Source organism: Rhinopithecus roxellana, chromosome 15, assembly GCF_007565055.1.
Source record: "Rhinopithecus roxellana isolate Shanxi Qingling chromosome 15, ASM756505v1, whole genome shotgun sequence".
NCBI lineage: Eukaryota > Metazoa > Chordata > Mammalia > Primates > Cercopithecidae > Rhinopithecus > Rhinopithecus roxellana.
In genome coordinates, this window is record NC_044563.1 from 16,421,988 (window position 1) to 16,566,166 (window position 144,179).

Consider the following 144,179-nt stretch of genomic DNA (forward strand, 5'->3'; position numbering starts at 1 on the left):
TCCCAGCTGTACTCCCATCTCCCTGCAAGGCACATACACTTTCTTCTTGAGGATGATTCTCCAAGAGAACCTCCCTTGGGAACAGATCTTTGGAGAGGATGGAAGTCTCCTAAGAAGATGCCTCATCTTCTGAATCTTTCTTGCCTCCCTCCCTCTGAGACTCCATTAATGGTCCCACTGCTTATTCTGCCCTTCCACTTTCACTGCACACTGGCCTTTCATTCAGTAAGTCATTTTGAAGATATTTATTGAGTCCTACTACATGCCAGGCTCTGTGCTGGGTCCTAGGGATCCAGCAAAGAAGACACCGAGGTCGCCTGCCATTATGGAGTTTACTGTCCTAGGAACAGGCAGGTTTGCTTCAGCCATCACCTACATTCTCTCCTTGTTACTCTGTAGTCCAGACCAGGCAAAGCTGAGGCATCTTGTCAATGTTAAGATCATGAGGAGTGACTAGGGGGCCTGAAGCTCTGGTCACCATTGTGGGTCACAATGTTAGGGAAACAGAGTTAGGCTGGCAAAACCAGGGAAAAGTAAGAAGAAAAAGAAAATAAGCTACACGTCTGCCTTTCTTCACAGTCCAGGACACATAGCCCTCCTGAGCAAATAACTCACAGTCTTCCTCTACCCAACTTACCACCAGACCCTCAGCTGATTAAAAAATGCAAGTTAGCTCACTGCAACCTTGGCATTATCAATACTATACATAGCCCTCTCCAGCACAAGCACCATCCTATGAAATCCCCAACAAGCCTTTGTCTCCTTGCAGTCAGATCCTCTCATGCTAATCTACCCATTGCTTTCTTACAACATCTTTTCATATCTTCTCTAATAAATCTGCCTTTCTATACCTACGACTGTCTTGGTAAATTCCTTTACCACCCATGCCACCAACCCCATATAGTTGCTACTCATGACAGCCATCAGTCTGCTGTGCAACCTTGCATAAGTCACTCCCCTTTTCTGGGGCTGGATTTCTTCCTTTGTGAAGGGAGGGATACTGGACCAGATGACCCCTGAGGCCCCTCTTCTTTTGGTGAGTCCAGGAATTGACTCTCACACATGGGTTCACTCCCAGGATGTGCTTTTTCATTCAGCAGATCCTTGCAGAGGTCACTCTGGCCATGAACACTGCAGGGAGCCACCATGACCAGGCCTGGCCTTCCTTTCTCCAAGGAGACCCCAATTTAGATTTTTAAAAAAAACAATGAGAAAAATCATTTGGGATACCAGCAAACTTAGGCCAAACAATTTTTCACTTGCTCCATAATTCTCCTTCCTGAACAATACTGAGAGATCACCACCTTGATTTCTGCCTATTTAGCCCTTATCTCCTGAGAAAAGAGCACACAGATCTTAGCATAACAGGCTTCATAGTCACTGTGTGTCTATTTCACTCCCAAGAGATAAGATAATCATCATTAATTATATGGTGAATAGTTGGGGGTGATTGTTGGCTTCAAGCCCACACAGAAAAGCAGTACCTCTTCCACTCAGGTTCTCACATTCTGGAAAGGAGAGGCAGCTGGTGAAACAAGGTGGCTAAGACTACAGACTTTGAAGCCACGCTGCCCCTGTTCAAAGTCTCTTTGACCTTGTGCAAGTTTCTGCACCTCTCTATGTCTCAATTTGCTCGTCTGTAAATTGGGAGTGATTAGAATAGTCCCTATCTATCTCAGAGGGTGATTGTGAGGATTAAATGAGTTATTGTTAAGTGCCTGGGTCCAACCAATGCCCCAGTAGTGTTTGCTGAATAAACACTAAGTAGGCCCACCCACCGCAAGCCTCCAAGGCAAGGCTCAGGAATCAGACTCAGAAAACCCAATGCCGTTGATCTTGTGGCCCATGCTAATCAGGTGAGCTGAAAACAGCTAATTTTAATTCGTAGAGAACTCACTCTATGTCAGACACTCTTCCAAATGTTTTGTGGGTATATGTGTACATTTACCAAGTTAATCCTCACAATAATCCTAGAAGATATGTAAGCATTACTTTACCACTTCCATCTTATAGATGGAAAAACTGAAACATAGAGAGGTTGCATAGCTGGTTGTGGGCATCAGACTTTAGGGCTACAGCTAGGTGGAAAGCAGAGCTTCCCGGGTCTCAAATCCCAGCTCTATTAGCTCTGAGCAGCTGTGTGGTGTAGAGTAAGGCATTAACCTCTCTGTTTCTCATTAATTTTGAAATGGGGAAAACAGCACCTAGCCCACAAGGCCTGAGATAATGTGGGTGGCATGCCCAGCATGGTTTCTGGCATATGATGGGGCTCAGGAAATGGGAAACGTTATAAAAAGGAACAAGGGGGACTGAGCATATGTCCTAAACCCAGGACAGCCCCACAGAAGCCGGGACCTGGGAGCTTCTTTCAACCGCACTGAAAGTAGTTGGAGTGGGGGCCCTCTCTCTTCCCACCCCCACTCAGAACCCCACAGAACAGTCCTAGGAGTAAGGATAGAGGATGCAGACCTGGGAATCCGTCCACCCTGGCTTCCACTTCGGCTCCTTTACTTAACAAGCTACAGGTCCTTGGGCAATCACTCCCATCTGTAGCCTCACTTTTCTCACCTGTGCAAAGGGGCAGCCACTGACACTTCACAGGTGTGGTGAGGAGCAGATGAGACCATTTAGCTCACATTTATAAAGCCCTTGCCAAGTGCCAGCCACTCTTCTCTACATGTCACATGCATCTAATCCTCCTAACATCCCTGTGGAGCAGGTACTGTCATTGTCCACTTTTACAGAAGCAGAAACTAAGGCTCACTGAGGTCAAGGGGACGGGGTGAGGTCACACAGCATCTGAGGGGTAGATAAGCACTGTCAGCCCAGGCAGGGCCACACAGTCCATGGCCCATGGCCAAAGTCAATTGCTCCTAGAGGTCCCTCTCCAGCTCCCTGGATTTGAAAGCAGGAAAACATGGGCTGTGTCATGATTCATGCCGTGAGCTGAGATGTCCCTGGCAATTTGTGATGGGCCCCTAACTAGGTGTGGGGCTCCAGAGCACTCCAGAGTGGTCAATGCCATTCCCTGCCTCTTCTTACATTATGGTCATCCCAGGCTGCTCGCACCTCCTGCCTCAGCTTTCTTCCCAGTGTGGAGGTGAACATGATTTCCCCATGGCCAAGTCCTTTTCCCCAGAGCGCCTTTTTTCTGTTGTTCCAGTTTTGTGTCTCTCCTCAAGCTAAGAACAAATCACCATCTCCTCTCTGCTTGCAGGCGGAAGCGGAAACACACTGCTGCAGGAAACTCTTTTGCCCCCAAGTGGCCCCCTGTTCACGTTCCTGTGGCTCCAGAAGAGGGCTGGCCTGGCCTGAAGTCATCTATCAAGGCTGGTCAGGCTGGAGGGGCTGTTGGAATCAGCTTGTCCCACCTCCTCCTTTTCACCGACCCAGAAATGGAGCAGCAGACAGGGGCAGGGCTCTGCTCAAATACACAGGAGCTCAAAGCAGGGGCAGGACAGCTACCATGGAAGAGCCTTACGACATGCAAAGAGTTTGGCTTCCATCCAATACTCGGTCCAGTCCCGCAAGGTAGGTGTTATGGTTCCATGTTATAGATGAGGAAACAGAGCCACAGAGAGGTTAAGCTGCTAACTTAAGGTCACATAGAAAACTATGGCCAGGGACTTTAAGCCAAGGTCTGTCTTGACTACCAAGTCAATGTTATTTTCTTACTCTCACACCATTAGTAACCATATATTGAGGTTGGGGGCCCAGATAGGGCCTACCAACCAAAATGGTTGGATTCCTCTCACCACTGTCATCACCCAGAAAAGCTGGCAGGTAGGGGCCAGGATTTTCTTTTTTTCTTTTTTTTAGACAGAGTCTCATTCTGTCACCCAGGCTGGAGTACAGTAGCGTGATCACAGCTCACTGCAACCTCCACCTCCAGGGTTCAAGCGATTCTCCTGCCTCAGGCTCCCTAGTAGTTGAGATTACAGGTACACACCACCACACCTGGCTAATTTTTGTATTTTTAGTGCAGACAAGGTTTCACCATGTTGGCCAGGCTGGTCTCGAACTCCTGACCTCAGGTGATCCACCCTCCTTGGCTTCCCAAAGTGCTGGGATTACAGGAGTAAACCACTGTGCCCAGCCAGGATTTTCTTTTTAACCTGTCAATCTGGACGTTCTCTCCCAGGCTCCACCCCTCACCTTGTCTTTTTCCAGAAGGATCCACGAGCATTTCAAGCTGGCAGTGATGCTGAGAGACAGGCACCCTCCATTAAGCCCAGATCCCTTCCTCATTTTCTCCCTCTCCTGACTTGCTGTTTCTAATGGGTGCCACATTGGTCCCTTTACCCCCTTGCTGTGTCTCTGAGCCCAGATACTGCCACCCCTGTTCCCATGTGTCAGAACCCTGCCATTTGCAGGTAGATACAGGTTCAAATTCCTCCACACTCACTATGGACTGTGTGACTTTGAGCAAGTTACCCATGCTTACCGCTTTGCAAATAGAGTGATAATACCAGTTTTGAGGGGATATGTGGAGGATTGGAGGAGCTCTGGTAGGACAAACAGTCTAGTGCCTGCCCTGCAGTAGGCCCCAGGGATGGAAGCTGCTGTGTTAAGGTGGTTTGGGTGACATGGGTGGAACAGGGGTTGATTGCTAATAAGACAGAGGAGAGCGGCACAGAATTAGGAAGGTGTGGCTTAGATGCTAGGGAGAGGCTCCTGTGGTGACCAGGACCACGTCTAAGTGATACCAAACAGCAGAACATTCCAGCCAGTAGGAGGAGTCCCAGAGGAAGTGGCCGGGTGCCGCTCTGGGTGTATGGGGCCCATAGCAGGTAGGCAGTGGGCACCACACCGGGCCTGGCCATCAAGCTGAAGTTCGAGGAAAAGACTCAGAACAGCCCTCTGAGGAGCATATCTGTGTCCTCACTTTACAGATGAAGAAAGCAAGGCACAGAAACGGTAAGTCACTTTCCCAAGATCACCCAGAGAGTCGGTAGCCAAGCCACGATTAGAACCTATACAGCCTGGCTCCAAATTCTGACCTGTTAACCAAATATTCTGTATACCAGCTCACCATGGGTTTGAGCTGAAATGCTGCCACATCATCATTTGCCCTGCCTTGGACCCCAGCAAAGCCAGAATGTGGACAGATTCCCAAGGGAGGCAGGAAAGCTAGGCCAAGTGCCAAGCCAGGCTTCCTTCACCCCAGGAAGATGAATTCTTCCTCCCTCTTCCCCTGACCCAAAGCTACCAGAAAAAGAGTCCGGGCCCCAAAGACAATTTTTAACAGTTAAAAATTAAATGACAGGAAACCATTACATGAGGGCAGGCGGAGGCCATGTGCCCTTGAACTTGCGGAGGTGAGGCTGGCTGCCGGCCCCAGCTGCCTCCGCGCTCAAGCTGCCTTGTGAGAAAATAGACTGTGCTGTGGTGGGCCTTGGGTGGTCACTAAAGGGATTTGGGGCCAAATCAGCACCATCAGCCAGGAATGTGCCGCAGGAGGTCCCAGAGCCCTGCCCAGGGCAGTGACTCTGGACACAGTGACCCTCACTGGCTGGTGGGAGCAGCCCTGCCATAGAAGGGAAAAGGAGGGGGCACAGGAAGCAAAAGGCCTTCCAGAACCCAGAGACTTCTTCTTGAGGGCTGGCCGGATGCCTTCTCCTCCCCCTCTTTGCACAACAGACCACGGCCTTCCTCTCACACCACGCTGGTCTTGGTAATTCTGCTTACTCTGCCATCCCCACAAGAGACCTCGAGGCTGCCCATGCCTCCTCCTAGGGTGGCTCCCAAGCCTCTTCCTCTTTGAATTACTCATTAAGCCCCCAGCTCCAGGTTCCCTTCTCAAGAGGAAAAGTGCTGCTGCCTCCAAAGTATGCCTGAGGACCCGTGGTGGGAAAATCTCATGGGAGTGGCTTCCTCACTACCATGTGGCATCACGCAGGCCCCTTACCCCTCTCCAGCCCTGCACACATTGTGTGTTTCACATTCTGCAGGATAGGAATGATGCCCCTGCAGTTGTGCAAGGCAGTGGTCCTGTCTCCTGAGAGCTAGAGGCCTGAGTTGTCCAAAAGAGCATGGGAAGAATGCAAAGGTCAACAGGGGCAGGTGGGATGGCTCCAGGTGCCACCAGACACACTTAGGCAGCCCTTGGATGAAGGCCTTTCATTCTCTTGGGTTGGGGCAGGGCAGTGGGTAGACCACCTTCTCTTCTTTCCCCCACCAGGCATTGGCGCCCACGGGTCCTGGGCTTTGTCAAGGGAACCAAGTAGCCCTGCTTCCTGGTAACCCTTTCCCCATCTGCCTGGCATGGCTGCTTGGTTGGACCGAACCCCTCAGGTGGCAAGCTTGAATCCCTCAGAGGAAGCCCCAGGGATGCTTAGGGAGGACTCTGCTTCGGAGCTGGGCCCCATCTCCACTTCAGCCCTTACAGGCCTTGTGGCCTAAGGCAAAGTGATTGGATCTCTGGCTCCAGTTTGTCTATCTGTAAATGGGGGTGACAGCTGCTATGGAAAACAGTATGGATGTTCTTCAAAACGTTAAAAATAGAACTACCATATGATCCCGCAATCCCGTGTCTGGGTATATATCCGGAAGAATTGAAACCAGGATCTCTAAAAGATACCTGTACCCCATGTTCACGGCAGCACTATTCACAGTAGACAAGATACTGAAACAGCCTCAATGCCTTATGACAGATGAATGGATAAAGATAACGTGCTGGGGCCGGGCGCGATGGCTCACGCCTATAATCCCAGCACTTTTGGAGGCCGACGTGGGTGGATCACTTGAGGTCAGGAGTTCAAGACAAGCCTGGCCAACAGGGTGAAACCTCATCTCTACTAAAAGTACAAAAATTAGCCAGGCATGGTGGCAGGCACCTATAATCCCAGCTACTCAGGAGGCTGAGGCAGGAGAATTGCTTGAACCTGGGAGGTGGAGGTCGCAGTGAGCTGATATCACCCCACTGTACTCCAGCCTGGGCAACAAGGTGAGACTCCATCTCAAAAAAAAAAAAAAAAAAAGATAATGTGACATATATACACAACAGAATATTATTCAGTCTTAAAAAAGAAGGGAATCCTGCCATATGCAACACATGGATGAGCCCGGGGAACATTATGTTCGATGAAATCAGCCGGTCCCAGAAGGGCAAATACCGCAGGTTCCATTTGTGTGAAGGATGTAGAAGTCAGATTCATAGAGGTGTAGAATGATGGCTGCTAGAAGCTAGGAGAGGGGAAAATGGGGGGTTATTCAATGTATGACTTGAGTGTCAGTGATGCAAGATGAACCATTCCTAAAGATCTGTGCTCTAGTGTCTGGAATTAATGGTGCCATAGTGTGTACTTAAAAACCTGTTCAGAGAGTAGACCTCATGTTAAGTGTTCTCACCACAAAAACAAACCAAAAGCAGGGAACACAAGGAAACTTCTGTACGTGATGGATACGTATGTTACCTTGATCGTGGTGATTTCTGGCATGTCTGCCTATGTCTAAACTCATCAAATTGTGTACATTAACTATGCTGTTTAGCGGTATATCAATTATCCCTCGATAAAGCTGTAAAAAACAAAAAGAGGTGGGGAGGGTGAGACTGACTAGAAACTGCAGAGAGGAAGAGCTTGGTGCTGGCAGGAAGAACAAAAGCTGCATTTAACGGGCACCTTCCTAGCGCCACCCCTTCTAAGTGCCGCGTATGCATGATCTCATTTCTCATTTCGTTGTCACACACACCTGTAGTGGGGGAATAATTTTCTCTACTCCACACGTACCTCTGACTCTTGCCTCTCGCTGATCAAGGCTGATGGGCTCTTGCTCTTTCCAGACACTACACTGGCCAATGTGGAGACAGTTGAACTAACATGGCTTCCACCCCTCCACCCAAACCGTGCCGGCCACCAACAGTCTCCCTCTGTGGCCCAGCCTAACACTCTGGGAACAGGAAGGCATGGCCAGTGGGGTCTGTTGCCCCCAGGGAAGCAAGCCTCTTTGCGCAGGGGAGGGAGTGGACAATCCATATCCTTGGCCTCTCCACCCACTTCTGTGCCTCACCCCCCAGCCCATCCCTTCAAAGGAAGCTCTGTCTGCTCCGTCTGCATTCCTTTTGGCCCCTTTCTGCCCTCTCCAGTGGAGGATTTATGGTTTTAATAATGCTGTCTTTCTTCACCAGCCTCACTTGCTGTTTAGTCCCCTCTAAAGATCCTTAAAATTAAAACACTAATCAGGAATTTATTTTCTCATCAATTCTGCCCTTCAGGTTATGAGGCCCAGGTGTTTCCACGGCGCACTGGCGAGTCATGGGGAGGGCCCCACAGAGGGAAAATGGGCTCTGGGAATGGAGGATTCTGGCTCCAGTCTCTTGAGAGAGAAGGGAGAGGAGAGCGGGAGAGACTACAAGAGACAGAGACAGTCAGGCCTGAGGTCAGGGAGAAACAGCAACAAGTGGAGACAGTGTAAACAGTAACCAAGGGAGACAGAGAGAGCACAACCTGCTGTTGCAGGGGAGGAGAGAGAGACGGAAAGAGGGCTGGGGACAGAGACCAAGGCAGAGAGACACACAGACGGCAGGAGGTGCAGCCAATGGGGATAGAAACCAGAGAGACGCAGAGCTGGAGTGGAGGAAAGGGGCAGGGAGCAGAAAAGAGGTAACAGAGAAATGGCAAGAGAGGCAGGGACGAGCCAACAGGCCAAGCGCACACACTGGGGTACAGAGGAACTCGCCCCTCTCCTCAGAGGGGCCTGCACTCCTGCAAGTTGACATCTTTAGCGGGGATCGTGCAGCACATCTGCCTCCCCGCTCCAGACCACAAGCTCCATGAGTGCGGGGCCTCTAGGTTTTTCCCCTTTTGTGTCTGCAGCAACGAACGGGGCAGGCTGATTTCTGCCCCTGGGCTCCTTTTAGCTCTGAGATCCTACAAGGTATCTAGTGAAGCCGCTGGGAGGCCTTCTCTTTCCCCTCCCTCTAAGCCACGGAAAAGCTTGTTGAATCCTAGGCCTGCCTCCCCTGCCACCCACCACCTCCTTTCAATACAGGCAGCTCTGAGAAGGCATCATCTCTTTCCACCAGCCTCCTGCCTACCCAGAGGAACTGTTTGCAAAGTGCATTTCTCCTGACCCAGCATTTCTGTTCCCTACATGGGAAACTTTTGAGATCCATTAGGTCACTCTGAGCACTGAATGAGGAGTCTAGGCTGTGTGATCACGGGCAGGTCACTGGCCCTCCATCCCCTTCATGTGTAGAATGAGGGGCTGGGTTTCTCTCTGACAGGCCCTTCTGGCCCTGATCATCTAACAGTCTTTGACCTGACCATTTCAGAAGACCCAAACTGAATAGAGGAATGGAAAAATCTATCCTCATTCATGTATTCGTTGACAAAAGATATTAAAGAACTGCTCATATGGAAGACGCTAGGCCAGACACTGGAGAAGTCACCCTCAGGAGCCTGGCCTGACCTTAGTTCATCATAAAGTCATAACCTCCATTTGCTCCTCTGTAAAATAGGAGGGTGTGGTGTTCAGGGCATTATGGTTCAGGAAAGGGCTTTGTAAACAGAAGTCAGATTTCAGAAGGGGTTATTTAGCAACAGAAGTGTGCAGAAACCTCATCAGAATAACTCATGCTGACACCTCCAAGGTCTCCCAGGACCTATACGGGCTTTCACTCCAGTTCAGGTTCTGCTGGTGCCAGGTCAGGCCTTAATCTCATGAATATTCCCATCCTGGAAGGCCTAAAAACAATCTGAGTTTGAGTCTCAGTTCCAGCACTCACAAGGCCAATAGCCTTGGGTAAGTCACTTCCCCTCTGGTGGCTTCGGTGTCTTTCATAGGAAGATAAGTAATCCTGTTTCAGCTGAAGGGAGACGTAAAGCTTAAACTGAGGTCGAAATACCAGGCATACAGTAGGTGTCTGAAAAAATGCTTGCTTGAGGCATGATTTAAGCCAAAAGAACACCAGTAGGTAAGAGTACCAGTGTGCCATGTTACCCACACAAGGATGTCCTGGAATTGTGGCACAGCCAACCCCAGAGAGACAGGGAGATCCAGCCTCCCTGCTCAATACGGCATTTGCTGGGCCAGCATTAGCATTTTGCAAGATGATTCAGCATCTTGCAAAACCAGGGGGCTTAGCCACCCCCCACTTCATGCTGAGAGGCTTGTTCCTGCCACAGCCCAGCTTGTCTACCTGATAGGAAATCAATGTGTTTATGATCCGAGGCCACTTGCACAAAAAGAGGAGGGAAGAATTGCTCTTCCCAGGTCCAAATAGCAGCAGGCCCAACCTGACTGATTTAACTCACTGGGCACTTTTCTAACCTCAAATCTTTTATCTCTTCAAGTCAGAGTATCTAAGAGCTATAGAACCCAGAATCATCATCAAAGGACTTTTCATACCCCTATCCCGAGGGATAGATGAGTCCTCTCGTGGGGTTCCTCTCATTGGGAATCAGTACTTGTCAAATTATATAAACTGGAAAGGAATTTGGCTGTATCCTCAAGAGGTTTGGAATCCTGGAATAATAGAGTCATGGTCTGTAACTTAGACTCCTATGAGAGAATATATGGCTTATGGGAAAAGGTAGATTTTGTTGAGAGGGACAAAATAATCACAGTATAATTATGTCTTATTTATGCTGTAACCATAGATCTAGAGTTGCATATGATGCTGCTGGTGGTATACTCCAGGATTCAGAGGCTAATTTAATAGTATAGAAGCTAATAGAATTTATGATGATGCTGATACTTATGATCAAATGTATCGGGAGAGCAAATCAAAACCCCTTTAGAATGTTCTACCTGTGAAGGAGAATTGGCCTGAAGAAGATTTAGATTTGATTCTTCATAGATTGATTATGGTTCTATCACTCAACAAATGTATACCATTAAGTGCAGATAGCTATAGATCAAGGTGGCGAAAGAATTGTGCAATTAGTACAAAAATATGAGAAAGTTTGTGCTAGTATTATTGGATGGTCCAGCTGTCTGTTTAAATCAGGACTAAGCTATTATAAAATGCTTGGAATCTGTGTGAGCATTTTAATTACAGACGGTCCCTGACTTAGGATGGTTCAACTTAAATGATTTTTTGACTCTGTGATGGTGTGAAAGCAATATTCATTCAGTGGAAACTGTACGTCAAATTTTGAAGTTTGATCTTTCGCCAGGCTGGAGATACGCAGTATGATACTCTCTGCCAATGCTGGGCAGCAGCGGTTTTTCACTTTCAGTACAGTATTCAATAAATTCCATGAGATATTCAACACTTTATTATACAACAGGCTTTGTGTAAGATGACATTATTCAACTATAGGCTACTGCAAGTGTTCTGAGCATGTTTAACGTAGGCTAGGCTAAGCTATGACATTTGGAAAGTTAGGTGTATTAGACGCACTTTCGACGTAAATGCATTTTCAGCTTAGGGAGGGTTTATCGGGATGCAGTTTCGTCGTGAGTTGAGGAGTATCTGTACTGTGCAAGTAAGGATGATGGTTTTGTTATGAAAAGGCCTTGCCCATGGGACACGGGATGTGGATGGTGCCATGAGCTGCCTTGCTAACATGGCACTGACACGTAGGCATTTCCCTACCCAGCACTGACCCCTGGTCAGGTCAAGAAACATACTGGATCATAGTGTTGCTCTGTAATCAGGGGTCGGAGGAGTTTTGGGGCAGCTTGGACCAGCTTGTCAGCATTGTTTTTGGATGACAGTGAGATTGATGGTTTACACTTGGTCTTGGTGAGATCCTTGAAAGGCATTGTTTAAGCTGGTTATGTAGCAGGTATCTGCCCATGTGACCAGCAAAATATGAATATGTTCAAGCTGAGAGTCTACCCTCATTCCGAGGCGTTCCAAGTAATGACAAGCGCTTGCACCTGTCCTCTCCAGCCCCCTTACTGCAAGGCGTATCCTTACCCCAACACTGCTGCTACCTGTCCCCTTTTCCTGTAATCAACTCCAGATTTGTAAGCATTGTCATTCTGGGTCCAGTGAATTTTCTTTAGTGATTGAGCCTAGCTTAACCACTACTATTAAGGTTAAGCATCTATCTTCTATGTTTTATAGGTGAGCAATGAAAACCCAGAGAGGGGAAATGACTTATCCACAGCTACAAGCATGTTAGTGGTAGAGCCCAGACTGAAACCAAAGGCTCAATTCTCAGCCCAGAGCTATGATTCTGTTTCTTCCTCCTTACCTTGTTGTTTGGAGGTGAGTGGCTACTTCCCAAGATGCCCAGAAGAACCAGGAAGGAGCATCGACCACAAGATAGGCATCAGAGTAACAGGATAATTAATCCAAGATGAGGTGAGTTTGGAAACCAGAAACCAGATGGTAAAACCCAAGGCTCAGTGAGAACAGATTGAGAAAGAGGCTCAGGACTGCATCTGTGAATGGTGAGTGTATCAGTCAGGGTAGGATAAGTGCTGCAACAAACAACCCCCAAACCTCAGGCACTGAACACAAGTAAAGTCTTTCTTGTTCATGTCATAAATCCAAGGCAGGTCGGTGGCAGAGGGGAGTGCTACTCCACACAGTCACTCAGGGACCCAGGCTCCTTCCGTCTCATGGTTCTGCTCCCTTCCAGGTCCCTTTAGGCCCTCTCCATCTAGAGAAAATGTGGGGCAAGAGAGAACACTGATGTTCCAGCAGGTCAACCCAGGGGGCACATCTGTTATGAACACTCTAGGTCTGCATGTGAGTGTTAAGGGGTCAGGGAAGAGGAAGCTGACTTCCTTTCTTGCTGTTGGGTGGTGGAGAAGGAGCCTGAACCAGTCCACAGCTTTGTGCTTCTATGTACCCAGGAGCTCTTTGGACATCTTGACTCCAACACATGAGCTTTGACATGAGCTGTCTCAAATCCCAAACATGCTGTCAACTCAGGGTGGCCAGGACCCTCTGAGTTCCTCCAGTGTCTGAACCCCACATCCCAAGCTCATCTAATTATACCCTTTGAGGAGCATTTCACTAGTCTTGCAGATCACTTTTCATCCATCATAGCCTCGGAACAAATCACAGTCGGATATGAATTATGAGTTGTTCTTCCCCAGGATGGGCTGTTCTCCTACTTCAAAACACGTGTATTAATGGAAAAGACCCTATTGGAAGTTGATTCCAGTAGCTTAAAAGCAGCAAGAAATGGGCATTTGTATATAACTCAAGAGAGAACCTTTGCTGGAATTTTCCACCAGGGCTGTCAGTGGGACTCAGTGGGGCAGAAAGTAAAGGCTCAGAGTCAGCCTGGGAACAGTTCCTGGATGAGACATCTCAGAACACAGTATCTCTGGTATGGGAGGAGCACAGGACTTGGGGGGAGACATCCCTGGTTTCTACTTCATGTGACAATGCTGTGTGAACTTTTGGGCAAGTCAGCCTACCTCTCATCTGTAAAATGGGTCTAATCACAGTACCTTTCTCAGGGATGCTGTGAGCTTTCATGACATAACGCACTAAGGCACCATGCCTGGCACCCATGAGGCATCAGTAACTGGTCCCTCCCCTGCCCTCCCTCCCCTGCCCTTGAACCCTTTGTGATAAGGGAAGCCCAGAGCCCTAAAATCATTAGAAGGAGTCCTGCAGGAACATGCTACTCTTCTGGGAGCTGAGGTTGTTATCTGTCTATACAAGAGTGGGAGATGAAGCTTCCACACCAGGTTCTGGAGATCGGAGGCCAGGAAGTGGCAGGGTTTGGAAGCTTGATTTTGCAATGAGCTCCTCCATTTCTTAACTATTTTTTCACCCAGACTGGGAAAGCCTGGGCTTGTAAAATGCACTTATTAGTCGAAATGATCTAAATCTAATCTAATTCTCCCATGGAAATGATGTAATGATGCTCCTCACTAAAGACTTGATGCTCAACATTTTATAAAATGACCACAAACATCTTTGTTAATCACCTTTAAACGGCATACCTGTGCTTTGGGCAGCAGCAAGCTTTCAGAAGCGCTTCTAAATCAATTAAACAGGGCGACGTTAGTAAGCACTCACATAAAATACTGTTTAATATGAAACAGAGTACAAAAAGGTCCCCATCAAAGTTCTTGTTAATTTCCCCTCATTTTCTCCGCAGTGAATAATAACACCTAACATTTATTGGGTGCTTACCATGTGCCAGGCACTGCTCCAAGCTCCTTACAGACATCATGTCATTAAACCCAGCCCAACCACACAATGAAGACTGGGGCCCAGAGAGGTAAAAGGTCCTTCCTATAGTCACACAGGTAGGAAGTGACAGAGCTAAGCTTTGAACTCAGATGATAACAGTATAGAGTATATCAGAAGGGTCATCTTTGAGAAAGACTTCTCTGGCCAGATTTGGCAGATGGCTTGAGGAGATATTTGGGGACAAGGGCTCCAGCTGGTTGGCTTTGAAAAATAGCATTCAATCATATTTGCTTAATGCCTTTCTGTTCATTTCTACATTTGATCAGCCCCATCCTAGGTACCAAGGGCATTTGAGAGCTGGTGCCTTTCCCGTAGGGGAGATAAATGAATGACCCATTCCAAACAAGGAGAAAAAGCACAGTAGAAATACACCCCATGTTTGACATGGTATGGGGAGGAAATGATTGGTCTAGGGAAGTCTGAGGAAAAAAAAAGTAATTTCTGGGAAGGATTTTGGAAAATCTAAGAGGAATTTTCCAGGCAAAGAGAAAAATGCATCCTAGCCAGAGGTATTCATGGGGCACAAGAACTAGGTGGAATGAGTGTAGGCCCAGAAGAGTTTTGGTGTAGCTGAAGCACAAAGCATGAATTGTCAGGGGTGGAGAAGGGATATACCAAGAAGTTGTGCTGAAACCCACAGAGCTTTGCAGACCATTTAAAGACACTGGGACTCTGTCTCCCAGGGGAGGAATATTGTATCAGTCAGGACTCATAGTTACCAATAACAGAAATCCAACTCAAAGGGTCTTGGTCTTGAAAAGTTTTGACTCATGTAACTAAAACCATCTATGTTAACTGCATTCAGGCATGGCTGGTTCCAGGTGCTCAAATGATATCATCCGAAGTCTATCTCCCTTTATCCTTTAACTATGGTTCCTCTGGCTTAATCCTCAGGCAGGCTCTTTCAAGCGGTGACAAAAATGAGCTCCAGCAGCTCTAGGATTACATCCAACCAACTGGGCAATCCCAGAGAAAGAAAGTGCATTGTTCCTGGTAGTTCCAACTAAAGTCCTGGGGCAGATGTCACTTAGCTCTAACTGCCTACCTAAGTGTCTTATACTGCACTGAGGAACAAGCTCCAGATGTCCAGAGACCCTGGGGTCCAGGTCTACCCCTGACACAACTGAGTGGCCTTGGGTGAGTTCCTTACTCTGTGGGTCTCACTCTCCTCATGTGGGGACAGGTAGACTTGAGTATCTCTAAGACTTTTTCTGGATCTAACCTTCCATTCTGCCCAGAGCCTGCCAGCTCCGACTGCTACCTGTGGGGCATGATGGTGTCTGCATAAGCATCAGAAACCTAGTCACTGAAAACCCACAGCTGTCCCCAGGGGAGGTGGTGGGCTTGCCTGGCACCCTCCACACCCTCCTTGCTCTTTCTCTTTGTGACTCAGGAACACAGGATGATTGCAGGGTGGCTTGACTGGTTGGGGGAGGGGAAACAGGTATAGCCACTCCTTCCCCAAGGCCCTCAGAAAATGGGCTTTAAGTCCAAAGGCACCATGTATCAGCCCACTATGCTGCCAGCTGCCAGCTTGGGGGTGTGCAGGTCAGACAGCCTGCCCCAGTGCAGGGCAATTTAATAATTACAGGAAGATGGTTTCACCAGGAAGTATGACTGTTTAATCCTTAAATTGAATTTTGTGTGATTTTTTTTTTCTCCTTAAATTCCCATGGTACTTAATTCTAGTGCTAATCTCCAACCCTGACTCTAATTTACGATCCGGGTCACAGTCGCATTTTATCAGGCAGCGGAAAGGCTACTCACACATGACTTCACGGTCGTAGGCAGCCATTCTCCGCCCCAACAGGCATGTCCTTCCTGGAGGCGGCTCTGTCCCTGGCTCACTAGGCCTCCTCTCTTCCCTGACTTTAATCTTTCTTGTTCTCCATTCCGCCTCTGGTCAGGGCAGTGTCTGATGCTCATTTGTATTATCTGGCCCTTCCCAGTGCCCTTTACCTCCAGGGGGTACCTGTCCTCATTTGTCACCCTTGTTCTCAGGGTGGGCAGCGGAGAGAGGTTCTCAGTTGGAGAACAACTGTTAATGATGGGCCTCACCCAGATGCTGCATTCGGAGAAAAAAGAAAGACATCTATCCCTCACTGTCCTCCCCCTCTCCTCTCGTACACACCTTGTGCTAGGGACAAGATGCTTGCCCATTTTCAAGGGCAGTCTGACACCATCAAGACCTTTCCTGTGCCAAGAACTGGGCACTCTCTTATTTTTCCTTTCTTCCCTCCCTCTCCTCCCTTCCTTCCTTCCTCCCTCCTTCCTTTCATTCCTCCCTCCCCTCCTCTCTCTTCCTTCCTCCCTTCTTCTTTTTCTCTCTTCCTCTCTTCCTTCTTTCCTTCCTTTCTCTGGCTCTCTTTTCCTACCCCACTTCCTTGTATTTACCCAAATATTTATTGAGCAGCTACTTTGTTCTGGGCCTTGCGTCAGGTGCTGGGGATCCCACAAGCAAGACTGGCAAGGCCTCTGCCCTCCTATGACTGGAATGCAGGAGAGATGGGCAACAAACTTGTGAACCAGCCCTCACCTCCATGAAGGTGCCAACGGGGGATTTGTTACCCCTGAAATAGTGACATTTGAGCCATAACCTGAAAGATAGAAAGGCTCAAGAGCAGTGGGAGGGATTCTAGGCAGAGGAGTGGCCAGTGCAGGAGACCTGAGGCAGGACAGGACTTGGCTTGCGTGAGGAGTAGAGGGAAGTCAGTGCAGCTCAGGTAGAGTGGGCAAGGGGGAAGGTGGCCGGTGGCCTGAGCAGAAGTCAGAGGAGTGGGCAGGAGACAGAGAAGGAGGTCAGAGTTCACAACAAGTCAAATGACACATGTGCTGCCCTTCTTGTCCTTTCTCCTTTCTCCCAAGTGTCATCATCTGAGACCCTATGAAGTGCCCCGACCCTGGCACTTTGAGAAACTGGAAACCACGTCCTGGCTAAGGCTGGATTTCTCTCTGGAAAGCCCAGGTGAGGGCTCCACACCTAGCCTGGTGAGCAGAGAAACCTTCTGCCCAGTGAGACTCTTGAGCTTCCTCTAGAAGGACAGGACAGAGTTCCGGAGTGAGGATGGTCTGTGGGAGGCTTTATGCACAGACAGAGGGAACAGCACATGCGAAGGCCTCAAGGCGTGGGGCCTGTAAGGAGAAATTCCAGTCACTTATGCTGCTTTGGGGTGGTGCCACCAAGAAAAGCTGTTTTCTGGGTCTTTCCATTAGAAGACAGTGGCAGCAGAGGGAGGGGGAGTGAGAGAAAGGTGGGGAGAAAGGGGGAAGTATTGGTGGTGGGGCTGGAGCTAGGGAGTGGCCAATGAGCCCAAGCTACTGAGAACCAAGGAGGAAATTGCCCCAGGAGCTGCCACCTGGCCCTGACCCTAAGAACACCCTTTGGGCTCACTGGACCGGGGTGCAGAGCCCTGGATTACTCCTGTTCTGAGCCTGTCAGCATCACAGGTGGGTCCTGGGACTCCAGATCCAAGCTGGGTCCTGCCATGGCTGCCTACAGGCTGAGTGACCTTAGCATGCCACTGGACCATGCCGTGCCTCAGTTTCTCCATATGAACACATAGGGACATCTCTCTGCTTCAGGGGACTATTGAATCCATGAGCAAATCCAGGCAAAGGGCTTAGCAAACTCTATTATCATTAGGCCCACAGGTGAATAAGGCAACTATGGGCACTCAGGCAAGAACGCAAAGCAATATGTGCCTGGATAGGGGGATGAACAGAGTGATGAGGGAGAGGAGCTGCCCTTAGCTGACCTGAAGAGCCCAGAGTGGGAGTTGGGAGTTAAGAAAGGCTTCTTGGAGGAAGTAATGTGGAGTGGGCCTTGAAGGCTGAGCAGAATTTCATTTGCAAAAGGGAGTGGTATGTGCCAGCCAGAGGAACAGGCACAGCTTTGTGTTTGGAGAAGAGCAAATAGTCCCACAGAATGGACAAGACAAACTGGAAGGCAGGGTAGGACAGAGGGACAGGATGAGTTGGGATAGGTAGGTGGGGGCCACATAGTGCCAGCCCAGAGTGTCATCCTAAGGAGGCTGACTTTACGCTTAGACTAGGAAAAATGTTCTTTCCTCTCAAAGCTGGGAAGTGAGTGACATAATGAGATCAGATATAAATTTGCAAGGCTCCCTCTGGCTAATGAGTTGGGGGCGGGAATGAAGCTGCCGGGAGGAGGCTGGGGCTGTGGGAAGCAGGCTGGGGCTGCCTTGGGACCTCAAAGAAGGGAAACCCAGAAACCCTAGTGTTCAGGCCTTCGTGAGGAGCAGATGCTTCCCTGAGGGTGGACATCCTGGTGCTAGTTCCTAATGTGCAGTTACCTTTCTGGGTGACTTTGGGCAAGTCACTTTCCCTCACTGGGTCTCCACACACACTCATCTGTATCATGAGCACACTGGACTAAGTCTGTGCTGCCAGTTACTGCAGCAGCATGGGGCTCTCAAACTCAGATGCCCCCAGGGAACCAGCAGGAAATGTAACTAAGAAAAGAGAGGCATTGGGAAAGGTGGGAGGTGTGGGTCCCTGGAGAAAACTCCAAAGAGGGGGCTATTGCCATGGAGCAGGGTAGGATGAGTGTTAGAGTTGCTGACAATTCTTCAAATAGGTTTAAAGAGAAGCTGAAAATTCAATTTTTTTCCGTAAGACATATCTGACTTTTAAACATTAGCTCAATTCTTTCAAAGAAAAAAGTCACCACTTGGGTCATCCCAGACTCATCTACTGGCCAGGGGCTACTCACAGCCTACCAGTTTGAGACCCTGTGTTGTAACGTTTCAGGAAAGGTGAGACAGCAGATAAAGAGGAGGGGGCTCTTGCAGGGGAGTCGTGGGTGCCCAAGATTATGGACAGGCTGGTGCCTCCTTGTAGCAAACCGTCTCTGCCTGCTGTCAGCCCACAGTGTCTTCTGAGCTCACTCAGGAACTGAGAGTCTGTTTTCATTAGAAGCAGAGCACTGAACCAGCCCTGAAGGCATGTAAACCAGCTCCCTTGTCCAGGAGGCTTTTAGATATACCTTGTAAACTTGCCTTTCAGACCTGACAAGAGGCAGCCTTGTCAGGAGAGAGGATGGGGAGCAAAAGGCTTCAGTCCTGCCTTTATCAATCAGGTGCCGGTGGCGGCAGGAAGAAGCGGAGGGAAGGAGAAAGATTCCAGGAGGCAGGATTCAGCAGCCCCGAGGTAGTGTCAAGGGCGGAGACCTGAGCTCATAGTCACTTTTGTGGCCACTGCTGGCTGTGTCACTCTGAGTAAGTCACTTAACCCTCTGAACCTCTGCTGCTTCCACTGAAATGCAAGGATAATAAAACCACCTCGCATGGCTGGTTACACAATCACCTAGGGCTGGGTACTGCCATTATTTCCACTTTATACAAGAGGGGACTGGATTCCAGAACTTGCTCAGGGTCAATACAGTCAGTAAAGGCAGAGGTGAGACTTGAACCCAGGTGCTCTGGCTCCAGGACCCACACCCTCAACCAATACACTGAGAGGCTAGAGGAGAAATGAGGAGCTTTGGACCAGGAACTATGGCTGCCTAGGAACTTGCTGGGTGGCCTTGAACAGCCCTTTCCCCTCTCCAGGCTTCAAAATGGAAGTGGCTGTTCCACCTCTGGAATCTTCCAGCTCTGAGGATCTTACTCAACACATACACTTTTTCTGCATCAAGGCCTTGGAGAGAGAGAGCAGGAAACAGACAGACGAGGTCCCTGAGCTCTTGGAGTTTACATTCTGGGTGTCGATGTAGGGGTGAGGAGAGAAGTGTGAAGATGAGGGATGCTTCCCAGATAGTGATGTGTTTCGAAGCAAACAAAACCAGGTGGTATAGGAGTGATGGAAGGTGGGCATGGCAGAGCAGGCAACTTTAGATTGGGCGGTCATAGGAAGTGTGTTCAGGAGGGGACATTTAAGCCCCTACGTGGATGATGAGGATGACTCAGCCGCTTACAGACTATCAAGGGAATCGTTCCAGGCAGGGGAACAGCAGGGACAAGCTCAATATTTTCAAGGACGGGAGAGAAGCTGATGCAACATTAGGAGTCTGTGAACCCTACGGTCCTCCCCTGTCCCCTGCTCTGGAGGCCAAGGAGCAGGCAGCCAAAGGAAGAGAGAGATGGTGCCAGCCTTGAGCTCTCCCATAAACTTGGAGGACTGGCCCTTTAATAATCCCAGGTGGGCACTCAGCGCAATTGCAGTTTGAAGATCCCAGCTTGCTTAGCACAAGTGGAAAATTACCTTAGCATCTATTCTGTATTGCCTTTTGATCCCGATTTCATCATTCAGATGTACAGCAGTGCGTTTTCAACGGGTACAATTTAATTAGGCTCAATTTGTATAACTAAATTATTAAAGACTCATTTAGAAAGAGCTTCATGTCCAAGATTCACTGGGCTCCACCATTTGCTTGAAAACACATTTGGAATAGAGCCGCTGACGACCCTGGATTCTGGAGTTTTCCCCTCCTCCGCCTCCAGCAGCCCAGGCCTGGCTTGTCATTTAATTTCCATCTCATTTTATAGGATGTCTTTTGCATATCTCTGGGTCCTAGAGCCTCTGACAGGTGTCTCCTGTAATTACATAGACGTTCCTTGTATACTCCTTCAGTCAGTCATCAAACATTCATGGGAGTCTTGGCGTGGTGGCTCATGCCTGTAATCCCAGCACTTTGGGAGGCCAAGGTGGGCAGATCCCTTGAGGTCAGGAGTTTGAGACCAGCTTGGCCAACATGGTGAAACCCTGTCTGTAATAAAAATACACAAATTAGCTGAGTGTGGTGGCATGTGCCTGTAACCTCAGCTACTTGAGAGGCTGAGGCAGGAGAATCACTTGAACCTGGGAGGCAGAGGTTGCAGTAAGCCAAGATTGTGCCACTGCACTCTAGCCTGGGTAACAGACTGAGACTCTGTCTCAAAAAAAAAAAAAAAATTCACAGGGAGCAGTAGGGTAGTAAGGTCCTGTACCAGGAGCTTGGGATGGGAATGAAAAGGTAGCCAAGATGCAGTCCCTGAAGGCACACACCTTATAGCCTAGAAGGGAGTGGAGAGGGAGCAAATTCAGGATCCCATTTGCATCCTCATTAAATCCTGTGAGGTGGACAAGGAGTGGCCTTCAGCCCCATTAGCAGATGAGGACTTCAAGGGTTTGAATTCAGAATTCTGGGCTAGTTCTGCTTCATCAAGATCTTTCTTCCTTTGTGGATGGGATGTGAGCATACTTGCCAACGCAGAAGTTGAGGCCAGAAAGGACTGGGTAGGGCCAGGGGTTCTGAGAATAGCTGGGAATAGACTGCTTGCAGATATCAGACCTGGAGGCCCAAAGCCTCCAAATGATGAACTGGGGGTGGGGTAGGTATTAGTCAGGGTTCTCCAGAGAAACTGAACCAAGAGCCAACACACATATACACACATTTGGAGAGAGAGAGGAAATTTCATTATAAGGAATCGGCTCACACAATTATAGAGGCTGAGAATTCCCACGATTCACTGCAGTCAGCAAGCTGAAGACCTAAGAGAGCCGATGGTGTAGTTCAAAGCCAGTAGGCTCAAGACCAAAGAAGAGCTGATGTTTCCGTTCAAGTCCAAAGGCAGGAAAAGACAGATGTCCCCGTTGAAGGCCATCAGGCAGCAAGAGTTCCCTCTTACTCAGCCCTTTTGTTCTATTCAGGTCTTCAATTGATTGGATGAGTCCCATTCGCATTGGGGAGGACAATCTTCTCTATTCAGTCTGCCCATTCAAATGTTAATCTCCTCCTGAACCACCCTCACACACATACCCGGAATAATGTCTGACCAAATGCCTGGCCACCTTGTGGTCCAGTCAAGTTGACACATAAAATTAACCATCACGAGGAGAGAGAGAGTCAGAGGGAAAGGAAGATAAAGAGAAAGAGAAAGGCATTGCTAGCTATAGACAAAATGGTGGTCGGGGAGAGAAGGAAGCTCACATTTCATTTCATTTCAGAGTCATACCATGAAATAGGGATCACCCTTTTTAGAGTTGAGAAAACTAAGGCTAAGTGATTTACCCAGGGGGGACCCACAGCTGTGACCCCATGCCATCTTGTGCCTGGATAAGATTTGCATCCATGGAGAAAGGGTGAAGATGCTGCCCACAGGCCTATCCCCTAAGTTCTAACTCTTATTTTCAGTGGTATCTTATGTACTTGCAGTGCAGATCAGAATCTGACTGAACGACTGCTAGCCTGCCTGGTTCTGCAGTTGTTGAGGGAAGATGACATTGCTGTCAGCACCATGCATAATGGAGTCTTCAAGGCCTCCCATAATCCTCTGCTTCAAAGCTGCTGAGAGCCCTGGAGTAAGGTGCAGGAAAACAGCTCTGCCTCTGAGTCCCTGTGTGGACTTCAGTAACATCCCTTCCCTTCTCTGGACTCAAGTTCCTCATCAATAGAACAGGAAGGGAGGACCAGAAGATGCCTAAGATCCAGCAGAACCTTTGGAGAGGCTCCATGACTCCAAGGTGGGTCTGTTGTTTGCCAGGGCTCCCTTCAGACTCTGGGATCCCCAAGTCTATCAGGGCTGCTCGGGCAAAGCCTCCAACTGAGAGGTTCCACTGGCCTCTCTGAAGGAAATGGACATTGGAGAACCTGGGCCACACCAGGGCCACAGCAGAGCCGTGGACAGGGAGGTATTGGCTCAGACACTGGTAAGGAGGTGACTCACCCATATCCTGCTCTGCTTCCCACACCACCATCAGCCTGGGGGCTGTGCCTGGCCGTGGCAGCACCCATTCAAACATAAGGCTTCTCCTCTCTTGCGTCCCCACTGAAGAACATTCCCCAGTGAGCCACATCCAAGTCAGTGCCTTCAGTGCTGAGGGTTGAGGAAGAGAAGTCAGATACATCACTTGTGATCCAAGAAAGAAATTGGGAGAAGCTTGGAATTGGTAGGCCTGATGGAACCAGAGAAAGAGCTAGAAGACAGGGAATGGCCCCCAGGATCAATCTCAGTCCTGTTCCTCATTCTCTGTGTGACCTTGAACAAGTCACTGTCCTCAGATTTTTCATCTACAAAGTAGGGAAGATGGTAGGTCCAGACAATCTTTGAGATCTCCCCAGGTCTGCCTTCCTGCCACTGGGCCTTTGCACAGTCCTTTCAGCCTGGAACCATCACCTCCCCATCTCACATGCCATCTGGCCAGTTCCTGCTCATATTTCCAATCTCAATATAAATGTCAGCTCCACCAGGAAGTTTTCTTAAAATCCCCAGACTAAATTAGGTTCTCTTATAATATCCTCCTTCTGCTCCCTAGTTTCTCTTCCCTTGCCCTTGTCTTGAGTGAAGGTAGGATGACACATGTCAGGGTATTTCTTTCATCTCCACTTCCAACTGTAAACTCAGCGGGAGCAGGAGCCATGTCTGATCTCTTCTCCTCTGAGTCCCTAGTGCCTAGCATACAGAAAAGACTGGAAGCACAAATACTTGAATGGCATGGGACATTGGAGATAAAAAAGAAAAGAATAAATAATGCAGAAACCACCCATGTTCTCTGAGTGTTATAAGTGCCTGGCCATTGTGCAGACTGCATCACAAAAAACCCAATCCCGATACTGAGAAAAGGGGAGAAAAAGTGGGGCTGTTGCCCAGAACATCGAGACACACACCCTCCCTGCCTCTCTGCCTCCCTCCCACCTGGTTCCCGATGAAGGGGGAGCTGGGGAAGGGCTCAAACTGAGAAGGGCTCCTGTCCTCCTAATCTCCCCAGTTCCCTCCCCCATACCACGCCATCCCCCGTGGTTGCTCTGAAAACCATCATGGCATCATTGATGAGGGATGGGAATTTCAGGTGGGCTTTCAACCCTGGAATTGGCTTGCAGAGGTAAAAGCCTCTGTGTCATTCCTGTGTAAATACTCTTAGTGTAAAGAGCGGAAGATAAGACAATTAGTCCAGGCTGTCAGGAAATCCACGGGAGCAGCTTCGCTCCTGAAGAGGGCCTCTTTTTCCTGAGATCTCCCCTGGCTGCGGCGCATCTCACACACTGTGGGAAGCTGTCCGCTCTGTGGAGCAACTGGAAGAATTAAAAATAAAAGTTGACTTTCAGAGAACAAAATCAGACCTGACAACTCAAGTCATTCAAACCGGGCACAGTTAGCAGATTGCAAATGTGTTTGTCAAAAGCGGGTGGCAAGGATGGTGGAGGGGACATTATCTCAGAAAGGAGCTTTGGGAAAGCCAGGTCTTCCTCTAAGCCTGAGGTCCGACCTTGCCTCCTTTAGAGATGAGGTTTCCAGCCACAGCCCCACTCCACCCTGTCTATCGCATCTCTCTCTCAACTTCTATGCTGCTCTGGGATCGTGGCCAGCAAATTGCAGATGCCCCATTAAATAGAGTCGATCCTCATTACAGTAGGTTGAATGTTCCTTATCCAAAATGCTTGGGACCAGATGTGTCTTGGATTTCAGATTTTTTAAGATTTGGGAGTATTTGCATTACATTTACTGTTTGAGCATCCCAAATCCAAAAATCTGAAATCAGAAATGCTCCAATCAGCATTTCCTTCAAGCATCATGTTGGCACTCAAGAAGTTTCCAATTTTGGAGCATTTTGGATTTCAGATGTTTGGATTAGGGATACTCAACCTGTATTAGCAGATTCCATGTTTGTGAATTCATCTACTCACTAAAACTTATTTGTAACCCCTACATCAATACTCAAATCATTCACCAAAATGTGCAAAAAATTTGAGTCATTCCATGCACACTTTATCAGCTGAGGTTCCACAAGGCGCTCTGTCTTCTTGCTTCTGCCTCATACTGCAAACAAATATCCTTCCATGGTCCACTTAGTGCCATGGTTTTTCACATTTTTGTGCATTTTGTTGATTTTACTGCTTAAAATGACCCCCAAGCACAGTGAAGTGCCGACTAGTATCCCCAAGCATAAGAAGAGGCACCCTATGGAGAAAAATAACATGTGTTGGGTAAGTTTCATTCAGACATGAATTATAATATAGTGCTGTTGGCTGTGAGTTCAATGTTAGTAAATCAACAATATATGTCAAGTACATTGTCTTTAAACAGAAACACACATAAAACAAGGTTACGTATTGATTGGCTGATGAAAATGCTGTGACCAAAGGGCTGCAGGAACCTAACCTTGTATTTTCACTAGGAGCGATGGTTCAATATTGGCTAGTTCAGTGTTTGCAGTGACCTTACAGAATATAACTACCTCGAATAACGAAAATCGGCTAAGTCTGACCAACTGAGTTGAATTGTTTCTGTATCTGGGTCTCCCCCTCACCTCCCTCCCCGGATGTGCTGCAGGGCAGAGATGGAGCTTGACTCATTTGTGCATTTCCAGCACCCCTAGGAATATAGTAAGTTCTTAGTGTTTGCTGAATATATTTCCTCCTATGAAGGACATTGAGACATTCCTTCATTCAGCTAATATTTAGTATCAGTGTCAGGCACTGTTCCAGATGCTGGAGCTACAAAGGGCAAAAAGGGCAAAAACAGACAAAAACCCTGCCCTCATGGGTCTTTTGCTGTCATTAGAGAAGACATGCAATAAGCAAAACAAATACATAAAATGTATAGTATATTAGATGGTAGTAAATGCTAAGGATAAAAAAATCAATGAGTAAAAGGGGTTAGAAATTATCAGGAGTGGGAGAGGGAGAGGAATTTTAGGCAGAGTAAGCAGGAAAGCTGCCTTGAGAAGGTGGCTTTTGAGAAAAGGAAGTGAAGTTGCTAAATATGTAGTTGTCTGGGAGAAAGGTGATCCAGGCAGAGGAACAGCAAGTTCGATGGCTCTGAGGCAGGATCTCACCTGGGGTGTTTGCAGACCAGCAGGAGGCCTTGTGGCTGGAGTAGAGTGAACCAGTGGGGAGTGGTAGGACTTGGAGTCAGAGATGTGATAAGATAACCTGTGGGCTGTGTAGAATTGACTTTTCTCTAAGTTCGGGTTGATTCTAGGAATGCAAGTTTGGTTTAACATTTGCTCTTTATAATGTGTAACATTAATAGGAAAAGAAGAAAACTACATGATCATTTTAAAGATGCATTCCTGGAATAAACCCACATGGTTGTGATATATTATCCATTTTATGTATCGCTGGATTCAATTTTCCATGTTCTTTTGGGTTTGGGTATCAAAGTTATGCTGGCATCATAACACAAGTTGAGAAGTACTCTCTTTTTTTCTATTCCCTGAAAGAGTTTATGAAAGACTGGTGTCACTTCTTTCTTCAATGTTTGGAAGAATTTACCAGCGAAGCCATCTGGGCCTGTAGTTTTCTTGATGAACAGATTTAAAATTATGGATTCAATTTTTAATAGATATGCTACTGTTCAGAATTTCTGTTTCTTCTTGTGCCCATTTGGTTAAGTTATATTTTTATGGAATTGTTCATTTCTTTGAAGCTCTTACATTTATTGACATAAAAGTGCTCATAATATCCTCTTATTGTTTATTTTTAAGTCTGTGAGATGTGTAGTCCTGTCCCTTTTTCATTTTAGATAGTGCTAATTTGTACCTTCTTTCTTACTGTTATTCAGTGTTGCTAGGGGTTTATCAATTTCAATAACCTTTTCAAAGAACTAACCTTTGTTGGACATTGTATTAGTCACTGGGGATGAAAGTTGAATATAACATTTGGTGTCACTGTTTCCAGGGATTTTACATTTTAGAGGAGGAAGAGAGGCAATGAACCAGCCAATATAATGCTTGATAAGTAATTTCAGCAAGCAATAAGTTCCATGAAGAAAATAGACAGAGTGAGTGGGAACCACTTTGAATTGTCTGCTTCCTCTAAAGTGGTAATATTTAAGCAGAGACTTGTAAGGCAGGAGTTAACCACACAGAAATCATGTGAACGAGATCTCTAGGCAGAAAGAATAGCATGTACAAAGGCATGAGGTGGGAGTAGCATCCAATAGTGTGTCAAGAGCAAAACAGAACACTGCAGTGGCTGAAGCATCATGTGTAAGAAGGAGACAGTGGCACAAGTTGAGATCAAAGGAGAGATGAGCAGGGTAGAGCCAGATAGGTAGGGTCTTATAGTCCACAGTGTAGAGATTTTATTTTAAATACCATAGCAAGTGTATTAGTCAGCTATTGCTGTGATAATGCTCCATAACAAACAACTCCCAAATCTCAGTGGCTCCCAATAGCAGTTAATTTTCTGTCTCGCCAGTTGCAGGCCAGCTGGAGTGGCTATGAATCACACTAATAGTTGATCTTAGATCTTTTCCATATGTTTCTCATCCTGGAACCAGTGTTTACCAAGGCATGCTCTCCCCATGGAATATGATAGATATGTAAAAGACCAAGCTAAACCACAGAAGTTCATTTAATGCCACGGCTTGCATCGAGTCCATTAACATGCCCTTGACCAAATCCCTGATCAACAAGACTAGAGAATACACTGTCTACACTAATGGGAGGCACTGAAAATTCATATTGCAAAGGGCATACAATTATTACAAGGAGGAAATAAAAGATTAGGAATGATAATCCAATTTACCATAGTAAGATCACTCTGGCTATTGTGTGGAGGATGAATGGGAGGGAAGAGGTGAGAGTGGAAAAGAGACTGGTTCAGGTCAGAAAGGATGGTGACTTGAATTCAGTTGATAGCACTACAGGTAGAGTGAAATGGACAGATTCTAGGTGTGTTTTAGAGGCACACCCAGAAGAACTGATGGTGTATTAGACAGGGCATAATTATTATTACATTCCCTTTACTCACTTCATTCCAGCCCCACTGGCCTTGCTACTCCTCAAACATTTGAGGCGTGCTGTGATTTCAGGGTCTTTGCAATTGCTGTTCCCTCTGTCAGAATACTGTTCCCTTAGACACTGGCTTGGTCCACTTCCTTAATAAATTCAGGCCCTGCTCAAATGTCAGTTCCTAAGTGAGGCCATGTTGGATTGTCCTATTAACAGCAAGAATAATCCCTCTTATTCTGATCTATTTTTTCCATAGCTTTTATTGCCAACTGACAGATGCAGATTTGCTTATGAACTGCTTTCTCCCACTGCAATGGAAGCTCCATGCATGCAGGGATTTTTGCCTGTTCTACTCACTGCTGTCTACACAGCATCTTGAATGCTGCCTGGCACATAGTAGGCACTCAGTAAATCTGTGTTGAATTAATAAATGGATTCCCACAGGACAGCCCCATTGGGCAGGCATATGACAACTCCGGAAGACAATTCATCCTTGATCTGGTTTTTAGTCCTCAGAGACCTGGCCCACCTGTCATTAAGAAGGCCACCCTCTCTCCATGCAGCTAACACACAGGGAGGGGTAAGAGGCTGTTTGATGCCTGGGACTGTGGTGAGGCTGGCTTGCCTGTTGTGAGTCATTACAATGCCCACCTGGAGAAATTCTGGAAAATCGGTTTACGTGGCTCCAATGAGCATCTGCCCAGAGGCTTGCAGTCCTGTGCTTTATCTCTTCACTGCAGCTCATGCGGTGTGGGAATTCCAGGGGCTGGGCTTCCATCCCTCCCAAGCCCCGGGATCTTGAATTCAGGATCAGGGTGACAGTGAGGGCTCCTGGGGCCTCCCACAGCCCCGAGATTAAGCTCCAGGAACAGAAGCTGACATCTGTGGGCAGATATGAGAAAAGGGGAGAGAAAGGGACTCCTAGGACATTTGTTCAAGTGCAAGCCAAGGCGCTGTTTCCTTTTTCAAAAGAATAGCCTCTGATTGAAATGGGAAACTGATTGTACACACTGGCTTTTCAAAAGACAATGTCTGCCATGAAGGGAATCTGTAGGGAAAACTATAGCCTATGTATGTCCATGGGGAGGTGGAGGTATATAATAGGATGAACATGTGGGGGAAGGGGGCTAGGGTACATGTCTAGGAATGTTGCTGTGTACACAGAGGGATGGATTGTAGCTAAGTGCTGTACTGGAGGACCCTATAAGAGACACTTGCAGGGGAGGGCTCTACTGTAGAGTTCATACAATGCTGTATATTTGCCAGAAATACTGTAACCTTACCTTCATGTGCACTAGGGAAGACTGCTTGCAGTGGGAACAGCTGAAGAGCAGCCCAGGGGCTCAACTAACCCACACCCCAGGGGATGGATAGCAGCTGGGTATATGTAGATGGAGGGCAATGGAAACCCGCGTTCACCAATGAATGATGCTTGCCCAGATGACGCCACCTGGGGTTCAGGCAGGCGTGCCTCATAGCTGTGCACTGCAGGGGGACATTTGGCAGAGAGATTATGAACGGGGGCAAAATCTGCTCCCCAAGCTGTGCATTCTGGCACCTTTTACTGATTGGCTCACACACAGGGGACCTCTTTTCCAGTTGGTCAACCCAGAGGAGATGACTTTTTCTAATCTACACGAAGGTGCCTGGAGTGCTCACAGCATCCAGTGTCTTGGACCTCTCTTTCCTCCCCATGGGACCTACCTGGTCTCCCAGTCCCCTTCACATCACACCCCCCAGTGCCACAGCTACACAGACCCCGTTGTTGTCCTCCCTACATGCTGGCATCCCTGACACTCTTCCTGCCCTATTCATATCCCTGGCTACTTTCACTTCCTCCAAAATGAGGGTGTCAGACTATATCACTTCCAAGATCTCTGCCAGAGTCATCATTATGGGATTTTTCAAAATCAGTTTTGTTGAGATATAGTGAGAAAATAATGAAATTCATCCATATTGTGTCCAATTTCAATGAATTTTCACAAATGTAGAGAGTCACATAACTATTAGCACCACAGTGGAGACAGAGAACATTTCTATCACCTCCAATGTCACCTCTTACTCCTCTGCAGGTCATTCCCTATCCCCACTCCAACCATGGCAATCGCTAATCTAGCTCACCGGTTTTGCCTTTTTCTGAATATCACATAAATGGAATCACACAGTCTATACCCTTTTGTGATGGCTTATTTCATTTAGCATAATGCTTTTGAGATCTGTTTATGCTGTGTGTATCAATAATTCATTCCTTTATATTGCTAACTAGTATCTCATTTTATGGATATATCACAATTTATTTATTAATTAACAACTATTGATGGATATCTGGATTGTTCCCAGTTTAGGGACAATATGCAAATGCTGTTAACATTTGCATACAAGTATTTTTAAGAATATATGTTTTCATTTTTCTCTGGTAAACACCTAGGAGTGAGATAGCTGGATCGTATGGTAAGTATCTATTTAACTTTATGAAAAATACTGCCAGCCTATTCTAAAGTGGCTGTACCATTTTTTATTCCCACCAGGAATGAATGAGTACTCTCATTGTTCTGCATCTTGCCAACATTAGGTATCATCATTATTTTTTTCAAAACTTTTTTTAAATTAAATTTTTTATTTTGTGGTAATTATAGATGTACATGCAGTTGTAAGACATAATACAGGAGACCCTATGTACCCTCTACCTAGTTTCTCCCAGTGATAACATCTATAGTACAATTTCACAACCGGGATATTAGCATTGATACATTCAAGATACACAACATTTTTATCACCATGGAGATCTCTCATGTTGCCCATTTATAGCCATATCTATATCCCTCCCATTCTCACCCTCTCCTTAATCCCTGGAAACCAATAAGCTATTTTCCGATTATATGATTTTTTTATTTCAAGAATGTTATATAAATGGAATCATGCAATATGCAATTTTTGGGGATCGTTGGGGTTTCTTAATGATATATTATCTTTTTAATGTATTTCTGGCCACAGTATGATAGAATTACATATTATGTATTTTTGCATTTAATTTCATGAGACATATTAGTTTGTACTTTTCATTTTTTGTAACATCTTCATCTGATTTTGGCATCAGGATAATGTTGGCTTCATAAAATGACTGGCAAGGCTTCTCTCTTACTTAATTTTCTGGGAGAGTTTGTATAAAACTGATATTATCTCTTCCTGAAATGTATGGTACAATTTACCCATGAAGGCATCTAAGCCTGGATTTCTTTGTGAGAAAGTCTTTAACCACAAATTCAGTTTCTCTAACAGATTTAGGATATTCCAGTTATTTACTTATTCTTGAGTGAACTTTGGCAGTTTATACCTTTCAAGGAATTTGTCCATTTCATCTAGGTTGTCAAATACTATTCATAATATCCTTTATTATCTTTCTAATGTTTATATGACCTATAGTAATACCTTTTTAAAAATTCCTAATATTGGTACATTTTTTTCTTGGTCTGGCTTAGCTAAAAGTTTGTTAATTTTATTGATCATCCAGCCTCAATGGTTTTCTCTGTTGTCTTCTTCAGTCTCATTGATTTCGACTCATATCTTCATTACTTTGTAGCATCTACCTACTTGGGCTTAGTTTGCTCTTCTTTTTCTATTTTTTCAATTGGAAGCTTATAGCTTTAGTTTAAGACCTTCCTTATTTTGTAATAGAAGCATTTATTACTATAAATTTTAACCTAAGCACTGCTTTAGCCAGATTCCACAATTATTGCCATAATGTTTTCATTTTCTTTCAGTTTTAAATATGTTTAACCTTTCTTCTGATTTATTCTTTGATCCATGAAGTATTTAGAAGTATGCTTTATAAATTCCTAAACATTTGAGGATTTTTTCTTATATCTTTCTGTTATTGATTTCTAATTTAAATCTGTTGTAGTACTTTGTACAATCTAAATACTCTTAATTTTATTGAGACTTGTTTTATGGCTCAAAATAAAGTCAGTTTTGGTGAATTTTCCATGGACACTTGAAAGAAATGTGTATTCTGCCGTTGTTGGGTACAGTATTCTAGGAATGTCAATTAATTCAAGTTGGTTAATAAGTGTGATTCACGTCTTCTATATCCTTACTATTTACTTGTTCTATCAAGTACTGAGAGACAAATATTGAAATTTCCAGGTGTAAGTGAAGATTTTATTTTTTCCTCTTTCAATTCTACAAGTTTTTGCTTCATGTATTTTGAGGCTTTCTTATTACATACATATACAGGATCATTATGTCATCTTAATGAATTGATCTGTTAATGTTCCTTGTTCTGAAGCCTATTTTGTCTAATATTAATATATTTGCCCCAGCTTTTTTGGATAAGTATTTGCATAGTATATCTTTTTTCATTATTTTACTTTTAATCTGAGTGTTTATGTTCAAAGTGAGATTTTTGTAGACAGCATACAACTAAGTCTTGATTTTTTTAGTCAAAATGATCATCTGTTCACTTAATTGGGGTATTTAGCTCATTTACATTTAATGCAATTACCAATATGTTTGGATTTAAATCTACCATCTTGCTAGACCACTTGATATTGTCCCATAGGTCAATTTATTCATCCTCCCTCTCTCTCTTTTTCTCTCGCTGTCCTTTAAAAATCTGTGCTATATTTTGGATGGTTTGTATTGGCTTGTCTTCAAGTTCACTAATCTTTTCTTCTGCAGTCACTAATCTCCTTTTAATACCCCCAACATATTTTTCAAATTATATACATTTTTGAAAATTTGATTTCAGTCTTTTTGTCTTTTTCATTTATCTCCTTATCATAACTATATTTTTTTCTCTACCTCCTTGAACATATGAAGCATATTTGTGATAACTGTTTTAACACCATCATCTACTAGTTTCATTATGTCTGTCTTTTGGGGGTCTTGTTTCAATGGATTGGTTTTTCTCTCAGGCTATGGATCATATTGGATGTTGAACATAGTCAATTTTATGTTCTAGTTGCTGAATTTTGTTGTATTCTTTTAAAGAATGTATTGGCATGCAGTTAAGTCATTTGAGATCAATTTGACTCTCTGAATGTTGCTATTTAAGGTTTGTTAGGGCAAATCCAAAGCAGCATTTAGTCTGAAGCTCTTAGCTCTATTACTAAGGACTCTGAAGGACTCTTTCTGATGCCTCATATATTTTGAGGTCTAGCCAATCTGGATAGAGGGAACATAAACCATTCCTAGACCTCTCTGAGCTCTGGGAATTGCTCAGCCTACTGGTTTCCAGTAGTACTTAGGTACTTATCCCAGCTTCGTGAAGTTTCACCCCACGCATTCCTAAACCAGTATTCAGCCAAATATTTGAGAGTCTCCCTCTGCAGAAAGCTGGCTCTAGTTCTTGCTCTCAATCTCTCTCTCTTTCTCTCTCTCTCTCTCTCTCTGTCTCTCTCTCTCTCTCTCTCTCACACACACACACACACACACACACACATCTCTCCTCTCTGTTATGTCCTACAAGTTCCAGCTGCCCTCAGCTTCCACAAATTCCAGCCTCCACCTCTTCAAGTCAATGAAACTGCTGGGCTCTGTTAGATTTCCCCTTTTTGCCAAGTATCACAGGGCTTACCTCATTTTTTCCCTTCTCGGGCTCACAGTCCTGCATTGCCTGGTAACCAAATTTTGAAATATATGAAACAAAGTTGTTTCATATATTTTATTGTGGCTTTTTGATGTTTTTGGCCTGAGCATAATTCGGGACTCGCTTACTCTCTCGGCTAGAAGTGGAAGTTCCCCCACCATCCCAGGTATGGTGTTCTGTTATCTACTGATTTTTGTTCATAGTTCCTTGTTCGTAACTCCCATATCCCTTGCGATGATCTTTTGCTATCATGTTGGGTATGTTAGGCCTCAGAAAACAGAATGTCTCTCCTGCCCTCCATTTGCCTGCCCCAAGGCAGGACTCTAATCTTCCCACACCTTTCTGATGGTGGGTCTGAAGACCCTCCCCAGAGAGGGTCCCATCCTATATACTCAGGGAAGGAATGCTGACATCATGAAGCCTTCATAAAAACCCAAGAGGACAGGGTTTGGGGAGTTTCAGGATAGCTGACCCCTGGAGGTTCCTGGAGGGTGGGGTGCCCAGGGAGGGCATAGAAGTTCTGCCCTCCTTCCCCCATACCTCACCCTACACATCTCTTCACCTGTATCATTTGCAATATCCTTTATAATAAACCAGTGAGCATACGTGTTTCCCTAAGTTCTGTGAGCCGCTCCAGCAAATGAACTGAACCCAAAGAGGCCATCATGGGAACCCCAATGTGAAACAGGTCAGTCAGAAGTTCCGAAGTTCAGACAATCTGACACTATCTCCAGAACTGGATTAGAGCATACCCAGTTAGTGTCTGCTGCTTGGTACATGGGGAAAAACCTTCACGCATTTGGTCACAGAAGTCTTCTGTGCTGATGACTGTTATTGTGATGTGAGAGTAGAGGAGAAACATGGTTAGAGAGAGTTTCCCTACACACTAGGATTTTCACGTAAGAAACCAAGTCAACCTAAGAGGAGGCTGTCGTCAGCATGAAGGCTATAGTTGTTGGGGATGTAGAGAAGACGGTATCCCCTGCTTCCCTCTGGCCCTTTCTGGGCCTGATACTGGGAAGCAAAAACAGAGCGGGTTAGACATGTGAAATTAGAGGTGCCCAGAAAATTTCAGGGACTCCAAGCAGAAGGAGGTTTGAACGTCAGAACAAGACAGCAGGACCACAGGGTTAATAATGTATTCAACAGCACTCCTGGGCTGTGATTTGCTACGATCTGTCGCCAAGAAAAAAAAAAAAAGCCATCAACAAGACAGGAAGAAAAGAATAAAAGAAAATATATAAACATAGTAACAAAACCCTTTTTCAGCTGGGGCTTATAGAGGTTTTATGGTGGGTTTTTTTCCTAAGCAAGTGCCAGTGAAACCTTTATTGCACCTCACAGCCTCCCACACCGTTTTTTATACTACATAATGTGTTTGCAAGTTTCTGTCCATCTCTCAGTCTCCCTGTGCTTTGTCCTATGAAACCATTGGTTTCCATGGCAACCAGACTGTCAGATGAGGGAGACAAATGAAGGGACGGAGGTCTTTAGTGCACCTCTGGGGACCAACAGAAGCCTGGGCCACAGATAGGAAAGGGATATGGGAGTAACCACAAGGGTCCCTCCACCAGCCAGGACTTCCCCTGCCAGCTTTGCACCCCTAGATGGCTGCCTGGTGCATCCACAGGCTGGTACTCCTGGAAGGACTCGCCCACCATTGAGCTCCTTCCATCATTGACATTTACAAAGCTCCTGGAATATACTCCAGTCTCTGTGCAGGTGGCAAGACCCAGAGATGAATAAGACTCAGTCCCTGCCCACAAATGGCAAGAAGTCTGCCTAGAGAAATAATGGTAAAAAGAGTCTAGAAGGAACATTTATTAAGTGCTGACTATAATCCAGGCACTATTCTAGCAACTATATACCTTAAATTTTAGTTTTCACACACACACACACAAAACCCGTGATTTAGTTATTTGTACTATTTGCATCATGGAGCTTTACCCATAGCTTATCCAAGGTCACATGACTGGTCAAAGGGAAAGCCAAGATTCACATTCAGGTCTGTATCTGCCTCAGCCTCTACTGACCAGTACAACCCTATCCCACTCAGTCATTCTGTCTCTTTCCTCTAAATCTCTTTTGTCTAGGTGCCTCAGAGTTTAAAGAACCCTCAGAAAGTCTTTCTGTCTCTCTCTTTCTCCCCTCCCTGGATCCCTTACCATCCCTTTGTGGCCCTGTCTTGCCTCTCATTCTTGAAATAAATGTATTATTGAACTAAAGCCCCTGGAACATGAATTAAACATAGGAACAAATCCCAGTGTGGCCTCCGAGCCCCATGCTGTGCTGATGACATTAATGAAGGGTCATACAGCCACATCCCTGCTTAAGCCTCCGAAATCCCCCTCGCTTTGTCCAGACAGCGGGAGGAAACAGCTGACATCAGAAAACTGGGAGACCCTCAGGGAGAAAGAAGCTCTTTAAAAATAGCTCTCATAGCAGGAGGGTTCTACTGGGCTAATCTTCCCTGGGCTGAAAGAGAGCCAGCATGAGCCACCCCTTCGACCGGCCCCAGCTCTACCCGATGGCTTCACAGGCTGCTCCCAAAGGGGCTCGGTGAAGGGAAACTCAAGCTTGTAAAGCTAACACTGCACTGTCAACAAGGCCAGGGGGCTAACAAGGCCAGCTGAGGCGGAATGACACAGAGCACTGCCTGTGCCCAGACTTTGCCCTCCTGACGGGCTGCAGACACTGACCTCCCCTCCCTAAGCCCCTTCCCCAAGGCTGAAAAACCTCTGGGACCACAGAGTGTCACAGGTTCATGAGGCCCAACCTCCTTGTTTTATAAACAGGAACACAAGGCTGGGAGGGGGACAGCGATGACCAGTGACCACACAGCATCTCGGAACGGAGCCAGGACTCAAGCTAGGTCTGAGCAACAGATCTGGGTCCCTGGCCTGTGGGACAACCACCGCCTCAGTCTAAGACACAGATCATCTTACTAAGAGAAGCACCTCAACTCCTTGGTGCCCTGGAGACTCCAGGGGCATGGCCTCTCTGCAGCAAATCTGGGGGTGAGGGTGGACTGCCACCCCAGGGCCTGGAAAAGGGCCCATGGAATCTGACAAGAGTGGCCCAACCCAGATGGAGGCCCAGGGGTATTGGAGGCCTCTGGACACCAGGACTATCTAGGCCCCGGCTCCTGCCATGGGCAGGAAGGGCTGGCAGGAAAGCTACTGAATGAGTCACCCAGTCGCTTGGTTGCCTTTTCTGTGATATGGAGAAGGGCTGGCACCCCACTTTTGGGGTGGCTGTGAACACAGTACTCAACAAGGTAATTAATGAAAAATTTCTAACCGGGTCCTGGCACCTGGCACGGCCTTGATACATTGCATAAACACACAGCCCCCTGCTCACAAGTCCTGCATCCCTGCGGGCACCAGTTCATATGGAAACTCTGTGGCTCGTGGAGTTCCTAGAAGCACCCAGACAGCTGCTTTCTTTATACCTTTCCTGGCCAGCTGAGTGACTCCTGAGTCTCCCCTGAACCCAGCAACAGATGTGGGGCCCTGACTCCCTCCCTTAGGGCAAGTCACTTGACCTCTCTGTGCCTCAGGGTCTCAATTTCTTCCATTGAAAATGAGAATAGCAACAGTGCCTGCTATATACATCTATATGAGCATGTGCGCGTGCATGCACAAACACACACACACACAAAATCTTTGTTCAACTTCATTGAGACATAATTTTTACACCAAATGCACCCATTTTTAATAGCTTTATTGAGATACAATTTATATAGCATACAATTCACCCACATAACATGTATAACTCTGTGGTTTCTAGTATACTGACATAGTTGTGCAACTATCACCCAATCTATTTCATTATCCCTCCCCACCAAAAATTCAAATCTATTAGTAGTCTCTCCCTATGTCTTCCAACCATCACCCCATCCCCAGCCCTAGTCAGCCACTAATCTACTTTCTAACCCTATAAGATTTGCTAATTATGGGCAATATGATTTTTTGTGTCTGGCTTCTTTCACTTAACGTAACGCTTTCAAAGTTCATTGGTGTTCTAGCTCACATCAATACTTCATTCCTTTTTACTGCTAGACAATATTCCATTGTATGAATATAGGACATTTTATTAGCCATTCATTCTTTGAGCTGTTTCCATGTTTTTGCTACCATAAACAATGCTACTACGAACATACATGTACAAGTTTTTGTATGAATATACATTTTCTTTTATCTTGGTTACAATACCTGGGAGTAGAATTGCTGGGTCACGTGCATGTGGGACCTTTTGAGGAACTGTCAGACAGTTTTCCAAAGCAGCTGTATCATTTTCCATTCTCACCAAAAATGTATGAGAGTTCCAATTTCTCCACATCCTCACCAACACTTATTATCATCAGTCTTTTTAATTATTATCACCCTAATAGACGTGAAGTGATATTTCATTGTGGTTTTGATTTGTGTTTCCCTAATGGTTGATGGATGATGTTGAACATCTTGCCATGTGCTTATTGGCCATTTATATATCTTCTTTGGAGAAATGTCTATTGAGATACTTTGCTCATTTTAAAATTGGGTTATTTGTTTTGTCATTATTAAGTTTAATGGTTCTTTATATATTCTAGGTACAAGTCCTTTGTCAGGTACATGACTTGCAGATATTTTTCCCCATTTTGTCAGTTGTCCTTTCACTTTCTTGATGACATTATTTGAAGCTTTTAGTTTTCATAAAATCCAATTTATCTATTTTTTTGTCATTTGTGTTCTTGGTTTCATACCTAAGATACTGGAGTAGGCAAAGCCTATATTTTACTCCTATATTTTCTAATAAGAGCTTTACAGTTTTAGCTCTTACATTTAGGTATGATTCATTTTGAGTTAATTTTTTTATGTAAAATGTAAGATAGAAATCCAACTTCATTCTTTCAAATGGGGGTATCTAGTTGTCCCAACACTTTTTTTTTTTGAGATGGAGTCTCACTTTGTTGCCAAGGTGGCACAATCTCAGCTCACTGCAACCTCTGCCACCCAGGTTCAAGCGATTCTTGTGCCTCAGCCTCCCAAGTAGCTGGGACTACAGGCACACACCACCACACCTGGCTAATTTTTTTGTATTTTTAGTAGAGACGGAGTTACGTCATGTCGACAAGGCTGGTCTCAAACTCCTGACCTCAAGTGATCTGCCCGCCTAGGCCTCCCAAAGTGCTGGGATTACAGGTGTGAGTCACCACACCTGGCCAATTTTGAAGATTACAATTTGATGAGTTTTAACAAATGTCTATACCCACAAAACCACATCTCATTTCCTCATCCCAAAAAGTCTCCTGTGCCAATTTGCAGTCCATCCTCCAACCCCAGCCCTGGGCTACCACAGACCTACTTTTGTTCACTATAGATTAGATTTGCCTTTTCTGGAAGTTCATATAAATGGAATCACACAGTTTGTACTCTGTCTGGCATCTGTCATTATGTTTCTTTATCATTTAATCCTCCTGTATTAGAGTTCTCTAAAGAAATAGAGCCAGAACCAACAGGGTGTGTGTGTGTGTGTGTGTGTGTGTGTGTGTGTGTGTGTGTGTGTGTGTGTGTGTGTGAAGGAGATTTATTTTAAGAAATGGGCTCACACCAGTCCAAAATCTGCAGGGTGGGCTGGCAGGCTAGACAGGGAAGACTTAATGTTATAGCTCAAGTTCAAAGGCAGTCTGCTAGCCAAATTCCTTCTTCCTTGGGGGAGATCAGTCATTTTTCTATTAAGGACTTCAATTTATTGGATGCGGCCCACTCACATTATAAAGGAGCTTTCCTCAAAGCCTACTGATTTAAGTATTAATCTCACCTTTAAAAATACCTTTACATCAGCACCCAGGCTAGTGTTTGACCAAATATCTGGGTACCACGGCCTAGCCAAGTTGAAATGTAAAATTAACCATCACACCTCTCATCAGCCCCATGAGGTGAGCATTATTATTCCTATGTGGCAGATGAGGAAACTGAGGCTCAGAGAGGGTAAGTGATGGGTCCTTTACTCATAAGTGGCAGAGTTGAGACTGAAACCAGTGCTGTTTCCCTATCTTCATGGTTACCTCTCCCTGGTTATCATCCATTAGTAGACCAAGAAGGATTTGTGATGTCCATCTATGACCATACCTTGTTAGACCTCAAGACTCTCCTGGGGTTCACATCCTGGGCTTTCTCCTTCCCTTGTCATGGGACACAAGGGAGAAGGTTACATGGCCCAGTGCCCCTCAGCCCCACAGCCCCCACCACCTGGTCCACTTGTTGTTTGTTTGTTTGTTTGAGATGGAGTCTCTCTCTGTCGTGCAGGCTGGAGTGCAGTGGCACAATCTCAGCTCACTGCAACCTCCACCTCCCAGGCTAAAGCGATTCTCCTGCCTCAGCCTTCTGAGTAGCTGGGACTACAAGAGCACACTAGCACAATCAGCTATTTTTGGTATTTTTAGTAGAAACAGGGTTTCACTATGTTGGTCAGGCTGGTCTCGAACTCCTGACCTTATGTAATCTGCCCACCTTGGTCCCCAAAAATACTGGAATTACAGACGTGAGCAAACGTGCCCAGCCTGTGATCCACTTGGCTTCGTACCTAGCTAGCCTCTTCCCTCCTCAGGCCCCCCAGACCTGCATTGCCGAGTGTTCCTCACTGCACCTGCCTCCTGTCTCCCAGTCACAAAGAGAAGCAGGAGTCTCTCCACTCCCATTGCAGGTGACCAGAGCTCCTTCCCAGACTCTGATGTGCTGTCTCTCTTTATTTCTTTCCCAGTGGAGAGCACCTTCTTCCCTCATTCCTCCCAGCCTCCTGCCTGGCTGCCATCCCATTGTCCTTTCTATAATTCTGCCGAAAAACAAAACCTCTAGATTATTCTTTCTTCAAGCTCAGAGACTGGGGAAGGAACAAGTGTAATTGAAGTTGCTCACTCTTTTTTTTTTTTTTTCAGATCAAGCCTGAAAAGAAAACATCCAGAAGGTTCCAAAAGCTACCAGAATTGAATGAAAATTGTCAGACCCTCTAGGAGACTCTTTGAGTGACCAAAGGAAGCAGATCCCTTCTCCCCCATTTAGGAAATAAAACCCACGGCACGTTCAGCCCTCAGATCCTCCAATCTGACCTCTCTTAGTTCAGGTACCAGATCATTTGCAATTCACATTTCATGTCATCTGGATATATGTATTGCCTTGTTCTTTCATCCAAAGAGCCAGCTCTCAAAGTGTTAGAAAAGACGGAGGTGTCTTAGCCTGGGTTTACCCACAGCAGAGCTCAAGGCAGGTAGTTTACTTGAGAAGTGGCTGCTGAAGTGGAAGAGAGGACAGGGAAAGTGAAATGGGGAGGAAGAGAAATCCAGTACAAGGATGTGTCATGGAGTTGATCATCTGAGGGGCCTTGTCCAGGCAGAGCATTTACTCACCAGCCTGTGACCCTCATTGATCCAGGGTGGCTCCACTGGCATTAACTCCCCGACACTCGCAGTTGATCGTTAGTCAGAGGACTCCCACAAGCATCTCTGAAAGGAGCATCAGAGAGGTCTTGGGCAGGAGGCAAGAGGCATGTACTATGGCTTGAGGGAAGTACTGTCTGATTATACCTGCAGAAAGCTGCTCAAAGTCTGCATGCAGCTGGCCATGCAGCCATGGCTGCAGTGAGAAGTGTGGACAGGAGGATTTTTAAGTCACGTCCAAGAAGTGACCAATACAGAGAAGGGGTTGGAGGGAGGATGTATCTCAGCAGGAGCCACACAAGTGAAAAAACTGAGCCTCGTTACTTCATTCGAGATGTAATGCATTTGTCAACAAAACGCAAACTCAGCACAGCCCACAGAATGAAAGAGGGAATGGTCTCCACCTAGCAGTCACGCCATCCTTGCAATCCTGTGTTCAGTGCTTGCTACAGGACTACAGGTGGGATGCAGACAATATGGACAATGTTCAAACACATAAACAGACACACATAGGAGACAATAGAGGGAACTGGGGCTGTTCACCAAGAAAAGGAAAGACGTAAGTTTGCAGGGTTATCTTTTCAAAGTTTGAAGGACACTTCTAAATCATCCTCACAAAACTGGTCCCGTCTCCCACCCCCACCCCAAGATGTGGTTTCTGCCTTCTGTGCATCCCCTTCTCTGTGCTACCACTGCCCCCCAAATCCTCCACCTAGTTGCTCAAACCAGAAACATGGACACCTCCTTGATTCCTCTCTTAGTCACCAAGTCCTGTCCACTTCTCCTAAATCATTGACTGTCTTGCACTTCTCCCTCCACTACTGCTTCTGCTCTTGTTTGGGGCACTTTCTCTCTATCTCCCTGCACCATTTAAATCTCTCTCTTCAGCTCCTCCTGCCATCCCTCAATCCATCCTCCAGGGAGCCAGATTCAGCTATAGCCACTGCAATGCCTTGAGCCTCCACAGACTCACCACTGACCCCAAAGTATAGTCTACATCCTTACCATCACCAACAAGATCCTGCCCTTAGGGGCACCAAGGACAGATGTGCAGGTGGTTCCCTGTGCAAGGGGCCAGCCAAGGTGAAGGGTTGTGGATCAAACTTTGTTCTACCCAACAATTTGCAAGCAGTGCCTTTCTCCAGTCTGCACAAGGGTGCCTCCACTCGTCAACCTGGGTTGTCTCCACCTGCAGGAAGGACTCCCTTCTTTAATTGTTGAATAGGCACCCATTCATTTGAAAGGAGAAACAAGGTGTGTATGCTAAGATCCTCCATGCAAGTACTAACCCTGCTACTTGCTGGTTATGTGACCTTTGGCATGTTACTTCAAACCTCTGCGTATCAGTCCTTGTTTGCAACATGTGGCTAATATTGGCAAGCCTGGGGTGCAGTTGTGAGAAGGAAATGATGTTATATGCAAAGTTCTCTTAGCATCATGCCTGTCACATAGTAGGTGATTAATACATGGTGCTTATTAGGTGTAATATTGCTGTTGTTTGAAATTCATGTCAGAAATACATGAACCCTGGCATGTCTTCACCCCACTCCACACTGAGACCCTCCATGGCGGTGCCCTCATTGTTCTTAACAACCCCGCCTCCCTGATCCTCTGATCTTACCCTTCCTGCTTGATGGTTCATCCCCTCTTTTGATGTCCATGTGTGGCCAGGTGCTTCCACCATGAAGAAGAGGAATGGTAGTAAGAGCTCAGTAAACATTGACCGTCTGGATGAATGAATGAAGGAAGCCCATGAATAGCTCCCAAGGACAACCTGGTTTGTGTCCAGGGTCTTAGGATCTCTGCACTCTCTGGCTGCAGCTCCAGAGAGCAGAACCCTAGACACTCAGAGCCCAGGCAATAGCAGGTAGGGGAAACCACCACACTGGCTATGGGACAATTCAGGTAGTGTACAGTAGTTTATTGGAAAAAGCATGGACTTTGCAGTCAGAGATCTGTGTTCAAGTCCTAGCTCAGCCAGGTGACTTTGGGTGGACCAATTTCCTCTCCAATCTGTCTCTTCATCCGCAAAACGACAGTGATGACAATAACAATGATGGCTACACTCTCTTCTTCATGGAAATTTGTCAGGATTGAGTGAAGTATTTCATGTAATCAGCTTGACGCATAGAAGATGCAAATGGGGTTCTTTTTTTTTCTTTTCTGTATCTGTACAGATAGGCCTGATGATGCTGCAGTAATAAACAACCCCCAAATCTCAGTGGCTTAACAGCACACAGGCTAATTTCTCACTCACACTCCATGTCCATCACAGGTTAGGTGAGAGCTCTCCCTGTGTCATTCTCACTTAGTAACCCAGGCTGATGGAGCGGCCATCATTTCCCATATGGCTGGTTGCAATGGCAGAGGGAAAGAATGTTTTAGAAGGCCTTGTTTCTGCAACTACATGCTGATATACATTACTTCAGCTCCCAACTCATTGGTCAGAATAGCCACATGACCGCTTCTAACAATAAGTGGGCCAGGAACCACAATTCTACCACGTGCCCCCAAAACAGAGAGTCAGAAACAATTGGTCACTATGCTAATGATCACCAAAGTTATTCATTTGTCATGGTTTCTTTATCAGCAGGATGGGCATCACTGCTTCTGCCCTGTACTTAACTGGAAGTTGGGGATGATCACTGAGTCCATGCAGGCTGCACGGGTTGAATTCTCCCAGGGCTCTGAAGTCAAATCTGCTCTTCTAAAACTTCCTAGACCTCTGCAGAGCTGCGGCTGCAGGGCTTGGAGACAGAATAGTGAGGTCCCTGGCAGGGGCAGGGAAGTGGGGAAACTTCATTTTCCTGCTTTCAGCCCCACAGAGGTTGAGCTGGAAACTTTAAGGCCTCCAGGTTCCGAGGCTCACCAAATATTAAAAATGAAGACGATAGCAAAGCTGTGTTACAGAACCTTGTGGCCTACATTAAGTGTTTGCTTGTAACTACTTGATGCTTTCACCACCGCCTACGCACAATCCAGTGGCTGATATGAAACCTCATTTGGAAATAACTCTGAAAGTGTAAATGCCATGTCCACCATGAGCATGAGAGCTGTCTCTGGGACAAAGGGAGAATGAGGAGGAGGAAAAGGGAGCCCAGGCTTTCAGACTTTTTGGAAGGGTTCTCCATGAGCTCCAGCCTTGTCTTGCAGGGATCAGCAGCTCAAGTCTTGTGGTTATAGTGTCAGTTCAGCCTTCAAGGCAGTGCCATTTTGTGTTCAAAGTCTGAGACTGTTCACTCTGGGCAGGGCATGCAGCTATGACTGAAGCCCTAAAATCTCCCCACAAGCCTCTTCCCAGGCTTGCCATTTCCCCATCAGCAAGCCTTTGGTATAAGGTCTCTGGGGGACCTGATAACAGAGAGGAATAAGCTGGGATCCACAATGGGCCCCAGAAGTCCTTGAAATTTTAAGTAGAATTTGCTCACCAAAAAAGCTTTGGGTCCTGAGCCAGGGTGAGGGATCTTCCCAGGGACTCGGATATAGCCTCTGTAGGCCCTGCTTTCTTCTTTCACCTTCCACTTCTCCCTCTATCATCGAGTCTAACTGCTCTCCTCTCTCCTGACCCTACCACGGGCATATCTGCTGACTGTCTCCTGACCCTACCACAGGCATATCTGGTCAACTTGAGCCACAAAGAGACATGCCCTTCATTCATTCATTCATTTAACAAACATTTATTGAATGCCAACTGTATACACAGCACTGTGCTCGGCCCCGGAGCCTCATCTGTAACAACGAATAGAGAATACGTCTCTATCCTTACAGAGCTTTTGGTCTAATGATAAAGACCTTATAATCATAAACAACCCAATTTATTTTTATTACTTTCTTTCTTTCTTTAAAGAGTATCTCATTCTGCTGCCCAGGCTGGAGTGCAGTGGCATGATCATGGTTCACTGCAGCCTTGACCTCCTGGGCTTAAGCTATCCTCCCTTCTTGGCATCCCAACGTGCTGGTATTACAGGCATGAGCCACTGGGCCCAGCCCCAATTGAAAATAATAATAATGGGTAAAGCATTTGAACCCACACTTCACCAAGAAAACATGAATGGCAAATAGGAAAATGCAAAGGTATTCACCATCAGTAATCATCAGAGAAATGCACATTCAAACCACAGTGAGTTAATGCAGCACATCCATTGTAACGGCTGCAGTTAAAAAGACTGGCCATCCCAAGTGTTGGCAAGGAAGTGGCTGAAGTGGGACTCTCATACATTGCTGGAGGGAATGTAAAATGGTACAACCACTTTGGAAAACAGTTTATCAATTTTTTAAAACATCAATATACACCAAACCACATATGACCCAGCCATTTTACTCCTAGGTTATTTACTCAAGAAAAATCAGAACATATAACCATACAAAGATTTATACACAGATAATTATTGCAGCTTTATCTGTAATCACCAAAAGCTGGACTCAACCCAGATATCCATCAACAGTGAATAGATACAAAAATTGTGCTATATCCAGAGAACAAAATACTACTCTGCAATGCAAAGAAACTACTGACACACACAACAGTATGAATGAATCTCAAAATAATTATGTTGAGTGAAAGAAGCCAAAAAGTGCGTATATCATAGAATATTTTAGTTGTATAAAATTCTAGAAAATGCCAACCAGAAATTAGATCAGTTGACTAGATCTAGGGTGGAGAGGGTTGGCGGGAGGGAGGGAGGGATTACAAGGAGTCATGAGCTAACCTTTTAGGGAAGATAAATATGTTCATTATCTTGACTGTGGTGATGTTTTAATGAGTGAGTATATTTGATTGGTGCAAAAGTAATTGCAGTTTTTGTCGTTGCTTTTAATATATTTCAAAACTTATCACGTTTTAGGCCCTAAACATGTACAGGTCAATAATGCTATTTTTGAAATTACAACTGCACAATGAATTGTTTAATTAGAGGTGAGACTAAAGAGCTTCAAAGTGAATGTTCTGGACACTCTGAAAATTGACAACTGGAGAAGCCAATATTACCTGGGGACTGAGAGGCACATCCCAGAAAATGATGCTCAAGTTGAGATGGGAAAGATGGGTTGGAAATGGTGGGGCAGAAGGGTGAGGGAGGAGGATGCTGAGGGAGGAAAGAAAAATCCTGGCAAAGGAAATTAAGTGTATCAGGGTCCTAGGGAGTGGGGAGACAGCATGGTGAACCAGAGGGGCTTAGAGAAGCCAGAAAGGACAGAGGGAACACTTGGCATATCAAGCCTTCGTTTTCTCTTGTCCAGATGTCCAGTGGCCCCAGGCAAAGGCCCAGGCAATGGAGGCTTCCCATGGGGCCCTCTACCTCTTCACTGCTCCAGGTGGGCCCAGGTTTATCAGACCACGAGGCCCCCATCACCTTCTCAGGGGCTCCTCCATACTAGCCAGGGAATCAAGGTCAACACAGGCTCCACACTCCCCTGAACCCTGCACCTACCCCAGGCTTGCTGAGGGCCTCCAGAGGACAACTTCTGTACCTCCTACCACGGGTCAGATCTGCAGCCTGACCTGGACATTCCTCCAATGTTTGGAGGATCATTGCCTTGCCTTCATTCAGGAGCCAGATTGCCAGGGCTAGAATCCCAGCTCCACCATTCACCAGCTGTGTAAACTCCCTGGGCCTCAGTTTTCTCACCTGTAAAATGGGATTGATTGGACTGTTGTGGATTAAAGGAGTTGACAGTTATAAAGAACTTAGAAGAACACCTTATTTCTTTGTTATGTATAAAATGAAATTCCATCCTGCCTAATAAATATCAGGAACAGCTCTGGGTGGAGAGGTGATGTGCCAGGGAGGGGTCGTCTCAAGTCTAAGAGATAGAGGGTGACCCATCTAGTAGCAGACAGCAGCAGAAGCTGCTTGTCTGGCCTCTCTGGATTTGAGGGCAGGGATGTCTCTTCTAGCTTGAACACAGCCTACACTCCAGTTCTGTGACTTCAGGCAGGTTTGGCATCAAAAGCCATCAGGGCTCCTCCTATGTGATCATGAGTTTCCTGTTGAGATCCTTCTGCCTGGAACAAGCTTCTTGATCCCCCAGAAGTGCCCAGTACTTTTGTTACCTGTGTCTGTGCCTTTGCTTGGGGATGCTGGGACTACAGAGCAATAGATTTTCTCTCTGTCTCACCTTCTGTTTTCTTCTTTGTTCTTCTCTATCTCAAAAGGGAAGCAGCAAAATGCCTCAGCTCAGGGGTAGCTTTTTCTGTCCAAGCTGAATCAGGTTACCTCCCAATTATTTGTTAATGGGAAACAGCTAGTCCTTCCATCTGGGGAACACACAAGGGTGTAATATATGCCATCCCAGTTGATCCTCAATAACCTGTACAGCAGGCAGAGCTTGGCCTGTTCCACAGGTGCAGAAACTGAGGCTCAGAGGGCCAAGAGCACTTGTGCTTGGCCAGAAAACCTGTTGTAAAGAATCACCATCAATTCTATGACCTGTTACACGTGCACAGTCTTTGTAATTTACGAAGCATCTCCACATCCAGTTTCCTAAGGGAGCATCACAAAACCCCTGCAGAATAAAATAGGGCAGCTATTATTATTTGTGATTTACAGATGGGAAAACAAAGGCTTGGAAGATCAGAGATATTCACGTTGTTCCATGGCTAACGGGTTCAGTTAAATTCAACAAGCATTTATTGAGCACCTACTGTATGTCAACCCCTGTCCTAGGTCCTGGGGAACTAAAGAGGATAAGAAATGGCCCCCCGCTCTTGAGGAGCTAATTTTTGAGACAATGTAATAGATGCCTTCAGGACGGGTGATAGCAGGGCTCTGAGGCAGCTCACAGAGAAGCAGGTATTAGGGAGGCTTCTTGGAAAAGCTGACATCTGAGCTGAGTCTTAAAGGATGAATAGGAATTGACCAGTTAAGTAAAGGTGAGACAGACATTTGGAGCTAAGAGACAAGGCTGGGGCTAAGCACAGAGTATGGGTCCAGGTCGTGTGTGCAAAAGTCACAGGTAGTTGGTTCTTACAGAATAGACACTTTGAAGCCAGGTCTCCTGCCACTGCTTGATCCACTGTAACAAGGAGGAGAATGACCACTACGTATGTACATGAGTGTGTGTGTCTGTGTGTGTGTGAGAGAGAGAGAGAGTGTATGTGTGTGTGTGTGTGTGTGAGAGAGAGAGAGAGTGTGTGTGTGTGTGTAGGCAGGCAGTGGTGGCAGCATCATACATTTAGCAGATCCTGGTAGTCAGAGTATGGTCTATAAAATTTGAAGACCTGGATTTAAATCCTCCATTACATTTAGCTATTGAACCTTGGGAACATTACAAAATGTCCCTGTGCCTCAGTTTTTCCATCTATAAATGGGGATGATGAAAAAGCCCACTTCCTGGCATCACTGGGAGGACTCTATTAGGTAATATCTGAAAAGCTCCTTCTAACAGTGCATGGTAGGCACATAGAGAGCTCTCAATGAACATTGGCTGCTATAATTTAGTTAATACAGACACCACTCTCCAAACCCATCCCTAGGGAATTTTTGAGAACCACCACAAATCCACTGGGCTGGGGGTGCTGTCCATCATATTTGTTCTACAAATAAACCAGCAGCAAGGTATAACCTCAGACTGGAAAGCGACCTTGAAGGGAGAGGGCACAGAGAAGTGAGAAAGAGCAGAGGCTCAGAGGGAGGAAAGTACATTCTGTACATAGGAAGTAGCAAGTCTAGAGGTCTTTATTTAGGAAACATAAAGTCCTTTATTTAAGGGTTATGATATGAAAGGGGACAAGGTTACTGCATTTGACTCTGGCTCCAGAAGGCAGAGAAGGGTGAAACGGACTAATGGACAGAAGTTTCAGCATCAGTCAGAGCAATAGAATGGGCTGCCTTAAAGGTGGTGAACTCCCCATCACTTGTAATTCCTGTCATTGGGGGTTTCAATCTCTCTTACCCTGATGACTGGCTGAGGTATGTGATGTGGTAGAACCAGAAATTCACAAGATGGGCAGAGGGGGAGGAGCAAAAACACATGAGGAGATGAGGCCTTAGAAATAGGTACAGGACTGCCTGCAGTTGGGTCAGTAAGTTTCATCCCTTTGGATTAGGAATTGTCCATTATAGAAATGTCCATTACAGAAATGTAAAGAATGACTGATAGTCATATCAGTCATTTTCACTTTAGTATAAATTAGACACACAGATCATTTTCTCCTTGACAGCCGCCTGATGATAGAGAAGGACAGACAACACCAAATGAGGAGAGAGAAGGACATGGAAAGTAAAGTGGCAAGGGCTCAGAAACAAACTTCATTCATCTCAATTTTGCCAAGGAGTATCCCTGACTGCAACTGAAAGGAGAGAAAAAAAAATACTCAGTGGCAAACTTTTGCCATTATTTATTCATTTTAGCACCCAACTATTAGGCTTCAGCTATATACCATATTGTGTGCAGGGCACTGGGGACACTAGATGCAACCAGACATAGGTCTGGCCCTCTGGGGTACCCAGGCTAGTGGAAGACGGGCTTGGAAACCATGATCATAAGCCAGCGTGACCAGTGCCATGACAGAAGGATCTGCTCAAGCAGTGGTTGACCTCTCCCATCAGCCACACCCCAGGCTTTTTTCTGAGAGCCACTCCCACCCCAAAAGTAACAGATCGACATGACACCAAAAGAGATAGCAAAAGAGAGGCCCAAAGCATTTGCGTTACCTGTTTGGGAAGTTGCCGAGCCAGGACTCCAGAGCAGCCCCTGACTCCAGAACAGGGCACATTCTCCCAAATACAAGCACGTTCCTTGGGGCGGGTTTCTGGAACATTCCCCAGCCCACACTGGCCTCCCTCTCAGTGGGCCAGCTCGCCAGCTGCCCTCCTTCTCTCCTCTGCTCCCTTTCCAGGCCAAGGAAGACAGACGATGACTGTCGCAGTAAGGGCCTGTCTGGGGCTCTGGGCAGGTGGATAATTAGACTCTGAGAGAAGCCATCTGCTTTGGGCCCCATGGGTCTTGGGCAGGCTGGGACAGCACAGCTCCTGACCACGCAGTCAGCACTCACCACGGAGCCCCTATGTGCAAAGGGTTTCAATGTCTCTGGCCATAAGGAGGCCTGGCTGCCTCCCCAGCAGCAGGGCCTTAGGTGAGGAGCTAGGGCTCAGTCAGGTCTTTATTTCCTTGTCAGATTGCTCTACTTCTTGGGACCCTGGGGTAGAGCTGCACGGATTGGGGCATGTGGAATGGGGAGGGGTAGGCAAAGGTTACTAGGCACAACTGTGGCACTGCAGAGTTGGGAGAGAACCACGCCAGCACCACGTGGGCCCTTCCTCTTTCCAGAAGGGACAACTGAGGCCCAGAAAAAGGAAGGGACTGGGCCAAGGTCCTACAGTCCTTGTAAACACACTGTATTTAAAGGTCGATGTCATCCCTTGCTGGGGACAGGAGGGATAGACGGCAGTGGGCAGGCTGAGCAGCCAAGCCCTCAGCTCATAAGGAAAAGCTACCATGTGTTGACTTCCATCCTGCCACACATAGAATTTTACCCTTGACCTTGTCTCACCTTGGCAACCTCTACAGATGTTATTATTATCTCAGTGTAGAGATAAGGAGACTAGAACACAGAAGTTAAGTAACTTGCCCAAGGCCACACAGCTATCAAATGGAGTGAGGCTTTGCACTCATGTCTGTCTGAATTCACAGCCCCATTTTTCCCCATGCAAGAGGCAGTGCAGAGTAATGGTAAGCACATGGGTCCCTGGCCCGGACTGCTGTCTGAGTTCAAACCCCAGCTCTGTCATGTACAGGCTGTATGAACTTGGGAAAATTGTTTTTCTGAGTCTTCCCTATCCACTTTTTGAAAATGGGGATTGTACTACCCAACTCATGGTGCTGTTGTGAAGATTCAGTGAGTTGAACTGTCTAAAGGGCTTGGAGCTGTGCCCGGAACAGGGTAAGTCCTTGGTAAATGTTGGCTGCTGTTATGACTACCGTCTGTTTTCAGCACAACAGCCAGGGGAATCCTTTGAAAACATAGGTCTGGTCACTTCACTCCACTGTTTCAAATCCCCCAATGGCTTCCCCTCCACCAGAACAAAGGCTCAAGTCCTAACCTGGCCTCTGTCACCTCCCTAGTGTTACCTTCCTGACTACCTACAGCCAAGACAAGCCAGGCAGGCTCCTGTCATAGGGCCTTCGCACCTGCTCTTCTCTCTGCCTGAAAGGCTCCTTCCCCAGATGTTAACGTGGCTCCACTCCCCAGCACCTTTTCCAATTTCATCTCCCTAAGACCTACTCTGACACCGTCTTCAAAATTGTCACCATCACCCGCTTCCCTGCTTGATTTTCTAACACTCATTGCCAGCAAACACACTGGACAGTCTGCTTAATTAATATTATAGGGATGGTTTGTCATTTTCTCCTCTCACTAGGAAACAGCCCATGAAGGCAGGGATGTCTGTCCTACTCTTTGCTATGACCCCAGCACTGGAACATTGCCTGGCACAAAGTAGGACCCCAGGAAGCACGAGCTGAAGAAATGCATGAATGAGCGACTCTATTCATCCGCTCCTACAAGTGAAACCCCATATCCAATGTCCAGCACATGCTGAGCACCCAAGAAATGCTTGTCAAAAACAGGCCAGCAGGAGGAGGGAGGGGCATTTACCAAACACAGACCAGGCACTAGAAAAAAAGCCAATCCAGACTTTACTCATTCATTCATTCATTCATTCAAAAACAGACTCACGCTGGGACATACCCCTGTGCCAGGCTCTGTTTTAGGTCCCAAGGATGTTACACGCTGGAGCATGGAGGGGTGGGGTCTGGCTCATGATCCCTACCCTCATGGACTTCAGATCTTGTGAGCAAGAGGGACACTGCCCAGCTCTGTGTGTTACACATTGATAACACTCCCATCTCACATACAAGGAAACTGAGGTGTCTTGACTGCTAAGCAGTAAAGCCAGGTCTAGAACCAGCTGGGTCTAAACTCCTAAGGTCCCCCCTCCTCCCTTGCATGAGAGTCCCTGGTGTGGGTCTCAGAGGAGGGTGAGGTCTGTATCAGGGAGATGGCGCAGGCCAAGGTGCCAAGGTAGAACATGGAAAGTCATCTTAAGATGCAGCAGAAGGAAGTGAAGGCAGAGGGAGGAAGGAGACCAACGGCAGAGACTGCAGGTGATGGCTCCAGCTTTCTCCGCCAGCAAATGTTTGTGAGTGCAGGAAGCCTCAAAGAGCAGCCTGAGGCTTGTGTAGGAAATAAGGAAGAAGCAGAACCCTGTGGGAAGAAGGAGGAGACCTGGCCCCAGGTCATCATATGGTTTAGGAAAGAGGTAGGGAGCAGTGTAAAGAAGAGGTGGGAATGACTCTCGGGCCCAACAAAGCCTGCACATCCCTGCATCCCCGCCTCTGTCACCACCAAGCCCAATGAGAGGCTGAAGGAGACGCTGAGGGAGATGAAACCAAGGGGAGGACAAACCACAGAGAAGATCTGCAAAGTTGTCTGCTAAACCTGCTCCTCCAAGCCAGAGCCCAGGCCTAAAAAGGACCCTGCCAAGAAGGGAGAGAAGGGACCCAAAGAGAAGATGGGAGAAGCTGATGCTGGCAAGGAGGGGAATTGTCCTGCAGAAAATGCAGTTGCCAAAACAGAGCAGGCACAGAAAGCTGAAGGCGCTGGGGCTGCCAAGTGGAGTATGCGCATTTGGGGTAACTGTGTAACTCTGGTGACTGCACAGTTTGAAATATAATTTTTTATCAAGTTTTATAAAAATGCAGAATTTTGTTTTATCTTTTTTTTAAGCTATGTTGTCAGCACTCGGAACACTTCCTTGTTCTGGGGGGAACAGAGCCTATGTCACTAATAGAATGTCTCTGAAGCTGGATCAATGAGAAAGCATCTTTCCCTTCTAGTTTTAGGAGACTTCCTCTTGGCTCCCGGGAGGAGGGATTCCCTGACTTTGACACACATAGCCATCTTGGCACAAAAGCCTTGTTGTGTGGAAAAACTAAAATTCGTTTTTATGTCATCTTCTCCATTTCCACCTTTAGCATAGACTTAACTCCCATAAACCTAGACTTCTGTTGGGATCTGACCCCCAGTCACTGGTTACCAGTGGTTTAGGCAACCTGGACTTTCCAGGGATGCCACCAAGATGGCACCCCTTAAAGAAGCAGTGGTTTCATTTCTACATTGAGGATCTTCAGATAAATTCTGCCATTTTCTTTCACTTACCAAAAGTCAGAGTCGGCTTGTGAAATATTGTTAAACAGCATGTTAAATGAGAAATGTTAGCCCTCACTCTAAATTTTCCCTGTTCACAGTGTCAAATGAGACCTCATCCAGTCTTATAGTGGCTTTCTGATTTGGGCAGCCCATTGAAGAAGGGAGTTTGAACATTGTCTTATACCATTAATGCTTGTCTGCCCAAGTCTTGCCTGAAATATGACAATTGTTTATGGAAAGTATCTTTAATCCAGCTGGATACAGTTTGGCTTTGGGAAAACAGGTAGTAAGCGTGGGATGGAGAAGGCTACAAGAACAGGCAGGTGCAGAGGCCTTGGAGAGGCAAGAGTGAGGGGACGGGTAGCAAATGGAGCCTGGAAGGGTGAGGCCTATGGCTTCAAATGGTGTCCCTAAGGCAACACCTCAGACAAAAGCAGAAATCACAAAGTGTTTTGCCCCAGTCATTGAAACTGTGCTGGGCCAAGGACAGTGGGATTAAGACTGACATTTGTGAAGCACCCAGAATCCACTAAGGACTGAACCAGATGGCCTGGGTGTCATCTCCTTTGAGTCTGGCCATCGCCCTGTGAAGAAGGTGCTTTATTTATTTATTTTTAATGTTTGTTTGCTTGCTTGTTTATTTATTTATTTATTTATTTGAGACAGGGTCTCACTCTGTCGCCCAGGCTGGAGTGCAGTGGCATGATCTCGGCTCACTGAAACCTCCGCCTCCCGGCTTCAAGCAATTCTCCTGCCTCAACCTCCTGAGTAGCTGGGATTACAGGCATGAGCCACCATGCCTGGCTAATTTTTGTATTTTAGTAGAGACAGGGATTTCACCATGTTGGCCAGGCTGGTCTCGAACTCCTGGCCTCAAGTGATCCACCCTCCTCAGCCTCCCAAAGTGCTGGGATTACAGGCATGTGCCACTGTGCCTGGCCAATAAGGTACTTTTTTACAACTTTATAGGGCAATATTTCAATTTCATAAAAATCTACCCACTACCAGTTTACAATGCAATTATTTTTAGTCAATTTACCAAGTTGTTCAATTATCATCATCAATCAGTTTTAGGACATTTCAACACCCCAATAAGATTCCTTCTTGCCCATTTATGTCAATTCCTGTTCCCAACCCATGCCTGCCCCCAGGAAGCCACTAATCTAATTTTTGCCTCTGTCATATAGAAATTAAGTCTATAATATGTGGTCTTTTGTGTCTGCCTTCTTAATGCTTTTGAGGCCCATCTGCGTTCTAGTGCACATCAGTCATTCATTTGTTTTTATGGCTGAATAGTATCCCATCACATGGTTATATCACATTTTGTTTATCTACTCACAAGTAGATGTACATTTATGCTGTTTTCAATTTGGGGTTGTTATGAATGATATAGTTTGGATATTTGTCCTCACCCAAATCTCATGTTGAATTGTAATCCCCAGTGCTGGAGGTGAGCCTGGTGGGAGGTTTTGGGTGATGGTGGTGGATCCCTCATGATTTGGTGCTCTTTGTGATAATGAGTGAGACCTAGTCATTTAAAAGTGTGTGGCATCCCCCACCACTCTCTTGTGCCTGATTTCACCAGATAAAGTGCCTGCTCCTGTTTCACTTTCCTCCATGAGTGCCTCCCTGAGGCCTCCCCAGAAACAGATGCTGCCATGCTTCCTGTACAGCCTACTGAACTGTCATTCAATGAAACCTCTTTTCTTTATAAATTACCCAGTCTCAGGTATTTCTTTATAGCAATACAAGAATGGCCTAATAAAATGAATAAAGCTGCTACAAAGACTTGTGTGTGCAAATTTTTGTGTGGGTGCATGTTTTCCTTTCTTTTTGATAGACGTCTAGGAGTAGAATGCTGGATCATGAGGAAAGTTTATGTTTAACTTTTTAAGAAATGTGCTGAAGGTATTATTATCACCATTTTTCATACAAGAACACTGAAGCTCAGATAGGTCAGGTGACTTGCCCGGTGACATTGGGTCATGGCCAAGTGAGGGAAGTCAATTGACCATAACACAAATCATGGGCTGTATAAGTCACTGAATAGCCCACGAGTTCCTCGGTAGGCCATGCTTTCACAAGGCATCTTCCTGTGGATCTATCTGCTGTTACGTGCTTGATAGTCCAGCATGAGAACATCTTTCTGTTGAGTTACGTATTGCTTCTCTTTGTCCACTGCAGGATGAATCCTCTGGCTGTGGTGACATGTTCATTCCCAAACACCTTTCTGTAAATAATCTCCAGCCAGCAAGCCTGGGGCCTGAGAAGGGAGGGCAAAGGGGAGGCAAACCGGTGGGAAGAGGGCCTGGCGTGTGTTCAGTGCTCTTCAATTCACATTCACGGGGTGTCCACCCTGGGCCAGGCCCTGTGCTGAGCACGTGAAGGGAGGCAGAGCAAATCAGACCTGGCCCCTGCTCTTAGCTCACGGCCCACCAGGGCAGGTGGCTTCATCATCACACACCAGAGAGGTGCTATATAGCAGGGACACTGAGTATCCAAGAAGCCAGAGCAGGGAGGGCAAAATTCCTGCCAGGGAGATGGGAAATTCTTCCCAGATGAGGTGGCACTGCATGAAGCCTTGGAGGATACTTACAACTCTACAGGAGGAAGGGCTTTCCAGGAAGAGGGTTCTGCATGAGCAAAGGTGTGTGAGTTGGGGTGGGAAGAGGAGTTCGAAGTGGACCTTTGGGCACCTCCCTTTGCCTAGAGATTGAAGACCTAGATCAGAGCTTGCAAAATTGAAATGCCAACAGGGAAACAACTTCTAATTATTCACAGGGCAATCCTGCGGCTTGAGCACACGGGTGACCTGCCCTCTGAAAGGCCAACAGATGAGTGAATCAGGCTAGATAGGAGATGTAATGACCTGGGGTACCCGCATCTTGTCTAAATGGTCAGCCACTATTCGACCAGAGCCAGCTGTTACTCTGTGGGAATGCACGCCCAATATGTGATTTTTGATTTTTCAAAAGAAACTAGAAAATCCAAATATTTACATGAAATATCCAGATCTTGCAGTGCCATAAATGCATTTCAATTGTTTTTAACTCATCCATGGGCCAGCCTTTGTCCAAGGGCCTCCAGTGTGCAACCTCTGGCCGACGTGCCTCGGCCAGATTAAAGCCCTGCTCTCCAACCCCTCTCTCGGCCTTTGAAAAAGGGTGTGCACCAGGGCTGCCCCTCCTGCCCGAAGCTTCCTCCTGCTCAAAGGGGATTGGCTGGCGGCGAAGGCCAGTCAGAACACAGGAGCTAGGAGGGGGCGGGAGCTTATGACCAAGCAAAGGGCAGGTGAGCCAGCAGTCATCCACCCCCATCAACAGCAAGTGTATGGGATTGACGGATTTTAATTACATCTCATTCTAATCCTTAACATTTATCTAAAAAGTGACGGGGGCGGGCATGAGGGAGGGTCACAAGCGTGCTCAGCCCCAGGATTGCCATGTGTCTAATTAGAAGTTTTCTCCCTCTTGATCACCTAAAGTCAAATTCATTTACTCTGCTCGAATTGAGGGTTTAATTGGATTCTTGTTTTCCCTCCTCCTGCCCTCTCTCCCATCTGCGTGGGCCTCTCTCCGTGCAGGAAGCAGGCCACAGCATCTCATTAGGAGGGAGAGCATCCCTTGTCAGACTCGCATTTATGACTGTTCATGCCAGCCTGCAGCCGCATCCTCTGCCCCAGGTCACTAGGATTATTGAGGCCATCGTGATTTAGGACCTTGTCATGATGTCTGATGGGCACCAAGCGTGGCCCCAGACAAAGGTGGGCCTCTTGGCCCAGGCAGGGCCCTCCCTCCTAGGCTGGCAGGGCCCTTCCTGCCCCTCCCTGCTAGGCCAAGAGGTCCCCAGTCCTTTCAATACGTTGTGCTGCTGAATAGGCTTAATAATCCAATTCTGGGAGAAAAGTGGTGGAGAACAGCAATTAAAGGCCGACCCAGCTACATCTGGGGATGTGTGGCGTTACTAAAACCGCTAATTCCGTTGCCACATAATGAGGTTTCTTCCTTTTTCTTGTCACCCTGGTCTCCCCTTGTCAGTTAAGGCCAAGCACAGCAGAGGTTGGTTACAGGAGGGTGAACGAGCCTGGAGGCAGCTGATCACCCACAGGAAAACTTTCCTCCTCTAGATCAGACACTCTGGGGGTTCTGGGGAGGGGAACAGGACGGGGCACAGACTCCGGTCAGAAAGTCTAGGCTGAAGTCCTGGCCCATGGGCTGGAGATGTGTAATGCAGAAGAGAACTAGCTTGGAATTCAACACAGTTCCATACAAACCCTGTGACCTTGGGACTGTGACCCAACCACTCTGGCCATCAGCTTCCGTATCTGTAACACGGTGTTAACATAAGGTTGCTATGAAGAGACATACGCCTGACATGTGGCAAGAACTCAACACACAACAGATAGCAAAGTGCTGTATTATGTTTAGGTCCCTAGCAAGGCATTTGGCACACAGTAAGTGCTCAATAAAGGGAAATCTCTAGTATTATTATGTGACCTCAAGCAATTTGACGCTCTCTTGGCCTCAGACTTTCTTACCTGTAAAGTGGGGACAGAGACTGTCCCTGCCTGTCTCTTACAGTTGTTTAAGAAGTGAGTTAATTCACATTTAGAGAACAGCATCTGGCTCAGAGTTAAGGCTCCCTGTAAGTTAGCAATGATTGTTCTGGTAGCTTTCCGAGCTTGAACAAGTTGTTTACCTTCCCTGGACCTCAGTTCTCTCTTCTGAAAAAAAAGGATTTAAAAATAACACCATCTGTTGTGTCTACCACACAGGGTTGTTGTGTGGTATTAATTAATTAAATGAGATAGTGTTGATAAGAACATTTGGTGATCTGTAAGTGCTCTACAAGTATTAACTGTCAGCATCATGCCATTAAAAGGTAATTAGTTAGTAAATAAATAGAAAGAACCAAGCATTTTTCCCATTTTTCCTATACAAACTGTACTACTGGGTACCAAAATTGCAGATGAGGGGATATTTCTCCTTTTAGAAGTATTCCAGGTAATAAATGAGGAACAGATGATAGAATTGGAACCTCACCATTTTGCAACCCCTAATGGATTAATGGATCTAAGCTGTGAGGATCCACCCCTGCTGACATCCCCCAGCTGGAGACAACAAGCATGATGTGCCTCCTGATGGAAACGCACAGCACTGTGAGGTCATATGACTGAAAAAGCCAACCCTGAATGTGATCAAGCCTCAATAATGAATTGTCGACTTACAGGAAATACAGAAGACAGAGGAGTGAAGCCACCATGGGGATGCAATCAGTAAAGTCCACACTGTGGGTAACAGGTCAAGCATCCGGTTTCTTCAACAAAATTTTTAAAAGAGAGAAATAGGGATTACAGATTGAAAAAGACACATCAACCAACCTCATTTGGATCCCAATTCAAACAAATTTAAAAAATAAATAAAATTAAGACAGGTATAAAGCAACTGGAAATGTGAACAGTCACTGGACATTTGATCATATTAAGGACTTATTGTTAATTTTTAGTGAGATACTTGTATTATGGTTATGTAAAAATAGTATAAAAGTGTACTGAGATAAACATGGATAGAATATATTGTACACAGGGTTTGCTTCAAAAACAATATGGTGTGGTGGGTGAGTATAGAAATGAAACAAGATTGATACTTGTTGAAGCTGGGTAAAAGCTGTAGGGGGTATCATTCTAATACTCTCTATTTTGTACATGTTTGAAATTTTCAACAATAAAACATTAAAAAGAACAATTGAATTAGTCGGGGACAAGCCTTCCTCAGGCATCCTGAGATTGCGTGTAATGCAAGTGCTATAGGGGTTATTTTGATAAGGAAAAAGGGCCCCAGTGTCAGTCTCTCTGAGATAGTTGGATCTCCCTTTCAGTTCTTGACAATTTGTTCCTTTTGCATGCCCATACTTACAGCCTCCAGGATAGCATAAAGGTTGACTTTATAGTCATTTCTATATAACACTTAGAGTTTCTCACTGTATTAGTCCATATTCATACTGCTATGAAGAAATACCTAAGACTGGGTAATTTATAAAGAAAAAGAGGTTTAATGGACTCGCAGTTCCACATGGCTGGGGAGGCCTCACAATCATGGTGGAAGGCAAAGGAGGAGCAAAGGCACGTTTTACATGGCAGCAGGAAAGAGACTGTGTGCAGGGGAACTGCCCTTTATAAAACCATCAGATCTTATGAGACTTATTCACTATCACGAGAACAACACGGGAAAAACTTGTCCCCACTTGCCTTCCACTGGGTCCCTCCCAAGATACGTGGAGATTATGAGAGCTACAGTTCAAGATGAGATTTCAGTGGGCACACAACCAAACCATATCAGTCACCTTCTGTCTTTTTCTGAAACCACCCTCTGGGGCTTCTGAAGCAATGCTGAAATAGTCAGGGAAGCACCTGAAGGAAGTGGCCAAAGATGAGAAAAAAGAGATATTCCAAAGCAAAAGCTCAGAGGCAGGCACACATGTTCAAACAACCAGATCTCATGAGAACTCACTCACTATCATGAGAAGAGTAAGGGGGAAATCCTCAGCATGACCCATTCACCTCCCACCAGGTCCATCCCCCAACATTAGGCATTACAATTCAACAGGCGATTTGGGTGAGGACACAGAGCCAAATTACATCAGAGGGTGAGCCCAAGCCTCACAGGCCTCCCAGCCTTCAGGAGATGGACAGCTGGGAGATGACCTGAGGGCTGCAGGCCCATAAGGCAGGTCAGTGTCCAGCTGCCATCATTGATCCCCTGGTACAGCAGCTTTCTCCCTCTCCGCCCCGCCAGGGCCATCTTGCTAAACAGACATCGGGCCCCATCACTCCTCTGCTGAAAGACCTCTGGAGGCTCCCACCTCACTCAGAACAAAAACCAGTGTCTTTGATCTTCTCCCCTCTCCCTCCACACTCCTGTAATCACATTCTGAGCCATGTCTCCTAGCTTCACTGTCTCCCCTGGCTGGTCCTTAGACATCCATCACACTGCTGCCCCAGGACCTTTGCACTTTCTACTCCCTCGACCTGGAACTCTCTGTCCTGGTGTCCACATGGCTGGCACCCTGTCAATGTTCAACTAGCTGCTCAGTACCCCCACTCCTCACAGAAGTCTCCCCTGACCAGCCCACCCCAAATTGTCACCCCCTTATCCTTCTCTATCTTTTTTGGCTTTCCTTTTTACTTATGGTTCTTTTTACCGCTTGATATTATATTATATATTTATTCAATCGCTCATATGTATCATAAGAATACAGGCACCACAAGGACAACACTGCTGCTACTTTATTGACTACTGTATTCTCAGCACCTGAAACAGTGGCAAGCACATAGTAGGTGCTCAGGAGATTTTTGTTGAATGAACGAACAAATAAGCCAGGCTGTCAGTGGGCGCCTCAAGGAGACAAGTTCCCCAGGGAATGTGGGCAATGATTCTGTTTCCTGGTCCTGGCACATAGAAGCTGGGCTGGGCTGGGGCTCAGCCCCTAGTCTGGGAAAGTATTCCTGACTGAGACAGGCTGAGGGTTCAGAGTTCCCAGGAAGGAGAATGAACATACCCTTCCTCCACATATTGTGAGAGTAGCCTCCCTACCTCCCTGGCAGGTGGCCAACCAGGCTCTCCAAGCCCTGCAGGGACAGAGAGCCCCCTCCCTGTCTTACTGAAAAGCATTAATAACAGAATGGGAGGGTGATCTGATGACAAAAGCCATATGTTTCAGAAACTTGGAAACTCCAGAAAACACAATGCAGAAATAAACCACAACCCATGTATATACCACTTTTTTTTTCTTTTTGCAAAACTGAAATCCAATGGCCCACTTTATGTTGTAACCAACTTTATTCTTTTTTTTTTTTTTTTTTTTTTCTTGAGACGAAGTCTCGCTCTGTCGCCCAGGCTGGAGTGCAGTGGCGCAATCTCGGCTCACTGCAAGCTCCGCCTCCCGGGTTTACGCCATTCTCCTGCCTCAGCCTCCCGAGTAGCTGGGACTACAGGCGCCCGCCATCTCGCCCGGCTAGTATTTTTTTTTTTTTTTTTTTTTTTTTTGTATTTTTTAGTAGAGACGGGGTTTCACCGTGTAGGCCAGGATGGTCTCGATCTCCTGACCTCGTGATCCACCCGTCTCGGCCTCCCAAAGTGCTGGGATTACAGGCTTGAGCCACCGCGCCTGGCCCCAACTTTATTCTTAACTTTATACTGGCATTATGGTGTGGCTCTGTGTCCCCACCCAAATCTCACCTTGAATTGTAATAATCCCCATGTATTGCAGGAGGGACCCAGTGGGAGGTAACTGAATCATGGGGGCAGGTTTTCCCATGCTGTTCTCATGCTGTTCTTACTACCTCATGATAGTGAATAAGTCTCATGAGATCTGATGGTTTTTCAAAGGGGAGTTCCCTTGCACATGCTCTCTTGCGCGCCGCCGTGTAAGAGGTGGCTTTGCTCCTCCTTCACCTTCTGCCATGATTGTGAGGCCTCCCCATCCATGTGGAACTGTGAGTCCATTACACCTCTTTTTCTTTATAAATTACCCAGTCTCAGGTATGCCTTTATGAGCAGTGTGAGAACAGACAGATACAACTGGGAACACATTCCATATGCCTTTAGCCACTTATTCTATAACGCCATTCTTAACGGTTGTCTTATATTCTAGAACCCAACAAAACTACAATGGCGTTTTTAACCAATCCCTTATTGTTGGACATTTAGGTTTCTTCGGACGTTTCATTCTTGGAAACAGTGTTACAGTGAGCACCCTGCATCATACATCCCAGTGCTCATCTCTGACTGTTTCTTCAGGACCACTTCCCTCTCTGCATAAAGCTGGGAGTCAAATCCAGGATGGTGAAGGAGGCAGCAGTCCTGTTTTGTTCCTTCTGCTCTGAGCAGTGCTGAGTGGTCCTCAAAGGTCCCCTGCACATTCCGCTGTCCTCATCACAGCCTTGTCCAAGACCTGCACTTTTTAAACTTAGAGTATCCCACGTGGGCAAGTTTGGACATCTTCAGAAAGTCCTTTTTGTGGATTCACATGCATTTGTCCAAAAGGAACTTGTAGTGTTTCACATTTTATTCATACATATATCAATGTGGTATCTAGGCTGCTTGAGATCTTAAGTCCATTCCCTTCTCTGAGGCTCAGTTTCCTTCTCTGTATGATTAGTGGATGATACGGCCTCAGAGTCCCTTCCTACCCCATCCTACCAGGGAATCTCCAAAAGTGCGGCATGCTATAGAAGGGGTCTGGGTGTGGGCTCTGCCAGCCTGGCTTTGAATACCAGCTTGTGAAATACTATGTGATCTTCAGCAGCTTCCTTGAGCTCTCTGTGCCTCAGTTTCCCCTTCTATGTAATGGGGTAACAATAATGTCCACGTCCCATCTCACAGGCGTGTGGGGAAGAATCGATGAGATTCACCTGAGCCACCTCTTGACACAGTGCCTGGCTCAGGGCACGGTGCTCAGCAAATCTACTTTTATTATGACAAGACTTGATCTTTCCAATTCTTTATCTCATTGACCACACTGATTTTGTCCCTGTTTTGTCAATGAAGAAACAGGCTCGGAGTTGGTGGGACTTGTCTCAGGTCACATGGCCAGTTCAGGAGCATAGCCAGGCTTATCCATGTTCTGACTCCCACTCCAGTGCTCTCTGCATCTGGAAGCCTGACCCCCAGACAGTGGTCCAGCCCCTCAGTAGTTCCAGGGACCGTGGGAGACCTAGTGGCTAAGGGTCGAGCCTGTGGTTCTTTCATTCCGCCTCCCCATACTTGACCTTCAGACTCTGCACAGAGGCGCCTTTTTCACTGGGCAAACATGGACAGCTAAGAGGAGTGGGTGGCAGCACACGGCATGTCAGGTGGTCAGAAAACAATGCCAGGTGCTGCTGAGCTGGAAGAGCCAGAGTGGCCAATATGCTTTTATCAATATTTTTTTAAAAGTGAAACTCAGAGGAAATTTTCCTCCCCAGAAGAAAAGGTGTGCAGCCCACCTGGTAGGTCCAGGCATGGACCCACCTGCCCCACCATGATGCCTTTGGGTGAGCCTCAGCTGGTGGGTAGCAGAGCTGTCCTGGCCCCAGGAGACTCAAGGCTGCCTTAAGACTCTGCTCCAAAACACCATGGAGTCTGTGCTCCACTGGCTCAGGGAATGCTGGGGCCCTTCCACCTCCCTGAGCTTTACCCTGGGGACGGTGACACAGGTCTTCTCTGTTCCCAGGCCCCCCAGACCTCCTTGAATGAGGGGCAGAGAAGGATCCGGGCAGGCACATGGCCCATCTTCAAAGCCCAACCAGAAATAGCCCAACCCCTCCCCATCACCCCGCCTTCCTCTAGCCCAGGAAACAACCTGCACCTCCCAGATCTTTGGGTTTTCACCTAATTTTTTCCATCCTCCACCACCCGCCACTACCTCCACCCCGTACCCCTACACACACATTCAAGCTTCAGTTTTAACACTCAAAAGGCAAGAACTGACTACTGACTTCCACTGAGTCATCCCTACCCTGCAGCAGTGAATTTTCTGAGTCCAACTGCCCTATAAAGAAAGAGGAAATGCCAGAGAAGGAAGAAAGATTAATATTTCAAAAAAGAAAACCATCTGGCCATATAATTTTACATTTATTCTTATCATCAGTTAAGCTGTATCTCCCTTAGACCATAAATTCCATGAGGGCAGGACCTGCATCTGATTGGCTCACTGTCCTATCTCCAGTGTCTACAACAGGGGACCTAACACACAAGGAAGAATGAAGACCCGAAGAATGAAGAGCCAGCCACCCTCCTTTCTTGGCTTCCCTAGGTGAGCTCAGAGAGGACCCCTAGAAGCACATGATGAAGAGGTTGAACCAGATCTGTGGTTGCTAAGCCGGGCTCTATGAAGGCAGTTGTGTGGATCCTGTTTTCAAGATTTTTAAAAGTATAACAAAATCAATCCTCTCCTCCCTGGGACGGCTTACACAAGCTCGCCAAGATGGCAGCCTCATTGATTTTTTCCCAGCCGTCCAGGGACTCTGGTTAGCTATTGATGACATCACAGACTCCAGCCCAATTCCAGCTTATGTGACCAGTACTGCCAGTGTCTACATGGCATTAAATGAGCTTGTGACAGCCATTGGCTTCCCCATGCATGTAGGTTGTGGTAGAAAAAAATGTGGCAGGGAACACAATGCAAATTGTCTCCTGAAGATCCAAATGAGCTTTGATGGGGAGAAGTTTTGGAACCCCAACTTAACAGATACTTGGAGTTCCTCCCAGAACCAAGCACCTCAGGTGGGCACTTTCTTCCCCAGACCACTTTCTTCCTCATCAAAAATACCCTGAACCCAGGTGTGGAGCCTCACACCTGTAATCCCAGCACTTTGGGAAGCCCACACGGGAAGATTGCCTGAGCCCAGGAGTTCGAGACCAACCTGGTGAAATAGTGAGACACGATCTCTACAAAAAAAAAAAAAAAAAAAAAAGAATTGTTTTAATTAGCTTAGTGGCATGCATCTGTAGTCCCAGGTACTTAAGAGGCTGAGATGAGAGGATGGCTTGAGCCCAGGAGTTCAAGGCTGCCGTGAGCTAGGATCACGGCACTCCACTCCAGCCTGGGCAATAAAGCAGGACCCTGTCTCTTAACAAGATAATAATAATAAAGTCCCCTGAGCCCAGAAGGAGGGAGAGAAGGGAAGTGGAAGGAGCAAAGTCATCCTTTGGATCCTGGGGAAGACTAGGAGCAGTTCTGAAGAGATACAAAGCCCAGATTTCCATCAGGGGCTGTAATAGGGAAGACACTGGACCCCTCCATAGGACCCGCTTTCCCTGGCACCTCCCACTTCCCCTGAGTGGAAAAGCAGGCCCAGGGTTGGCTCCTAGGGCCCACAGCCCAGAGCCTGCTACATGAGATTTTAAATTGTCTCTCTCAAAGTCCTTGCTAATAACAATATTAACAACAGCTCACTCTTAACAAACTTACTCTTCTCTGGCTATGAGTCATGGAGTTTACAGACATTTGCTCATTTCTTTTCAACCCTCACAGCAAGGCCTTGAGAAAGTATAAGATTATGCTCATTTTACAGATGAGGAAACTGAGGCCCAGAGAGTTATGATAGATTATTGCAGTAATGGCCCCCAATTGTTCATGCACTACCCTGGGCAGTGCCCTCCCACCCTGGCTCAGGACTTGACCATGGGACTTACTTTGGCCAATAAGAAAGAAGCAAGCATATTCCAGGTGCGGTGGCTCACACCTGTAATCCCAGCACTTTGGGAGGCCAAGAAAAATGGATCGCTTGAGCTCAGGAGTTTGAGGCCAGCCTGGAAAACATAGCAAAACCCCGTCTCTGCCAAAAATACAAAAATTAGCCAGGCATGGTGGTGCATGCCTGTGGTCCCAGCTACCCAGGAGGCTGAGGTGGAAGAGTCACTGGAGCCTAGGAAGTCAAGGCTGCAGTGAACCATGATCATACCACCACACTCCAACCAGGGTGACAGACAGAGATCCTGTCTTAAAAAATAAAAAGAGAGGAGCAAGCATAATGCCTGCAGAGGCTGGAGAAGTGCTTGCACACTGGGACTTCTCTCTTACTGCCTCTGAAGTCCTTTTACTGCTCTGTGAACAAGCCCAGGCTCATGGAGAGAGCCCCGTGGTTCATCATCCCAGAGGAAGCCAAATTAATCAGCCAGTTCCAGGGATCCACCAGCTAATGGCAGACACATGAGTGAGGCCAGCCAAGATCATTCAAACCTTGCCCAGACCAGGACAGCTCAACTGATCCCAGTGGAAATTGCTGATTCCCAAATCATAAGCTACGTGAATGTTTGTTGCATTAAGCCACTGAGCTGTGAGGTGTTTGCTGCATAGCAAAAGCACCTGACACAGCAGTGAAGTCATTTGTCCAAGGTCACACAACAGGCTGGAATTCAAACCCAACCTTTCTGTGAACTTAAGAGCATGTGCTCTTAACACTAAAGCCTTAGTGTTTACAAAGTCCATTTATTTTCATTGCAGGTCCCTAGTGAGTCTATGAATCCATCATCTCTGTGCGGAAACTCAGAGATGTCAAGGGACCTACCTTAGGTCACACAGCTGCTGAGAGATGGTGGAGGACATCCAACCCGGTTCCTTTAATTCCACTTTCCTGCTGTTTCCGCCACTCCACGAAGGCTGGAACAGACAGAGCCCAGGGCTCCGGTTTACAAATCAGCCTCTTCCTCAACCTCCGAGGTCCTCCACAATCCTTCTTACATCTCATGAAGGGCCTGAGGTTCTCCCTCCCGCCATGAGTTTCTCAGACAGAACAGATGGTACCCTCACCGGGGAGTCAGGACAGTAGACCTACCCCTTCCCACCCCTCACCCTCCCCTCCCTGCAGAGTAGGAGCTGTCGGTTGTCCTGGATACAGCAGGTAATGGAAAAGATGGCAGCTGAGGTCACAGCGTGAACCAGGACGGCTGTGGGCAGGGAGAAATGGCTTCCCAGACACACTTGTGCCCTTTTGCCCAGCCTGGAGTGAGAGAGGAGGGCATGGTTGGTGTGGCCATGCCCACACTAGCTAGCGTAGGAGACCTGAGGTCCCCATGAGATTCCCGGGATGGGCTGAGAGTAGGGGTAGGTGAGTCAACCCCCCAGGCCTCCCACATCTAATTCAAGGCAGTGGAGAGGGAATGTCATATACCCACGTGGAGTACCATGAGGTGAAAACAGCCACTCGAGGGTCCAGCTGAGGCCCTGGTCTGATTGAGTAGCTCCAGAGTAAGGACCTAAGAACAAGGTCTCCTTCCCAGAGGAGGGACTTGAAGTGATGGGGTCCCTCTACCTCCCCCAAAACCACAACATAAACAAGGAAGAGGCAGCTATGGCCCAAGGCAAAGAAAATGTCTTAAAGCCATTCTGACCCAAATTTCACTCCCACATCCCCTCCCTACCACGCTCGACACGTTCCTGAATATCTCCGAGCCTCAGCTTCTCATCTGGCAAATGGGGGCAGTCATCACCGATCTCATGGGTGGTTGTGAGGCCTAAGTGAGAAAATACAGTGAGAGCTTCTTGTAAACCACAAATGCTGCGTACATGGAGGTGATGCAGGGACGCCATGACCCCATTGCCCATCTAGCTCCTCCAGACCCAGTGATCTTCCAGCCCTAGATGAAACCCCATCAACTTTACTTCTTAGAGCTCAAAGGGCTCATTAGAAACCATCTGGTCCAAATGGTCTGATTTTACAGACAGGGAAATTAAGACCCAGAGTGAAAGGCTTTGCCCAGAGTGTAATAGCCAGTGAACATGGTGTTGGCCCTAGAAGCAGGTCTTGTAACTTGGGTTCTTTCTCCTCCTTCACGCTATTGAAGCTCACCCCTACCCCCTGCACCCCATCTCTCTCCACTGTGGTCTGCCCCTGGGCGGAACTAAATCAGGGAAGCTTCTCTCTGCTCCCTTATTGGCTAACACATCCCCTGTTTTGAGTGAAGCCATGCTGGTGAACCACATTAAGAGGCTGGGCCTCCCCCAGGAGGCTCCTGCACAGTATCTGTGCTCCAAATAATTTAAAGCCCTGGGTGTAGCCCTGTGAGAGACAGCTGAGATTTTAAAGCCTTTGGGGGTCCCGCCAATCATATCAGCATCTGCCCTTGTCCTCACTGGGGTCACCAATGGCTTCACCACAGCCCTGAAAGGAACTCCCTCACCCCATCCCAGCCATCGGAGAAAGACTGAATTGTTTCACATCCTAGACATAATCCAAGGTTCACAATGGTTACCAGAGCTGAGTTATCCCTTTTAACTCTCAGAATGCTGAAAAGTGTGTTTCCCCCTTGCGGAGTGTTGCACGTATTCCCTCCTTTAGTCATAGTGCCCCCTCCTTCCAAAGCCCACTCAGCCCTCTGCTTACCAATGGAGGAGAGTCTGGCTCAAAGCCCCTCCTTGGAACTGTCCTCCGATCTTACCCTCCCCTGAGGTGTCTGCCACCCTCTCTCCAAACTCTCTCCAAATTAAGAACCAAGCTCCTTGCTCACCTCATCTTTCTCAGGGTCTTCCGGCTCCAGCCAGCCCACCAGATGCCCAACTCGGCACCCAAGCTCCAAGCTGCCAACAGGCAGGGCAGCCAGCCAGGCTCAGTGGAGACAGGCCAAGCCCAGAATTCAGTCCCAGCCTCATCCTCCAGGCCAGCAGGCAAGGGCAGTTGAGATAATGATGAGGTCCTCCAGCCCCATTTCTGAGCCCCACCTCAAGCCTCAGTAAAGCAAGGATAACTGTACCTTCCTCCCAGAGCTGCTCAAGGATGAAGTGAGACAGCACACATAGACACCTTGCCTGAGGAGGCTTCCAAAAGGATCTGGTCCTCACCTCTTCACAGGGGTGGGCTCGGCGAGCCTCCTCCCTACCTCCCTCGGGCCTGAAGATCGCCTTGGTTTTGATCTCTCCCTGCAAAGCTGGCGAATGGGGGCAGTCATCACCGATCTCATGGGTGGTTGTGAGGCCTAAGTGAGAAAATACAGGAGAGCTTCTTGTAAACCACAAATGCCGCATACATGGAGGTGATGCAGGGACACCATGACCCCATTGCCCGTGTGGCTCCCCCAGGCCCAGTGATCCTCCAGTCCTGGACGAAACCACATAAACTCCACTTCTTACAGCTCAAAGGGCCCATTAGAAACCATCTGGTCCAAATGGTCTGATTTTACAGACAGGGAAATTAAGACCCAGAGAGAAAGGTTGACCAACAAAGTCCCAGCAAAGTCTGACCCTGGCTTTGTTACATCCTTATGTGTTGGTGCCTGCCTGGGGTGGTTTTCTTTCATTGTGATTTTATTCCTATTCTTTTGAATAGGAAACACTTGGTTCAAAACTCAAAAGACAAAAAGGTGTATACAGGGAAGAGTAAGTCCCCCTCTCTCCTGTCTCCTAGTCACTGAGTTCCCCTCCCCAGAGGTAACCATTGCTCCCAGACCCTAGCAATCTAAGGATTCTCTACACCTTCATAAGAAAAAAAAATGCTCACGCATTTATGTGACTTTTCTATCATGCACACTATTCTGCACCTTGCTCTTTGTCTACCCAAGAGCCTGTTTTGGCAGTCCTTCCATAGGATGCTGCGAGCTTCTTTCCTTTAATGGCTATATAACATTCCATTGCCTGGATACACCATCATTTTTTTTCTTTTTTGAGAGGGAGTCTCACTCTGTCACCCAGGCTGGAGTGCAGTGGCGCGATCTCGGCTCACTGCAACCTCTGCCTCCTGGGTTCAAGTGATTCTCCTGCCTCAGCCTCCTGAGTAGCTGGGATTACAGTGCCCACCACCTTGCCCAGCTAATTTTTGTATTTTTAGTAGAGACAAGGTTTTACCAGGTTGGCCAGGTTGGTCTTGAACCCCTGACTTCAGGGGATCCGCCCACCTCGACATCCCAGAGTGCTGGGCTTACAGGCTGAGCCACCATGCCCAGCTACACCATCATTTCTTTGCCAACTGCCTATGCCTGGGCTCTTCTGTTGTTCCCTATCAAACCATTACAAACAGTGACACAATAAACCACCATGTTTTCTGTAGGATAAATTCCAAGAAGCTGAATCTCTAGGTCAAAGAATACAAGAATTTATAATTTTGACAGATAATGTCAAACTAGCCTCCATAGAAGTAGTAACAGCATTATTTGAGATGCCTATTTTTCCACAGGAATTTCAACCCAGTATATTATTATATGTTTGAAACTTGCTCAACCTGATGGATAACAATGAAATGATTGGCTGCTCTTCATTTTCGTCTCTGATTATGGAAGAGAATGAGGAACTTTGCACATGCTTAAGAGGCATTTGTACTTCCTTTCCTACAAACTGCCCGTTCCTGACCTCTTTTCTGGGTTATTTTTCTATTTCTTATTGATTTGGAAGAGCTCTTTGTATATTAAGGAATTTAGCTTTTGTCTGTGATATGAGCTTTAAGTATTTTTCTCAATACTTCACTTATCTTTTGATTCTGCTTATGGTGTTTATTTCCATGCAGATTTTTCAAATGTCATTATGTTTACTGATGTAAATTTTCTGGAGTATCTGGGGTTTGGGTCATACTTAGAAACACTCTGAGTTTTAAACCTTGACCCACACTGACTCCTCATGCTGGTGTCTGGCTTGACCTCCCCACTCTAGTTTGACCCACTGTCAATGCCAGCACCTGCTACCTCTACACAGCCTCTTCTGGACAGCTCAACCTGGCCTTGGCTAGACACCCCACTCCCCTTCTCACTGCTGTTTCCTCCATCCCCTGCCCCTGCAGTTTGGTCTTTGGCATCTTACCACTTCTCCAGCTCCTCTGCTTCTGTGCATGTACAGCGTGTTCCTAGCCTGCCCAAAGCCCTCTGGCCCCTACTCAGGACCCTGCCCCTCCAGATGAGCAATGCTGTCACCGCTCCTTATTCATCCCCTATCTCTCCAGCTGAGGATCACACTGCTCTAGCACCCCAGCCTCCCTGCTGCTCCCAGAACACCTCCACACACTTTGAACCCTGACCTTGAAGCTCTGATTCATGAGTCCTAGTTGAAAGGGTAGGGGGGTCCAGAGGTGACACAGTGGGTAAACAGCAAGGGGAGAAGGCTGAGTAGGAGGCAGAAATGAGTCTTTCCAAGTCCTCTGCTAGCAAATTCCAACATGGCTTCCTCCTTCACAGCAACTTAGCTGAATTTCTATCTTTATTAATCAAATAACAAATTTAATTAATTACTTTAAATTGCTTTAATTGAATCTAGAACGAGAGCGTGGACAAAATCCCAAGAAGTAATGAACCCAGGCATTTCCAGCATGTGGAGCTGAAATGATCTTTAATTTCAATTTGGGAACAAAAATAATGTGACTGCCGTCAAGCCCTCCCTTCACAGCCTGCTCTCTGACAGCTTCGTTACCTCCTGCAGCGCTGACAGGGCCTCCGCACCCTGTTCTTTCACTCTCCTTAGCAGCAATGTTCTTCCTGCCTCAACTTATCTCAGCTGAGAAATGGGTACAGGCCCTACTCGCAAGTGTCCTGTAAGTACTGGAGCACAGGAGCTGCTTGTAGAGTGTACAGTAACAGACCAGAGAGAGGCACACATTGATCAGACAGCAGCGAAGCTCTCAGGAGCAAGGCACATCCTTGCCTCTGGGCCTTTCTCTGTGCTGTGCTCCCTTCCAGGAATGCCTTTCTTTACCCTTTTCCAGCTGTTGCATCCCTGCTTTCAGTTCAGATGGCCACTTCAAATGTCCCTTTCAAAGGAAAGCTGCTCCTCCTCCCCCACCCCAGAAAGGAGTTGGAGAGACAGAAGTGGTTTCCCTGGTTGGCAGTTGCCCTCCAAGTGGTAGCTCTGGGCCAGTAAGAGGGAAAATGGAACACAACCAACTTTTTTTTTGACAGAGGTCGAGGTGGGAAGAATATATTCTCTGGATATGAAAGATGAGCAGAGAGAGGCTCAGAGAAGTGAAGTGATTTACCCAAGATCACACAGCTGGGTAGTGGTCAAGCCACACCTGACCCTAGGCCTGACAGAGCTGCCTTTCTGGCCCTGGCTGGGTATCAGTAGAAAAAGCCCAAAGTCCCTCTTAAAGTCCTATCTTGCCGTTTTCTGTCCACCCTGAGCCAGCAGATCCCACCAGTCCTCTCTCCCTGCTCCCTAATACCCTCTCCCTCTTCTGACTCCACCCACCCTTGCCTCCCAGATCTCTCTCCATCCTGGGCATACCTTGTTCCAGCCTGCCCTGTGTTAGAAGAATGCTAAGGCAGCCAAGGTACTCCTGCGTCTTTCATTCTTATTATCATGGTTATTATTTTGTATTACTATTTTACTATTAGTCTTCCCCTCAGCTGCCAGGTCTTCATTGGCATCCTTTTCATTGTGCCATGCTCCTGCTCAAACACTTACCATGGCTCCCTATTACCTGTTGCCTCAAGTTTAAACACCTCTTCAGGCTATTAAGATCCTCCAAAACTTGGCTCCACAAAGTTCAGGCAGCTCCCCTAACATACTCTATGTCCCTGGAAAATTTACTGAACTTTTTTGAACCTTCACTTTCTCCTCTGTAAAGTGGACATTGTAATCCCTACCTTGTAAGACTGTGCTGAGGATACAATGAAAAGAAACCTATGAAACCCAGCGCAGTGCCTGCCATCTCGGTAGCCTGCAGAAAATGTGAGTGCTCATTCCAGCCACATCTCCTGCTTCTCTAACCTTACCTCCCGCTGGGCTGCCGCACATATTCTCAGCTCTACCCAGGATGGGGTCTTCACTTCTCCAGGAATAACTTTTATAAAAAAAAATTCTACCACATCCTTCAAGGTTCAACTCAAATGGACACACCCCTAATTCATGATTCATTTGGGGACTGGGAGTAATGCACTGTCTCTCATTCTGTCTCCAAGTAGGATTTGGTGTAAAGCCATCCCAAGAGGCGGAGCCCAATCTCACTCTCCAGAGATAGGGTCAAGGAATTCTCCATCAGCCAGGATCTCTGAACACCAGATTCTGGCTGAAACCCTTGCCCCATCCAGTACTCCATGACACCTATCAGGGTCCCGCCCACCCCCACCAGGAGTGTCTCTTCACTTTCCATTCTCCCTGAAACAATCTGCTGCTTAGCAAAGCCTTTTTAGGCATTAAAGCACATCACACCCTTCTTTTCTCCCAGAAAAGCTCTTATTTTCCTGAAATCTCAGGAGCCAGCTTTTCCTGCCAAGAATATTCCACCTCAGCCCTATCCCAGGAACTGCAGAAGGATCAAGATGCTTGGAGGGACCCCCTCCCGCTCCCCTACACCCCTTTCCACTCCAGCTCCTGCATAAGGGAGCAACCCTCCCAGTTACTGGTGGGAAAAGTGGGTCCCTAAAGGAAAAAGAAAATTTGTGTGTCCAAAGTCAAAGAGAGAGTTGGTGCACCAGGAAACGGAATAGAAGATATTAGTAATTCACCTTCCCTAAGGGGAGACCTAAAGCAGAGGTCGTCCAGGGTTGCAGGAAGGATCAGTGTGATCAATGACAGGCCCACTATAACATTTAGGGGCCTGGTCAGGCATCTCCTCTCCCCACAGGGCCTCCATAACAAATAACCAAAAACGGGCTTAAAGCAACAGAAATGTCATCTCCCACAGTTCTGGAGGCCAAAAGTCCAAAATCAGTGTCGGTAGGGCTGACTGTCTCTGGATGCTCGAGGGGAGGGTCCTTCCTGGCCTCCTGCAACTCGCAGGGGTGCTTGGTATTCCTTCGTTTGTGGCACCCCCATCTCTGCCCTTCATCACCCCAGTCTCTGCCCCTGTCTTCACGTGGCCTTTTCCTCTGGGTCTCTCCCGTATCTCCCTCTTCTTTCTCTTATAAGGGCACCTATTAAGATGCTTTTGTCTCAAGATCCTGAACTCCCTTACATCTGCAAAGACCCTGCTTCCAAATAGGGTCTCATTCACAGGTCCTGGGGGTCAGGACTTGGACGGATCTTTTGGGAAACACAGTTCAACCCATTATACCACACGAGCCCTGCCAACCACACCCTGGGCCTCACTGCCTCTGAAACAGACCTCTTTGGGTTTGCCCAAAGGGGCTTTGGCAACCTCAGCCTGGGAAGCTGCTCGCCCGTCCCAGACCTCTGACTCTGCAGAAAATGGCCCAATCTCTCTTGGATCCTCCCTGATAACCTTTATTAGAGGGGCCCTGGGAATTTTACACGGGTGAAGCATGATGTGACCTTAGAAGCCAGGCCATAGTGCCAGGGAGATGGAGTTCCATTCCTGGCTCTACCACTTGTCAAACCTGTGACTTTACATAACTCCCTGTGCCTCAGTTTCTCCATCTACAAAATAAAGGTGTTAATTTGTAGATTAAATAAAGCCTCATTGGTGGTTTTTTGTTTTAGAAAGAACATAATGAATGCCCCGGCAGGGCAAGCCGTTGGTGTCCACAACCAGTTACTATCATTGTACCCCCACCATTCATTTATTCCCAGGAAGCATCTCCCCAGCCATCCCCTGCAGGGCCCTCAGCCTTCCTCTCTGTCTCCAAGGTGCTCAGGGAACTTGTTGTTTGTCTCCTGAAGGATATATTGTTACTCCCATTTTGCAGATAAGAAAACACATTAATATGGGTGGCACTGTTTGCTCCAATGACAGTCACCCATCGTTAGGGGAACACTGAATGGAGCTCCCCATGCACGAAGATACTCATTTTTTGAGATCTGTTTATTTTGACTCTCTCCACTCTCCCACCGTTCGGTCACCCATGGTGTGGCTGTCATTAGAACAAACACTCGAAGCAGTTTGTCTTTCCCCTACATTCCCCCATCCTGGCCTCATGACATATCCAGGGGTGGAGGTCGGGCAGGGCAGATGTCATTGTCATTGCTACTCCCATCTTGCAGGTGATGAAACTGAGGCTTAGAGAGGAGGAATCTAGCTCCTAAGATCACAGCAGTTTGTACTGGCAGCGGCAGGACTCAGGTCTTCTGACTCGTAATTAGCTTTCCATCCATGTCACAACACAGTTCAGAACTCAGTCATTCATTAAACAGTGAAGACATAATAACAACTAACATGTAATATTTTTACAATGCTGAGAGGCAGAGATTCCTTTCATCCCCATTCAAGAAATGAGAAAGTTGAGGCTCAGAGAAGAGCACAGTGTCAGGATTTGAACTTAGGTCTCTGTGCCTGCTCCCAAACGCTCCCAAACCAGCTCCATACCCACTGTGCTGCACTGGCTGCTGCAAGAACCTGTTCCACCTGAACCCTGAAAACCAATCATGGTCTCTGCCCTCACGACACTCCCAGTCTCGAAGGGGAGGTAAGTCTAGGTGGCCAGGGGCCAGCTCTCCAGGAGGCAAACAGAGTCGGAGGGCAGCACAGTTTCCTCTCCCTCTGAGAGGAACTGCCCTCTCCTCCCCAGAGCTGGATTGAGATGGGAGTAGGACTAGGGAGCCGCCATTCTGAGAAGAACATCCTGCCTATTCCATCCCTGAGATGTCCATTTGGTGTGGGGACAGGGCAGAGAGGTGCCGCCGGTGGGGCTCACTGGGGCTTTCGGACTGGGGCCTTTGCAGGCTCCTCCAATCAGGGAGTTGGGGCTGGGAGGTGAGTACCGGCCACCCCAGCAGAGGGAGCAGATGTCTCAGCCTCTCCCTGTTCCCTGGCAAATCTCATCTTTTATAAATAGTTGTAGTTGCTGGGAGCCAGAGAGAGTTGAGGCTTCAGCATCTCTGACAGCCAGGCAGAGCCAGGCCCGTCTGCCTGGAGCTATGCGTGCTCACATAACACCCCCTCCCCAGCCCGCAGCCCAACCGCCACGAGGGTGTCATTGCACCCAGGACGCACGGCATCTTGGCATGTGCTGGCTCCACGTGGCTGGTGGGTTGTGTGGGCTCTTGGGCAAAATAGCCAAGTAATCAGAAGGGACTTTAGAACAGACGGATTCTGGAGGTAGTGAGCTCCTCATCCCTGGAAGGGTTCCAGGGGAGCTGGAGGTCTATGTAACAGACATGCAATAAACGAGCTTTGGGCTCTGAAGGATGGTGAGGGAAGAGGGAAAAGGCTGGGCCACATGATCCCAAAGGGTCCCACTGTACATCTAGGGTGGCATAGGTGGGGACTCTCAGGGCCATGGGTGGCTTAACAAGACTGTGACCTCCCTCCCAAGCTTTAAGATGCCCAGGAAACTCACCTGTGTGGGTTCCTGGAACCCTCTGCTTCATGCATGAGCCCAGCAATTTCTCTGGATTCAAGAACGCCAGGAGAGGTTCTGTCCAGCATGTGGGATGCATTACTCATTAACTGCTCATCACTGAGCATTTATGCAGCTCCTACAAAATACACCAGTGAGGCTGCCAGCTCCCCAGGCTTTCTGAGAAGCCCAGATGCTGGGGCAATGTTCCCCAGCTCCTCTGATCTGCGGGGAACCCTTGTTAGAGTAGGAAACCTGTGAGCCTCCTCAATCTTGGAAACTCCCCATTTTCTAAAGCTGAAAACAGGAAATCCTTGACCTTTGGGATCACAGGTGAGTGTTCCCAATCTTAAACCATGAGGACAGGGACCAAGTCTGTCTTATTCACTGCTCCTCTTGTCCACGGTAGCATTTAAATAACTGTGAGCCAAATGAACGAATGATTGGGTGAACAAATGATGTAAACGTCACCACATCACCTCCTTGCAGGAAGCCTGAGTCACCTGTGAAGCATGCCCTCTGTCCTCTCTCTGAGGAGGTAGGTGACAAACATGCTCTAGAAAGGATATCACCTCTGGGGTCAGACTAACTGGGTCCCAGTGCTGGCTTTGCCTCTTATTGGGTGCATAACCTTGGGTGAGTTCCTCAGCCGCTCTGCTTCATTAGCTGCAAAACAGAGATAATAATCCCTACCCCATAAAGATGCCATGAGAACGTTCTGAGATAACATTTTTAAATTGCCCAGCATCTAGTCAGCACTCCATAAATGTTGCTGGTGGTAGTCATTAGTGCCATTCTCCAAATGTTTGCGGTTCTCTTTCCAAGCACATGGTGGAATCCTACTTCCCCACCTTCATGAAATTAGATATGGCCATGATTTGCTTTGGCCAAAGCAGTGAGACCAGAAGTGATGTGCCTCTCCTTGATGGAGGCTTTAGGAGGTCATGTGTAATTCACCACATTCTCTTCTTCCTGCTTCAGCAATCAGTAGCAAGAAGGTGGAATCACGACCAGCCTGGGTCCTGGAATGAGGAAGACGTGGGGCAGATCTATCCAGTGGCCCCGGATGGCAAGGCATGAGGTAGATTGTAAAGATGGCCGGACTTATTCCTCCCCTCCCTGTGTGCCTTCCCCTTTGCAAGATGGCTTTGCTATTCCTCCCATCCAGAGACAAAGTCCATTCCTACAAAGCTTGAACCAGCTCGGCCATGTGATTTGCTTTGGCCAATGGCATATTTTTAAATATGATACAAGCAGAGGCTTGTGAAGTGCCTGAGTATTGGAGCTTGCCCTGTTTCATGGCTGGGAAGGAACCCTTTTGCCACTATGTGAAAAAGCCTCAGCTAGCCTCCTGGAGAAGACCACATGGAGTGAGGCAAGGCCCCAACTGTTCTACCTGAAATCCCAGACATGTGAGTGAGGCTGCCCTAAACCATCTAGCCCCATCTGAACTGGCATAGACCAAAATAACCACCCAGTCAACCCACAGAATCAGAAAAAAATATTAAATTTTTTTTGTTTTGAGCCACTAAGTTTCAAATGGTTTGCTACTAGGCAAAGACTAACTGACAGAACATAGCATGAATGGGAAATAAACCTCAGAGTATTGAGCCACTGATCTTTGGGGATGTGTATTACTGCAGCATAGCCTTGCCCATTATTCTGATTAATATGGTATTTCCTTCCCATTTCCCTGTGGGAAAGGAAGTATATCCCACTTATGTTTAGAGTTTTATCCTCTACGGTTCTCCTCCTGTTCACCATTGCCTTCCACTCAACCACTCTCCTGCCTCGTGGTCTAGGTAGGATCTCCTGTTATCCCCCACACCCCAAGGATGGGTTATCAACTAGGCACATCATGGAGCCTTCTGCTCACCCCCCACTTCTGGGCCAAACTCTCCAGGGCTGTGTGAGCCCTAGAGACAACCTGTAAGAGGTTCCCATATTGTGACTCAGTGTTTGCTCTGGGCCCTGAGGTGAGACCAGCTGGCCTCAGCCCACATTCTGCATTCCCCGCCCCACTTCACTCTCTTGCATACTCTCTGGCTGCATGGTATGGCAGATAAAGACACTGGCTTCAGCATCAGATGCACCTGGATTCAAATCCCAGTTCTGCTCTTTAGCTTTCAATTCTGGGCCAGGTGTGGTGGCTCACACTTGTAATCCCAGCACTTTGGGAGGCCAAGGCAGAAGAATCGTTTGAGTCCAGGAGTTCGAGATCAGCCTGGGCAACATAGGGAGACCCCATCTCTAAGACAAAAAAAAGAGAGGTCCCAGCTACACGGGAGGCTGAGGCAGGAGGATTGCTGAAGCCTGGGAGGTGGAGGCTTCAGTGAGCCATGATTGCACCACTGCACTCCAGCCTGGGCAACAGAGCAAGACCCCATCTTCAAAAAATACATATGTATATGTGTCCTGGCTCCATCACCTCTTATCCATGTGACCCTGGGAAAATTCTTTAACCACAGTGAGTCTCAGTTTCCTCCTTTGCGACCTGGGGATAAAAGCTCTCTGTTCACACAGCTGCAAGAATGATAAATATAGTGTCTAGCACAGCACCTGACACACGCTAGGCACTGAAGAAATGATAACTGGGCATCATTTGAAGTCAGAGTGTCCAGTTCTCAAATTCCAGCTCTGCCATTGACTGGCAATGTGTTCCTGGGCAAGTCACTTGGCTTCCCCAAACCTTAGTTTCCTCCTCTGTAAAATGGGTGTTTAATTGTCTTTTTAACAGCTGAGGTAAGGATTTTAAAAGGAACTATATATAAAGTAGGTGGCACGTAGTAAGTTCCAAAGAGGTGGCCGTTCTTTCTCCACCCTCTAGCTTGCAAATTCTTGTGATGGCAAAGGTGGTTTCACCTCTATGCCCTTCCTCCCCTGCCACACGTACACAAAGAGCCTGCACACATGCACACAATCGGAACTCAGTCAGAGCGGGCTTGCTGTGGGGGACAAACAGATCCCAGTGACCCCACATCCCTCCGGTCCAGGAATAGTTTATGTGTCCACTCACTGTAGAAGGAAATAGCCTGGTTCTATCATGCATCACATAAACAGGAAGAACCAACAGTGCTGAGGTGGTGGGGAGACCCCTGTGAGCGTCTCATCCACCATCATCCTCATCCTCCCCCACCTTGCCTCACCCTCTCCCACAAACGTGCTCCAAGACTGCTCGAGAGCAGTTTCCATGGCGATAGCATTTTAAAGTTTTCTAGGAGCAGAACAGGAATAATTTTCCACCTTCTCCTCCTCCGTGGCAATCCTGGGAAAGGGAGCTTATTACAGATAAAGGATGGGGTGAGGGGCAAGGAGGAGAGAAACAGCTCTTTCTTTCATCGCATGACTGAAGAAGGTCACGCTAAAATTCCCCACACCCAGCTCCCTCTCCAGTCCCCACTCTCTCCTTTGGTCTTCACCTACCTCTGCTTGGATGAAGAGATGGGATGGGTATGAGTAAAAGAGAAAAGAGAGGAAAGAGAAAAGAAAGAGAGAAAAAGTGGGCCAGTGTGTGCCCAATCACATGCATGCACCACTCATAAACACAGTGGCTGCAGGAAATTTCCACTGGTCTCTTCTTGAGAAGTGATGATCATTAACAGAGGAGAAAAACTGAGTATTAGAAGCAGAGACGCTGGGCGTGGTGGCTCATGCCTGTAATCCTAGCACTTTGGGAGGCCAAGGCAGGAGTGTCACTTGAGGTCAGCAGTTCAAACTAGCCTGGCCAACATGGTGAAATCCAGTCTCTACTAAAAATACAGAAATTAGCCAAGTGTGGAGGTGTGTGCCTGTAATCCCAGGTACTTGGGAGGCTGAAGCAGGAGAATCACTTGAACCCAGGAGGCAGAGGTTGCAGTGAGCTGAGATCACACCACTGCACTCCAGCCTGGGTGACAGAGTGAAACTCCATCTCAAAAAAATAATAATAATAAGATAAAAGCAGAGACATCTGTGTACCCTGGCTGCAGTCCACTATTGAGTCAGTCTACGTTACAACCACCTTATAGATATCTCCATAATCTACCAGCCCAAAGAGGGTCCACATACACTGTGAAGGGGTGTTGTGGTCATGATGCCCTCTAATGAGGCTGGACACCATACTGTAATGAGGTACGGGGATGGGGTGCTCTTCTTTCACTCTGATTCCTGCTTGCCTTCACAGCCTCCTTCCTCTCAGCCACCAACAACATTCCTTTATGCCTATTCTCCAGTTGTTGAAGGGTTTTTTTGTTCCAGATTGTGGGCCCCAATCCAGTTTACATAGAATTCCTTGCCAATATCCCTGAGGCAGACACCATCCAGGAGAAGTGTAAGGTGAAAATAGACCGTGAATGGCCTGCCTCCCTTCCCCTCCTGGCATGACTGTGAAGAAGGCATCTGCCCCAGACCAGTTGTACCAGAACCCCCAACAGGTTCAAGGAAGCAGGCCGAGGAACGGGATGGGAGCACAGGCTCAGATGGACCCAGTAAGATTTCTTCCAGGGCTAAGCTTGGCCAACCAAGTCCCATGGGGATCATGCAGAAGACATCAGCATAAGACGCTGGAAGAACCAGATTCTAGTCCTGATTCTCCCACTCACTAGCTGGGCAGCCTTAAGAAAATCACTTGGCCTCTCTTTGAATCTCCTCTGTGTTACCTTATTTTCCATCCTATCTGTCTTGTTCAAAAAGGTTATTTTGAAAATTCAAAGTGAGAGCACTTCAAAAGTTAGTAAGTACTACACACTTGTAAGGTATCTCTTTCTATGACTTTGGCAGAGTCAGTGACAAAGATAAGCTTAAAACCTGGTCTCAAATGTCAATCTAGAAATGCAGAATCCATGGACAATGAAGTGATGAAGTACTCTAGTGTCACAGGGAACTGCTATGTGGCCTTGGACAAGTCACTTGTCCTCTGGGGGCTTTGTCTTCCTCTGCCAAAAGAGGTTCTTAAGGGCCTTTTATGGCAGGAACCCAAGTCAGATGCAAGGCCAAATCAAGCTAGAGAGTGTGGACCTGGAGTCAGCACCAGGGACAGTTCCCATGAGCCTGGGAGACCAACACTGATCTGAGTTAGCAGAGACCTGGGTTTGAGTTCTGACCTTGCCTCATACTTAGAGTATTATTTCAAGATGGTGTCTTCTCACTGCTCAGAAGGCCCAGGAAAGGTTGAGTTCTCATTATAAAAGTTCACAACTCTTCTAGGGAGGCAGTGTGGTGCAGTGGTCAGGAGCACATCCTACTCACAAAGAAGGTGCTGGAGCCCATGAGTACTTGATAGGTTGCTCCTCCTTCCCCAGTCCTGCGCTAGGAAGCAGTGTAGTGGAACTTCCGGGGAGCTGTTTGGGTAGAAGAGCCCAGTGAATTCTCCTTCCTCATGTATAGACCTCTGGATTTCCTATGCCTTCCAGAATTACATCCCTGTATTCATTGAGCCAGGCACCTTTCCATAAACCCTCTAATCTAGCTCCCATGATAACCACTAGCTTAGGCATAATTATTCTTACTTTTCAAACAAGAAGCTGAGTATGAGAGAGGGACACCAATGGGCTTATTGTCCTTTCCATTTCACTGTGCTCACTCATGAAGGAGACAGCTCCAGCCTTACCCTGCCAGAAGTCACTGAGACCTTGAGGCAGTCACTTCCCCCTCTGGGTTGAACCAGAGCTCCAAGCTCCAAGCATCTTCTCTTCCATCCTACAGAGGGGTCTGGGATCTTGACCTAGGAGCACAAGATGTGGAGCCAATAACCGCTCAGAGCTCACGCCTACCCCAGGCTCAGATCTCTGAGATGCCAATAAGCAGATACCCCTGCTCAGAGCTTGCTCTGAGTCAGTTCTCCCTTGGAGAGTCCTGGAAAATATGGTTCTCCTGCCTTGGCAAGAATCTTTCTTTTTTTAATAAAAAAATTATTTTGACAAAGTGTTCTTATAAGAAATGAATGTCAGCCTGACTCTGTAGAGAAGTGTCACTGGGGAATTGATGTAAGACATGGTGTTTAATTATAGCAACACCCGGTAGCTCTGTCACCAGCCCCAGCACCACCCTCCCTCCTCTCATGGTCGGAGGTAGGGAGAGGTCTGTGTGTCCCATAGCTGTTTCTAAGGGACCCAGACCAGCCTTTGACCATCAGGATGAAAGGGGTCCTGACTAACTCATGAATTTCCAAGGCCAAGGTCCCACAGCCCCAGTAGAATATAGCATTCACAACTGTCAGAGATGGAAAGCAACTCAGATATCACCATATCTAACCCAACCATTTAAAGACAGGAAAACCGAGAAACTCTCTAATTATAATGCATATGCCAGGTTTCTTACGTCTTATTACATGATCAATGCTGCAGAGAAGGGGCAAGAGTGACAATCACCTTCCCCAGGCAAAGTAGAAAGACCCAGAGATACAGATTGGGAGAGGAAGAACAAGGAAGAAGCTGATATGCACTAGGCACCTGTTATGTGTCAGGCGCCGGGCTCAACACTTCTATAAATTACATCATTTGGGTGTCATCCCCATTTTACAGATGTAAAAACTGAGGCTTACAAGGGATTAAGTAACTTACCCAGGGTCACATCACCAAGATATGGAATCAGGCGTGCCAGGCCCCAGAGGTTGGGCTTTTCCTGTTGAGGGGAGCTACAGTGGACTCCCCTCTTAAGCAGCAGAGGTCTGGAGTCAAATCCACTTTGTTCCCTACACTTCCTCACTTATTTCCCAGGATCAAGTGCTTGGTTGCCCTTTATTATCAAATAAAAGGGGCATAACTGCTTTCTGGACATAACTTGCTTCTTATTGGCTTAGGAGTCTCACCTTTCCCACAGGTGACATGTACACATTCTGTCATTTTGGTTTCCTTATGATCTACATATATAAAATGATGCCAGCAATATCCTTACCCCAGATACACCTCAAAATGTTTCAGGACATACGGGTCGGTCATCAGAGGGAGATGAAAGTATTAGGCGAGACTCAAAAGGACCAACATCTTCAACTCAGTGATAGAAGTAGCCCTGGAGGGCTTGCTCCCGCTGCCCCTCTTTCTAAAGCACCTGCCACTCATCCTGGCTGTTGCAGTGATAAGGAATTGAGAAACACTGCAGTGGGAGAAGGGTTTTCTGATTTACAGAAGCCTCAGCCATAACTTTAGAGATGCTTAGGAAATTCCTCTGCCTTCGATTTGCAACACCTCTGGCCTGATCCTAAGAAACCGGCAGCATCTTTGTGTCAATCAAATTTCTACAGATTTCATGTGCTGAACCTGGCTCTGTCTATACTTCATTGCTCTGGGATCTCAAAGAATTGGCTACAAAAGTGAGGAGCAGCAGGTGGTCATTACACCTTCCATTGTGCTTGATGTTGTGTGAGGGCCACCTCACTTCCAGCTAAAGCATCCCCTGCCAGGCACACAGAAATTCCAAACAGGAAATGGCTCCTGTTACAGGCTGAATTCTGTCCTTCAAAATTCATATGTTGAAATCTCAATGCCCAGTACCTCAGAATGTGACTGTATTTGGAGATAGGGTGTTTAAAGTAGTAATTAATGGAATATGAGGTCATTCGGGTTGGCCCTAATCCCATATGACTGCTCTCCTCATAAGCAAAGGAAATTTAGACACAGACCTATAGAAGGAAGTCCATGTGGGGACACAGGGAGAAGACAGACATCTACAAGCCAAGGAGAAAGACCTCAGAAGAAACCAATCTGGCCAACACCTTGATCTTGGACTGTTGTATAAGCCACCCAGTCTGCAGGATTTCATTATGGCAGCCTCAGCAGATCATAGCAGGGGTTCTCTCACTTTTCTTCTCTCCAATATATCCCACTATCTCCTGCCTTCACTCCCACCCCTCCAGACCCTGGATAATTTACTGCCATTAAAAAGCATATTATGGGCCTGGGCACAGTGGCTCGCACCTGTAATCCTAGCACTTTGGGAGTTCGAGACCACCCTGGACTACAAAGTGAGACCCTGGCTCTACAAAAAATTAACCGGGCATGGTGTCACATGCCTGTAGTACTGCCTCAAGAGGATGAGGTGGGAGGATTGCATGAGCCAGGAGGTCGAGGCTTCAGTGAGCTGTGATCACACCACTGCACTGCAGCCTGGGTGACAGAGGAAGACCCTGTCTCCAAAAAAAGTGCATTATGGGATTGAGAGGTTGGGGTGGGGTGGGCCTTTTAATATATTTAGAGCTGAGGTGAGAAACACTGAGGGCAGATAGAGCCTTTCTTCTCCTCCAAGCAGCCCAGCTCTCCAATGCCAAAGCTATTTTGAAATTACAAGAAGCTAAATGTATAAGCCATGACCACCTAGTCAGTGGGTAATAAGGTTTCTGGGACCCAGAAAGCATCTTCCACATAAAAGAAGCTGGTTCCCAGGCTAGCCCACAAAAGCCTGTTTAGTCCATCACAGAGCTCTGATACCCTCTGTTTCTCTCACTCTCTGCCCTGCAGACTAATAGAGTGATATTGCCTCAAACCTAATCTTTAAACTCTACAGAAAAACAATCATGTCCACCACGAAGTGAGTGGGGGATGTGATTCAGGCTGGATGACCATGCCTAGAGGAAAGTAGTCGGTGCTTGAGGAGGTCGAGGAGCCCCTGGGGCCTGGGGCAGCGGTACTAAAGGGGACTTCTGGAACTTCTCAAGGGCTTTAGAGTCTGAGCACTCTCAATCCTTGTCAATCTCCTTTTACTTCAGAACTCAGTCCCCTTTGGATCCTCCTGTAATGGTTGAGCTGATCAATGGTGATTGGGCCCTCTGTGGGGGAAGAGAGGACATGAGAGAGGGAGAGAGAAAGCAAGAGAGAGGGGAACATGATTGTGCAAGAAGAGATGGCAGCAAGAAGCTGGCTGACGGGCATGATGGAGCATGCCTGTGGTCCCAGCTACTCGAGACTGAGGCAGGAGAATAGCTTGAACCCGGCGGGCAGAGGATGCAGAGAACCAAGATAGTGCCAGTGCACTCCAGACTGGACAACAGAGCTCCATCTCAGAAAAAAAAAAAAAAAAAAAAAAAAAAAGCCTGCGGAAGGGGTATCATGAACAGGAGAGAGGGAAGAGGGACTGGCTAACAGATTGAGACTTGGTGTGCAAACTCAGTCTTTCCTTAACATCCTGGTCAGGGCCCAACACACAGGGAAGGGCTCCAAAATCACATGTTCTGACTTGAATCCTGGTTCTACCACAGGCTGGTTGTTTGACTTTGAGCAGCATGACCTCTGTGCCCTGGTTGCCTCCTCTGTGAAATGGAATCATAGTAATCACCAGCTCACTGGGCTGTTGTGTAAATGCACTACCCATATAAAGCTCTTAGGAAACACATCAGTGAGCATTAGCTGTGGTTGCTGTTAGTGCCTGCCCTTCACCAGCAGCCCACTGCATGAGCCCTTTACCACCAGCCTAAACCCAAAGAACAGAAGGGAAAGGATGCCAGGCGCGGTGGCTCACGCCTGTAATTCCAGCACTTTGGGAGGCCGAGGTGGGCAGATCCCTTGAGCTCAGAAGTTCAAGACCAGCTAGGCGCAGTAGCTCAGGCTTGTAACCCCAGCACTTTGGGAGACTGAGATGGGCGGACTACCTGAGGCCAGGAGTTCGAGACCAGCCTGGCCAACATGGTGAAACTCCATCTCTACTAAAAATATGAAAATTAGCTGGGTGTGGTGGCAGGCACCTGTAATCCCAGCTACTTGGGAGGCTGAGGAGGAAGAATCACTTGAACCCAGGAAGTGGAGGTTGCAGTGAGCTGAGACTGCACCACTACACTGCAGCCTGAGTGACAGAGCAAGACTCTGTCTCAAAAAAGAAAAAGAAAAGGAGAAGAAGTTTGAGATCAGCCTTGGCAACATGGTAAAAACCTGTCCCTACAAAACAAAAAAGTTAGCCAGGCGTGGTAGTGCACACCTGTTAGCCTCAGCTACTCGGGAGGCTGAGGTGAGAGGATTGCCTGAGCCTGGGAGGTGAAGGTTGCAGTGAGCCAAGATCACACCACTGTACTACGGCCTGGGCACCAAAGTAAAACCTTGTCTCAAAAAAAAAAAAAAAAAAATGTGGCAGAAGGAGAGGAAGAGGGTAGAGAGAGTGAAACGGGAAGAAAAACAGGTTGGCCAGGGGAGATGCCTCTACCGTCGGAAAGGACCACTGTGTACCTGCACTCCTTGCCCCCGTGGCATGGATCAGGTCACTGTTCCCGTCTCCCCACACTGGTCAAGATCAGGCTTCCTCTCCTGACCTTGAAATGCCTGTGGCCTTCCAATAAGAAGATCTTAATGCCGCAGCCCATCACAGGTGTCTCTGGGACCTTCTCACAGTGGGAGGCAGGGTCGGGGCATCCCTCTGCAGCTGGCCTCTGAAGGAGTTAGCATGGCGCCTGTTGGGGAGGGACTTGGAGGAAGACAATTGTGAATTCTCTGAGAGAAGCAGATCAGAGGAGCTGGAGCTGGTGTTTTCATTCCAATTAATTATCCTTTTAGCACAGCTCGGACTGCTGGAGAGCAAGGAGGAGAGACTAATTTATATTAAAATCAGCCTGAAGATTCTAGCCTGCAGGCAGATACAGTGTGCACTGTGCAGGGGGGCACATGGAGATCCCACTGTCCAACCACACCAAAGAGGTAGATACCCTGGACCACCCAGTGGCCAAGGCCTGCTGAAGCCTGTCCACTTCTCTGTAAGGCCTCTGCCCTGCACATGCTGATCAATTAAGTGCTGAAGACAGAGACTCGGGCCTGAGCTTAATGTGCTTTGCAAATATGGCTTCTTCACAGACAGCCTACTGGGGAAAGCCGGTGGCTTGTCCCCATTCACTGCTTCAAGGAGCCTAGGTCTATCCTGAGCCTGCCCTCCCTTGCCCACCAACATCCTGCTGTCCTCCTTCAAAGATGTGTTTCATTCCATGTGCACTTCCTGAGCACCTGCCCTAACCTTGCCCAGTGCCTGGTAATCAGGGAAGACTACCAGGAGTAGGTGGAAAGCCAAAACTTAGGGCCAGATAGGACCAGTGAAGAGGCTCCTACAATAATCTGGGTGCCTCGTATCAGTGGCTCCCCACCAAAGGATGTGGGCAGAAGTGGTCCTATGCTGCTATATGTACAGACAAGACTTCTTGATGGATTGGGATGTGACACATGGGAGGAAGAGCAGAGTCAAGGGCAGAGGTAAAGTGTTTGACCTGAGTGTCTGGAAGGGTAGATTTGCCATATCTGAGATGGAGACAGCTGTGGGAGGGACAGCCAAGCCAGCTTCTCTGACTCCGAGTCTAGTGTTCCCTCTTCTTCCCTGTCTGGCATCTCCAAAGGGTCAGGTGTGGGATGGAGGTCAGTGGTCCTCAGTGCTCTTTCCTTCTGGACACGCCCTCATTGTCTTTCCAACTCACTCCTCTGCAAGCCTGTCTTAACGATTCATCTACTGGAAGATGGTCTATCAACTAATTCTTACTAAGGTGAAAATGGCTGATAAGTAGGGAACAGCCTTAGGAGGCCACTGAGTAGTAGGAGACAATCAATTATGGTAATAATAATACCTATAATAATAATACAATAAAAATGCATAATCCCTATTTGGCACTTACACTTACTATGTGCCACTAACTCTTCTGTAATAGGCACTATATGTGTGTATTGTATCATCTAATCCTACCTATAACCTGTGAGAAAAATGTTTATCTCTTTTTTTTACAGATGAGGAAACTGAGGCACATACCCAGGATTACAGAGCTAGGATATGGCAGAGTCAGGATTTGAACCCAAGCAGTCTGGCTGAAAAGTCACGGTCTCAGTCACCACAATCTACTATCAGTCTACATGTCTCACCAATCCTCATAACAACCATGTGAGGACCGCAATTTATCCCCACTTGTAAAGGAGAGAAAACTGAAGATCAGAGAGGGGAAGTGATCTGTCCAAGGTCACACAGCTGGTGCCTGGGGGCTCAGATAAAATAAAGGAGGCCCAGTTAAATTTACATTTCAGATCAACTGAATAATTTTTAGTGTAAGTGCATCCCACTCAATATTTGGGACATATGTCTACTTTAAAGGTGTTTGTTCTTTATTGCAAATTTAACTAGGTGTACTATTCTTACTCACTGAATCTGCGACCCCTAGGCCTAAAGACCCCTAGGAATCCGTTTAGTCAGGGCCGACTTTCTCAGGCTCTTGGGATAAACCCCGCCCTCCAAACCTCCAAGTCCCAAAGGACAAAGGAGCTGAGGTGTCCCCAGCGTGCTCCTCCCTGGTCCCTCAGCCTTACCACCCCATCTCCCAGCTCCTGCAGTTCCTCCTGATGCCACGGCCATCAAGAGGAAATCCCCGGATCAGGCTCCAATAGTGTCTCCCAGAGCCCTGGCGTAAGGGGCTGGGCCCTGCTGAGCCAGACAGCCATGTGGCCCAGAGCACCAGGCTTAAGAGCTTCCAGCCCACAGCTCCTAAGCAGGCCCATACATCACAGGCAGCTGGAAATCGAAACTCGTTTCTCAAGTTGATGCACTGGCAGGTTCATTCACCTGATTCAGGCAAAGTTGCATTCCACACTGGGTATTTATCAGCTATGTACCCATGCTCAGACACACACTATGCTTCCCAAATTTATGCCTCAGAGTAAAAAAGAGCCAAGTTCCCTGCTGCTGCCTGCAAGCACCTGCTGTATACAAGGCCTGTGCATACAGGGTATAAGCCATACAGACAGGTCTAACAATTACTGTTCTAACCAAAATAATCATTGCTACCATCTTTTGAGTGGACACTTGCTACATGCCTGATGAAGTTAAGAGTTTTCCAGGCATTAGCTCATTTAATCTACAACCCAGACTATGAGATAAAGAATGTTATCTCAATTTTACAGACGAGAAAACTGAGGCACAGAAGGGTTAAATGGCACACTGAAGTTCACACAGCCAGGAAGTTGCTATTGCAGGATTGAAGCAAAGCCCTTGATTCTAGGTTCAGTATCTTTCCCTCCCTCCTTGGCCCATATTACAGAAATCGTGGTCTGAGATATCCCCAGGGGTAAGTCCTATGAGCTAATGAGGAACATCAGAGGTCATTGGTCCATCTCTTTGTTTTGGCACGAAATGCTACAGCTCAAAGGGGCTTTGTCATTCTGATGGCAAAGTAGAGTCAGGAGCCACCTCCTCATGAGCAAGTCTGGGGGTGGGGCCTTGATTTCTGTGTTGGGAAGGAGGAAAGGTCTGAAAAGGATCATGGACCCCAAGCGAGTGCCCCTTCTGCTTCCACCTGAGGCATCCCAGGGCTATATATAGCAAGTGCCCCAGGAACCTGGGCTCCAGTCTCACGTTCACTGCTGCCTCTCTCTGTGACCCTGGGAAAGCCCTTCCCCTTCTCTGAGTCTCAGTTTCCCCTTGTGTCACAGGTCTTTGACTTGTTTGGTCAGCTCTGGCATTCATGGGTGCCCCCTTCATAACTATGGTCAATCCCTCACCCTCTCCTCGGGTTCTCCCCAATCCCAGGCGTCTCCAGTCCTGCCGAAGAGCCTGGTGTGGTTAAAAGAACAGGAGCTGGGCCCAGGACTACCTGCCGCACGCAATCTCCTTTGAGGTCACTAGGTCCAGGACATTTCTGAGACTCAGCTACATTTCAAACCCATTCCTACCCCCAAGATGCAGCCCACATCCAGTTACCCACCTCCAGGCTGAATGAGCTGGGCTGTGTAATAGACTCCTTAGAGGAGCCACCAGCTCCAGTATCTTACAGGGTTCTCTCAAGGTGCCTTCCCCTGACTCAGGAGGAGCCAGAGACACCTGCAGGCCTTGTCAGAACCTGTGGGGTACGTGTGCTTGGCCAGGTGTGTGAGCAGCTGCAGGGTGTTCTGTGCACCTGTGGTCATGTGTATCCCTGTGTTGTAGGCCTGCATGTGTGCTGTGTGCATGTGTGTGCGCACAGGAAGAGAAATACATGCTGTGGATGCGTTTTTAAGTAGTCCATCCATCTCTGCTCATGTCATTCAGTGTCCCTAGATCGCCTTGGAAACAAGATTTAGAAGAGCCACCTGGAGACACACCTGGGAACCCAACACTCCATTCTGATGGTTCTAGGATTTCTTACACTCATGTGCACACACAAATACACCCATATACATGGTTTCCTTCACCCCCTGTACTATTTCAATTAATATCTGTCATCCTCCATAGATTATAAGCATCTTGGGGACAGAGCCCAGTACAGTCCACCTTCAATTCTGCACCCCTGAGCCCTACCCAGCACTTAGCACAGGATTCTGAACACGGGACTTGCTCAATCTTGTTCGAATGTCTTCAGTTTTATAAATGCAGGTTTTGTGTGTGCATATCTGCACCAGGGGTATGTGAGTCTCCCTGCGTGCACTGGTGTGTGCCACATACTCACGTGTTCAAATAAGCAAGCATGCACATATGTGCACATCAACTAGTGTGACTGGCACACACCTGTGTGCACGTGTCTTTGAGCATATGTTTGCGTGCTGGTGTACCCATGTATGTGTGTGAGCCTGACATATGCCTGTCAATGGACACGGGAGTGTCCCCCTGCATATCCACTGACATGCACAACTATTTCCATTCATTTCATCATTCATTTAGTTATCACTTGACAAATGTTTCATTAACACTTTCTATGCACCCACCACTGTGCTAGCATTCGGTGAATGAAACAAAGGCCCTGCCTCCACACAGCATACATTCTGGTGGATGCTTATACTCATGGTGGGTGTGCACACGTGTGGCCTAGGTGCTAACATATGTGCACGTGGTAGTATGTGTATATGCACCATGCGGAGTGGAGCTGGCACCCCCTCCTGATCCAGTTAGTAAGAAAGGGAACTCTGCCTACCCCCTCCGTGGCTAGAACAGCTCACCTTTCCGGGAGGGAACACTAGATGCTGGGGATCCCCTACCCGAGCCTGGACCTTGCCCCAGCTGTGACAAGGAGTCAGCCAAAGTGACTTCTCCATGCCAAGGGGCATGGAGGACTTTTAAACCAGGCTGGGGGCAGGCCTAAGAGGCCAGCAGGCCTGGCTGGAGAAGACAGTGGGGGCAAAGGCCGAGGCATTGTTCTCTCATGTATCCTTCAAGATCACCAGCACAAAGTGGCATCAGGCATGGCCGCTGGCAAAGACAGCACTCCTCCAGCAAACTTGACCGTGTCGAGGAGCAGGTGGGAGGGGACAGGGGTCAGGCCTGCTGGCTTAGGATGAGCCTAGAGAGCAGCAAAAAGAAAACACAGGCAACACAAGGCCTGGCTCCTACCCTTGCCTATGACGACAGCCCCGCCTTGCTGCGCAGCCTTAGAGCCTCTGCCCCATCTAAGCTAAATGGGGCGGGAGTTCTGGGTGACTTTGAAGGCTGCCCTTCAGGCCTTTCCCTGTGATGACTCACACTACCCCAGGATTTGGGCCACGGAGGGTGGAGTGAGGCCTGAGTCCAGGCTCTGATGGACATGAACACCCAGGAGGAATAAGAAACTAGGTCAGAGGGTTCCTGTAGGGGAATCTTATGTGTCCCAGGGCCTGGCCCAAGGTGCAGCGGCTGTCGTGCCTTTGCCCATGCCTTCCACCTGGGGACCCTTCCACTCACGAACGCATTGTGAAAGTTTCCCAATTAAAGATGCTCACACCTACTAGTTAGTGGAGAATACAGAATACACAATCCAATCACCCATCAGGTCCTGGCTCTGCGTGTCCGCGTCCAGCCCTCCAGCACGTGGCTCCTCCGCCTCAGCACCACACCCGTGAGCCGCCCCAAGTCTGTTTTGCTGTGCAGTATCTAATCCAAGAGGGCAGGGACTGTGTCCACTTGGTTCTCACACTGTCCCCAGTGTCCGGCACACACAGAGCTGACTGATGGGAGGCACTCAATAAACATTTGTTGAGCAAATAAATTAACTGCATGAACATGTTAACAGTGAACATTCAGGGTTGGCAAATTTCAGATCACTTTTATTTCCTTATACTTTTAAGTCATCTCCATGTTTTCTAAAATGTGCATGTGTTGATTTCATAACCAGACGCTTCCCCCTCTCCCCAACCAAAAAAAAAAAGCTTCTAAAAACAGAATAAAGCAGAGCTTCTTCTCTTGCTTCAAGGCCCTACTCCCCAGACACCCTCAGTGAGAGCCGGTTTGTCCTCTGGGTTTTCTCTGCATCACCTGTGGGAATAGCCAGGTCACCAAGCGAGTTAGGGACCAGCAGCAGGGCTCCCATCCCCCAGGCCAGAGAGCTTCTCACTGCCTCATCTTCTCATGTCTATCGTTTTGTTTTGTTTTAAATGTTTGTTAAATCCCAGCTCTGCCATTCACTCACTTGGTGCTCTTGGGTGAATAACTGAACATCTTAGTGCTTCCTTTTTCTCATCTTTAAAATGGGAATACTGCTAGTATCTACTCCATGGGGTGGGTGGGAGAACTAAGTGCACATAACACACCCAGCACCCTGTCCACCTGAGGGTAAGCACTCAGTAATCGTCTGTCTGGTTGGTTTCAATTTTTTGTATTAAGTGCTTCTCACAAGCCACAATAAGGGTCGCGTCTATCATCAAGCTTAGTCCCCACAAGCCTTGCAAGTCAGGCTTGTGATAGGACCCGTAATGCAAAAGAGAAGCCAAAGGCTCAGACAACCAGGTCGCTTTTCCCAAAGTCACACAGCAAGGAGGCCACAGCAGTGGGATTTGAACCTGGATCTGTCTGACTCCAGACCAAGTGCTCCTGAAGTTTCAGATTCCACCTATGAGGAGAGGCCAGGGTAGGATAAGTTCAGGACAAGGCTCTGTGTCTTGGAAGGGTAGGGAGCCAAGAGAGGAGATGGGCAAGAGAGGTTAAGCCTGGAGCTCCTTCCCTACACCCAGTAGTATACACTGAATACGGAGTGGCCGCTGATTTCCCAGGGACAGCAGCTGTGGGGCTGGGAAGACTTCTTGGACTTGACTTCCCCACTTCCCTCAGCAAGACCAGCATTCAAATCTCAGCATGGGTCATTCATTCCATCCTCCCCTCTACTCATTCATTCATCCATTCACTCATTTCCCTAATAATTATTTGTTGAGTACCTACTATGTGCTGAATTGCATTCTAGGCACTAGAGACAAGTAGTGAACAAAACAGTGGAGTTTATATTCTAATGCAGGAGACAGGCAGTACTCACCTTAACAAGGCAGCGAATAGGTCAGATGTTGATGGGATCCCTTCATAGATGGAGCAGGGAAGGGGAGAGGAAGTGCCAGTGCTGGCACTCTGTTTCCTATCAGTGATCAAGAGGACCTTGCTGAGCAAAGATCTGTAGGAAGTGGAGGAGTAAGCCATGGGCATCACCAGACAAGAGGGTGGCAGGCAGAAGGAGCTATATCCACTGTGCTCCTCGGCTACTGCTCCGTCACCGTTCTGCCATCCTGTCATCCTCTACTAACTATTAGAGGTAAAAGTCTCTCATTTTCACCACACCCCTTTGATACAGGCATCATTAGGATTCTCCTTTCAAACATGAAAGACAGAGGTTCATTGAAGCCCTGTGACTATCCCACAGGCTGGGGGAGGTAGGCAGCCCAGGTCCCTCCAGGACACCTCCCCTCCTCGACTCTGTCCCGCTTGCTGCCCAGAAAGGCTGTGATTCAATGACCTGCACTAAGGGGTTGGAGCAGGACTTGGGGGGCCGTAGAGCTGCAGTTGAGGAAAGATTCTGGAGCCAGACTTCCTGGGTTCACATTCAGCTCCCCTAAGTTCCGGCTGCATGGTCTAGCTCTCTGTCTTCATTCCCTCCTCTGATAAATGAAAATGATCACCGAACTACTTCTACAGTTGCTGTGAGGAGTAACTTACTTACATAAAGAGTTTACGACAGAGCTTGGTAAGTGTGATGTGAGTGTCAGCAGTTCTGTGACCGGCTGGGGGTGGGCAGGGGAGCTCTGAGATCAGCTACCCAGGGATTTGGGAGCTGGACAATGCCAAGGTCCTGCGTCAGCCCAGGGCTCTGGTCCACACTGGGTCCTCTGTCTCAGAGACTCTGATCCTTGCCTGTCCTCGGCTGACCAGAGGGGAGGTGTCAGGCGTGGGATGGGGGTACATTCCTGAGGGCTGAGGCCTGGAGTGGGAAGGGGAGGGACAGAGAAGGCAGAGTAGGACAGCAGGGACTCCTCACTAACAGAAGCCCAGTGCTGTTCAGAGGTCAGGATAGGTGGAGCCACTCCCAGCCCCAGGGAATGAATCATGATTGGTCTAAGCCAAGCCCAGTAACCCCAATGACTATGTTTTGTTGGGGGAGAGAGGGCAGGTCGTGCAATTCTGGCCAGCAAAACAAAAGAAAATGTCTGCTGGGGGACTTCTGGGAAAAGTTTCTTTGCCCTTGAAAAGAAATGAGTCAGAAGAAGCAAGTTGTTTTCTGCCTCTGGCTACCACTATGAGGCTGTGATACTTGGAGCAGTGGCAGCCACCTCATGACCATGAGGGAACAGCCCACCCTGAGGATGGAAGAGAGAGAAAAGGGAAAACAAAAACCGTGGTCTTGGGGGATGTTGCTGAGTCATGGAATTAAGCAACGCTGCCTCTGGAACATCTCATCCCGTGAGATAACATATTTTCTTGCTGCCTATTACTTGCTGCCTAAAGCACCCTGACTCAGCATCTTAGCCTGAACTTCTCTTTCTGGCTTGGGTCCACGTGGGTGCCCAGGTGAGGAATGGGGCTGGGTCAGACTAGTGTCCTTTTCTGTACAGACAAAGGACTTCAGGCAGGTGGGAAGACCCCACCCCACCCCCTAAGATCCTGGATCCCAGGAATGAGTGTAGAGCCCAGGAAAGTTACTTACCTGAACCGAAGAGGGACTTGTATTAGTCTGTTTTCATGCTCCTGATAAAGACATACCAGAGACTGGGCAATTTACAAAAGAAAGAGGTTTATTGGACTTACAGTTCCACATGGCTGGGGAGGTCTCATAATCATGGTGGAAGGTGAAAGGCATGTCTCACATGGCGGCAGACAAGAGAAATTAGCTTATGCAGGGAAATTCCCCTTTTTAAAACCATCAGATCTTGTGAGACTTATTCACTATCACAAGAACAGCATGGGAAAGACCTGCCCCCGTGATTCAATCATCTCCGACCTGGTCCCTCCCACAACACATGGGAATTCAAGCTGAGATTTGGGTGGGGACACAGTGGACCCATATCAGAGCTACAGGTGCCTCTTCTGGCCAGTGGCCTAGAAGGTTCTGTTTCTTATCCTTGAGTCTTTGGGAACTCAAGTCTTCAAGATCATGCTGGGCTTGAACTGACAGTGCCTGTTTGGGACCAAATGGACAAAGGCAGGCGGGAGGATACAAGCTGGGCTCCCCACCATCCTCAGCTGCTATAGGGAGGAGACATAGCAAGCGGGCCTTGATTACAGGGCTACACTCGAGGAGCTCTAGGAGCCCCTTCTGCTGAGACACAAGAATAATTAACCCACAGGTGAGTCCTTTGTAAATTGCAATGTGCAGTTCATATGTCAAGTGCTCATGCTAACATGACGCTGGTACCTGACACAGGACGGGCACTTCATGGATATTTGTTGGTTCCATGAATAAGTGAATGAGTGGATGAGTACTGACTGAGGTCATGAATGAATGAATAAGCGAATCCTAGTGTCATTACTATTATGGGATGTATTCATGATTACTCCCAAAACTTAGAGGCTTAAAACAATACACATTTACCACCTCACTGTTTCTGTGGTTCAGGAATCCAGACATGGCTTGATTGGGTCCTAGCTGCAGAGTCTCTCACTAGGAGGGCCTTGTTGATAAATCAAGGCCAGCTCAGCCCTTCATCCCTGCCTATAAGTTCTCCAAGGCCCAGCATGAGCCTCTCATGGGGCAGGCATCCTCGCATGGGGCAGGCTGCCACTGGGGCCTCTAGAGTATATGCCCCACCTTTGAGGGCTGGTCAGAGGGTGTTGGGAAGGCCTCTTCTTCCCCAAGGTTACTCTCCGACTGGTCAAGAGACCCTAAGTAAGACCAGATAGTGAGTTGTTTCTTGGGAGCAAGACTTGGTCTTGATGCTGGTTGGTTCACATGGTATTTTAGCAGATGTTCAGAATCAGCCACCTGCCTTGGTTCCACCACCCTAGGACCAGTAGCCCAGGCCAGCTAGAGAGACCCTGGCCCTGACCCTGGCTCAGGGCCAGGACTAGGGCAGACAAAGTGGGGAGTCTCTCCAGGAAGCCATAAGCACTAAGGGTTTGTGCTCACACCAGCACCATCTCCTCCTTTTTCAGCATTTCCAAGCCCCAATCCCCTAAATGACCCCATAGTTCCCTCCACCCACCTGTCCCACCCAGAATCCACCGCTGAAGGTTGTCATGCCTCCCTGGGGCCTACAACGAACCCATGTGGAATTGGCTCTGAGCCAAGACATCAGATGGGCACAGGGGCCTTCTGCCCCTCTACACCCCTTCCTGCCAGAGCCAGCTTCACAGACATGTGGCCCATGCAGCTCTGTGGGGCCCATGCTTTATTTGATGCTCTGCTGTTGCTGTCTTGAAATTCTTAATGTATTTCTCACAAAGAGTCTCTATTTTTCAGTTTGCAAGGGGCCCTGCAAATTATGTAGGTGATCCTGCCTCTAGTCATCACTCCCTGGAGTCCTCACAGCCTTTTTTGAAGCTAGGAGAGCAGAGACTACAAGCCCTATATGTAGATGAGAAAACTGAGGCCCAAGGAAGCCAGGACCATACCCTAGACTTTCCTTCAACCCTGGGCACACCACAGGGCACCAACCTCAAACCCCAGGCCTGAACCCGAGGAGGAATTGCTCACAGTAGTCCCTCCTGTGTTTCCAAATGGGTGCAGGAGGGACACCCCTGGTTGCTCTCGACCCCAGCTTCCTCCTGCAAGAGCCCTCTTCCATCTCTTCCTTCACTTTTATTCTGGAAATTAACTAGTGGTCAATGGGGTAGCAAATCTACTCCTGGGTTTGTAAAACATGAGCACACACACACACGTACCTACACACATATACACAGTCACATACACACACACACACACACACACACACAGGCACTCGCCCCTGTAACCAGATGATCCTTCTTGGCCCAGCCCCCAAGTGCCTTCCCAGACAGAAGAGGTACGTACTACCCCGTCCCCAACCTGAGGCCCAACTCCCACCAACCAACAGCTGCTCACACATCCCAAGGACTCTGCTTTCCCTGCAGAACATCTGGAACATTCTGCCCAAATTGCCGCTGGGGGACTCAGCACCTCCCTACCCCACTTCCTGAGTGGAATAGCATGTGCAGAATTCCCTCTCCTCCCCGGAAGTCCCTCCTGCCCAAAACCCTCTCCCTCGAGGACCGCACTTGGCTGCTGCGGGAATGGCTTGTTAGCAACTGCGGCCCTTCTCTCTGGGGGCTCCTCTGCCCACTCCCTCATCCCCATCCCCTTTCATCTCTCTCTCTTCCTTCACTTGTTCACCTCACTTGGCCCTTCACTCCACATGTGGGAAAAGTGAGGTTCAGGGGAAGGGTTCATCTCAGTCGCTGCCTCTGGAGACTGATCTGCTGGGCAAATGAGACCGAGGGCCCACAGCGCCCTGGCCTGGCACCCAGCCATGCTCAGCAGCTGTCCCTTCCTCCCTGCAACTCCTCCTTCCTTCCTTGTTCCCATCTGTCCCTCTGCCACTCCCTCAATCTCCATATTAGCTGCCCATCCATGCTGATCCCCAGCTCTCCACCTGGCTGAGCTCCAGGGAGGCCTTCTTCTTAATCCCCGCCCACCTCCTGCCTTACGAGTGCCCCTCTCTGGAGCTCCCACCCCTAAACTGGGAACACTGGGAGAGCCCCTCAGACACCTGACCTTCCCGGCTGCACAGCTCAGGCCTGGTGGTGGGCAATGGGCAGACAGGTACCCAGTGGGGAAGACCCTCCCTGGCCTCCAACCTCTGCTCCCCAGGCCCAGGCCATGGTCAACCTCAGCCTGTCACTTGGCAACGGTGCCTCCTGTATGAATAACAGCCCTTTAATTAGGATATTATAGGAAGTGGGGCCTGTGGCAGCTACTTGCTAGAAATGCCAGCAGCAATTCCTGAGCTGCATGGAGATGGACAGATCCTGTGTTACACCCGGTGCCACCGGCTCCCCGCTACGGAGCTCGCCTCCAAATGAGATTTCTTTCTCCCTGAAAAAAACAATTTGATCTTACTCTCTTTTCTCCTTTTTTTTTTTTTTTTTTTTTTTTTTTTTTTTTTTTTTTTTTTTTTCCAAACTCTCCTCTGATTGTCAGGACTGAAAATACCTACTGGGACCCAGTTCATTGTTTTCAGATTCAACTGGACCCAGGGAGATGGGGGAGGTGGGGTAGCCTCCCATGGCTTGGCTGGGCTTCTGTCACCTGAGAGGGCTCTGCTCTGGGATCACTTTCAGTCATGATGATGATGAGGACACTGACCATAGCTGTGTGGCTCAAATATGTACACATATTAGTTCATTTGATTCTCACACAATGCTACGAAGATACTGGCATCCCCATTCTAAGGATGAAGAAACTGAGGCCCAGAGAGGTTAGTCACATTCTAAAAGCAGCTGGTGAGTGGGGAAGCCAGGATGAGAATCAAGGACTCTGGGGTTATTCATCTACTTTTTTAGAGAGACAGGGGTCTGGCTGGCTGTTGCCCAGACTGCTAGAGTGCAGTGATGCAATCACAGCTCACTGCAGCCTCAAACTAGGCTCAACCCATCCTCCTGCCTCAGCCTCCTGAGTAGCTGGGATGACAGGGGTGTGCCTGGCAGATGAGTCATCTCTTACCACTGTATCGGTTCCAAGGAGATCAGTACATTCTAAGGAAATATAAGACGCTGGACCTCAGTTGCCTCATCTTTAAAATGGGAACAGTGACATCTTCCCTGCTGATGACACAGGGCTGTCATGAGCATTTCCAGAAAAGAACAGAAAGGGAAACACTCAGAATGCAAACTTGAGGTCAGGCATGTAGTCGGCAAGAAAGGAGAGAAAAATATGGCCTGGGGGTAGAAAGAGGAGGCCAGAGAACACTCCCATGTCTCCTCCTCCCATGAGCTCAGCACCCAGGGATAGGAAAGGGAGGGGGATACTGGGGCAGGGCTGAGGCTATGGCCTCTCCCACCCCCACCCCACCCCACACCACCAAGACCCTCATCCCACGGGAATTTTCCTGCCAGCCCAGGAGCAGACACCACCATTTAGCAACATGTCTTCCTCCTCAGCTCACTCCAGCACGTATGTCTGTGCACTCGCCAGGCCCCCTGCCCTGAGGTCACATTTGCACCTGCTTTCTGCACCCTGAGCTCCAACAACCTGAGCCTCTCCCTGCTTCCTGTACACACCTGTCGTTGATGCCACCAGGTGCTGATTCAAGCTATACCCTCCCCCTGGGATTCCCTCCCCATCAGGTCTGACTACTTTTCCTTCAAGGTTCTGATTCAATGGCCACTTCCTTCCTGATAGGAAGATACGAGATTGGGAGGGAGTGGGAGAGGAAGCACTGGCCAGGAGCTAGAAATCCTGGCTTCTTACCACCGGTTTGCCAGGGGGCATGGAGCTAGCCCTGATCCTCACTGGGCCTCAGTTTTCTCATCTGTAAATTGGAGCCCATGGAGCTGGTGATCTCTAAGCTCCCTCTACAGATTTGGTTTCTCAGGGCAACCTCGATTCCTAGGCCTCATCTCAGAGACTGCAAGCAGATTCTTAGAGAGCTAAAAATAAAGAATGTGTTCCCCTCTGTGGAGTAAGGTTGACCCTGATACCCTCAAGGAAGCAGACAGACAAGCCGTCATAGTAGAAAGTGCCTAGAATCCAGTCCTGGCTCTGCCTTCAGCTTGCTGTGTAACCTCAGGCAAATCTCTCACCCTCTCTGTGTCTCACTCAGTGTGCCAGCTGTAACATGAAGGACTTCTACAACCCCTTCCTGTTCTAAAATTCTAAGATTTTGGACTTCCAGCTCCGACCCCTGCCTACCTGGGACAGAGGGGATGGGAGGTTAGGGGAAGTATGGAAATTTCAGGGGAGGAGTCCAGAATGTCATTCTTATACCTCCCCCAGACCCTGACCCACCACATCCAAAGAGCAACATCAGCTAGTCCCAAACCAGGGCTGCTGGGTTTGGGGAGCAGCTGCCTCATCACACACCTCAACACAGTGGCTGGCCCCCAGGCATCAGACAGTGCACAGACTCATTACCATTGTGACTATGAAGTCACAGTGACATGGCTTTGAAATCCAAATGAAAGAAACACAACAGAGACCCCCTTCCCTGTGGCTCAGCCTGGCACCAGGATTTATTGCTTTCATTTTAATAGGTTAATTACTTTGATAGGTAGGTGTTTGAGAGGCTTCCTCCTCAGCACAAAGCAATCGTGGGGTGACCAGCCTTCCCCAGGCAAGCTCTCAGTGAGTGCAGTGGGAGGTGGAGCCAGGCCGGCCTTAATTACCTGAGTGGGGGTGGTTGGGGGTTGCACTAATATCTCAGTGATGCTCCTCTAGGAGCAGAGTGCTTTGTTGGGGTTGTGAAAATTCAGATCTTCGCACGGGCAGCCAGACTGGATTTATAGCAAACAACTAAATTCTGTGTCTCCTGCTACCATTAGCATTTCCCACCTTGTTCTTCACAGGTGACGTTGATCTGCCCTGATGGACGGGCAGCACCTGGAAGGCAGGGCTGTGCTGATTGATGCCGGGGGCCCACTCCTATTCATCCGTTCAACTGGTATGTATAGAGCACCAACCATACATCAGGCACTGTTCTAGGCGCTGAGATTGTAGCAGCAGACAAAACAAAAATCCCTGCCTGCCTGGAGCTTACATTCTAGCAGGAGGAGAGAGCTGATAAGCAAAAGGAAGAGGTTGCTAATTGCATTCGTTTTCTCTTGCTACCACACACTCTGTGGCCTCAGATAACGCCCACTAATCATCTCATCATCTCCATGCGTCAGGAGTCCACACACAGCTTAGCTGGACCCTTTGATCAGAGCCTCGTGTGGCTGAAGTCAAGGTGTTGGCCAGGTTGCATTCCTTTCTGGAGTTCGGGGTTCTCTTTCAAGTTCAAGTCGTTGTTGGCAGATCCAAGTTCCTCGCTGGCTGTCAGCGGGGGCTGCTCTTAACTACTAGAGGTTGCTGTTGGGTCCTTACCAAGCGACTCCCTCCATCTTCAAAGCCAGCAGCGGAGAACTTCCCCACATCCAGCTTTGAATCTGTCTCGCTGGATGCCCAGTCCCTTTTGAGAGCTTATCTAATGGGGTGAGGCTCCTGGAGGATAGCCTTCCCTTTCATAAAGTCAGCTAATGATTTGGGACCTTAATTACGTCAGCCAAATCCCTTCACTGCAGCGTCTAGATGTTAGGAGGTGCAAAGTGATCAGGAGAGAAACTAAGCAGGAAAGGGGTCACAGAGTGATGGGTAGGGGGAGTTGCAATTTTTAATATGTGCTCAGGAAAGGCACCATGAGAAGCAGCATTTGGGCAGAGGCTGCCCAATGGTGAGGGAGTTAGCCCTGGGGAATGGGCACCCAGCTGAGGGAATGGCGAGGGCAAAGACCACGAGGCAGCACGTTGGAACAGCAAGGACCAGAGAGCCAGGGAGAGGGCCACAGGGGACGAGACCAGATGGTATAGGGCCTCTAGGCCATGGGGAGGACACCAGCTTTTCAAAAGCTGACTGCAATGCAGGATCATCACAGGATTTTGAGGACTGGCATGACTTGACTTACATGTTTCAAAGGTCCCTTGGGCTGTGGCATTGAGAATAGACTGCAGGGAGCAAGGGTAGAGCAGGGAGACCAGTTTGGAGGCCCTTGACATCACCCAGGGGAAAAGAGATGGTGCCTTCCACTGGGGTGGTAGCAGTGAAAGGTGAGAGTCAGTCAGATACTGGGCGTGTTTTGAAAGTAGAGCCGACAGGCTTCCTGGCTTAGCGGTGTCCTGTAAGGCAGAGAGAGGAGCCAAAACTCATCCCGCCCCAGGATCCGTGCACAGCCTTGATCCCCAGACACCCTCAACAGGCATCTCTGGACAGCTGTTTAAAAAGGAATAGGTGTCTTCTAGATTGTCTTTTTACATTAGAAGACAAGAGGCCTCCTAGGGCAAAGCAGTGATCCAAACTTTCAACAATACCCCAGTGTCCTAATTAAATTCTCCTATTTGCAGGCACCAAGTCAGTGCCTCACTCCACAGACCCATCAGTGAGATCTTCAAGAGGGTTAGAAGGTCTAGATCTCAGGCTTCCCAGCCCAGCCTGCTCAGCACCCCTGGCTTCATTCACACTGCTGCAGGAATGGCCACCCCAAAACACAAGTCACAATATGTCACTCTCTTCCTCAAAAGTGATTTCCATACATCATCACTTCTGCAAGACGTGATCATATGGCCTCGATTCTAAGTCACCACCAATTGTTAGAGGGCCTTTGATTAAACAACCATCTCTCAGGGTTTAAAGAAGCTCTGCATTACATGTGTCTATCAATTGTACGACTACCCTATTTCATAAATATGGAAATATCCATCTTACAATTGTGGCTGTTGTGAGGGGGAGAAAGGAGGTTTTATGGCCAATTGCATCTGGTAAGTGCTTAGTTAACCTAAGAGTCTTCCAGTGCAGGATTTGTCAGAACCTTGGGATGATCACACGCACTGTGCCTCCGTCAGAGGAGTTTATGGGACTCGTCCGTTTTCAGGTTTGTTTAACCCCTCATCCACTTGATCTTTTCCTTTGGCAGAGCATCTTGCAGGACTGATGTTCCCAAGACTGCACTTTGAAAAATGCTGGTTTATAGACTGAATATCAAACATCTCAACCAGACCTGCAAGGCTCCCCGCCTTCCCTAACCAAGCCTCTGCTTTAGGGTTCTCATACTTCCTCAGCTGTACACTGCCTGTTCAGGCTCTGAATTTCTGCTCCTGATATAATATCAAGATTGTCCAACCCAACCTTATCCTCACCTATTCTTCACTCCGTCCATCAAAAAAATACCGGCCGGGTGCAGTGGCTCACACCTGTGATCCCAGCACTTTAGGAGACCAAAGCGGGAGGATCACTCGAGGTCACAAGTTAGAGACCAGCCTGGCCAACATGGTAAAACCCCACCTCTACTAAAAGTATAAAAACTAGCTGCGCATGGGGGGTGCATACCTATAGTCCCAGCTACTAGGGAGGCTGAGGTGGAAGAATCACTTGAGCCTACAAGGGGGAGGTTGCAGTGAGCCAAGATTGTGCCACTGCTCTCCAAGTGAAACTCTGTCTCATAAACAAAAAACAAAAACCTATCGAGTCTCTATAATGTGCCAGGAACTCTTCCAGGCATAACTGACAGAGTAGTGAACAAGATCAGCCTGGCTCAGGCCTCAGGGACTATACACGCCAGTGGAAGAGGCAACATTCACACACACGCAAGAGTATGCACAGGACTGTGAATCACGGCAGGTGCCGTGAAGAATAAAAGGGGTGGGGGACTAACTGCATTGGGAACAGGCCTCTTTGAGATGGGATCTAGAGGATAAATAGGAGCCCACCAGGTGTAGGGTGAGGACACAGGTCATAGTGTGTGGGAAGACTCTGTGCTGGACAAGATCTGGCGTATTTGAAAAGCTAAGAGGAAACCAGCACAGTGGATTGCAGTGAATGAGACAGAAAGAGGTGAGGCTTAGGTTGTGCTGGGACTCATGACTATTTTTTAAATTGGAGGATTTTATGCTTATGGCAATGGGCAGGGACTAAAGGACTTTACATACACAGCCTATGGTGTGTAAGATATTTGGGAAGGGCAGGAGAGAGTGTGGGGAGAGTCTAAGAACTACATCATTATTTCAAAACCCAACCCAAATTTATTGACAGGTGGAGCTGAAAGCTCAGGGATGGGGAAAGGAACCAGGTTGATCCTGGTTCAAACACCTCAGCCAGACCTTCAAGGCTCCCCACCTTCCCTAACCAAGCCTCTGCTCTAGGATTCTTATACTTCCTCAACTGCACACTGCCTGTGTGATCAGGGTTGAAGGGTTCAAATAATGCTGCCATGACCCTGTTTCTTTCCCTCCCTCTCTTGTCCTTCTTTACTTTTGGTGGCTCCATTTCTTCCCCAATCTCAGGATTATGCTGCATGTGGCAAGTGACTGCCATGGCTCCCATCCCACATCCACTCCTGTCCAGATAAAAGCTGATGCCGCCTCCCTGATAACATATTCAAGTCCTGGAGTTGAGTCTCATTGGCTCTGATTGGTCTGAGTTCAGTCATGTGCCCAACCCTGAACCAATCACTGTGGCCAGAAGAATGGAAGAAATCACTGGCCTGGCCTGGGTCATAGACCTCACCTTTGGAGCCAGGATGGAGGCAGTTTCCTTGGAACCACATGACTTGAAGGAGGAGGAGGTGCATCCCCCAGATGACAACCAGGGACTATGATGGGAAATACAGTGACAGGAGGCTGGGTGGCCCTAAACAACAAATATCTACTAGAGAAGATACTGAGGCAACCAGGCAAGAGGTGATGGTAGCTTGGGCCCAGACATGACAGTAGACGTGAAGAGAAGGGATCAGATTTGACATATGTTTTGGTGGTAGGATCAACAGGACTTGGTGACAGGTGGATGTCAGTGATGAGTCTTTCAGGTTTCTAGCTTGATAATCCTGAGACAATAGCAATTCCACTTAATTAAGATAGAGAAGATGGAAGTTGAAGCAAGTTTGCAGCTTCAAAAAGAGATCAGTTAAAAACCTTTTCATCCTTCAAGGCCTTGCTCGTATCCATCCTGTCCTCCAAGATGCCCTCCAGGATTCTGCCCTGCAGAATTGCTTCCCCTTTTGTCTGCCCTGTCAGCCTTGTGGCCTGCTTTGCACACTGCTTGTATCAACAGCATCATTCATTGTTCCCATCCAGGGACAAGGACAGTGCCTTATTCATCTCAACTCTCTCTGCGTGCCTGGCACATAGTAGGTGCTCAGTGAATAACTACTGAATTAAATGGAAATAAACTCTCGAAAGGAAGGGCACTCTCCCAAATCTCCATGAGATCCCAAATCTCTAATTTCTCAGAAACCCATTCCCAATTCCCTGTGTGACCCAAAACAGGTTAACCAGGCATCTGGTTTCTCCCCCTCAGAAAGGGAGGCCGCAGCTTCCCAGACAGTTTTGTGTTCCCATGGAAAGCCCTGCCCAGCCCCTCTGCAGCATGCTTGAACAGCTGCTGTGCTTTATCGGGCTGAGCAGTTGTTTAAAGGAAGACATCGCAGCCTGCAGTAAAATCTATATTGTATTTCTAAACTATAAAGCAGTGATAGAATTTGCTGGGCCTCCTAATGTCTCGAGGAGTAGAAATCACTCTAACCTTCCAATAAAACGCCAACGCCCTAATTAAAGTCTCCAAGGCTGAAGTCTCCCTACTCCAGCCTCCCTCCTCTAAGCAGCCCTTTTCTTGGTGAGAACTGGGAAACTGCCACATTCAGCTACAGACCCTGAGAACCCCTGAGAACAGAAGATTCAGAGAGGATCACGCTGAACCTTGTTTGATCTCCATGTAGAGCCTACAGGAACCCTCTGGGGGCTCTTTTTGGCCTTCCTACCTCTTGCCCCACCTCTGGGGGCGTCTAAGTCCTATTCTGTTTGGTTTGGTTTGGCTTGTCCTAGAGTTTAGAAAGAAAGGTCTGGTTTGGGGTAAAGTGGAGAACTTCAGGAAGAATCCAGCCACAGTGGGAGGGACCCTCAGCCCTTCCCTTTCAACGGATGGCAAACATCAGAATGAGCTTCAAGTGAGATTTTTCAGAAACAGAAAATGTCAGAGTGAAAATAGAAGCATTGCCAGTCTCACCTCCTGCCTCCACTCAGTAGAGCCCATGCTCATGTCCAGATGGGTGACAGCAGGGTGGAGGAAGAGATTGGGCCCTTGAAGTAGTTGGACTCCCTTCAAGATGCTCCCTTCAAGGACACAAGGATGGGGCTGGGCTAGGCAGGAGGAAGAGTGAGGCGATGGCAGGAGCTCCAGGCAGGATGTCAGCCTCGACTCACTTCAAGTGAAGTCCTGTTCAGTGGAGAAGATGGAAGGGCTGAGCAACTGAGAGACCAACTGGCAAATGGGGAGGCCGGGGTGTGGTGGCCATCTGCAGGCAGCTGCAGGTCTGTCGGGAGTATCTGGCTGTGTGGACTCAACCTGACTCCGTGGTTGGAGAGACAAGAGGAGGATTGTGGTCAGTAGAAGGAAGAATTTTCGAAGGGTCTGAGCTACTCCAAGAGGCTCCCCAGGAAATACCCCGTCATGGGAGGCATTCAAGGGACAAAGTGGCTGGTCTTTGGTGGGATCAAAAGTGAGGAGAGGGGATGCTGAACTTGACTTTGTCTCACTTCTAACAGATTCATTAAGCTGTTCACCCACACTGAGACCTTGGGCAAGTCGTCCTGCCTGTTCTGCCCATTTCCCAAGCAGCACTATGAAGAGTCAGTTCTGCTTCCAAGATTATGAACCATCCTGGCCCAGAGTCGGCCCTAATGGCTCTCCCTGGAGGATTTGCTGGGGTCTGCTCTGGAGGCTTGGAGTTCAACCCAGGGACCCAAGCAGGCACGTAGGAGTGAATGTGTGTGTGAATGCACATAGGCGCATGGGTGCATGTATGCGTGGGTGTGGGTGTGCATGCAGGGGTACGTGTGTGTGAATGCACATAGACATATGGGTGCATGTATGCATGGGTGTGTGTGTGCATGCATGTGTGCATATGTGGGTGCCTGCATGTATGCACAGGGGTATTGGGGGAGATAAAAGCACAAACTCAGACTACCTGAGTGTGGCACAGCTGTGTGTCTTGGGACAGGTCATTTTACCTCGCCGTGCCTCAAAAGCCACCTGCAAAATGGACGTACCAATAACACTTACTCCATGCAGGTATCTGAGGCTGAGTGAAGGGATGCTTGGAAAGTGCTGAGGACAGCGCCTGGCACCTGGGAGGGGCTTGATCAATCTGAGCTACCATTATAGTTATAGTAGTGTCCAATCTGCCTCCCTCAAAGATTTAACTTCTCACCTGCTGCTCCCTGGATAACTGGGAGAAACCTGGGGGCCAGGCTGAGGTCCTACTTCACCAAGGAGGCTCAGGGACATGGAATGACTCAGCTGGGGAAGGTCCTGCCATTCGCAGAGCCCAAGGGATGGGAAGCAAACTAGTTCCTTCCAGGCTGAGATAGGCATCTCAGGTGGGTGGGTCACCTCAAGGGAGTCTGCCAGGGACTGTGGGGATACTGGGAGGACGAATAGCTCACAGTACTATGGGGGGCAGGAAGTGTAAACACAGGGGTTGTCCATAGGCCTCTGGGACCCCCACCTCACCTGGAGGCTCTGCTGACTTTAGCCAAACCAGGGCCTTGGGAACAACATCTGCCTCAGTATCCTCCTTAACTCACTTCAACTGGCCCCAGAGTCTGGTCAAATGTAACTGCCTGCTGCCTTTTCCACATGCTCCACCGTTTTCTTCTGGGACTTTGCTGAAGCTCTTCCCTTCACCTGGAATGCCAAATCCTACACATGCTGCTGGCCCAGCCATACTGACGTCAGGCAGGCCACTTAACCTTAAGATAATATCTTAAGTTAAGGCGTTATCTCTGTGCCTCTCTCTCTCCTCATCGTAACACGGGAGAATTGGACTTGCTGATCTCTAAGCTCCCTTCCAAGGCCTAATTTAAATCCCCTCCCCACCACCCCCGGATGAAAATAGTCACCCTGTCCTCTAAAACCCCAAAGTTTCTTGAGGGTGAGTGGTTCTGAGCTGGATTCATTTGTTTCCCTCTGGTGGGTGATGGATGAACAGGTGGACTGAATGAAATGAGCAGCCCTCGGGAGGCATTTGTGTTTTATTTATTTATTATTTATTTTTGAGATGGAGTCTAGCTCTATTGCCCAGGCTGGAGTGCAATGGCGTAATCTCAGCTCACTACAACCTCCACCACCTGGGTTCAAATGATTCACCTGCCTCAGCCTCCCAGCTAGCTGGGACTACAGGTGCACACCACCATGCCAGGCTAATTTTTGTACTTTTAGTAGAGACGGGATTTCACCATATTGACCAGTCTGGTCTCGAACTCCTGACCTCAGGTGATCTGCCTGCCTTGGCCTCCCAAAGTGCTGGGATTACAGATGTGAGCCACTGCACCCAGCTGGCATTTGTGTTTTAAAACAGACCCCTGGAGTCCAGGAGAAGACACTTCCCCCTGTCAAAGAATGAAGTGCTGATGGCTGAACTGCAGCATCCTTGGGCAGAGGGTGAGATACTAGGGCAGGGAAGAAAGAGAGGTTCCAAAGTCAAACAACCTCCTAGACAGGGTCCTCCTCAGCTCTGCCCGTTTCCTGGGGGCCCCGGGGACACCCTCCCCAAGGCTACTCCTCCTCTCCCCCATCCCAGCTCAGCACTCTCCCAGGCCCACTGCCAGTTCACCGTCCAGCAAAGCTCCTCTGACCTGACACCACTTGCAAGTCCCCTGCAAATGAGGCAGTTGAGTAACCTGTACACAGTTACACAGCCCAGGACTTCCAGTGCCCATCCTAGGGCTCCCTCCACAGCCATCATACCCCTACGGGCCCTCCAGGCCAGCACAACCCTGCCGTCACCAACCATCTGGTGATTTGGAGGTGAGGGTGTCCAAGCTAGACAAGGGTGAGATCAACCCTCCCCTCAGCTCCGACCTTCACCAGAATCCCCCACCTTTCCCAGCACTCCCTGGGATTTCGATCTGGGGCCCCAGAGGGAGAGGTTTGCTGTGACTTTGCTGTTTCAATTCTCCCCTGCCCTGCGTCTGCAGCACGCCTTCCCCAAGCAAAGTCACTAAATCACTTTTATAGGATTTGAGGTTCTTTCTACCCAGCAAGTTTCCTGCCAACACGAAATGTCTTCCAGGATCTAGGGAAGGCAGGTTGGCTGGAATGGTTGTTCATGAGAGGAAGATTCATGGGGCCACTGATCCAATGAATGTGTTATTGACTCTTCCCTTAATATAACCGGCCAAACAGCTAAACCTCAGGCTCGAGGCAGTTTACTCAGAGCTCAAGTCCCATTTGTGGGGAAAGCAGGCTCAGTCAGCTCTACCCCACCCCAGCACCTGGGGGTAACAGAGAAGCCTGTCTCCCATCAAGGAGGGGTGAGAGCCTCACCTCCAATCCCATAGGCAAGCAGTGTACCGGCTCACATGGATTGAGAGCTTCCTATGTGCCAGGTACTGTGCCAAATACTCTATAGGCACAATTTCAATAATCCCATTAGTCCCAATTTACAGAGAAGAAAGCTAAGGTTTAGAAAAGTTAACCCGCATGAGATAACCCAGGAAGCTGTAAATCCAGTACTCAAACCCAACAACTAATAATAATAACAGCAAACACATCCATCATGCCTACTAAATGCCTTGCATTGCTCTAGATCACTGTTAAACAATGGAAATAGAATGCAAGCCACATACACACTGTAATCTGAAATTTTCCAGTAGCCACATTAAAAAAAAGCAAAAAGAAGCAAGAAGCAGGTGAAGTTCATCTTAATAATATATTTCATTTAACCAAATACGCCCAAATTATTATCATTTCAACCTGTTACCCATACAAAAATTATTGGAGGGATATATTACTATTTTTCTCATCCTCAGCTTTCGAAAGCTGGTGGGTATTTTAGTCTCATGGTCCAACTCAATTTGGACAAGCCACAGTTCAAGTGCCCAAGAGCCAGAGGGGCCAAGTGGTTGCCCTATTCGACTGTGTGGGTCTAAATGCTTTGTGTATATCCATTCATTTCTTCTTGGTTAGTTCTACCAGGTGACTGCTTTTGTCATCATCCCCCTTTAACAGATGAAATACCTGAGAATCAGAGAAGTGAGGGGATGGGTGTAAGGTCACACAGCAGGTGACTGGGATTCGAACCCCGGCAGGCAGGCTGTGGAGCCCGTGACCTCACCCCAATGCCACACTACCTGATCCTACCTGCAAGCGAGGCAGCCGCCCTCACACTGGAACCGGTGAGGCTCCAGGAGGGTCTCCAGCTCCCAAAACATCCCTCTGCTCTCGGGTACATGGCCCCAACAGGTCTTTAAGACACAAAGGCAAAAGCTGCTGTCCCCAAAAAGCCTCAGAGACAGTCCCCAGGGTGAGTTTTGCCTCCCTCAGTGGAATTAGAAGGACAATAACTGCCACCATGTACCAGGGGCTTATGCTATGCAAAGCCAGTGCCAGGCTTTTCACATTTGTTATTTCATGGACTCTCCATGACAATCCTGTGAGGGGAGTTGATTTTCCCTGTCATAACCCAAGGATACTGAGCCTCAGAAAGGTTAAGTAACTTGTGCAACGTCACACAACCAGTCAGTAGCAGGGCTGGGAGTAGAACCCATGGCTCTGAGACTCTAAAGCCCAGATTCTGTCCTTTAATAGCTAAGCAGACCCCAACACTGATTCAAGATCACTCCCTCCCAGAACCCAGCCCCATTGTCCAAAGCTATAACCTCAGCTCTTCACCTGGACAGTGACTTTGTGCAATTTCCAGCATCTCCTGCAGACACCTTGCTCATCTCCATCACCTCCTGCATTGTCCCTGGTCCCAACCATGGCTGACAGTGGATCCTCGCCATCTGTCCTGTCTCTGCCCACATGGCCCTGCCTCCTCTCCATCTGTGTCTCTGTTCCCCAATACCTCAAATGTTCCACTTTGTCCACCACCTAAAGTCCCACTGTTACCCCCATGGGTTAAGAATTCCCCTTTCTTTCCTAAAGCACAACAAATACCCCTGAAAGAAGCTATAAATCAAGCACTCCTCTGTGAGAATTCCTTTGACCGAACTCTGTCCCTCCCGGAGGCCCACTTGTAGGAACTGGAAGCTTAATATAAAAGGAAATAAGGAATTAACTTCAATCAGAGCTGGATGGGCCCATAGAGATCGTCCAGTCCATCCCCCTCATTTCACATAGAGGGAAACTGAGACACAGAGGAGTGGATGACCCGAGATACACACTCAGGACTGTGGCTCCTACAACAGTGCCCCTTGCCCTGTTAGAGCTGGTGAAATGTTTACTAGCAAGGGGGGTTCACCTGCCCTATGCTCAGAACCTTGCTCCAAGGAGAGGCCCCAGGGCTCAAAGGTCTTGGCAAAGAACGTGCCCTCAGCTTCAGCAGGTGAGCAAGAAGGAGAAGCATGGAGCCCTCTGAGGGCAGATGAAATAAAAACCAGGAAGGCAGCTGACTCTGCCCTGCTTTCCATCCAGGTCTGAAGGGCTCCCCTAGCCAAGCTCACCCCTCACCCCATGATGCAACAGAGTGTGTAGATGTAGCGCCCACAGAAAAGCAGCAGTCTTTACCTCCCAGCAAGCCTGAGATGCAGGGGTGATGGCCACCCCCATTTTAGAGATGAAGTGACTGAGGCTCAGAAAGATGAGGCCTGGCAAAGGCCACACAGCTGGGGTGTTGCCAAACCCAAAGCCTGGGTTCCTACCCCTGCCCCAGAAGAAGGACTAAGGACTGCCAGCCCGGGGTTCCCTCCACAACCCCATGCTGCTCTGAAAAGCCTGACTTCCTACTCTATCTCTGACGTCAACTCTTATTGATACCGGCAGCTGCCTTGGCCCCTGCTGAGCCAAGCCGGGCAGCACAGCCAGCCCACTCCACATAATTTAGTGCCAATTAGGAATGAGTGGGAACCATCAGTGCATTCAATTCCAAGCCTAGAAACAGGCTCTGCAAAGCCAAGCTTTAACTAGCTGGGATGTCTCCCCTCAAACTCCAGCCACCCCTTTTCCTTATCGCAGAATCCCTTGCCACTGACGGGAGCCCTCCACCACCCAGGTGCAGTCCTTCCTGAGGATCCAGGAGATCCTGGTGGGAATGAGTCACTGCCCCTGCCCTCAAGGGGCTCCCAGGAACAAGGTTGGCAATGGAGCACTGAGGTAGCTCCCAAAGCCCTTTTGACCAAAGCCTCAGTTTCCCCACTGGTAGAAGGGAGATAAGAATGGTGAACACTTTATAGGTTAATGTTTTATAGCATTGGATCCACCAACTCTTTTGATCCCCTGCTCAGTGCCAACCATGACTCTGGATACTGGGGACACAGGAAAACCATGTCCTGCCCTCAAAGTGCTCATTCTGATGGGAGAGATGGACAACAGACAAGCCATATATGAAAAATAACATTTTAGATACTATGAAAATAAGCAGCGTAATGCACTAGAGAGGGACGGGAAGGATGGACAATAAATGGTAGTCATTATATTCATTCCTATTATATTATTTGCTCATCTGGGGCTTGATCACTGAGTGGGAGTTCATTAAGCAGACAAGCTCCACAGAAGCGAATTCCAGGTGGAGGACACAGCACAAGCAAAGAGGGGGAGGCTGGAAGGGACCTGATGAGTCCCTGCAACTGGTGGTTCAGAGGGGCTGGGGTGGGTGTGGGACACACAGGAGCCCCATGAGGCTGGTGAGGCAGGGATTCCAGCCACAAAGGGCTCTGGAGATTATCCTCAGGAACTGAACCTTCTCTTTGGGACCTCGGGAGCCATGAAAGGGATTTCCATAGGGAGTGAAATGCCACCCGAGCACGTCTGTGTGTTCATTCTTGTTGCTGCATGGTGCACTGGGGTGGGAGGGAGACTGCCAACAGACAGACCCATGGGGATGCCAAGGCCCTGACCAGGGCGGCCATGGGCAAGGAGAGAGGGAGACAGCAACAAGAGGTGTTCGGGAGGCAGATTAGACAGGGCTTGGTGACTGATAGGACGTGGGAAGCAAGTGATGGCTTGGGGACTATGAATCGCAGTGTCTTCTGGCACACTGTGGGGTGCAGCCCCCCACACAGGCAACCCAGTCCCTTCACGGAAAGTGGGTTGCGACACCACTAAGACACACCTACTCCCCTGTGGTGCAGGGCAGTTGCACCGCAGCAAGTCTCCAGCCAGCCGTGGCTGCTGGGACTCTGAGCTCTGTGCACACCACCCCCTCTGCCAAGAGTGCCCTTTTGGGACTGGCCACAGTTCAAATAGTGACTCCCCTGGGAAACCTTCCCCAACTTCCTCGCAGAATTAGTCACTCCTTTCTCTGGCTTGTGCCAGCATCTGATTCGCAAGTGTTAGTCCTTCACCCGCAACGGGGTCCTTGTCCCTTTTTTGGCTTGTCTCACAAATAGTCTACAAACTGCCCAAGGCGAAGAGTCCCCATCCTTTATTATCCTGGTGCCTAGTGCAGTGCCTGGTACTCAGAGGTCACTCAGTATGTGTTTGCAGAATGCATGGGTGAAGGAGTGTGAGTCCACTCACCAAGACGTGGACTCCAAAAGAAGATGGTGTGTCCATCTGGGCTCTGCTGGGTTTGAATCCTGAGAGTCATCCACATGATGCACCAGGGAGCTGGGCACAAGGATCAAAGCTCAGGGAGGTGACCCACCAGGGGGTCTGGCACTCCCTGCCCCTGCCCAGCTCATCCCTATCCCAGCCCTGGAGGCCTCCTTGCCAGCATTGGCCCATGGGCTGCTCTGGAGAGAAGGAGCAGGGGAGCTCCGGAATTTGATACTGTCCATTTTTCCCCTTGGGGAGGCTCTTCTGGGGGGGCATTCGGGATTCAATTTTCGTAAGTAAATAAGGCTTAGGGTCTATTACACCTCAATTTGCATACAGAGGGATGTGGAGTGAATCCTTCTTTCCTCCCTGCTCATCCTTCCCAGAAAAATCACAGTGGATCCATTACCAGCAGTCCACCCTCCACCACTCCTGGGGGAAAAGAAATGACATTTTCCCTTTACATTGGAAATACATAAAAGTCCCAAGAATAGATTTATAGGAATATTTTAACCTTTCCTTTGATCCTTGAAATGTCATTGTTCTGTGGGCTGAATCGCCAAATGTGACCTTTTCCAGTAACCACAGGGTGGGGAGCCCCTGCTGGCTCTTTGAAAGGAGCTTCATATGTTCTCCCTGCAGCTTCCCCGATACCCCACCCCCACTCCTGAAGCTCTGAGTCAGTGGAAGGATTGGTGAGGGGAGCAGCAAACAGGGACTAGCCAGGGAGGACCAAGCAGCTCCTACCTTACTTACAAAATAAGGATGAGCTAAATGTGAGTCCGTCGCTAGTAACTCGCTCTGTGGCCTGGGGTTAGGCACTTCCTCTCTTTGGGCCTGAGTTGCCTGTGAAAGGGGAAAAACTGTTGCACCCTACTTCAAAGAGCTGTTGCAAGGACTAAATGAGACAATGCCTGTTGTATCCCTCAGTGATTGCTAAACAAGGCTGAAAAACAAACAACCCTTAAAATCAGTGCCTGACAATACCAAGTCTTTATTCTCAAACTCACAGGTCTGCAGGATGACTAAGGTTCAGTGATCCAGCCCATGTTCAGCTGTGTGGCCCTGCTTCAGGCTGCATGTGGGTTGGACTCAGGCGGGGCCCACACTGAAGAGGCCTGCTCTTCTCATGGTGGAGCCACTGGAGTGCAAGGGGACAAGCAAGAACAGGCACTGCCTCTTCTGGGCTCAGCTGGGAACAGGACCATTGTCACTTCTACCCACCTCCTATTGGCCAAACCAAGTCACGTGACTGAGCCCAACATAATAAGGTGGGGAAAGGCACTGCCTCCAAGGAGAGGGGAGTGCGTATTTGCTAAACAATAATCTAATCTATCACAGCATGTAAAGCCCCTGGCACTACGCCTGGCAAGTGATAGAAACACAGAATATTAATTCCCTTTCATACCACATTGCATCATTACTACATTCCAAAGCTCAGATTAATTACTTATAATTCATTATAATAGCATGAGCCCTTTTGGCTAAGAATACATACCTTATTGTCCAGAATATGTGGGCAGTGATGTATTACACATGAGTGAATTCTTCAGATAACAGAAACTTAAACACCTTTAAGCTTTTTTATTTTAATTATTTTGATGGAAATGTTTCTAGAGTATATTTCACATCTTCCCACCTTCTTAAACAGAGACTGCCAAATGCTATTTAATCCACAATATTGATGCATTGGGACCACTGCTATGAGCGTCTGCCACAGCTCTCTGCCAATCTCTAGGGCCATTGAGACGTCTGGCCTGTTTGTCCCTGCACTGAGTGGCCCCATAGGGACAGTTCTTCTCTTCCTCCTGTCCTCAACAGTAGCCCTTAGACATCAACCCTCCACGGGTCAGTTTCCAATCATCAGAAATGAAGGATAGGAGATTCAGGCTAAATCCAACACCCTTCCTGAGTCGTTTTGGCTCTCACTGAAATCTTTGCTGCTGGCAGCACCAAGGAAGACTCTGTTTTACTAGACTGCTACCATAGTTCTGATCAGTGTGGAGTTTCTGGATCCTTAGGCATAATGAGGAGTTGAAGGATTTCAAAAGGTGGTTCATCTCCTCACTACATTCTAAAGGAAGGCAATAAGAGGGAATCCTGACAAAGAGTTTGGGGCCCATGTGAACGTCAGGGAGATGGATGGAATGTAATAATACCCCAGAACTGATGGACTTTCCTTCCATACCTTTATTCCAGGCTCTCATCCCACTTCTTTCTCTCTGTCTTTCAACTTCTCTCCAACTGTGTGCTTCCATCTCTCCTCTCTGGGGCCCTATCTGTTCTTTTTCATCCTCTGATTCTCATCCTACATCCTCCCTTCTTCTCCTCCTTCTCCTACTGGCTATAGTGTGGAGAGGAGAGGCTTGGAATGATCATTACTCAAGCTTACTCCAAAACAATTATTTCATTCTTCAAGTATTATGCTTCTTGTATTAGTCCATTTTCATGCTGCTGATAAAGACATACCCAAGGCAGGGTAAGTTATACAGGGAAAAAGAATTCCAGTGGCTGGGAAGGCCTCACAATCATGGCAGCAGGCAAAGAGAGCTTGTGCAGTGAAATTCCCGTTTGTGTGTGTGTTTGTTTTATTTTTTTGAGATGGAGTCTGGCTCTGTCGCCCAGGCTGGAGTGCAGTGGCATGATCTCGGCTCACTGCAACCTCCGCCTCCCAGGTCCAAGCTATTCTCCTGCCTCAGCCTCCTGAGTAGCTGGGATTACAGGTGCGCACCACCACGCCCGGCTAATTTTTAGTAGAGTATTTTTAGTAGAGACAGGGTTTCACCATGTTGGTCAGGCTGGTCTCCAACTCCTGACCTCATGATCCATCTGCCTCCGCCTCCCAGAGTACTGGGATTACAGGCATGAGCTACCGCGCCAGGCCGGAAACTCCCGCTTTTAAAACCATCAGATCTCGCGAGACTCATTCACTATCACGAGAACAGTGCAGAAAAGGCCCGTCCCCATAATTCAATCACCTCTCACCAGATTTCGCCCACACATGGGAACTGTGGGGGTTACAATTCAAAATGAGATGTGGGTGGGGACACAGCCAAACCTTATCACTTCTCTTCATCTTAAGTTCCTAAAAACCCAAATGGCAACAAAATGCCACAAAAATTAAGTCATACCTTGCTTCTGTGAACACTCTGATTTTTTCCCCCCAGGAAGTCAGTGATTGTCCGTCAGAGAATACCTTGGAGGCCAGGCTTCTGATTATAAAGTTCTCCAGATCTCTGGTTGCTGTGGATGGGTAACGGCCCACCTCGGAACTGTCCTGAGTGCTGAAATGGTGCCTGGTTGCCGCCAACTTTCCTGTTCCTTCACTTAAGTGCTCTGCCGGAGCACTGGGTATATTGGTGTTTTCCTGCCTGGATGTTCTGAGCTATTTCTATGTGGAATGCCGGATCTGAGACTCCCACAGCCTCCTTGTTATGCCAATGATAGATGCCCGTCTGCTCAGCTGGCCGGGATTTGGGGAGAAGTGTTTAGGCCAAGAACATATCATAACACTTTTCTGTAAAGATGACCTTTAGGCTATGACAGCTAACCCTTTTGTGCTAGGTCCAGGATTGATCGCACCAGAAGGTTGATTGCTGGTGGTGAGCTCACCCCTCCAGGACCTGGCTTCAAGCCAAGATAGCTAGGTTCTAGCCTATGCTCACCACTTGCTAGTCATGGGGAATAGCTATGTCTCCCTTTGGGGGCCTCAGTCTTCCCATCTGTGCAATGAGGAGCTGGGAAATACAATCTCTAAGATTCCAACAAACTAGGACATTCCGAGATTTTACATGTATGTGGCCCAGGAGGTGATTGAGTGGGATGAAGGAGAAAGAGCCCTCAGCAGTCAGAAGTCCTGATTCCCAGTTCTGCCACTAAAAGCTGTGTCATTCTAGGTCAGCCTCTTAACCTCCCTAAGTCTCAATCTCCTTATCTGTAAGACTAGAAGGATATCACTGTCCTTCCCATTTCCTGATGTCATGGAGAGGCTCAGGTGAGATGGGGAAGCACTTGGTAAGGTACAGATAACTACATGGTACTGGGGAATGGTTTCTTTACAATAGGAGAGCATCAAAAACTATTCCCGGCCAGGCCCGGTGACTCACACCTGTAATCCCAGCACTTTAGGAAGCCAAGATGGGTGAATCATTTGAGGTCAGGAGATCAAGACCAGCCTGGCCAACACGGTGGAACCTCATCTCTACTAAAAATACAAAAATTAGCTGTGCGTGGTGGCAGATGCCTATAATCCTAGCTACTTGGGAGGCTGAGGCAGGAGAATCACTTGAACCTCAGAGGCAGAGGTTGCAGTGAGCCAAGATCGCGCTGCTGCACTCCAGCCTGGGAGACAGAGTGAGCCTCAAAAAACAAAACAAACAAAAACAAAAAAACTAGTCCCTTCAGAGGGAACATGAGTTCAGTTCAGCACCCTGTTGATTGAACAGTACCCACAGTTTAGTACCCTGTGGATCAAAGGACATAGGCTCTTTCCCGTCTTCCTCCACTATTTCCCAGTGTGATGGAATCAATGAGCCAGGGTGATATCAGTCTCTACTGAGGACAAAACATCCCAAATGCCACGTGTATTCCTTTATTCAGTAGGCAATTACTGAGAGCCTTCTATTCTTGCCCTCACAAATCTTCTAATCTAGAAGAGGAGACAATTAATAAGTTCCTAAATACCTAGGTGATACTCCTTTCAAAAGTACTCACTGCTGGGAAGAAGACAAAGTGGAGGAGGAGGAGGATGGAGAGGAACTGGAGGGGTGGTCGGTATGGGAAACCCTTAGCTCAATACTGGGTACATGGTAACTGCTCAGTAACACAATCTGATAGGCAGGATTCTGGAATATGCCTTGATTACTGAGGGAGCACATAGGAGAAGGACATGGAGACCAAGATGTGATAGCAGAGATAATTAGGAGCGAACAGGAGAAGGCTGAAGGGAGAGTATTCCAGACTATGAACCAATGGCTGGGCAGGTGGCAGCTTGGTGGTAGGCTCCGGGAAGTCTGTACTGGCATGGGGGTATAAATGGGAGAGGGAAAGATCTTTGGGATAGAGAGGCCAATTAGGAAGAGGAGGCCACTGGAAGAGAGGTGACCATGCCTGAGGTAGTGACCATGGAGACAGGGAAGAGTGAGAATGTGGATGTTAACAAGGAGATCAAATCTGTAAGACTTAGAGATTCTGTGAGCCATAAGAGGGAATGTGTGGGCTGAAGGCAGCAGTAGGGTGATGGAAAACCTGGCCAAGAGCTTCTAGAACTTGAAGCTCATCATTTTTGGATGACACTCTGTGAATAAAGTGTTCCCTATGAGATACTAAGAGCAATATAGGGTAATCACTGGTGACAGAAACATCTGCTCATGCAGGTTCATGTCAAAGTCCAGGGTTGAAGGAGAACGCCTCATCCCAGGTAATTCTTGCCTCTCTGCCATCCCAGCACCTGTGAACTAGAATCTGGAGCCCAGTTGTATGCAGCTCCCACACCAAAAAGAGGCACAGACTCCAGAGCAGGAATTTCCCCCTGATGGGGCAGAGGGAGGGGTAGGATAACTTCCTGCTGCCACCTTCCTCCTATTTCTGCCGGACTAGGGTCTGTCCCTTTGGAATGAATGGTTCCAGTATGAGAGATCAGAAAAAGGAGTGTGTGGGAGATTGCCTTTTCCCCAAATGGCCACACAAACAAATATCCCATCCCTCATGTTTTTCTTGCATTATGATATTGGCCTCCATCAGGATGTGGGTCTGCACTCCTTCTCCTTTAACTTACACTGACCTTTATAACTCTCTCAGTCAATAGATGTGGCAGAATTGATGCCCCATAGCTTCTGAGGGTAGGTCATAAAAGGCAATGTGGCTCTCCCTGGCTCTCTCCCTCTGTCAAGATGCTTGTCCTTGGAATCCAGCTGCCATGTTGTGAGAAAGCCCAAGTCACACACAGAGACCACATGTTCCAGCCAACAGCCCCAGCTAGGTCCCCACTGACAGCCCACACCAACCACCAGATATGAGGGTTCAGACTCCAGCCCACAGTCTTCAAGTCTTCCAACTGCAGTCCCAGACATCATGAAACCATACTGCTGTGACCTGTCAGAATTTCTGACCCCAGAAACTGTGAGAGATAATAAATAATTACTGTTGTTTTAATCCACTAAGTTTTGGGGTGATTTGTTATGCAGCAATCGATAACTAATACAAAGGATCACTAAGGTGACCCAGCATGCAGGGGGAGAGGTTAACCCAGGCCTTACACAGGGAGGGACTTAGCCTCATATTGTTATCATCTCTCTCTGGCTTCATCATCGCTCTCACCACCTCCACCTCCACCACTATTTATAGAGCACCTACATAGGCCAGGTTCTTGGCATTCAACCTCTATAATCCTTATACCAATCAAGTAGGTATGCTTATCCAATTTTACAGAAGAGGAAACTGAGGTTCTGATGGCTTGTGTGGTTTGCCCAAGGACACAGAGCCCACCAGTGTTAAACCTAGAGACAGATTATTGTGATGCTGTGATAGTAGCCGACCTTCATTGAGCACTGACTATGAGCCATGCACCATGTTAGGCACTTTACGTGCATTTGCCCACTTAGCCATCCCTGCAGCCCTATCAGGTAGGTTAATAATTAGCCCATTTTATGGTTGAAGAAGCCGAGTCCAAAGCAGGTAGGTAACCTACCCAACGATCCTCACCTAGATCTGCCTGATCCCTCCCTCTGCCAGAAACCATTCCACTATCTGGTTCCCTGTCCTTTAACAAGGCCCAGCAGGCAAAGGTAGGTGCTTCCTCCGCTCCCTCTCAGTGCTGGCCTCTGGTCATTCCAGCCATGCAGCAGCAGGCAGCCCCAGGGTCCCAGGATGGCACCAAGGTGTGGCTGGGGCAGGGTGAGGAGCCATGACCAGGACAAACTTGGAATCCCAGTGCTCCACCAGACAATAAATAACCCCACACTAAGTGTCTAAGCTCTCCCAAAAGCTGCATCAGATGGGCTTCCACATCTCAGACTGGAAAGCACTCAGGGCAGATTTATCCCTCCGCGAGGTCAGACAGCCATTGTATTTCACCGTCGGGCCAACAAGGGCCCTCATTCTCTGGAATTATATTTCTATCAGATATTCATTTGTCTGGTTTATGGGCTCCTGAAGACCAGGTCCACTGGCTCCTGCCAGCCGCATGCTCGCCTGGCTGTGCCAAGGCCCATTCTTTACCCTTTGCTCACAGCCCACTGCGTGGCAGAAGGCCCACCCCATGTTGTCCGCCTCCCCCACAGGGAAAGGATGAGGTCCTGTGAGCCCTCCCATGGCTCTTTCCCCTCTCCAGGTCAACCCAGTGCTTAAGATTGGAAGGCGTAAGAGCAGGAGAAGGTCGCAACCACTTCCCCAAAGCCGAGAGGCCTGCCACAGGTGCTGGCTGCTCTGCCCAGAGGTGCTGGCTGTTCGCACCTGCAACCCTTCTCTGAAGGACTGTCCTCAGCTGACAGGAGCTGCCTCACTCAGAGAAAGCTGGGAGGTTACCTCCCTGCACCCCAGGGGCAGCCCATATCCGATGACTGCCTGTAGAACAGGGAAGCCCTCTTGCCACCAGGTGAGACAAGCTCTGTGATGTAATTCCTACTCCATAGCTCCCTGTGGGACCACAGCCTTGCCTACCTTCTTCTGCCCTGTCCTTTTCTGTCCCCTAAGGGTCCTCCCTTGATAAACCACATGTGTAAGGTTCACCTTCCAGGCTTTTCTTGAGGGAACTGAGCCCAAGATAGGACCTTAAGCCCAACAGCTCTTCATCCCACAACCTGGAGCTGATCTCCTAGATAACTTCTCGCTCACACAGGAGAAATGGAGGTTCTCACACCACATAGACCCTAGGGTGACGCTCCCTCTAAACCTGCCAGAGGCAGCCCCTGCCTCGTTGCCCATTCTATAGAAGTGGAAACGAAGGTGCGGTGGCTAATCCAGGGTCAGGTAGTTAGTCTGGGGAAGATCTTGGAATAAAGCCCAGGCCTATTTGACTCCAATCCGTTCTACCACACCAGAGTTTTCACTAGAGGGGGTGCCCTGAGCCCCATGCTTTACCCATCCCACCCTTTCAAGAGCAACTAAAATGCCACCTCTTGCAGGCAGCCTTCCCCGCTTACCTGTCAGAGCTCATCATGCATTCCTGTAGGCACAGCATATATGCTTTGGTCTAGCTCTATCTTATTCCACCCTCAGTTACAGTTAGGAGTTTCTCCACTTTCTTTCATGGAAATGTCCTTATCCCCAAAACCACAAACACTTATTTAGGGCTACAGAAGGGCCAAGAAGGCACCATCTGTGTAAGGAAATGTCATTTTCCTTAATAAAGGCAAACTCACATTCTCCAAGGATAGACTGGAGGAAATTCTTCCCGGGGAGAAGGGCCCCCGTCTCCGACTTGCCTGGACCCCCAGTTTGCACCTTCCCTTTGAAGCATCTCTGATTACTGTTGCCATCACCAGGCTGACCTCAAAGGACACTCATGAACCATAACACTTTGGCCCAATCATGGACAAATGTCCTTCCCATGTCCCCAGCACCTAAGAGCTGGGACTGTTAGACCTGAGGTCAGGAATGGCACCTGTGAAATAAACACCAAGAGAATGATCACCCAGATCAGTGTTCACTGTCTTCAGGCATCCCAGCACTACCACTCACAGAATGTTGTGTACTCATGCCATCCACATAATTATTGACTTAATATATTTCTTTACATCAACTGTTTTTCTTAGCACAGATCTGTTTATTTAAAAAGGAAAGTTTTCTCTTTCCTGCATTAGAAAACCAGAATCACTTTACACAAAAGCCACCATGGCCCAAGAAGGCTGTGAGCCTGTGCTCTGCTTTCTTCATTGAAATGAAAGATCTCAAGGCTTGAAAGGCCTTAAAGATGTTCCAGCCTCCACCAGAGCCATTCTCCTTCCAGGATCAGGATTGACAATGATTTCAAAAGTAAGTACCCTTCTTACTCACGATTCAGTGAGACTGATGCCAAGCCTGAGAGTGCCTGAGCTCATCTAGGGAATCCACACTTTGAGAAACACTGATCCCAATTTACCTGGCTTACAGGGTCCAGGTCCAGCTTATTCAGCTTCAGCCTGCTGCCCACTAAAGCACTCACTTCTCCCTCCTGGAGGGCAGTCATGTGCCCCACTCACCCCTAATCCCCGTGTCTGGTACACAGCAGGTGCTCAGGAATGCTTGTAGAATGAGACTGAGGCTGAGGGAGATGACAAGGAAGGGAGAGGAGAGGGGGCATTGAACAGCCTGGCATCTGACTGGAATCTGTGAATTTCTAGTCCAACAAAGGCTGATTTTTATTTATGTCCTTTCTTGCAGTAAGTAAAGTGGGCTTTCTTTGTGTTTGAATGGAAAGCACATACCCTCAGCACCCTATTGTGAAAAAAATCAGGCTTTATTGTAAAAACAATTGTGCCAGATTTAAAGCAGGGATTAAAATTGAGGAGTGTTAAGTGTGGTCATTAATACGTCAGGCTTTTTCTTCCAGTTGGAGAAGGAAGCTATGCCAGGCTGCCGCTGCTTGCTTTCCTGTGGGCCAAGGAGGCAGAGGCATAAGGATGCTCATGGGAGGGGCACTCAGCATCTGGGGGTCTCTGAGTCCTGGGGCCCAGAGCACCCTGGGCAGAACATGGAAAACACGGGAATCCTACTTGCAAAAACAAAAAAAGAGAGACGATATGGTCTGATGGAGGATCTTTTTAGTCTTATGTATAATACATTTATAGGCAAAGCCTCACAAACTTATCCGTTTCAAATCACCTATGGTTATATATATCACAAATCCCTTCTATTTTAAATTGAATGCATAAAATTGAAGTTCACCTGGAAACAGGACTAAACAGCAGAGATTCCACCCTCCCCCTACATCATCTACCTTTTCTTCTCTAACCAACTATGGAGGCTGCAGCAGTCATCGCCGAGTTGGCCAAGCAGGGTGCAACCTTCTCTGCATCCATTATCTTCTGTCATCCTGGCACTGACCCTCTGAGATTAATCCCATCATCCCTGTCTTCCAGGGGCACAGAGAGGGTAGGTCAGCTGCCCAAGATTCCAGAGCCTGAAGCAGTGGAGACAGGATTTGAACCCAGATCTGATTCCAAGGCCCACATTCCTCACGCGTCTTTCCCCTGGCTTCTGAGAATATGCCCCAGGAAACAAGGCCAGATCTTCAGTGACCAAGAGTGGGAAGGAAAGGGGGCTGAGTGGAGAAGGGAAGCCAAGAACACTCATGGTTTTGAGTGTGTTTTTTGTGCTCAGCCAGTACTAAGTGCCAGAAACTTTGAAGTGAGAGATGTAGTCCTTGTCCATCAAAAACCATCTACAGAAAGACTGGGACTAATTTCTAAGCTTGTGCGAGACCACAGGTTATAGTCATGGAGGGAATCCACCCTCAGAAAGAGTAAAGAGGGAAAGAGATAGAGACAGAGAGAAGAGGAAGGGAAGGAGGAAGGAAGGAAGGAGGAAGGAAGGAAGGAAGGAAGGAAGGAAGGAAGGAAGGAAGGAAGGAAGGAAAGAAGGAAGGAGGGAGGGAGGGAGGAAAAGAAAGGAGAGAGAGAGAGAAGAAAGAAGAGACAGAAGAAAGACAGAAAGAAAGGAAGGAAGGAAGGAAGGAAGGAGAAAGAAGGAAGGAAGGAGGAAGGAAGGAAGGAGGAAGGAAAGAAAGAAGAAAGAAGAAGAAAGAGAAAAGAAAGAAAGAAAGAAAAAAGAAAAAAGAAGAAAGAAAAAGAAAAGAAAAGAGAAAAGAAAAAGAAAAAAAGAAAAGAAAAGAAGAAAAGAAAGAAAAGAAAGAAAAGAAAAGGAAAGGAAAGAAAAGAAAAGAAAAGAGAAAAGAAAAGAAAAGAGAAAAGGAAAGGAAAGGAAGAAAAGAAAAAAGAAAAGAAAAAAGGAAAGGAAAGGAAGAAGAAAGAAAGAAGGAAAGGAAAGAAAAAGAAAAAAGGAGGGAGGGAAGGGGAAAATTGGAAAGGGCTCAGAAGTCAGCCTGAAAGAGCTCCCAACAGCCACAGTTGAAAGGACTTGAGCAACAAGATCAATAACAGTAGTGCTAAATTCTAACCCAAAGAATAAAAGAAATGCTCCTGAGTCCATACTGATATAAATAACTGAAGACATAAATAGAAGAGAAGACTTAATGTCTTACACAAGGGTTCTGAGTAATAAATGTAGAAGGAATGAGGGAAATAGAACAGCATAGTCAAAACTGCCACAGACAAGATCCATAGATGGATGCTAAAATTAGTGGGTGAAAGTTTGAGCAGAAGCAAGATATGTGTGCAGTCTCAAAGTATCTCCTCCTAAATAAGGAGTAATTACAAAGGGAAGAATAGTAAGTTTACAGTGGAGAATCCTAGCAGACACCACCTTAACCAAGTGAGGAAGGTTAACATCACTAGTTGTGTAAGACTAGTACATACCAACATCACATACCCCCAATACGATGCAGCTGCGCTGCACATCCCTCTGTGGTATCTGTCCCAGGAATGCATAACCTCAATAGAACCATAAAGAAACACCAGATAGACACAAACAGAAGAATATTCCGCCAAAACAAAACTGACCAGTACCTTTCAAAAGTGTCAAAGTCATAAAAGACAATGGAACACTGAGAAACTCACCGACTGGAAGAGGTTAAGGAGACACTAAATGGATGCAATGTGATATCTTGGACCAGATCCTGAAACAGAAAAAGAACATTCATGGGAAGACAAGTGAAATCTGAACACATTCCAAAACTTAGTTAATAGTGAATAATACGATAACAAGAGTCATTTCCTAATTTTTGGTCAATGTTGTATGATTATGTAAGAGTTTAACATAAGGGGAAACTGGGTGAGGAGTATATGGGAACTCTTTGACCAGCTTTGCAATTCTTCTATGAGTCTAAAATTAACTCCAAAAACAGTCTTTTTTAATGGTGTAGTAGGCTGAATAATGGCCCCCACAAGAGATCCATGTTCTTCTAATCCCTGAAGTCTGTGAATACTGCCTTATATGGCAAAAAAAGAAGAAGAAGAAGAAAACAAAAAAGACTTTGCAGATACAATAAAAGATCTTGAGGCCAGGCACAGTGGATCACATCTGTAATCCCAGCACTTTGGGAGGTCAAGGCAGGTAGATGACCTGAGGTCAGGAGTTCAAGACCAGCCTGACCAACATTGTGAAACCGCTTCTCTACTAAAACTACAAAAAATTAGCCAAGTGTGGTGGTGGGTGCCTGTAATCCCAGCTACTTGGGAGGCTGAAGCAGGAGAATCACTTGAATGTGGCAAGTGGAGGTCACAGTGAGCCAAGATCAAGTCATTGTACTCCAGCCTGGGCAACAAGAGCAAAACTCCATCTCAAAAAATAAAAATAAAAAAAAAAAAAAAATCTTGAGATGGGGACGTTATACCAATTATACCAGATTATCAAGGTGGCCCTAAATGCAATCACTTGTACCCTTGTAAGATGGGAGGAGACAGAAGAGGAGAAGGCAATATAGCCACAAAGGCAGAGACTGGAGTGATGCAGCCACAAGCACAGGGTTGCCAGGAACTCTCAGAGGCTGAAAGAGGCAAGGAAGGGATTCTCCCCTGCAGCCTCCAGAGAAAGCACAGCCCTGCAGACACCTTGATTTCTGCCCAGTGGCACTGATTTTGGATCTCTGGCCTCCAAAAATGTTTTAAACTTGGTAGTTTAAAATGAATTTATTCTTGTTGTTTTAAACCATCAAGCTTGTGCTAATTTGTTACTGTGGCAATTAAAAGATAAAACTAATAATATGCAAATTGTCAAAAAAAAAAAAAACCCTGATGGGATTGGCCTGGGCAGCCCCCAAAGTTCCTGCCAGCTGTGGTACTTTCGATGCTTTCATTCTTCAAGGTAGAACTGCCTGACCCTTGATCCCCTGGGTACCTGCCCCAGAGCTTGCTGGGAGCTGCCAAGCTAACACAGCTCTCTGTGCAGGCTGCGTTTCTACTCCTCAGCTGCCATGCTCAATAATGGCTCAAAGTTTTCTCCCTTTGGACCCCTTGGATCAGTCCAGCCTGCAGTCAAAGGGCAGAGGATCCGTGCTCCACCCATTCTCCCAAAGATGGAAGAGCTCAGCTGTCCACCAGCTGAGGACTCCACAAGGCTAGCCCCAAAATAACAGTAATCATAATTATAGTTCTCCCTTGTCGAAAGCCTATTGGACAACAGATTCATTGTCGAGCAATGGCTCAGAGAGGTTATGGGGCTTGCTCAAGGTCACACAGCTTTCCAACAGCTGAGTCAGAGTTCCAACCCAGGTGTCTGTGACTCAGAAAGCCCATGTCCCCAAAAACAATGTCTTGCTGCCCCTCCAACAGCCTGCTCCCCACCCATCCTCCACCTCCCCAGCCGTGCCCTCTCCCTGACAAACCCCAGCTACATAGCAAAATCCAAAGTTGCCTTTCCTGGGCCCCCTGACTGCAAAGCATCCAGATTTCAGTTGCCTTCATGAAAACACCCAGATTCATCAGTGATGAAAATCATCAGCCTCGAAACCAACTTAGGGAATTTAGAGAGCTTCTCACCTCTTACAGGTGTTTTATTTGCCCCACTCTTCCTCCCAAGCCAGGCCTTTGGAAATGGCTGGCACTGCTGCAGCCTGCCGAGAAGGGGACCAGGGACAGACTCAGGCTCCAGAGTGGGCAGAGAATGGCTTCTGGCCATTTTGGACTTCAGGAGCCTGATCACAAACTCAGGCACCCATGAGCCAAAAATTCCGCTTCCACAAGGAAGGGAGACCAGGCATTTTGCCAAAGTGGGTCTGGGAATTATGAGCCACAGCTTCCACTTTTATAGGGACTTGGCAGGGGGCACTCTGCCATCTCTGTGGCCAGCCCAGGAGCCTTAGACCCCACGATAACACAGCTCACCAGGGCCCAGACTCTAATAACAATCTCTAGAGCTTTTAAGGTCAAATGGTCCATACTTCACCTGGGGCTTGAATTCCCACTAAAACTTTAAGGTTCTACCTTTGGGGGTCACAAACTCCAATGCCTCTGAGGGTCAGGCAGGTAACCTAAAAGTATGAACTGGACCTAGTGTGATACAAAGAGTGATGAGGATGGCGGCAAGGAAAAACACACACGCACCCCTTAAATGTCACGTATTTTTAAACACTGAGCCAACAACATAGATCTCGGACCACTGGTTTGTGGCCTCCTGAGGACGGGAGTCTTTCCTAGCCTCCCTGCTTCCACTCCCTTCCTCTCCATCCTCTAGCATTTTTCTATGCCTTGGCCCCTCCAGTGTCCATCGCCTGGATCAGCTTGTCTTCTCACTGTCCGCATTCTTAGAAGCTGGATCAGGTCAAGTCCTGCCCCCTCCAGAGAGTCCTCCCTGACTTCCTCAGCCCCCAAAATCTCTCTTCCCATGCTTCTTGTCACCCCTTAAACATGGAATCCCACATTTGGTCCATCATTTGGGGGCATGTTGGGGCACATTTACTTATAGCAGATCAGGTTTCTCAGCTTCATCTACCTCAAGCACCAGGAGGGTGCGGTCTGAGCCTTGTACCTTAGGTCAGTGAATTTCAGACCTAGAAAGACTCCCTTCAGGTCAGCTGCTCCAACTCCCTGATTTCACAGATTTGCTCGCCTTTCATCCAGGACCTGGGTTTACTCCCACCACCCCTGGGAACTTCATCCACATCAGTGTTTTCCCAGTGGCTGAGGGGCTTAGCATTGGAGCCACAGAGCACCCCTCTCTGAGCGCCCACTGAATGCCCTGACTTTACAACAAGCAGCCACTGAGCTCAGGACGGCCTGTGTGTGCCCAGAGCCTGGAACCTTTGCACACATCAAGCTTGTTCCACACAATACAGAAACTGGGGCTCAGTTCAAGAAGTTTAAAGTGAAGAGGACCCCTGGAGTTCCCCCAAATAATAATAGCTACACCAACATAGTGCTGCCTGTGTGTCGGGTACCATTAATCCTAATGGCAACTCTCGGAGGAAGATACTACTATTAGCCGTGTTTTACAGATAGGAAAAGAGACAGCAAAAAGGTAAAGAGGCTTGGCCAAGGTCATGCAGCTAGTTCATGCTGGAAAGCAGCTTCTGCAAGTACAAGGTAGACCTAGGAATAGCTGCCAGCCACTGCTCCCCACCCACACATTTTCTAGAGCCTGCTCCTCTGTTCCCAGTTATTGCTAAACCCTGCTTGCTTACCTGGCTGTCTCTGGGGATCAGTACCTTGAGCTATGCGTGGCACCTGCCATGGAACAATTGTCCATAAGCGCAGCCGTCCACCCTACCAAGTATCCAGACAGTGAGCCTCTGGAGGGAAAAAGCAGCCATAGCCCAGAATCTGGCACATGGGAAGCACTCAGTGATTATTTTATTGAATAAATGAAAGTCCAAGTGACTGAAAGAAGGAATCAATAAAGTGCTCCTTTCTGGGAGGGCAGGCAGCCCATCCACAGCCAGCCTCTTTGCCCTGGCTGCCCCAGGGACTCCATTTCCACCCCTAATAGGATGGCCAGCTCAACCTGATCTGTTCCTTGCCGAGGCTCCTCCTTGGGCTTGTCTCTGCAGTGGGGATTTCAAAGTCATATTGGATTAAGACCTGCTCTGGCTGTCACCTGTGGTGCAAAGCTCGCCTATCAGGCAGCCCAGAAGGACCACGGTATCTAATGGAGATTTGTTAATAAGATCTGAGTTGGTGAGCTTTGGATCCTATTAACACAGGAAAGTGCGGGCCTGTCTGTCTCCTAGAAAATTGCAAGCACAATAGAAAAGTCGCTTATGAATATTAATGGAACTGGAAACAATGCCAAGAGAAATTGTTGATGTGATTGGAAAGCTGGGAGGGGGCTGTGGGAGAAGGGGCGGCTTCTCTTCTTTCCCACCCTTTCCTAGCTCTCTAGAGCTGCCTGGAATGGAGAAGTCTGTGGGGCTGTCACAGCCAGATGGAGAGTGGTCACAGACGACCAGAGAAGACAGCATTGTACCTGACTTCAGGGCCTGGACTTCCCTCCCCAGATCCATGCAGGCCAGTCCAGAGTCAGTTTGTGGGAAGCATATGGTGAGGTGTTTGAGAAGGAGCATGAGCCCCCCTTCTTTGACTCTTGCCCTTCTTAGGTGAAACAAGCATCTCTCTTGCACTATCTCCTGAAACCAAGACCTGTCTACAGCACCAGCCAACATGGAATTCACAGGCAGACCAGTGTGGACAGTGAGCCAGGGGAGAGCTCTCAGCACAGCCCAAAGAATGTCAACTTCCAAAGGACTCATACTGGACACCCCCAGGTCCCACCAGCAGTTTCAAAGCTGTGCTCTAGGGACCTAGCCGTCAGGAGAGGGGGCTCAGTTGCCCCACTGAAGAGTGGCAAAGCCAAGGAGATTGAGCACTGGGCTGCAGATTCAAGACTGGAATTCTCCTGATCCCCAGTCCAAGGCTGAGAGTCCAGAGGTGGATGAGACATAGTACCTGCTAGGAACTTACAGTCAGATGGGGAAGGCAGACAGTCACCTGTACTTATCTCAAACCCCGTGAGAAGGGCCAGCGCTAACTGTGCTGTTTTTATCCTACTTACCAATGAGAAAGAGGTGAAGACCTCAATAGGAGTATGGGCAATGGCCATGAGTAGCTAGTCAGCAGGAGAGGAGTGAGCAAGGTGAGAGCCTCACAGTGCCCAGGCTGCTGCCCTGATCAGTGCCGACTACAGGGCACAGCCTTTCTCCAACGTCTGGGCTATGGGAGATGAGAGACTAGCTTCTCAGAGCTCCAGTTTCCTCCTCTGGAGCATGAGAGTTGAGCTCTTACCTCATGGAGATATTAAATAAGATAACGTACGTGCAGCATGCAGATCATTCCGGCACAAAGGAGGCACGCCACACACTTCTATTTGCTTCCTTTCTTCTTTTTCCTCTTTGGGATAGAGCCTACCCAGAACCCCTCCACCTGAGGGAGGACCTGTCAGCCAGTCCCAGCCAATTAGAGTGTGATATCACTGGGCCACCAGTGATTGGTTCAGGGATAGGGGTGTGCCCTGACCAAACCAATCAGAGCCAAGGGGCCTCAATTCCAGGGACTTCGGTTGGTGCTTTGGGAAGGTTCTGGCTCCTGCTGAGGTTGCTGAGAAGGGTGGGCATCGCCTATGCGGCTGGTAGCCACTTTGTCCCCATGAGGTTGGTGCCATCTGGGAAAGAAACCCTCGTAGAGGAAAGCTGAGCAGGAAAATGAGAAAAAAATAGTCTCTGAAGACATTGTTTGAGCCCCTGAATACATCTATGCCTAAATCGAGACCTACTCTCTGGATTTTTTTTTTTTTTTTTACAATACACAACCAAAATATTACTTTTTTCTTTAAGTCAGTTGGGTTTCAGCCCCTTGCAACTGAATGAGTTTTAGCTAACCCATTTAGCTGTCTAAAGTCCTGGGCCTGTGACCACTGCCCAACTTGAACTAGAAATTAACAGACATCCCTTCCCCTCCTTTCTCACTTCTACCACCTGCTCAACTCCAGGATGCAGAGGATGTAGTTGCCTCCAAAGGCTCGGGATTCAGGAAGCCTCACGTTCTGTTTCCAAGAGCCACTCAGGGTCTGTCCTCTGGCCTGGGGTCGGCTCCATCTGCTTCTCTGCCCACAGGTGGAATGCAGAGGTGCACCCTCCACCCCAGGCTCTGAGGAGGGATGTCCCGGCAAATCTGTCTGTATATCCCGTCTGCACCTCTGATTTCCCAGCCTGAAGCAGTATGGAAATGACAGCTCTGCCCTGCGAGAGCAAAGATTAGCAGGCGGGAGTCCATGGCTCAGACCAAGGTCTCAAACTGATGGCCCACAGCCAAATCCAACCAGCAGTATATTTAATTCCCCCAGTGTATGTTTAAATTTTTGTTTCACTCAAATGTTTTTAAGTGAGAAATTCTTCTTCCGGCTTGCCAAAGGCCCAGAATTCTGTTTTTTTTCAACACCCCTAATTCTCTGCACATTTATATTGCCCGTCTGACCCCAAAGGCATATGAGTCTGCAACTCCTGGTTGAGACCCTCCAGCTGCCTTTTCCGAAGGGCAATGCAGAGGGTTTGACTGATGTGGTCAGTAGTTTCTGGTTTACAGGGTTACATGGCAGAAGCTGGGGGAATGGCCAGTAAGAATCATTAATATAATGGGTGAGATGCATTACTTCTTTTGCCCCTTCTTGTGCTAACTCTCCCCAGATCCAGGCTGCAGGCCCCATAGATCTTCTGTCTGGTACTGGCCTTTGTGTGAATTCTGGGACTCTGCCCTCCTCAGACTCATCGGTTCTCCCATAGGTGCCAGGCCATCCTGCCCTGCCCCAGACCCAGGGAGGTCCACTGCGGGCAGTGGGGCCTGTGCAAGCCTCTCAGCTAGTTTGCATTGTATTTGTGGGATAATTACCAATAGCACTGATCATTTTTATTAGCTGAGCTGTCTGCATTAAAATGATAGATTTTTTTTATTAAGAACATCCGAGGGAGCTGCCATCACAGCAGGAGAAGGATAATTTTCTATTTATTTTAAGAGCAGATGGTTACTAAAATGTTCAATGTAAATAAATTGAGGACTGGCTGTGGGGTAAACATATAGGAAATTTCCTGGCCTGCTTCAAGCCTCCTGCCCTCTCTCATTCTCCCAGTCCCTCCTATGTGGGAGCTGACCAGTGAAGAATTATCTCCCATACCACTTGGGAGAATCCAGGCCTCAGGTGTGGTGGGCTGGAAGGAGAGTAATGATCTGCTACAGTCCACCTCAGAACTGGGGGTGCTGCTGAAGTTGTTACAGAGGCTGGAGCTTAGGAAATCAGGAAGCAGGGCAGAGACAAAAAAAAAAAAAAATCTATCCTTGCCACAGAGCAGTGATCCAGATGGGATTAACCTACCTGGGTGCTCTAAACCTCAGTCTTCTATCTGAACAGTGAGGGTCTTGTACCAGCCACAGCTCCTAAAATAGGCTAAGAAGGGAAAGAAGAGTTTTATTTAAAAATAAAGTGTTGGAGGTCAAGAGAGCAAGACCATCCTGGCCAACATGGTGAAACCCTGTCTCTACTAAAGATACAAAAAATTAGCTGGGCATGGTGGATTAGCTGGGCGTGGTGGCACTTGCCTGTGGTCCCAGCTACTCGGGAGACTGAGGCAGGAGAATCACTTGCATCCGGGAGGCGGAGGCTGCAGTGAGCCGAGATGGCGCCACTGCACTCCAGCCTGGCAACAGAGTGAGACTCGTTCTCAAAAAAATAAATACATAAAGTGCTGGCAACCAAAGTGATCGGAAAACATTGAGTTAGACAAGTTTTTTTATTGCAGGACTTCTCAGAACATTTACTATGTTCACATAGATTGTATTTCTCCAAAGCGGGCAATCATACACAGTAAGTTCCAAACTTACTGTCCACTGACCCTTTTTTTTCCCCAAGGTGCAGTGTATGGTTTGGGAAATGCTGGCTGCTAAGTTTTTCCAAGGGCTTGCTCAGCTCCAGTGTCTCGGCTCTGTGAACCATTTTCATCTAGAGATGTTTCTTTACTCATTCAGTTATTCCACAAGTCATCACTGGCTGCAGACCATGTCCATGGCACTGGGCTGTAGACTGCACATACAGTGGTGCATGGAATCCAGGTACGGCCTCCCACCCATATACCCTCGGCCTGCCCTAGAGGTCTTCCGGAGTCATTTCCACTCACATCTCCCTGTTGCTGAATCACTGTGCCTGGAGGCATTTTCCTGCTGCAGGAGTAGATTCCCCCCAAGCATGGGCAGGCTAGATGTGCCAAGGAGTTAACATCCACCCACTCCACCCCAGCTCCAAGCAACCCTCAACCAACAAAAGATGGGAGGTGTGAATAAACATCCTAGCTTCGAGGGGTCGGGGGTGTGGAATTCAGAGGTGTGTTCCACAAACTATTAAAGGTTGCCCAACCGAGCTGAGTTCCCGCTGCCCATAGCAGTATCCCCTGATTAGCGCCGCATTTATTGACTTTTTCCCCTTCCCTGTTGCCCCTTCCCCACTCTCTCACAGTACATTCTGGGATAACCTCCCAAATACAGAACCTGTCTCAGGTTCTGTTTTGAGGGAACCCAAACCAAGACAGCTTCTGCTCACATGGATCTTACAGCCTGGTGGAAAAGGCAGCAAGAAATGGATACTCAAGTAAACGAATATATGATTACAAATTGTCATGAGACGTATCAAGTGAAAAAATGGTGATATAGCACAATGTGAAGGTAGGCAAGCTAACTAGGGAAGATTCTGCTAATGCTCAGCTTGTTCCAGCCTCAGTGACTCAGTGTCGTGGAGGTGACTGACACCCAAATTGGAATGCACTATGAAAGAAGCAATCATAGAACAAAATGGGACATGACAGAACCAGGAATTGCCCTTCCTGGACATAAGGCAGCCTGCTGCCTGGGAATTTAGCCTGTCACACTGAAGATCTGCTCTACATCCCTCATTCTCTCTAACGTGTACGTGACAATATCCTTGTTTAAGTTTCTACAAAGATGAGTGTGTTTTCCCAGCATTAGCCCTTAGGAAATCCTGGATGTTTTTCTCCCATGGGGTCTTTCAAGTGCCTCCCCGCCAAGGTGTTTTTGTGGGTAGTTGTTTAGTCCACAAATGCAGATGTCCTGTCCTATCCCACCGACTCTGGGAATGGAGTATAGTGTTGGAGGGACCTTCCCCTCTTAGCCTGGGATTTCAGGCCCAAGGTGCTGTAGAAAGAGAAATAAATGAGCTCTGCCTGCCCTTGTTCTGAAACATGAAAAGCAGCTTCCAGACCAGCCGAGTAGGAAACCAAGCAAGCATTTTTCCCATCAGCAAATTGGTTTTTTCTCTCTCTCTCTGTCTCTCTCTCTCTCTCTCTCTGTCTCTCTCTCTCTCTCTCTCTTTAAATAATTGAAAGGGGAAAGGGGCCAAGGGTAGAGCTGGGATCCGAATTAAAACATGGGCTTGTAGGCCAGGCTCAGTGGTTCATGTCTGTAATCCCAGCACTTTGGGAGGCTGAGGTGGATGGATTACAAGGTCAGGGGTTCGAGATCAGCCTGGCCAATATGGTGAAACCCCATCTCTACTAAAAATACAAAAGTTAGCTGGGTGTGGTGGCGGGCGCCTGTAGTTCCAGCTACTTGGGAGGCTGAGGCAGGAGAATCGCGTGAACCCAGGAGGCAGTGGTTGCAGTGAGCCGAGATCGCACCACCGCACTCCAGCCTGGGTGACAATGCAAGACTCCATCTCAAAAAAAAACAAAACCAAAACCAAACAAATAAAAAAAACATGGGCTTGTAGACAGAGACACAGAAAGAGATAGAGACAGAGGGAGAGAGAAAATAATGACTCTAGCTGAAATTGCAACATTGATGAATTCTGATAGAATTATCAATGAATTTTACTTATTAGTGATTTCTATTTTCTAAGTTTTCATTCATTGAGCATGCTTCCATGTGTTTTCATAAAAACACAAATGTACCGTTTTAGACGAACTCCACTGGCTCAGCACAGTAGGTGCTCAGTAAGTGTGCGTTGATCTTTTTTTGGAAAATGGGCCATCTTTTTGGAAAAATGACCCCAACTTTCAGCTTCTGTGATAAGTCATGGGGACAGGTGGGTGGCGTCTCTGAGGTCACCTGTCCCTAGGGCTACCATACTTTTCCAGATGCAAAGTCCTTTCTTTAAACCAAACCTTCCTCAGAAGCCCAAAGAAGGGAAGAACACTCTGGATAAAATGTTTGTTGGGGGAGGTAGGGGCATCCCCAGGCCCTGAGACCCTATTCTGTAGGCCTCAATGTAAAAACTATGATGTTACTGTCACCATCACCACACACATACACTTTTTTTTTTTTTTTTTTTTTTTTTTTGAGACAGAGTCTCGCTCTGTCGCCCAGGCTGGAGTGCAGTGGCACGATCTTGGCTCACTGCAAGCCCTGCCTCCCGGGTTCACCTCATTCTCCTGCCTCAGCCTCCCGAGCAGCTGGGACCACAGGCGCCCGCCACCACACCCAGCTAATTTTTCACATACACATATTTTTCAACAGGAGGCTCAGAGAGAATTCACACTGAGGTGAGTTGGTGGCCAACCCAAAATACAGCCAGAACTTGCCCCAGGATGGCATCTCCTTGGCCTTGACTGATCTGTCGTGAACTAATCTCTGTGGACATGGCATGGGGAGGGGCTACACTAATTGTCTGAAGTTCATCAGGGCCCACCCTTAAAGCTGGGGGTCAGTGAGTCCCCGCAAACCACATAACTGAGAACATCAGGGTACTGTTGGTTATCAAGGGGTAAGAGGCACTAGAGGGAGAGGAAACAAAGCCAGGACTGCAATCCAGGAAGCCCCTGCTAGCTCTGATGACTAACATCCTACATCTACGTGGCCTCATCTGTAATGTGACATTTTTCTTCTCATAAACAATCTCTCAAGGCCTCTCGCACGCTGGGGTCAGCAGGGAGTGGTGGAAAGCCAGAAGATCAGGTTCTGCTATGTGCCCTTGGGTAACTCATTTTCCCTCTCTGGGCCTCAGTTTGCTCCATCTACGGGAGTAAGATTAGATCAGGGATGGCAAAGAGGTTTACTCACCTGTCAACTGTGATCAATCAGTAGAGACTGCCTGGAGAGATTGCTGAAAAGGATACCAAGGCCACATCTGAGCTCAGTGGAAAGATGACATGATCCATCCATAATGTGGTTTTGCCTCTCCCCCAACCAAGGAGTCCAATCTGGCAGAAGGTTCTATGCAGGGCTTCTTGTACCACAGGAATCAGCATTGCTGAGCCTGAGGATTTCTGCAAATGCCCTGGAACTCCAGGACCTCCCAAGGACCCTCCCTCTATTCTGCAGGGTTGTCTCCCCACTCTACTCTGCCTGGCTCAGAGCTCAGAGGCCCTCCAGGCAGAGTGTGAGGACAGTGAGCTCTTGTATGGAGGGGCCTAGGACAGCCATCCCTGGACGATCCCCCAAAGCTGCCCCAGCCCCATGGGCTGAGATGCAGAAGACAGTCTGCGAGGGAGAGTGTTGCTCACAGGTTGACCTTACTCTGTACAGTAAGTATGTGTTCCTGAGAAAATTGCACTCGAATTGAATTTTTATAAATGGAATCCTATTTCAGCAATGATTTACAACACAATTTCAGAGCTACTTTATCTTCATTTTGGAGAAATGTTCCTAACGTTTCAGCTTTAGAACTCCCCTTCCTTTTATAAGCACTAAGAATGTTCCAGTTAGATGGGGCCACAGAGACCACCAAGTCCTACCCTTTTCCTTTCCAGGTAAGGAAATTGAGGTACAAAGAGGTGAGGACTAGCATTTGTCAAGTGCCTGCTAGGCTTTAGGTACCATTTTACTCCTTACTATGTATCATGCTGCCCGATTTTCCAACAATTCTACAAGATGGGATAGGTGTCATTCCCACTTCACAGACATAGTGAGGTTCAGGCAGATTAAATAGCTGATACAGGGACATCCCCCCAGCTGGTAAGTGGCTGCTTCAGATCCTCCAGGGTCTTCTCATTGCCCATCTGTCATGCCTGTGAGGGTCTATGGGACCAGGCCCCTACCCACCTCTCTGATCTCATCTTCCAGTCACCCCTCACTCCACCCCTCCAACTTTACCGGCCTTCTTTTTACTCCTCAACACAGACACCCCAAGGCCTTTGCACTTGCTGCTTCCCCTGCGTGGAATGCTCTTCCTTCTCATTGTCACCTGGCTGGACTCCTTCATTCAGGTCTCACCACTCAGAACTCACAGCTCCACGAGGTCTCACCCTCCCAACTAATCACACATCTTCTGTCACATTACTTTGCTTATTTTCTGCATGACACTTATCGCTATATGAAATTATTTATTTAGTTTATTTACTTATTAGTTTTCTCCCCCACTAGAATATAAGCTCCAGGAAGGCAGGGACCTATCTACTGTTTCCCACTATATCTCCAGTCCCTAGAGGATCTGGCATATAGATGTTCAGTAAAGACCTGCACAATAAATGAATGCAGTAGGTAAACTAGGATTGAAACCCAGGTCTGCACAACCCTGAAACCCGGAGAGCTTTTGCCATTGTGCTAGAAATGTCTTTCTTCCCACTTCTTTTTAACTGTTGGCCAATAACTTCTCAGTGACGAAGCCTTTTGACGTTGTCTTTAAAATTTGATAGTTAGAGTTTTGTTTCTTAAAGTATGTCTGGGCTATCACCGAAGAAAAAAATCTTATTTAAACCCCAAATCCAGGTCCATAAATGACCCTTGCTCTTGAAAACTGAAAAGACTCCACATTATCCTTTAAAGGACTTCAGAGGCGCAAATGACTTTTCCCAAAATTCTGCCTGTGATCAAGTATCCACAACCCTCGTCCACACTGCAAGCCTAGGCTCCCAATAGCTGTAGAAGAATATCCTTATAGAGTCAGTAGTAAAGTCAACAGCCCTTTTTTATGGCACTCAGAGGATAATTGCTGGCATGAATAATTGTCATGCAGTCCCGGGTGGAGAGCCTGATAAAGAAAAAGGGTCTGTGCCCTGGGAAAGAGAGTCACAGCATCCAGGGGTCACTGATAAAAATGAGAACCATGACAACCACCCAAAGCTAGTCACTGTACTAGGCCCTTTACACCTGATAATGTGCAAGGTTGACTCTGCAAGGTAGAAGTGTTTAGGCTTATTTTATAGAAGAGGAAATTGAAGCTCAGAGAAGGTAATTAATTGTCTCCACCTCATCCACCTGGAAAGTAGCAGAATTGAACATCAAATCTTTATCGTTATAAAATGGCCCATTTTTATCCCTGATGATATTCTTTGTTCTGACATCTGCTTTGTCTGATATTAACGTAGCCATTCCAGCATCCTTACAATTAGTATTTTCATGATGTGGGTTTTCCCATTCTTTTATTTTTAACCATATTTAAAATGGAATTTGTATAGACAACATATAGTTTGGTCTTGCTTTTTTATTCAGTCTTGCAATCTCTGCCTTTTAACTGAAATGTTTAGGCCATTTATATTTCATGGTAATCACTGGTAAGTTTTGTTTAAATTTGCCATTTTGATGTTTGTTTTCTAGTTGTATCATGTATTCTTCGTTCCTTTTTTCCCTTTTCCTGTCTTCTTTAGGGTTCATTGAATATTTTTGGTAGTCAATTTTATCTCCTCTGGCTTATTAGCTATATCTCTTTGGTTTATTTTAGTGGTTGTTATAAGGTTTAAAATACGAATCTTGGCTGGGCTCGGTGGCTCATACCTGTAATCCCAGCACTTTGGGAGGCTGAGGCGAGTGGATCACGAGGCCAGGAGTTCAAGACCAGCCCGGCCAAGAGGGTGAAACCCAATCTCTACTAAAAATATAAAAATTAGCCAGGTACGGTGGTGGGCACCCGTAATCCCAGCTACTCCGGAGGCTGAGGCAGAGAATTGCTTGAACCCAGGAGGCAGAGGTTGCAGTGAACCGAGATCATGCCACTGCACTTCAGCCCGGGTGACAGAGTGAGACTCCATTTCAGAATATTAATAATAATATGAATATGAATATGAATATTTAACTTGAAGAAAGCCTAAAACGGTATACTTACATTTCTTCCTCCTGTCCTTCATACTACTGTTATCATACATCTTACATCTATTTCTATAAGTCTGTCAATACAAATTATCTTTTAAAGAAATGTTAAAGTGAGAAAAAAATTCCTTAAATTTACCCATATTTTTCCCACTTCTGACACTCTTTACTCCTTTACATAGACCAGTTTTCCATCTAGTATCATTTTTGTCTTTACTGAAGAATGTCTTTGAACATTTGTTATTATGGAAGTCTTCTAACGACAAACTCTGCTAGCTTTTGTATGTCTGAAAAAGCTTTTATTTTGCCTTAATTTTTGAAGGATATTTTCAATGGATAGAGAATTCTTAGTTATAGAGTTTCCATTATCTTCTGACTTGCATAATTTCTGTTAAAAAGTTTGTGATTGCTTTATCCGTTTTCCTCTGTTTTTACTCTCCAGTTGCTTTGAAGATTTTCTCTTTGTCACTGGTTATTAGAAATTTGATTATGATATATCCTGGTGTGGTTGTGTAGTTTTGTGTGTGTAACTGTGTATGTGTATACTCTATTTAGAATTCATTATACTGCTTGAATGTGTGGGTATATAGTTCTCATCAGGAAGTTTCTGGCCGTTGTTTCTTCAAATGGTTTTCTCTTTCCGTTTCTCTTCATCCTCTGGAATTTGAATCACAGGTGGAGGATTTCTCCCTGCCTCATCCTCTCCCACCAACGCTTCTTGCCCATGAAGGGGTGAGTCCTGTTGGCTGGGTGGAGCGGTGGGCATCAGCAGAGTTGCCACAGAGACACTCTGCAGAAGTCCAGGCATCACTCACACGCCAACAGCACCTGCCATCACATCCTTCTGTAGACACTGGAGCAGGATGACTGACCTGTGACAATAGCCAGGAATTCATTCTTCAAGTCAAACCTTGAGGCTCAGGACACATACCTGAATGGAGGCAGGTTTTTGAGTAGAGTTTTAGAAGGTTGTTTTTACAAAACAACCCTTTCTTTCTCTTTTGTAAATAGAAGACACCAGTTATGGTGTGTTTACCATGTGCCAGACACTGTGCTAAGCACAAAATCAAGTTAACACATTTCACCTTCACAAGAACCCTGAACATAGATGTTATTAACTACATGGAATAGATGAGGAAACTGGGGCTCAGAAAGGTTAAGTAACTCCCACATGGTTACACAGCAGGTCGACAGTGAAACCTGGACTCAAACTCAGAACTGTCTGACTCCAAAGCCCACGTTGTCTATTGCCTGGCTTGTGGAAGAAGAAGTGGGTAAAGGCTCTGCTCTCAGGTTTGCCATCTACACAGTTCCTTACCTGCCCTAGGGGTGACTGTAGAGGGGAGAAATAGAAGCTGGCCAAGAAGGGGGAAGGGAATCTTTATTGGCTTTTTTCCTGATTCTAAAAGAAAACATGTTTATCTTAGACGATTGGGAAGGTACAGAATAATACAAAGAACTCCCCAATCCCCTATGTAGGATGACTTTAGGAGTGTGGAGCTGGCCCTGTGTCTCCAAACACCTCCCCCACCAACCTGCTACAGGGACTGCAGTTTTCCCTGAATGATCATTTCTCCACAATGAAGCCCTTTTTTTTTTTTTTTGGTCTCTCTTAAAACACAAGTGCCTCACATTCTGGCCCAAGAACAGCTCACTGGGACCAGTGATGACGTCCCACCCTTGGGGAGCAAACTCCTGCTTAGGAAGCTCAGGACTCCAAAGGGAAACGGGAAATACCATAAGTGAGGCCCAGGGACAGAGAAATGCAGGAAGCAAGGCCCTTCCTCAGGATGAGGGTGGAATCGAGCCCCTTTCCAGGCTTTCTAGAGAAGGAAGGATGTCCAGTGGTGGTGTTAAGACACCGAGCCTCCCCTGAGGTCCCATTAGCCAGGGCTGGGACAGGAATAAAAGGAGAATAAGAGCACAAAGGATCCTCAGAATGGCCTCTGGAGGCGGGGCATCTTAGGGGAGACAAAGGGGGTGATCGGGGTGCAAACAGGCATGGGACAGCAAGGAGAGGGGCAGAGCAGAGCCAGCTTCAGGGAGGTACATCACGATCGCAGACACAGAGAAGCAGAGACTCCACACTTCTCCAACAGAGATGGCAGGCAAAACTCTGCTTCCTCAGGGACAAGGGGAGCCATGTGGTAGCAAGGAGAAGTGGCAGCCTGGAGCTTGGACCCAAGGAAGGGGCCCCTAGTCCACACAGCCCTATGTCCCTCTCCAGGGCTCCCAAGCCTGTCCTCGGTGCCTTCTCCAGAGTGGCCAACAGGAAGGATGGGGAACCCTTCCCAGCAAGACTCTAAGGTGGTCAAAGGAGAGAGGCAGGAGCAGTGGGAAATCAAGACATCCCCTCTCTGGAGGCCCCTCAGAGCGAATCCTCTTCCTCCAAGAGCTGGGAAGCTGCCTTCCTTTCTCCTCTCACCCTTATCCCTTGTCACAGACATGACCCTTGTCTCTGTTAGCCCTAACCCCAGGGGAATGAAGCTCCCTATCCTCTCCCTCCCAAGTCTCACCCATACAGCCAAACATTTTCCCATATGTGTAATCCTGAAGCACACATAATTTTGCATTCTGTTTTCATGTATAATAAATTACATATAAATACTGTACATATACTTCTGTATAATAAACTATATGGAAAAAGCAGAATGCAAAATTGTGTGTGTCCCAGGATCATAATGAATTACTTATAACCAATTATCTCAACCATTTTGCTATTTTTCTGTATAGTCGTTGCTCTGATTTTCCAGGCCTCTTTTTTTCTTTTTCAATGGTCCCTTTTAATCATTGCACAATTCCTCATGGAAGAGACAGACCCAATTTGCTGAACCAGTTCCCAAAGGCCAGATGTTTAAATGGTGTCTAGTTCTTCACTGGTGTAGGGGACCCAGCTGTCCAGGCATTTTGTTTTGTTTTCTTTTTTTTTGTTTTCTGAAATTTGATGCACTAACATTCTGAGAGAACTAATTTCTCTGCCTCCCATCTTGTCCCCAGGGAGTGCCAGACTCTGCCCATATCACCTCCTCCCCCAGGAGAGAAGCCTATGACAGGTTGTTGGAGGAGCTCCTTCATTCATTCATTCATTCATCCTTTCCTCAAATGTTATCGAGCAAGGCCACAGCTGGGAGTACCACTCCCTGGAGGAAGAAGATGTTAAGTAAGTGGGAAATTCTAACCTAAAAGGGTCTGTGCTCTGGTCAGAGAACAGTGATCTGGGAATATAGAGGGGCTCCTAATCCTGACATGAGCTTCCCAGGGGATACACGGTCTAGGCTAACAAAGGAAGAATGGGTAGAAGACAGCCAGGTAAGTAAACAGCGGTGTTCAGGAAGAGAGAAATAACTGAGGCCAAGTCCCAGAGAGGATCGTGCAACACTTCAAAAGCTCTGAAGTTTCCCAGTGTGCATAGAGCTCAGCAGGGTGAGGTGGGAAACTGTAGGAAAGGAGATTGAGGGAAAGGGAGCAGGCACCAAAAGCCCGTAAGCCATAATAAAGGCTTTGACCATTCCCTTGAGGGCAGTAGGGAGCCATTGAAGGTTCTTAAATAACTGAGTGACTTGATCAAATTTGAATTTTTTTTTTTTTTTTTTTTTTTGAGATGGAGTTTCACTCTTGTTGCCCAGACTAGAGTACAATGGCAAAATCTTGGCTCACCACAACCTCTGTCTCCCGAGTTCAAGCGATTCTCCTACCTCAGCCTCCCAAGCAGCAGGGATTACAGGCATTCGCCACCGCACCGGGCTAATTTTTTGTATTTTTAGTACAGACGGGGTTTCCCCATATTGGTCAGACTGGTCTCAATCTCTTGACCTCAGGCTTCAGCCCACTTTGGCCTTCCAAAGTGCTGAGATTACAGGCATGAGCCACTGCGCCCGATCCAAATTTGAATTTTAATAAACTCATTCTGCCCTCTCAAGTTCTTTCCCTGGCAGCATCTTGGCCATGACGAGGGCAGTGCAGGAGGGCATCAGGGACATCCTGAGTCAGAGTTGGTGGGAGACGTAGGGAAATCACCATGAGGTTGAGAGGAAAGCAGGGCCCAGGTGAAGGACAGGAGACAGCCAGGCTCCCAATGAGGGACCTCTGTGAAAGGCACAAACCAGGCAACTGGAGGACTCTGAGCCAAGATGCCCTTTGCCCCTAGCAGCTCTGAGGATAAAGGTCCTGGGTCTCAGGCAGGCTGGTTCATCCCTGAGCACCCTGTTCCCGCCCCACCCCACCCCTAGCAGGATCAGAACTGTGCAGCCAACCTAAGGGCCACGCTGCCTTGGAAATTCAGGTTCCCAACGCCTAGTCAGGCCCCCACTGTTCCTCTCTGCGCAGGGTTGCCATGGTAACCATCGGAGGCACGGAGATTCTCGCTGAGGCTGCAGAATGGCCCTAATCCTGCCTGAGCTGGGAAGGGGCAGGGAGGAACAGGGTGTTTCCTGGTATTCCCTATGGATGGCTCCTCTCCCAGGTATTCCCCATTCCCTGGCTCCTCTCACTTCCCAGGATAAAAGGTCAAGGGCCCACAGGGCTTAGGAGAGGGGTGAGTTTGGGTGGGGAAACAAGCCCTGCTGAGTATACAGCCTTGTCGCTTCCTTGGTCCATGGGCCCAGCCCCTGACCATGGCTATTCGCTAAGAAGGGCAAGATTCATTGGGCCCTTTCTCAAGTGCCTGAAATGAAAACCTCAACAGCCCTCCTGCTGGGAATAGTCTTAGAGCAATAATAAAAATGCCTACGAAGTATTGAGAACTGACTTAGCACAGTGCTCAGAGCATCACCCACACAGTCTCATCAAGCACTCACCACAGGGCCATGAAGTACACAGTACACACTCCTCTTTCTTTCTTTCTTTCTTTCTTTCTTTCTTTCTTTCTTTCTGTCTGTCTGTCTTTCTTTATTTATTTTATTTTATTTTATTTCATTTCATTTTTTCATTTTTTATTTTTTTCTGAGACAGGATCTCACTCTATCACCCAGGCTGGAGTGTACAGTGGCACAGTCTCGGCTCTCTGCTGCAGCCTCCACCTCCTGGACTCAAGTGATCCTCCTACAAGCACTCACCACAACACTTGTTTAATTTTTTAAGGTTTTTTTTTTTGGAGAGATGAAGTCTTACTATATTGCCCAGACTGGTCTCAAACTCCCAGGCTCAAGAGGTCCTCCTACCTCAGCCTCCCAAAATCCTGGAATAACAGGCATGAGCCGCCTTGCCCAGCCAATATACACTTCTTTATCCCCATTGTAGTGACATGAAAACTGAGGCTTCAAGAAGAAACTCATTGGCCCGGGTCACTCAGTCAGCAAGCATTGGTCCAATGATGGCCTCACTCAGTGCCAGCATCCTCTTTAAAAGTCACTGATGGATGATTGTCCACCAGCTACCTACTAGACACTTCCTCTGACGGGGAGCTCACTGCCTAAAAGAGCAGCCCTTCTTATTGTGGGGGAGCAAATAGACAGAAAATCCATCCCTACAGTGAGCAGAAGCCAGTATCCCTGAGCGTGGCTACCCTAGACCCAGGTGAGCCCCGGAGGCAATGTCTTGATCCCCCAGCATCCTGGAATAACATTCAGCCACTACAGAAGCTCTTCCAAACGGAGCTGTCAGATGGTTGATTAATTGATTGATTGGTGTTTGGCACTCACTCTACAGCCAGACACTGGGCTTAGTCTGTGATCAGAGTCAGGGCTTAGTCAATGGTAGAGGCCAGGGGTCAGGTACCCAGCCAAGGTCAGGGTTACCATCTTTGCCTGTGAACAGACTTTCTGCACGTTAAGCTTCCAGGCCCTTCCAGGGGTCGTGCTGCAATCTTGGCCTCATTAGCACATGACTCTCAC